We start from the raw sequence: 144,179 nt of genomic DNA on the forward strand, positions 1-144,179 counted from the left end.
ATTAAGGACAAGTTCTTTTAAATTACTTCTGGAGCAGATTAATTTCTTTCTGTCTTCAAACAGAATCACAGAATTTTCAGAGTTGGAAGGGACCTCTAGAGATCATCTAGTCCAACTCCCCTGCTAAAGCAGGATTGCCCAGAGCACATTACTCAGGACTGCATCCAGGCGGGTCTTGAAATTCTCCAGAGAAGGGGACTCCACAGCCTCCCTGGGCAGCCTGTGCCAGTGCTCTGTCACCCTCACTGTAAAGAAGTTTTTCCATGTATTTGAACGGAACTTCCTGTGTACTAACTTGTGCCCGTTACCCCTCGTCCTGTTACTTGGAACCATTGAAAAGAGCCTGGCTCCATCCTCCTTCAACCCACCCTTCAGATACTTGTACGCCATAATAAGGTCTCCCCTCAGCCTTCTCTTCTCCAGGCTAAAGAGTCCCAGCTCTCTCAGCCTTTCCTCATAAGGCAGATGCTCCAAGCCCTTAATCATCTTAGTTGCCCTTCGCTGGACTTGCTCCAGCAGTTCCCTGTCCCTCTTGAACTGGGGAGCCCAAAACTGGACACAGTATTCCAGTTGTGGCCTCACCAGTGCAGAGGAGAGGGGGAGAATGACCTCCCTCGACCTAGTGGCCACACTCTTCCCTATGCAGCCCAGGATTCCATTGGCCTTTTTGGCAACAAGGGCACATTGCTGGGCCATGGATAACTGACTGTCTACTGGGACTTCCAGATCCTTCTCCTCAGAGCTACTTCCCAGCAGGTCCGCCCCTAACCTATACTGGTGCCTAGCCTTCTTCCTCCCCAGGTGCAGGACCTTGCAATTGGTTTTGTTGAACCTCATTAGGTTCTTCTCTGCCCAGCTCTCCAGCCTGTCCAGGTCACAGTGGATGGCAGCACAGCCCTCTGGGGTGTCAGCCACCCCACCCAGTTTGGTATCATCAGCAAACTTGCTGAGGATACACTCTGTCCCCTCATCCAGGTCATTGATGAATATATTGAACAAAATTGGACAGAGTATTGACCCCTGGGGGACACCACTGGTTACAGGCCTCCAACTAGACTCTGTGCCGCTGATCACAACCCTCTGAGTTCTGTCCCACAGCCAACTCTCAATCCACCTCACTGTCACCTCATCTAGCCCATACTTCCTCAGCTTCCTAATGAGGATGTCATGGGAGACAGTGTCAAAAGCCTTGCTGAAGTCACGGTAGATGACATCCACAACTCTCCCCTCATCCAGCCAGCCAGTTATAACATCATAGAAAGCATCAGATTGGTCAAACATGATTTACCCTTGGTAAATCCATGTTGACCACTTCCAATAACTTCCTGTTCCTCAACGTGTTTGGAGATGACGTCCAGAATGAGTCGCTCCATTACCTTCCCAGGGACAGAGGTGAGACTGACTGGTCTGTAGTTCCCTGGGTCCTCCTTCTTGCCTTTTTTGAAGATCGGAGTGATGTCAGCCTTCCTCCAGTCCTCAGGCACCTCTCCTGTTTTCCATGACCTTTCAAAGATGATGGAGAGTGGTCTAGCAATAACATCCGCCAGCTCTCTCAGCACTCACGGATGCATACCATCAGGGCCCATGGACTTGTGAATGTTCAGCTTGGCCAAGTGGTCTCTGACACGGTCCTCCTCAACTGAGGGAAAATCTTCCTCTCTCCAGACCTTCCCCTTTGCCTTCAGAGTATGGGATTCATGAGGGACAGCTTTAGCCGTGAAGACCGAAGAAATGAAGGCATTCAGTAACTCTGCCTTCTCTGTGTCCTCCACCACTAGGGCACCTGTCTCATTCACCAGTGGACCTATATTTTCCCTAGTCTTCCTTTTTCTATTGATATACTGAAAGAATCTCTTCTTATTGTCTTTAACTGCAGTGGCCAAGCTGAGTTCTGACTCATTTTCCCCCTACATAGCTTTGTTATATCTTGATAGTCCTCATAAGTTGCCAACCCCCTTTTCCAGAGAATGTAAACTTTCCTTTTTTTCCTGAGGTCCAGCCAGAGTTCTCTATTTAGCCAGGCTGGTCGTCTTCCCCGTCTGCTCGTTTTTCGAGACACGGGGATGGCCTTCTCCTGCGCTTTTAAGAGCACCTGCTTGAAGTATGCCCAGCCTTCCTGGGCACCTTTGCTCTTCAAAACTGCCTCCCAAGGGACACTCTCGACCATGCTCCTAAACAGGCTAAAGTCTGCCCTTCGGAAATCCAAACACATAACTTCGAAACCTAGCATCTCACTTTTAAAATTATAAGGAAATTGCTTTTGGCTGGGACATAGATCTCAATTTTTTGCTTATTCTGGTTATTGCCTTTCCTTTAAAAGAAGCATTTGGAATACAGAACACAGCATATTCAACATCTAGCATATCCAACATCTAGCATATCCTTGACTCTGAACTATCATTTCTGAAGTTTCATTCACTGGCACTTTCACTTGTGTTAGCAAGAGTTTGAATCAATTCAGAGGACAGAAAGTATAGATGGTCTTCTACTTGGATTTCTGTTTCATCGCCCCAGACATAATTCATGCAGCAATCAAATATACAATATTCTTTCAGACTCTCAAAACTTCATACTTCCACCACAGTAAAATATATGATTGTTTTAAAAATCATAAGATGTCATAAAATGCCTTCTAGGATTTTATGTCTTTTTCTGCTTGAGTCTTCTGACTTTAAGTGTTTAAGGTTTTTCTGTGAAGGTAAAAATTCTAAAATAAACTTGATTCTTAAAGAAAAAGCAAGGTTTTCACCTATTCCTTTGACTCCTTTACCTGTCTCCGTGCCTGAGGAAGTGACCACCAATACTGCAAAACTAAAAATAAACTTGTGATTTGGACATAGTATGGCAATTCCCTAGTAAAAGCTTAATTTTAAATACAACTTTGAAGCTGTATTTGCATATGTAAATAAAAACTACACAGAACAGGTAGCAGTGATCAAATGACAGAATGACAGAATCACAGATTGGTCAGGGTTGGAAGGGACCTCTGGAGATCACCTAGTCCAACTCCCCTGCCAGAGCAGGGTCACCTACAGCAGTTGCACAGGACAGCATCCAGGCGGGTTTTGAATGTCTCCAGTGTGGGAGACTCCTCCACCTCTCTGGGCAGCCTGTGCCAGTGCTCTGCCACCCTCAAAGTAAAGAAGTCCTTCCTCATGTTAAGGTGGAACATCCTATGTTCAAGTTTGTGCCTGTTACCTCTTGTCCTATCACTGGGCACCACTGAAAAAAGACTGTTCCCATCCCCCTGGCACCCTCCCTTTAAGTATTTATAAGTATTGATAAGATTCCTCCTCCTCTTTCCTTTTTCTCCAGACCAGACTCAAGTCCCTCAGCCTTTCCTCATAAGAAAGATGCTCCCATCCCCTAATCATCTTTGTAGCCCTTTGCTGGACCCTCTCCAGCAGTTCCCTGTCCTTGAACTGGGGAGCCCAGAACTGGACACAATACGCCAGATGTGGCCTCACCAGTGCAGAGTAGAGGGGAAGGATGACCTCCCTCGACCTGCCGGCCACACTCTTCTTCATGCACCCCAGGATGCCATTGGCCTTCTTGGCCAGCAGGGCACATTGCTGGCTCATGGTCATCCTGTTGTCCACCAGGACTCCCAGGTCCCTTTCCACAGAGCTGCTCTTGTTGAATTTCATTAGGTTCTTCTCCGCCCAACTCTCCAGCCTGTCCAGGTCTCTCTGTATGGTGGCACAGCCTTCTGGTGTGTCAGCCACCCCTCCCAGTTTTGTGTCATCAGCAAACTTGCTGAGGGTACACTTTATCCCTTCATCCAGGTCATTGATGAATATATTGAACAGGACTGGACCCAGTACTGACCCCTGAGGAGCACAACTTGTTACTGACCTCCAACTAGACTCTGCGCCACTAACCACAACCCTCTGAACTCTATCTGTCAGCCACTGTTCAATCCACCCCACTGTCCATTCATCTAACCCACACTTCCTAAGCTTGCCTGTGAGGATGATGTGGGAGACAGTGTCAAAAGCCTTGATGAAGTCAAGGTAGACAACATCCACTGCTCTTCCCTCATCCAGTCATCCAGTCACGCTATCATAGAAGGCTATCAGATTAGTCAAACATGAGTTCCCATTGGTGATTCCATGTTGACTACTTGTGATAACCTTCTTTTCTTCCAGATGCTTGGAGATAACTCCCAGAAAGAGCTGTTCCATTATCTTTCCAGGGAAGGAGGTGATGCTGAACGGCCTGTAGTTTCCTGGATCATCCTTCCTGCCCTTTTTGAAGACTGGAGTGACATTGGCTTTCCTCCACTCCTCAGGCACCTCACCTGTTCTCCAGAACCTTTCAAAGATGATGGAAAGTGGCCCAGCAATTACTTCCCCTAGCTCCCTCAGCACTCTCGGGTGCATCCCATCAGGCCCCATGGATTTGTGGGTATCCAGTTTACTTAATTGTTCTCTAACTTGTTCCTCTTCAACCAAGGGAAAGTCTTGCTTTCTTGTTAGAAAGACTTTCTCTGTTATGCGTAAAACCTGGGACTCCTGAGGGCTGGCCTGAGCAGTGAAGACAGAAGCAAAGAAGGCATTCAGCATCTATGCCTTCTCTGCATCATCTGTCACCACGGCACCTGTCTCATTCAACAGCGGGCCCACATTTTCCCTAGTTTTCCTTTTACATCCTATGTACTTAAAGAAACCCTTCTTATTGACCTTGACACCCCTCGCCAGATTTAATTCCAAGGCTGCCTTGGCTTTTCTCATTTCATCCCTGCATACTCTGACAGCATTCTTGTACTCTTCCCAAGAGGTCAGTCCCACATACTGTAAACTTCCTTCTTCCACCTGAGCTTTTTCAGAAGATCCCTACTCAGCCACGCAGGTATCCTTCTTGCCTTGCCTGATTTCTTGCTCTGAAGGGTGCACCGATCCTAAGCTTGGAGGAAGTGATGCTCAAATATCAGCCAGCTCTCTTGAGACCCCCTACCCTCTGGAGCCCTCACCCATGGGATTTCTCCAAGCAGTTTCTTGAAGAGATCAAAGTTAGCTCTCCTGAAGTTTAAGGTTTCAATCCTACTTGTCGTTTCCTGCATATTGCACACAATCCTGAACTCTATCTTCTCATGATCACTGCAGCCAAGTCTGCCCCCAACGTCCCCACCTTAACGTCCTCCATCAGTCCCTCTTTGTTTGCCAGTACTAGGTCCAATAGTACACCTCTCCTTGTGGCCTCTTCCACCACCTGTGTCAAAAAGTTATCAATCATCAATGCACTGGAGGAACCTCCTGGACTGTACGTGCCTAGCTTATGTACAAGCCTATCCTTGATTGTTCTTTATACCATAGTTAATAATATTGACTAAAGAGTGTCAGTGGATTTAATACCAAGATACTGATACTTTAAAAAAGGAATATTATCTTAGTGTTTTCCAACACATATCATCACACAGCAGCATTTGCTGGCCTGTTATCCATTGATGAAAGTTATGGTTTTTTCTTTTGGTGAGTTTCATGTAAACTTACACATTGCTCATAAAATTTGTGTGCCTTTTCCCTAAAAAACTGTTTGCATATCAGAGCTACCTCTGTCTGCAAAGTTCATTGTTGTAACTTGATTGGTGATCTAATGACAGCCCATATTTTTTAGAACTAGAATCTAGATGATGTACACTTAAGTTTAATCCCTCCCTTTTCAACGCCTTTTCTCTTTAGTGTCATATCCTGCTTCTGAACTAAAATAGACAGATAAACCCTGGGAACATGTTCTACAGTTTTGGGGGTTTTTTGTTCTACTTTATTGTGTAGTTTAAAATTGTAATTTTTTTAAACCTTTTACATTTAAATTTGTGTGTGTTTCTCTTAGCTTGCTTCATGTCCAGCAGTGGGTACCCAGGCTGAAATGTTTTTAACTGTCTCAGCAAAGACGACCTTTCTGTACAAACTTTAATATAGTATAATTTCCTTAAAAAATATCAAAAATCTACATAGTTATAGTCCATAATCACTTCAGTGGTTTTCTGCTGTTGTACACCTGATCTACTCTTGGACAGTACGAAAGGAATCAGCTTCCTCTTCCACTGTCTTTATGCACAACCACAGCAAGAAAATTATAAGTAATACTTTGAGGTGACTATTAATTACCTCACTTCCAAAGGGAAAAAAGCATAAAGCTTGGGCCTATACCATAAATAGTCACTGTCTGTTACAACTGCTTTCATCTTTTCTTTTTGTTATGTTGGCTTTTCTTAAGTGGATTAATACTGGTTTCTACTTGGGCCTCACAGGAAAACTCCCTTTTCAACTTCCACCTAAGTATGAAAACTATCCATCAATACACAGAACACAGGAAAGGAGAAATTTAAGCTAGAATCTGACCTCTTACATAAGTCACAAAAGGCATGAATGTCTTCGACAACATAAGGAGCAGTTTGCAAATAGAGCAAAGCATCTAACTATAGGATTCTGCTCTATTTATTAAGAATCCACATAAGTCATGGTGGTTTTATTAATGACTGTAACTGTGCTTAGGAGAATAGAAATTACTGTAAAGTTCATTGATGAAATATAGTACCGATATAAAACAAGCTGGTTTGAATATAGAATGCCTTTTACAGGCATTTATATTAGATTTTTGCCAGTGTAAATCAGTGAAATTCTGATTTAGAGATATGCTGATTTATCCTAGTTGAGGGCTATGGTCATTAAAATGTAAATCCTGTAACTTTTTTCTGAACCGTTACTTTTTTAGTATCTGATAAGTGAGCTAAAAGTGGCATATCAATGGATTTTGAGTTGGATTTGTATGTTATATCCAGAGAGACATCACATATATATATAAGTACATACTGTCTGAGAGGAAGTTGTTACAAACATGATTATGTCACTGGGCAGGGAGTCAGGGCATCTCAGAGTATTGGCCACATTTACGGCAGAATGAGACCAAAACTGATTTTCTGATATTAAAATCATATGTGCTAATAGATCACAAGGAAATAAATTATTTTTGTCCGGCTGTCCAGAATCAAAGACATGCAAAAGCTTTGGAGAATGCCTGTCTTCATGTGATTTTTAGAATGAGACCTAAGAAGGAAATGAATTTTAGAAATATACAACAATAAAAAACAGATTAGCAATCCTGTCATCCAAACCTCTTAAGGTTTGAAAAAGTTCATATTTTGGGTGGCAGTTTGGATTTACTGCTGCTTTATCTGATCTGAGCTGCTATTTCCAGAGGAGTGCACCTATGTATATATATACTTTTTCTGTTTCTATAATATTGTGCAGAACTATGCAAAAAAAATTGGAAAGGAACAAAGTTTTTTAGAGGTGTAAACATGGCAAAAAAAATACTCTTGCTCTCTTTGTTTTGGATGGAAGTCCCAAGTCACATACCACCCACAGCAATGAGTTGGTGTTCCTTTTCTTTCTGTTTTGTCTCTGCTTTTAATTTTTTGTATTTGATGACTTTTGCTTTAGTTTGCCTTATGGCCATCAAATAAAAGTGAACAGTCATCATCAGTTCATATCTGATGCTGATAATGTGTTTATTCCCAAATTTATGTATAAGATGTGAGAAAGTCAGCTGCTGTACATGACAAGTTAATCACACCTCTATTTTTCAGTAGTGGAACTTCCTTTGCTTCATTTACTGTCAAAAAAAATATTTTTTAAGGAAGAAAAAAAAAGGTATTTTCTTCTCAGATGATGAGTGCACTGGTGAGTGCTGCATTTCTTGGTCTTGATTTAGTAAGTTCTCTCAAATATCTTTTTTTCTGGTGACTAGTGAACTTATAACAAAGGTATTTGCTGGACTGGCAGGACAGCCAAATGTCTATGATACCACTTTATGATTGTGAGGTCCCTGTACGTCTCCTCTCTCCTCCCTCCCCTGCCAATCAGTGGTATGTTTCCAGGCACTGAAACTGTTCCCAACGAGCACGATGTGACTCCTGTCAATACTAGCAAACTGTCTTAACCCTAAACACAGGGGAGTGACCTGTGCGGTACCTTTGGGGAGTTGTCTCTGTGCTTCTCTATCTATCTGATTATGCTTGTCAGGGCTAGGGTAGTGGATGACCTCCAAAATCTCTAGGATGAAGAATGTAATTATAAGAAATTCCTTTGTGTCATTTCTCTTTTGTGCAGTAAATGTGTCTGTAAGATCGAAACTGTGGTGTGATCTAACAACCACCACAAAACTCACTGACTTGTAATGTAAATGTAAGACATCTTACTTCGACCTTGACTTTTCTAGTACAGATCAAGATATATATGCATGTGTAATATAGGATAACACACAAAGAATTCAAACCACAAATAATCCAATGTGTCTACAGCTCAGCAAGAAGAAGACAGGAGAACAGACATGAGACCGTCAATCATGTTTCTTAATGCAGGGCTAAAAGGTGCCCATGTATAGCACTGACAAGTTTGAGCAGACCAGCTTCTGGTATCTACCATGTGTACTATAGCTTATGTTATGCCTGTTTTTTACTTGTGATATATGCAGTGTAGATTTTCAGCAACTCTTTCTTTTAAGACCATGACAGTAAGACAGATAATTTAAAATCGAGCAATTGCTTTGGGAATTTTGTGTCTTATTCTGTCAGCCGTACTAGCACAAGCAGTCTTGAATCATAATTTATGACACATTTTGGAACTTGGTGTAATTCTGCACTGACATTCTGAAATCACACTTTCCCTTTCTATAAAAGTCCAAACAGGGGGAAACAGGTGGCTCAGCCACAGACTTACATTAGTGTCTGTAGTTTCAGCTTCTTGATCATATGCCAAAACAACAACAAAAAAGTTTTCCAAATCAAGCTGCAAAGTGACTTCAATTGCATGGACCCACTGTTCAAATGTTTAAAGCTTGACAAATGAAAGGAAGAGCTACACTTGTATTGCTTGTATCTTAGAGCAATCAAGATGGTAAGCACTGATAACTTATGCACTTCAGAAAGTGCATAATAAACTTACTGCTAAAATTATGGGAGGTTTCTTAAGCTAAAATAAATATAATCCCAGGCGGCGCTTGCTCCTGTTGCTTTTCTTCCACCTGTTTGTTTTCCATTTGAATTTTCTTTGTTCTTCCTTTGGTCTGTGTCTTTTTATATTGTTTTCTTGTTCTGCCTATTTTCTGTGAGTCATTTTTAATTCACTTTTATAGCAAGATTGTCTCCCTCTCTCATTCTCCTAGAAAGAAAACAAACATGATAACCACAATGTTTGAGTGGGCTCAAAACTAAATAAAGACTCCTTCCATCATTTCACAAAACACAAAGAACTGGACTCACTGATCTTGGTTATGCTGTCTGTAACATCAAGATTTGCCAGTGAGTACTGAACACTGCCTGACTGCAGATGCAATAATGGTTACCAACTTAATTTGTTTGTGTTTTAACCTTTTCCATTTCCAGCCAGGCTCCAGGCTCCGTTACTTTGGGGTTTAAATCTTCTGCAAGTTTTTTTTTTTTTCAGTCTCAGCCTGTGTTTTTCTCCTGCTACATGGGAGGTAGGACATTCGGTGATAGAAGTAAGTACTTAATTAGAGATTAAAGCTTATGATGTTTTCAGTGCAAGAAAAAGACTCATGGAAATAATGGGCTTGTCCTTTCATATATTATTAAGCTCATAGTTTTTATTAGCTAAAACCTTAGCTAATAAGATGCATTGTTTCCTAGGAAACAGAAATAAATTTCTAGTTTTAATGTAAAATTTCTATTCAAGTGGAAGACACATTAAAGCCACTTTATGATATGTAGCTTTTAATTTAGCCAAGTCTGAGTGATTAAATTTGTTACACGTGATGTAAGCCCGGCAGTGAGTCATTCAGCAATTTAACTTAGGCAAAAAACTGCCTTGTCATTCCAAAAGCAGTAATATCATCCTTTGCTTCAATAGCTTCAATCTCAGGTAGATATTTTGTAGACCATCTGCTGTGCAGTTTTGGTGGACCTGTGTCATATCAACCTGAAAGGTTTTTCTCTTTGCAATTTAGTATATAGTCCTCTCCCAGCCCCTCTTGTTTTTTCCTAAATAGTTTTGTAGTAAAGGCAAAAATTTTTATCAATATGTTTGAGATCTTCATCAAATTGTTTTCAGGGACCTGTATGGACTGTCTCTGTCATACTCTAGCTAGAAGTTTGGCCAACATATTTTACTGTTTAACAAAGATACAGGCAACTAAATTTGCAAAGCAATTTTAAGAGACAAGGCAATACGTAAAGATGGAAATAATAATAGATATTAATGCAGTGGGTTACAGTCCATACGTATATACCATTCTGTTAAACATGTTTTCACAGTCTCCTGTATTTTCGAAAAATAAAGTGTATACTGACTTTATACTTTTATTCAAAATAATATACTTCAGTTTTTAATTATCCTGTACAGAGTACTTCAGGAGTGATTTAAAATTCCATAGAACCTCATGGAAGCTGTGCTAAGAACTGCAGAGCTCAGTATGAAATTGAATTCTATTTAACATTATTCAGTTGTTCCTGTGTATGGCTGGTTAGTATTAGATAATGGATCAAAGTATTTCTGCTCACCCAAGCATGGGGATGATCCCTAGGGAAAGACTGAGTAGTTGTGATAAATTAGATTTACCTAGAAAAGAAGGCAGAAATACATGATTATGTTCTTTAAAAATGTGAAAGGTTGTTAAAAGTAAGGGAATAAACTCCTCTTAAGTTGATATGTTTGTACAATAGTATGGGAAATTTAAGGTAAACAGGGAAAAGAAATCCTGCAGTTTCTAAAGATACATAAATTCTAAAGCAGATTTCTTGGAGATAGTTCTGGGATGCCCATTACTGAATGCTTTAAAAATTGGGTCTAAAAGGCATTATTCATGAATGATAAAGGGAAGGCCTGATTCCTATTTAGGCAGGGGCATAGACTAGAAGTCCTCACCAGGCCTTTCAGATAGTACCTGTAGGTTTCTATAAAAATGGTGACAATTTTGCCTCAAGGTGTGTATCTTGAATCATAAATACTAAATATAAATACATTTGCATGTACAGATGTAAACATTGCTCATTCCTTTCAATTCTCTGAATGTTTTCCTTTTTGAAGCTGCTCAGTTTCAGGAAATCATTTGGGATGTTCTGCAGTGTATGTGGAAATCTGATTGCCTAAACAATGTTCACAGAATGATGCCTGCCTTTTAATATTGACCCATTTTTTAGGACAACAGGCAGATTTTGTAGTTCTAACAGATCAGAATAAAATGAAAGTATTATAGTGTTTTGTTTAAAACATTTAGCCACAACCAAGAGCTATTAATTCTACAGGTAAGACCCTTTTGTATTCCTACACTCCTTTGTTTACTTTTTCAGGCAAATTAAGTGCAACTTTAAATAATTTCTTTAGAAATTTAATATTGCACTGCTTGGTTATTGCACAAAAATCAATTACTTTTTGCATTGCTATGTGGATTGGCCAAATCCCGCAGAATTGTGAATCATCTAATGTACACTGAACTAAGTGTGGATCTTTTTAGTTTTAATGGACTGAGAAACAACCATAAATACATGGATTTCAGTCTCCTCTCATCTATATCTTTTTTGGGTCAGCTGTCACTTCTACAGGGAGATGATATGAAGACCATACCTAGGTAAGTAGAAGAAAAAAGGATATTCAATTTTTAAAGCAAAGAATAGCCTGGTTATGGGTTGTATTTCTGTGCATGCATTTTTCTCGTGGTAAACAATTGCTATGATCTGGCGTGGTCTGGATCCACAATCATTCAGCAATGTTTTTCTCAACTGATAATACTGCAGCTTCACTGGGATGGCTGTGAGGTATTTGCATCTGACATCATAACTACCGCTTTGCAAGCAACTCCGTAAAGTGGAGTGGGTGAGGAAGTATGCAGTCCAAATTTAATTTGGTTGCAGTAAGGACTAAAAGTGAGATAAAAAGGTAGGAAATGGAGGTCTTTACATGTAAGTAAAGAAATGTTGAAAAATGAGAATAAGAATTGGATGCAGTTAAACAGCCTGAAGTGAAGTGGCAGTAAGGAAGAAGAGGATAAGGACAGAAGTGTGAAATAGATGCAGGGACATTTTGTAGGGCTTATTATTGACTGTCGATCAGTTCTTCTTGATTTCTAATAGAAAGAGAGCCTTTGAATAGAAATGGCCTACACAGGTGAAAAAATTGGAATAGGTAGGAAAAGAGGAAGAAAAATATGAAGACAAACAAACATATTGAATGTTCCATTCTCAAAGTGCTGAACAAAACTGCATTAAAACATGACAGGAGTATAAAAGAATATTGTCAAAGGCTCTTTTCCATTCAGATCACAAGAGTTCCACAAGCCATGATGGGATGCTAATATACTTGCCCTTCTGTGCACTCAAACAGTGCTGAAGCTCTAGGCATGGATGCAACAATGCAAAGCAGAATAGAATCACTTTAAAACCTGAGTTATTCCCCACTCAGTAATAAGACATTTGATGTGGTTGTAAAAATGTTTTCCCAGTCTGCCACTTAGGTATTCAATCCCACAGCATATCTGTTTCCATAATATTTGAGAAATCCATTTGGTTCTTTTTCAAATTACAGTAGTGCAAATGAAAAAAACACAAATAAAACTGAAAAAAAAAAAAAAGGAAGTTACTGCTTTCAGATGTTCTTCCACACTTCTCCAACTTAAACATTTCATTGGTTTTTGAAATGTGATGTTGCAAGCCCTCCCAATCCATGCTGTAGTGGTTGTGGACAACTACTTTTGGCTACTCAGGGAAATAAACATTTCAAAATAACTAAATGCATCATTTTGGAAAAACTGCTCCTGCACATGTTTAGCCACAATACACTCAACTAAAAATGTCAGACAGTTTTAAAACTGGAACATGTGGAAACAACACTGAGACATATAATAATAAGCCACAACAAGGGTGTGCATTAGCAGATTGCTGGTATACTTCTTGGATGTGCTGTGAGCCAGGAGACCAAAGGCTGAGAGGCTTCAGTATCTTCAGAAGTGGGTAATAGCACACTGCTGTACATCTTGACATGGTTAATTGGTCTTAAATGCAGCTTGCTGTTAACATATTTCATTCGACTCTTTAGAGTTTCATATGTTGTATCTTTTCACTATGAACAGTAAAGACCAGTAGAAGGATAAGAGGAAAAAATAGTTGTGATTTTCAATATACTCTCTCATTTTTAACAATTATTCTTCTCAGAATTCTTGGCTTATTCAGTCCCTTTTGATGATTTTTTTTTTTTTGCCCCATGAAGCCAGCCTGTCCTCTCAGTAGTGGTTTAAGGTGCAACAGCTATTATAAAAAAATATCAAGAGGCAATTTGGAATATTGAAGAGATCTGCTTCAGCTTTTGCTTGTGTAAATTCAACTGCCTATTAATGCTCACTTTTATTATGAACTCACTGTTATATTTCAGTGTAATTTCCACATCATAGAGCCTTACACTTAGGGCTCTGCAAGTACTTCAGTTAGATTTAACTTGCTGTAAATGCACGGTCTATTCAAATGCTGTGTGCATCTTCATGTGCCAAGAACTCCTCTGGTTCTTGAGACTGTATGTAAGTCTCAAGTACGAAGTAGGAGTAAGATTTTTGTTTTCAGAACATACAGATGCTTAGAAGTGACTTCCTCAGAGGTATCCAAAGTATAGATATATCAGAAGTATTTTGTAGTCTCCCTTAATCATTCTGTCTATGCTCAGGTAAAGAACTGTAAATTTTGTGGAGAAGTTGTATATGTTGTTTCCGCAAAATGCTTCCTGCAGAAGTTGTAGAGTGGTGAAATTATGCATCACTTGATTTTAACGGTTTCTTTTGTTCATGGCCACAGAAATGGCCTGTGTCCAAAGAATGCCTGTTAGTGTACCAGAAAGTACACATTTCATTTTGTTGGAAAACTAACACCTGTTCTATTAGTCTAAGTGACTCCCTGTCATGGTTTATCCCCAGCTGTCAGCTAGAACCATGCAGCTACTCACTCACTCCCCCAGTTTGGATGGAGGAGAGAATCAGAGGAGTAATAGTGAGAAAAAAACTCATGGGTTGAGGTAAAGGCAGTTTAATAGGTAAAGCAAAAGCCATGCACACAAGCAAAGCAAAACAAGGAATTCATTCACCACTTCCCATCAGCAGGCTGGTGTTCAGCCATCTCCAGGAAAGCAGGACTCCACCGTGTGTAATGGTTACTTGGGAAGACAAATGCCATAACTCAGAATGTTCCCCCTTCCTTCTTCTTCCCTCAGCTTTATATACTGAGCATGATGTCATACGGCATGGAATAGCCGTTTGGTTATTTGGGTTCATCTGTCCTGGCTGTATCATCTCTGGACTTCTTGTGCCCTCCCAGCCTGCTCACTGGCAGGGTGGCATGAGGAGCAGAAAAGGTCTTGAGAACTTAGAAACGACTAAAACCACCAGTGCGCTACAAAAAGTGTTTTTCATCCCAAATCCAAAACATAGCACTATACCAGCTGCTAATATCATACCATAGCACTATCCCAACTGAAACCACTACCGCTCCTTCTGATGGTCCATGGAAGGAGGTTGTCACCTGTGGAGAGTGATTAATACCATCCTAAAATGTAACTTTGTGCACTGAATAGAAAGGGGTCCTAGTTGCCATTTAGATGGCTAAAGACAAATCAGATGAACCTGTATCTATAAATTTATTTATATTATCTGAACTAACAAGTTTAAAAATGTAGTTCAGGAAAGAATTTCTGACGTAGCATGTATTTTATGTAATTAAAATGTAGGAAAAACAAAGATATATCATCTCTGAAAAGGAAGTGGAAACTGCAAATGTATCTGCTTAATGAGATAGAACCACGTTAAAGGATCAAAGAAAAGTTTAAGTATTTACATCTTTGCGGTTTGACAGACTGTCCATTTTAATTAAAGCAAATAAAAACCACAGCATTACAGTATCATTCCTACAAAGGAGGATACCATTCTTCCAGATGTCATAAGCAAATGCTAGACTGGCTAATATCAGTTCTTATAGTAAGCATCAATATTTGCATCCTGCTTTTCCAGTAGTGTGAATTACACTAACTGGTTATATTGCAATGGTTCTCCTAAATGGCCAAAGAAAAGTATGTATGTGTTCTCAAATTGTAATTAATTTTTAGCAGAGTATAAACAAAATAAAAAATCAATTTTTATGTGCAATAATCTACTAAACTAATGTCTGGAAAACAGGGATTCATCTTCTGGGCTGCCAATCTGACTGCAAAGTCTTTGTAAAATACCTGGCTCAGCATGTACTGTTTACTTTACAAGGGCAGGGAATGCCCAGTAGCTTTTTTTTTTTTTTTTCTTTTAATATGAAGGTGTCTGAGAATGTAAGAAGGTGAGTTTTCCTTGAGCCATATACTTCTGTGAGTGCAGGTATACACTGGCACGTTCCTAGCAGGCTGATACAGGGCAGAATTCCTTTCTCTTCCTCCAACTTCGTGGTGCAAGCTTGCCACAAAAAAAAATTTCATTACTTTTTCTGGACAAAGATTCTAAATATTTTAAAAGTTGTTTGGTTTATGTAACTTTAAATTTGTACTGTCTTCATTTTCTGTGAATTGCATTTTGACCTTTGAAAGTACCTTCTTGTGTACAAAGACAACAGCCAGTTTTCTTTGAGTGAGGCTAGAAGACAAAACACATACCAACATCTCACATGGCGATGTCTTTTTTTGTTAGACTCATTTTGCAGCTTTGATTGTGCAGGAGAGCTCAACACAGATTCAGATTCTGGCTTGGAGTTAACACAGACATGCTGAAACAGATCCTAAGCAGGCATAAATCAGCATAGATACCACTGAAGCGAGTGGAACAGTATCTAACGTCTAAGAAGGTTCTGGTCAAAGGTTTCTCTGTTGTTTCTTTTAGAACTGAAACCAAATGTAAATTCAGTAAAAAACATCCAAACACAAAACAAATCCAAGCACTTTTTATTCTGCTAATCAGGATGGATTCAGCGGGAGAGGCTAAGAGAAGTGTAGACGCATGAACATGGCCTTGTCTAATGCACACTCCACATCTCCAGATGGCAGGAGAAGATGTGCTTCTGAATTGCCAACAGCAATTTTGTGGCCACGTGCAGTCCTGGTAGTAATAAGGGAAAATTAAAGAGAATGGCAGGAATGGCTGTTTTTCTGAAGTTTTTGCAATGAGACAAACATCAGTATTTTTAAATCAAGCAGGCAAAACTAAAATGTTGTCAGTAAAGTCAAACTATGGGGCTGGTAAGAAAAAATGTCGGCCTCTTGCTCCACGTGTGACTCAAAAGCTAGCAGTATTGAATATAACAATAACTCAATAGCACACTTCTCCCAGAGTAGCAACAAAAATGGTTGTTCATTAAACAGTGTTTGAGCTGTAATGCTGTCTGTAGTACTCAGTGAAAGTAAAGGCTGTATTTATTAAACTACATTCATACTATTGAAAGCACAGCATTATCAAGCTTTGCAGAATCCATGTGGGATTATCATACTATGGTTTTACTTTCCTAACAAAATTCAATCATAAAACTAAGAATATTGTCAGTCTACTATGTACAAAAAATTGTTAATTCCTTTAGATTATTTTTGTAGGTGGTGAAGATTTTTAATAAATGAGAACGAGGTATTTTACAGCTATCTCTTTTTACCATTTTCACTTTTAGCTGAAAATTTCTGATAAAATACTTTTCTGAATTTCCTTTAGTACCTCCAGGGACCTTTGAATCAGATCCTGAACTAGTCTTTTTCAGACAGTGATGGAGTACACTGGCATGCTACAGTGTAGGCAATTACAATTTTTAGAAGGTGTTTACTGTCCCAAATATTTTTCTTTATGTTGATATATAAAATTATTGTTGCACAAGCTACTAAAGCAGCAGATGACTGTCAGATGGTAAGTTTTTGCTCTCACTGCACTTAGTTAGAGATATGACTATGCTAAGCTAGTTTCATTTCTTGTTAGAACATTTTATCAGAACAAGAAATAAATGGGATATGGTTTCTGTATACAAGTTTGGTCAATATTAGCTAGATGGGGGTAAATCACTGGAATCTGAGAGCCTCATTAAGTAGAAAATAGGAAGGTTTGACCATCAGATCAGTTCTTAATTTCTTTTTCTGAAGAACTTTCAGCCCAGCATTTCCAACAGTTTCATGTAAGGGTGTAGTGTTAATAGGCCACAAACTTAAATGTCCTGTTGTTGGTTCCTCTGTACCCTGTCTTTCATTTTATAGGGTTCTTTACATCACTGATTCTACTTCCAGATCTAGGTATTGTGCAGTGGAACAGAAAATCCTGGACCTTTCGTGCTGTTTGAAACTTACAGACTAAGAGACAACATGGTAAAAAAATTGGATTAGATCTGTCTGAAGTTATTTCTCAGATGTCTCAAATGAAACCACTTTCAATACAATTATTAGTTGGTAAACATTTAAAAGTAAACAAAGAATACAATCAAGACAATAATTCTATTAGCAAAATTAGAATATCTTGAAATTGTATGCAAATATGCAAAGCCTGTACCTTTGAAAAGTCGTTCCTAAAAGTACCTACAGTAAATAAGTGCTTTGTGACTTTGTGCTCTTTGTTGTAAGAATCCAGGGGTACCATAATTAAGTGCCACTTGCCAATATTTTCCAGCACTGTGTAAAGTTAACTGCACATATAAAACATATTGTCTCCTGCTGCTGACTTTTTATTGTCCTGTGTCTGTGTTTAAATGCTGGACTGGTATGCTTAAGGATATAATTTTGTGCAGGAAACCACAATAAGGTCTGGGAATAATTGCAACACATGATAAAGATTAAAAGACAGAATTTTGCAAAAATCATTTCACATTTTTATCAAAAGGGTGTCTCTAAATATGGTGATTCTAATGGTCAGTTTGCGCATAAAGATAAATGTTAGTAAGAGTAGCTGACATTTAATGTTGCCACACAATGAACAGTTACATAAGGCTTGATCAAACCATGATATTACCTTGCTGTCTGGTTCAACACTCAGCTTGAAAACCATTTTTTTATAACATTTTACAATCCTTCTTGCTGCAAACAGTTTGGCTTATACATGTTAGATGTGTTAGAGTATGTGTCAGGTATGTAGTTTGGCTCAGTATTCCACTGATGCTGGTAAAGCTCTTCTTGAGGACAATTGCCAGCCCTGGAGATCTATACAAGACATGGTTGACATAGTCTGCTTTCCATTATAGTTTGTTCCAATGGAGATTTTCTTTCTCATGTATGAGGTCAGGAGAAAAAAAGTTGCTTTATTCAAGCGTCTTCCTCTTTGTTTTATTCAGAAAGCCTCCTCTCCTTGATACAAAGTGGAAGGTGACCCTAGCCTCCCTGACCCTTGCCATTTTGCACAGAATTCCCTTTGAAATATTTTTTCTTTTATTTGAGAGGGAGAGGAATTGATTTATGGTTCCAATGTTTCACAGACAATTCAAACCAAGTCCACAGCTACAGAACAAGCAAGACTGTAATCCATACAGCATGTGCCATCTGTAGAGGATGTAATCGCAATAGTGTTATAATCTCTTCTCTGTGGGCCAAACATGTGGAACATTCTCTAGATGTTATGTTCGGCTGAAAATGTTTAATGTCGTGGTATTTTGAATTGGGATGAACATCCAGTAACAATGTACTGTTCCTAAGCATTGAACAACTATATCAAACACGGCATTTGAAGAAGGGCTTGTAAAACACCAGAGCTTATAAACCCCATACAGACCTCCTTGGGGTCAGAATGGAGAAGCTGCACTTTAGAGCTTTGCTGTAAGATTCATGAATTACAATTAACTGTGTTTAGTTAAACTAATTCATCTTGATCTGAGAACTTAATTCATTCCGCTGGATCCAGTTGGACTAAAGAAATAAAAAATAAGCAGCTACTTTCTTTCTGTAGTGGGCAAAGAGTAGAAAATATCCATTAGTGCCTTTTGCTATTGAAATGCATTGCTTAAAATGTACTGTAGACAGTAAATTATCCATGGCCCAGCAATGTGCCCTTGTCGCCAAAAAGGCCAATGGAATCCTGGCCTGCATAGGGAAGAGTGTGGCCAGTAGGTCGAGGGAGGTCATTCTCCCCCTCTACTCGGCACTGGTGAGGCCACAACTGGAATACTGTGTCCAGTTTTGGGCTCCCCAGTTCAAGAGGGACAGGGAACTGCTGGAGCGAGTCCAGCGAAGGGCAACTAAGATGATTAAGGGCTTGGAGCACCTCCCTTATGAGGAAAGGCTGAGAGAGCTGGGACTCTTTAGCCTGGAGAAGAGAAGGCTGAGGGGAGACCTGATTATGGCATACAAGTATCTAAAGGGTGGGTTGAAGAAGGATGGAGCCAGGCTCTTTTCATTGGTTCCAAGTGACAGGACGAGGGGCAATGGGCACAAGTTAGAACACAGGAAGTTCCGTTCAAATACACGGAAACAGTTCTTTACGGTTCGGGTGACAGAGCACTGGAACAGGCTGCCCAGGGAGGTTGTGGAGTCCCCTTCCCTGGAGATTTTCAAGACCCGCCTGGATGCAGTCCTGAGAAATGTGCTCTAGGCAATCCTGCTTTAGCAGGAGAGTTGGACTAGATGATCTCTAGAGGTCCCTTCCAACTCTGATAATTCTGTGATTCTGTGATTCTGTGATTCTGTGAAAATAATGGATAAACTTAGAGAAGTCATAATTTTTAACACCACCACCTTAATTGCTATTTGTTGCCACAGAAGCTCCTATCAAGATTATAGACATTTTGTGGAAGGAAATGGCACATGATAAAGACAGTACTTTTCCAGAAGAGATTAAGGTCTGGTCCGCCTTCAGTCTTATGAAAGTTAGTATCTAGTTCAAGCTAGATATCTAGGCTTCTCTTATAGCTAATGGGGAGACAGATGAATTCTCAGGACACACATTTGAGGCTGAGAGACTTTGCTGCAGAGCTTGTGTTAACCTGTATAGAGGTAAGCTCCTGGGAGTTTACTCTTGGGAGCCTTGAAAACACCCCTGCCATACATATTTCTGTCTGTGGCAGGACGAAAAGGCTGCAATATGGGAAGGAGGAATTAATAGGAAAGACTTCTTAGACAGAACTGTGCCAAAGTTTGCATTTTCAAGTGAAATATTCACAAATTTGGCATTTGATTCTACAAGAAATGTCAAATTGTTTGATGTGAAGGACAATAAAACAGAACAGACTTTAACACAGGTTTTCTGCTTCTCTGGCAGATGATCTAACCTTTAGTTTAGTCTAAGCATAAGTTAATCACCAAATGAGGCATTATAGAATTTTTATACTAGCCAGGGGCAGCTAACTACTACGCCAGAAGCAAAAATTTACCACCAGTTGTTTCTCTTTTAATTTAACCAGTTAAATCAAAAGTATTAATTGTTTCCTTAGCAATTGCAACAGCAATGTGATGTACACAGACATGGGCATTGTCCCAGAAGCGTGAATGAATCCCTGTAAAGGTTGTACTTACCAAAGTTCTGAGAACACCGTTCTGAGGGATAGATAAGGAAAACAGCTCTGCCAGTCACTGTTTTGTGGAAGACAGCAGCCATATTTTTTTATTGATTTGTTTTTGCTGATGTAAGATCAGGTTCCTGAATCCTCAGGTCCCACGAGTACCTCACGCAGACAAAACGCATGCTTAGGCGGGAGCTTGAAATTGAGATGGTGGATCACAATAAGAGGCACAACACTTATAGTGTAGGAATCTTGACCAAAAAGAGAAAAATGTCTATGGAATTTAAGCAGCAACCAAATTAAGGTTGTCAGACTAATTTTGATGCACGCACCTGTCATCTGCCACAGACGTACTTTTGAATCTTTATTTTAGGCATTTTTATTTATAACTGGCTCTGCATGGCTTGCCAAGGTCACATATAGCCGCTCTGGCAGATGAGATTTGAGGTCAGAATTCCAGTCCAGTGCCTTATCCACAGGATTATCTTTATGCTTAGACACCAGAGACATCTTTTGAAAAGTTTGGTCTGTGGTAAAGATTGCAAACAGATTTCCTGTCTTCTACAGTAAATATTTCAAAGAGGGATAGCTTTTGTTTTGAGGTGACATGAGGATCTAGCACTCAACAGTTGCCCTTCAGAAGTAGAGCATAAGGCTGTAATAATACTTTTAATACGGATTTTCTCCGGTTCTCCCCAGCTTAGGCTGGAAAGAGAATTTCATTCTGCCAAACCAAATAAAATAGAGGTTTTATATTATTTAACCTGCTTTACTTATATGAGGTTCCTTAATGCTTCAGTGCTCATATGACTCTAAGAACACACTGAAAACCAGTTGAAAACCATGCTTGTTTGAGGCCCTAAATGCAGCATTTAATAATTGCAAAACTAGTAATTTTGTAATTAAAGACACATGTTTAAATCACATCAGGGCACCAGCCTCAGCGTCTTAGTTTCAGCAGGTTTGAGTAAGGCATGGTTTATATTCAGCAACCTGCTCTTAGCATGCACGATAATATCAGAACCTCTGTAGATTTCTAGTCTTGAATAAGAGCTAATCTTCATGCTGCTTGTTTATCACCCAAACACGATCCAATGTGCTTTAAAGATCTGTCTCACTTCCAATCCCTCTTGACCCCCTGTATCATGCGTATCTTAACCTTTTGTTTTACTGGACCAGTGGTATAGAAAACATCCCAGACGGTGTGCAGTGGAAATTTTAGCAGATATATTTACAATGTTCTAAAAAACGTCTTGCAAAATTGGAGCCTGTTTTTTTATCTATAAATTTTACAGAAAGTTACAGAGTTTGCAGCTGATGACTTGCTGCCTTTATTCAATAGGTTAACTGAATCTCCCAAGTATCTTTTTAACATAAAAAAAATAGTCTATCACTAAACAACAGAAAATGTATTATTTTTATTTTTGGTCAGAAATAGTATTCTTTTCTTTGTTTCTGTAGATAACGTGAACAGACAATGATGCTCTGCTCTGCATATGGGGGATTGACACTGCAGCGTGCAGGTATAGAAGTGTATGGGATCTGAGCTTAAAGAAAAGAAAGCTAAGTAATTACTAATAAAACTTATCCAGTAACTACATAGTGACCAGTTCTGGAATGAGTAAAAAAGACAGTTTCTTGGTATTTGGCCTTGCAAGCAGAATTCAAAACCTGAATGAAGGATATGAGTTTCCTAAAAATTAAGCAGAAGAATTTGGGGTGTGCTGGGATTCTTGAAATTCGCCTGCACATCAGCGTGGTGGAGCCCAAGCTGGCTCAAGGAAGAGGTGTCCCAGATCTTATTGGTCTCCTGGCCATACATACATCTCCTCTGCTTTCAATGTGTGTGTGAGAGTAGTGTTCACAATCTATAGGTCTCTATAGGTAGAGTAAGAGTTTGGCTAAAGGCTTTATACTGCAAATGCCACTGACTTTGTGTCTACTTTTTCTTTTAAAACACAACTGGGGAAAAAAATAGTCCCACCAGTCACCTTTCATATAAGAATCTGGAGGCACCTTACCACCCTATGGCTCCTAAGAAAGTGACATAACCATCAGTTTAGAAAGTGGCCGTTGTCCCACCCCTCACCATGAGGATTGCTACTGTAGAGCCAAGGGACCAAATTAGTGTGGCTAGAGAGGAAGGAGACAAGGGAAACTTGTATCCATTCCAAGGATGAGGGTATGTTCAGGGACAGAAAGAGTCCTTGGTTCTGCTCCTTGGTTCCAGGTCATTATTTACATTAAAAAGCAGCTTGATGGAGGCATAATAGCCACTAGAAATTGGCTCAAATTGGACATACCATCAACAGGGAGAAAGACAGAATGAAATTCAAACTTCTTGCTAACCTTCAGATCCCTTCTTCAAAGCATAGCAGTGCTAGAGTTGCTCAAAGTAAGCTGCTGGAATGTCTTTTAAACGCAGCATGATTTTAATGAGGAATATTGTTTGAACAATGTTCTTTTTAACTTCTGACATTTGGCTTCTTGTTTACTAAGTGTAATGAAAGGTAATTTGCATTTTGATAAAAAATTAACAGAGAAAAATGTTCTCAAACAAAACTTTTATGTATCAATGATGAAAACTCTTTGTATTTGTCTCCTCTGTTGAGTTCAAGATAAATACCCTGACATGTGACACTAACTTTCTACATAAAACTTCCAGAATCATAGACTCATAGAATCTTTGGGTTGGAAAAGACCGTTAAGATCATCAAGTCCAACTGTAAAGCTAACAATGACAAGTCCACCACTAAACCATGTCCCTAAGCGCCACATCTACATGTCTTTTAAATACCTGCAGGGATGGTGACTCGACCACTTCCCTGGGCAGCCTGGTCTAATGTTTGATAACCCTTTCAGTGAAGAAATTTCTTCCTGATAACCAATCTAAACCTCTCCTGGCATAACTTGAGGTGGTCTCCTCTTGTCCTACGACTTGAGACTTGGGAGAAGAGACTCACCCCCGCCTCGCTACAACCTCCTTTCAGGTAGTTGTAGAGAGCGATAAGGTCTCCCCTCAGCCTCCTTTTCTCCAGGCTGAACAAATCCAGTTCCCTCAGCTCATCCTCATAAGACTTGTTCTCTAGACCCTTCACCAGCTTTGTTGCCCTTCCCTGGACACACTCCAGCACCGTAATGTCTTCCTTGTAGTGAGGGGCCCTAAACTGAACACAATATTCGAGGTGGGGCCTCACCAGTGCCAAATACAGGGAAATGATCACTTCCCTCATCCTGCTGGCCACACTATGCCAGGATGCTATTAGCTTTCTTGGCCACCTGGTCACACTGCTATCTCATATTCAGCCAGCTGTTGACCAACACCCCCAGGTCCCTTTCCAGCAGGCAGCTTTCCAGAAACTCTTCCCCAAGTCTGTATTGTTGCATGCAGTTGTTGCAGGAACTGGCAGTTGGCCTTGGCACCATCGGCCTTGGCCCATCAATCCAGCCTGTCCAGACCCCTCTGTAGACCCTTCCTACATCAAGCAGATCAACACTCCTGTCGAACTTAGTGTCACCTGCAAACTTAGTGAGGGTGCACTCGATCCCTTAGTCCAGATCATTGATAAAGATCATGAACAGAAGAGGTTCCAACACTGAGTCCTGTGGAACACCACTTGTGACCAGCCACCAACTGGATTTAACTCCATTCACCACAGCTCTTTGGGCCTGGCCATCCAGACAATTTTTCACCCATCAAAGAGTACACCCATCCAAGCCATGAGCAGCTACTTTCTGCAGGATAATTCTGTGGGAAACGGTGTCAAAGGCTTTACTGAAGTTCGGGTAGACAACATCCACAGCCTTTTCCTCATTCACTAAGCAGATTGTCTTGTCAGAGAAGGAGATGAAGATAGTCAAGCAGGACATAACTTTCATAAACCCATGCTGACTGAGCATGATCACCTGGTTGTCCTGCACATGATGTGTGAAAGAAGAACCATGCAAGGCAAATTGATACAACTATACTGGCAAGTAGGACTAGTAGATACAGAGAAAATAGAGTAAGAATGGAGGAGAACAACATGGATGCTGCAGAGAAAAAGTTGTGCTTTTATGAAAAACTTATGATTAATGTGATTTTAATTGATGCATAGTACCTGTGGGGTATGGTGTACCTGTGTTTCCAAAAAGAAGGACTTTTGTAGTCTGACCATGTACAGTTATTTCTTCGTTCTTGTGTTATCTTATTTCATCTTGATTTTTCTGTTTTTTCATGACATCAATATGGAATTATTGCTGGATTTTGAATCTTGTGATTTGTGTTTTCTTATTAAACAAAAGAACAACCATGGGCACGCTCATGGGTATGGGTATAGGGTATGGTGTGCATTTAATGGATGTACTGCATTCTGATTACTCCTATCTTAATGCAGTGAAACAAAAACCTAAAAGGCTCTCTAGAGCTGACCTCAACTAATTAGCTGCTCATATCTGTGGCAGATGTTTCTGTTTTTTTCTGTATTATATAATATTGAGGGTAATGTTCAAAAAATGGCCTGTTATAACAGACAGGCTAAGTACTTATTTCCAGATATTCAAAACATGATACCTGGGATGTCTGGGATTCCTTTAGATTATTATAGATGCAGTTACTAGTCTGTTAGACACTTAGGCTTGGCAAGTGTTAAAGAAAGTAAACGTGTTACACGTGTTACATGTTAGAGCAAACTAACTAAAGTAAACACTTACCTGTATGAGGTTTGTATGAAAAGCCAGCCAATTTAACTTGGCTTTCTGGATCTCAAGAGTCAAACCTGTTAACAAACCTTTTAGAGCAGAACTGTATAGGAGGTAGATAGGAGTCTGTAGAGAGTAAGGTTGGAGGGCAGAGAGAGGGAATTCTTAGTTTCTCGGAATTTTGGCTCTGGGTGGGAATTAACAGCATCTGGGTTAATATTTATCTGCACTGATTGGATGCTTTCCATGCAGTCCTCTGTTCCATGATCAAGCAAGCTGGGGACATATGGTCTCAGTGAAACTAATATAAAGTGAGGTCACAGATAGTCGAAAACCATCATCTTACCTATTGTTCACTGACTAAATGAATTCATATAGGAAATGGGCAAGGACTGACTTAGCACACGCAGGAAACAAGTTGGGGACACAGATGCAAGTGATTGTTTATTTATAAAAGAGGTAAATGTCATTCCAGAAAGTTATTAAAAGCATGTCACTTGTTAGATTGAGGATGTGTTTATTTCATGCTACCTGGTATTGGTAAGCGCTTTTTTTGGGGGGGATACTTCTGAAAGACACAGAAATTGGAGATAAATTATCATAAATAATATAGATGATAAGCAATTTAGAAAACATAACTTCCAAAGCAAGTATAAAGGAATTTCAGTTGTTTAGTCTGGAAAACAGAAGAATGAAGAAGCAATATGATGACATGCTTCAAATGTAGAAAAAGTTATTGCAAAGAAGATGGCAATCAAATGTTTTCAACCCTACGAAAGACAGAACATGAATTAGTTAAATTAATTTGTAGTGAGCACCATTTATATTAGATATTAAGAAAAACTTCCACATCAAAAGGCCGGTTCAACACCCAAGCAAGCTACTTGAAGAAGCAACAGAATATCCATAAATAGATATGTGAAACTGTTGGATTAACTTCTGTCAGGGATGGCCTAGGCAATGGACAAAAGTTCTGGAACGGAAACGTATCGGTTTTGTATCTCCAGCTCACTGATAAAAGTAGTAAGTATTAGGCAAATAGAAAATTAACTGTAAATTTTCAGAGAAATTCAGTAATTCATTGCTTGTTTTTTTTTACAGGATAAGCTGCCAAATGTAACTCATTATTAATGACTCATAAGCAACAAAACTAGCATGGATTTTCTTATTTGTTATGTTCCTACAGCAAGCCATTGTCTTGATTAGATTAATAGTTTTCCACCCATTTGCAGATTCAATAGAAATGGAGATATGAACCCATGTTTATCAAATTAGGCATATAGACGATAAGTTTGTTTTTCTTAGATAAGTTTGTTTTTCTTAATCCTTTGGATTCTTTGGGAACTATCTACATAGAGTACATTCAAAATTACTGAATTAAACAGATTCCTTATATGTAGCATACAAAATTGTAATTATCATCGGAAAGGCATGTGTGATAACGCAGTGGTATATAAACCAGCAAGCATTATATAATTCCTGCTACAGGATTTGTGAACCAGAGTTTGAAAGCATAGTAGTAGCTAATAGGTCTCAAAGGAAATTTAGACCTCATGAAGTAAATTAGATTTTCTTTAATAAGATAACAAGTCTGATAGATAAAAGTAGCTGTGTAGATATACTACGTTTTATAAACTTTCCATTTAGCATCATATCATAGTGCAGCTGCAAAAAACAGCATTATGAAATAGCAGTAAAACATACGTTAAATGATATACCTATTGGGAAAAAGTAGCAATCAGAGAAAAACCACTGAATACAGGGTTTAGACAGGAGTTCCAGAAGTGAGCATGTTAGGCCTGATGGTATTCAGGATTTTAATCAATGACCTGGACATACACATAAACTTCTTACCTATCTGTACAAACTGAGTTCATAGAAAAGCATTCTGTAGCAAAAGGTGAACTAGCCCCATCCTTAAACTTATAAGTATGGGTAATAATACTAGAAAGTTTTGCTTCTGCATGGTAGGATATTGTAGACACTACAGATGTTGCTACACAAGAAAGAGTCAAACATTATCAGAGGAGGAGTGATGTGCCTTATGCTGTGCAACTGAAAGAATTCTGTCTATTCAGAAACGTTGAGCGTGGCTTGATTCTGGTCCTTCACAGAGAGTAAAACACTGGCTATCATTGCCTTTTAGCTCCAGTGGAAAAAGGTAGAGTTGAAACTAACATTCACATTAAAGCTAGACAAACACAGATCTTAAATAAAGTACATAACTGGGACAAAATTTGGCTCACTCTGTCTTCAGATTGTCCTGCCAAGATAAGAACATTTTTAAGAGGATACACTTTAGACAAACATAAATTAGGCTGTTGTCAGTTACAAACTAATTGAGTGAAATAAAGCTATGATAGAAAAATTTGTGAAGATGAAGTGATATTCCCTGCTAGTTTGTTTGGGTACATGAGAGAAAGATCGACAAGGTAATCATCTTATTTGCAGGAGCAATTACTGAAAAATTCTATATCCGAATATGTGTATAAAACTATTGGTCAAAGAACTACTTATGATTGAAGGCACAACAGTCGTGGGAGTGTGAAAGCAGTGGTTCATTAAGCAGTGTCAAGTGTTTGCAGTGAATGATTAGATCTTTTCTTGTACTAAGGTAGTTCTTTTGGTCACTGCAGACAGTATCATAGAATCATAGAATAATTTGGGTTGCAAGGAACCTTTAAGGATCATCTAGTCCAACCCCTGTGCAATGAGCAGGGACATTTTCCACTAGATCAGGTTGCTCAGAGCCCTGTCAAACCTGACCTTGAATGTTTCCAGGGATGGCATATCTACCACCTCTCTGGGCAACCTGTGCCAGTGTTTCACCACCCTCATTGTAAAAAATTTCTTCCTTAGATCTAGTCCAAATCTACCCTCTTTTAGTTTAAAACCATTACCCCTTGTCCTATCACAACAGGCCCTGCTAAAAAGTTTGTCGCAATCTTTTTTATAAGCACCCTTTAAGTACTGAAAAGCCACAACAAGGTCTTCCCAGAGCCTTCTCTTCTGCAGGCTAAACAACCCTAACTCTCTCAGCCTGTCTTCACAGCAGAGGTGTTCCATCCCTCTGATAATTTTTGTGGCGCTCTTCTGGACCCACTCCAACAGGTTCATGGCTTTCCTGTGCTGAGGGCTCCAGAGCTGGATGCAGTATTCCAGATGGGGTCTCACCAGAGCATAGTAGAGGGGGTGAATCACCTCCCACAACCTGCTGGGCACACTTCTTTTGATGCAGCCCAGAATGAAGTTGGCCTTCTGTGCTGCGAGCGCATATTGTTGGCTCATGTCCAACTTTCCACCCACCAGTACCCCCAGGTCCTTTTTGGCAGGGCTGCTCTCAATCCTTTCATCCCCCAGCCAGTACTGATCCTGGGGGTTTCCCCAGGCCTTGTTGAACCTTGTGAGGTTCACATGCACCCACTTCTTGAGCTTGTCCAGATCCCTCTGGATGACATCACATCCCTCAGGTGTATCAACAACACCCCTCAGCTTGGTGTCACCTGTAAACTTGCTGAGAGTGCACTCAATCCCACTGCCTATGTCACTGACGAAGACATCGAACACTACTGGACCCTATATGGACCCCTGAGGGACACCTTTGTCACCGATCTCCATCTGGATGTTGAGCCCTTCACCACTACTCTCTGCATGCAACCATCCAGCCAATTCTGTATTCACTGAAAAGTCCATCCATCAAATCCCTATCTCTCCAACTCAGGGAGAAGAATGTTGTGGGGCACCCTGTCAAAGGCCTTACAGAAATCCAGACAGACAACATCTGTAACTCTTCCCTTGTCCACAGATGTAGTCGCTCCATCAGAGAAGGCCAGTAGGTTGGTCAGGCAGGACTTTCCCGTGGTGAAGCCATGCTGGCTGTCATGAATCACCTCACTGTCCCCCATGTGCCTTAGCATAGCTTCAAAGAGGATTTGTTCCATGATCTTCCCAGGCACAGAGGTGAGGCTGACAGGTCAGTCATTCCCGGGGTCCTTCCTTCTACCCTGTGTGAAAATGTGTGCAATGTTTCCCCTTCTCTAGTCACCAGGGACTTCACCTGACTGCCATAACTTTTCAAATATCATGGAGAGTGGCTTGGCAACTACACCAGCCAATTCCCTCAAGACTCTGGGATGCATCTCATCAGGTCTCATAGACTTCTGTATGTTCAGGTTCCTCAGGTGGTCTCAAACCTGATTGTCTTATACAAGTGGGAGGGACTTTGCTACCCCAGTCCCTGCCTTGCAGTCCATCCACTGGAGAGGTGTGGGAAGAGAGATTGCCAGTGAGACTGAGGCAAAAATGTTATTGAGTACCTCAGCCTTCTCCTTGTCCACTGTTATCAGTTTGCCATCAGTCTTGCTTATCATGGGGATGTACACTTTCTTTGACCGTCCTTTTCCAGCTGACGTACCTGTAGAAGCCCTTATTATTATTCTTTGCATTCTGTGTCAAGTTCAGCTGCAGCTGCACCGTGGCCTTCCTGACCCCATCCCTACACAACAGGGCAGCATCCCTGTACTCTTCCCAGGATACCTGTCCCTGCTTCCACTGCCTGTGCATTTCCTTCTTGCCCATTAGTTTGATCAGCAGGTCTTGACTCAGTCATGTCGTTGTCTTGCCTTTCTTTCCTGATTTCTTACACCCGGAGATCAAGAGCTCTTGTGCTCTATGGAAAGCATCCTTAAAGATCTGCCAGCTCTGTTCTGCTCCTTTGTCCCTAAGGGCAGTTTCCCAGGGAGCCCTATTGAGTAACTCCTTGAAGAGCTGGAAGTTTGCTTTCCTAAAATTCAATGTCCTGACTTTACTCTTGCTTGACTCATTATTCCCTCAGCATGGTGAACTCCACCAGTGTGTGATCACTGTAGCCCAGGCTGCCTCCAATCTTGATGTCACCAAAGAGCTTGCTTGCGTTGGTGACCAACAGGTCCAGTATTGAATCCCCTCTGGAAAATGCTTCCTGTATTTTCTACTTCAGCCTTTTTCCTTTTGTGTCTTGACTTCATTAATTTTTTCTGATCTTTTTTCTCCTCTTGCTTATATTGGTCTTCATAGGAAGCATTACTTTAAGCAGAGTGCAGTCCTTACCTGAACACGTCATATAAAGCACTGACTACATAAACTCTATTTGCCCTTTTTGCACTGTGTAAACTACTTCTATTCTTGCTTTATGCTGCCATTCTTACAAAAAGTGGTCTGAAGTTGTGTGGCAACTGAGAACAGCTGCCAAAGTGAAGAACTTCCCTAATGCATTTTCTAAAGTATGTTCAATGATAGAGATCTAGTTTACCATGTATGCTGAACTGTCTCATTGTCCCCTATAGAAGCGCCTGGGTTGGCACAGGGTCCATACCATGTGCCTGTGTAAACACAGACTACTCCATAGTCCCACAGTCAACACTGTGGCTCCATACAGTACTGGTGATACACATTTGCAGTGAAGAGTAAGAGCGAGAGTGTGTCTTGTTCAGATCTACCTAGGTGGCAAGAAATCTGTTGTGGATTTCATGCTCAATAAAAAAAGACAGGAAACAGCACAAGATTTCTATGTATTGCAATAGTACTGCCAGCTGTCCTCTGTTTAATTAGGGCTGTCCCTGTTACATGGTGCTTGTTTTAAATATGATCTGGCTCAAGTTAAGAAAATTCCCCATATTTACATAAAACACAATAATGTTACCAGCAAAATGTTTACAACACAGGAAATCTGGGAGGGACTGAAACAAACAAAAATCACATTTAATTTAATAATTAGAACCAAATAGCAACTTGCTTCTAGGACTGGGTTCGAAGGAAATTTGAACTCCCTCAGGCTCAGGCACTGCCCAAAACTTAAATTGAACCTTTTCTGTAAGGTTCTGCAAAGTTAACTTATTTTTCCCAATATTCCTTATTTACACTGCTGTGTTTCCTGGTCTGGACACATTTAAATTCTCCTGTTGCTTTTGTAATATGACACCTGTCCTTGCCCAGCAGTTTCTTGCAGTGATCCCCTATGCATAAAACTCCTTATGTCACTTTGCTGCACTTAGAACATACCTTCTAAGTAAAGACTAAGGTTCTAATTTTGCTCTATAATGTTGATGTGATCCCTTTTATTCTCAGGTAATATAGCACTGAGCTAATTATTTGTTTAAAGAAGAAGTAACTAGAGGTAAAACATTTTTGACAAAAGTTTTGTGTGGCTCTAGATTACCCACTCTCCCCTTCCTGAAGCTCTAGGGCAACACAGTTGATCATGCCACTTCTGAACAACACTGAACATTTATGTTGGTCATAGCAGGGCATGGGCAAGGTTCATGTTATGCTCCTCTGAAACAGATGTAGCAACAGCAGGGAATAACTTTGGTGCTCCTATAGGTTAAAAAATGAAAACAACATACTGAGTTTAGCAGGAAACTGCCAGTGGTATAGTCTATGTGCATGTGTGTGGTATTTATGACTACTGGATATAAATATTGTTACATTATATACATTAACATAGAATTAACCAAAGAAAATGGAGTTTAGTATGTGTAGCATACTATATATTTTATGTTATATCCCTATCTCGTTCATGCTACAATTAACTGGAAGAATAATTTTACCCTCTTCCCCCTGTATTTTAGTTATGCTGAATCCTTGCCATGCTTGCAGAGTCTAAGCAGTAACAGAACAGTCATGAACGTTGTATAAAATGATGATGCACAGTGTGAGAAAAAGAGAGTGGCTGAGCTGTCCCTTCTATAAATAGTGGGCTCTATGTAATGCATGGTCAGTCTACCATTTGATCAACCACGACGCTTCAAAAATGAACAAAAGAAAATAAACATAAAATGAGAACTACAAATTATTAAGCTTCCATCAGATCAAAAACTTGCATTAAATTGAACAACTTGATTTACTGGTTAATTTATAGTGCTGTGAGTGATAGCTGAAATAAGTAAAGATTCTTGGACAGCACCCATAAGTCAACCAATACTAGAACACAGCACATTTTGAGGAGGAGTGGGTTAATGGAGGGTTTTATTCACTGTGACATTATTCTTGCAAGGACCACTTAAAAATATAGCAATTATCTATGAAAATTATTTGTTGCTTTTTGTGCAAGATATTAAATGTCTAAAGGAGGTGGATATTGACCTTTGCATATTGTAACTGCCCAGGTCAGTCTCATTTCCTGCAATCAATGTGCAATGGAAGTTTGGTCAGACCCAGATTGCATCTTTCTGTAACGGCTAATGAAAAGGGACCAAATACCAGCTTGCTGATGTTTCCTGGAAGAGTTTGTGCTCTGCTGAAAAAACTTACACTTGGGCTACTCTTAGTCCCTCTGATTTCCTTTAGTTTGAAAGATTTTAGCTACTTACATTTCTTTCCTGTTCAGCACTACAACACATTTGTGTACAGTAATTGGGCTGGGGCAGGGGGTTGGGAGCGAACTGGAAGGCTCTGGGTATTTTTACAGGATCTCTACATGTTACTGGCTTGATTTTCAGCCTGCTGGTAGTAACTGAAAGTTATGACTGCAGCTGACTGCTTGTGTTTTATATATATTCAGTTGATGGTTCATAGAATCATGGAAAATATTGCTATAAGGGACCTTGGAAGAGAGCTAGTCCATCCTCCTGTCTGTGGCAGCATCAACAAAGTAAACCATTCCTGATAGCTCATGCTTAAAACTCAGAAAGTTGTACAATTATCCTAACCAATTTACTTCAGAGCCCTTAGCGTCAAGATGGTTTTCCCAAGTATTTAAACTTAAATTTTCCTTGGTTCAGTTTGATAATTTTGTTCTTAAATTGTCTGTGGTGAAAATAGGGATAGTTTATTTATTGATACAACAGACTAGCCCAACTGGACATGTATCAAAAATCAACACAAGCAGTTTTGACTGGTCTTAACATAGTTGAAGAACTTATTTAATGTAATGGTTCTAGTAATAGAACAGCTTCGCCAGTAGTAGCAGTTCTACCTCAAATTCAGGTGAGGCTAAATCTATAGGGTGATATGGAAATGCAGTCCTATGATGCTCACAAACAGTATCGCTTTCAAGAAGAGCTCAGTCTCTAGGATTATGAATCCAGGATTATGAAAAGATAGAGTTCAGGATCATGGGTACTACACACAAAACAACCAGAAGCGAAATCACAACCCTAGACTTCAGGAGGGCTAACTTTGATCTCTTCAAGAAACTGCTTGGGGAGATCCCGTGGACTAGGGCTATGGAAGGCAAAGGGGCTCAAGAAAGCTGGTTGGTATTCAAAGACCACTTCCTCCAAGCTCAGGATCGGTGCACCTCGAAGAGCAAGAAATCAGCCAAGGGACGCAGGAGGCCTGCCTGGTTGAGCAGGGAGCTTCTGAACAAGCTCAAGTGGAAGAAGGAAGTTTACACTCAGTGGAAGAATGGCCTAACCCCTTGGGAAGATTACAAGAATGCTGCCAGAGTGTGCAGGGATGAAACAAGGAAAGCCAAGGCTGCCTTGAATCTAAACCTGGCAAGAGATGTCAAGCTCAACAGGAAGGGCTTCTTCAAGTATATTGGAGGCAAAAGGAAGATCAGAGAAGCTGTGGGCCCACTGTTGAATGAGACAGGAGCCATGGTGATGGAGGATGCGGAGAAGGCAGAGTTATTGAATGCCTTCTTTGTGTCGGTCTTTACTAACCGTCCGAGCCCTCAGGAGTCCCAGGCCTCGGAGAAAGTAACAGGGAAAGAGGAAGACTTCTCCTGGGTTGAGGAGGATCAAGTGAGGGACCAGTTAGGTCAATTAGATATTCACAAGTCCATGGGCCCTGATGGGATGCACCCGAGAGTGCTGAGGGAGCTGGCAGAGGTCATTGCTGGGCCACTCTCCACCATCTTTGAAAGTTCCTGGAGAACAGGTGAGTTGGAGGACTGGAGGAAAGCCAATGTCACTCCAGTCTTCAAAAAGGGCAAGAAGGAGGACCTGGGGAACTACAGGCCAGTCAGCCTCACCTCCATCCCTGGAAAGATGATGGAACAGCTTGTTCTGGGTGTCATCTCAAGGCACGTGGAGGAAAAGAAGGCTATCAGAAGTAGTCAGCATGGATTCACCAAGGGGAAATCATGCCTGCCAAATCTGATAGCCTTCTATGATGGTGTGACTGGATGGATAGATGAGGGAAGAGTGGTAGATGTGGTCTACCTTGACTTCAGCAAGGCGTTCGACACGGTCTCCCACAGCATCCTCATAGGGAAGCTTAGGAAGAGTGGGTTAGATGAATGGACAGTAAGGTGGATAGAAAACTGGTTGCAAGACAGAGCTCAGAGGGTTGTGGTTAGGGGCGCAGAGTCTAGTTGGAGGTCAGTGACGAGTGGTGTCCCTCAAGGGTCAGTACTGGGTCCAGTCCTGTTCAATATATTCATCAACAACTTGGATGAGGGGATAGAGTGCACCCTCAGCAAGCTTGCTGATGATACAAAGCTGGGAGGGGTGGCTGACACCCCAGAGGGCTGTGCTGCCATCCAGCGCGACCTGGACAGGTTGGAGAGTTGGGCAGAGAGGAACCTAATGAAATTCAACAAGGGTAAATGTAGGGTACTGCATCTGGGGAGGAATAACCCCATGCAGCAGTACAGGTTGGGGGTGACCTGCTGGAGAGCAGCTCTGTGGAAAGAGACCTGGGAGTCCCGGTGGACAACAGGATGACCATGAGCCAGCAATGTGCCCTTGTGGCCAAGAAGGCCAATGGCATCCTGGGGTGCATCAAGGAGACTGTGGCCAACAGGTCGAGGGAGGTCATCCTCCCCCTCTACTCTGCCCTGGTGAGGCTGCACCTGGGGTACTGTGTCCAGTTCTGGGCTCCCCAGTTCAAGAAGGACAGGGAACTGCTGGAGAGGATGTAGCACAGGGCTACAAAGATGATTAGGGGACTGGAACACCTCTCTTATGAAGAAAGACTGAGGGAATTGGGTCTCTTTAGTCTGGAAAAAAGACAGTTGAGGGGGGACCTCATCCATGCTTATAAATACTTAAAGGGTGGGTGCCAGGAGGATGGGGCCAGGCTCTTTTCGGTGGTGCCCAGTGACAGGACAAGAGGTAACGGGCACAAACTTGAGTATAGGAAGTTCCACATAAACATGAGGAGGAACTTCTTTACCTTGAGGGTGGAAGAGCACTGGAACAGGCTGCCCAGGGAGGTGGTGGAGTCTCCATCTCTGGAGACATTCAAAACCCGCCTGGATGCGCAACCTGCTCTAAGGTGTCCCTGCTCTGGCAGGCAGGTTGGACTAGATGATCTCCAGAGGTCCCTTCCAACCCTATGATTCTATGATTATTTTGCAGAATTTATTACTGGATACCTCTTTCATTGCAGTTTAATTTAGCAATCTAATATAAACATTTTGGGCAGCAATGTTTACGTATTTCTTACATAGTGCCATAGTATCTTGATTTTCTTGCACACAGATATTACATGTAGAGTAGAAGCTGAGGGTCTGGCTTTCTCGAGTTTGTTGTATGTACCATGTCTATGTCTCACGAATGATTTCAGTAGAGACAGTCAGTCTGAATGTAGCTGGGTGTGCCCAGCTACTGCAGTATTGTGTTGATCTGCATAAAAACAGTGGCTAGATGGGCATTTTTTGGAAGTCTAGAAGCCAAAATGGAATTACTGACATGCCAAATAACGTATGAGAATAGCTGTATTGTGCCAGATTAAAACTGTCTTCTAAAATGTTCTGCCTCCAACAGTGAGCATAAAAACATGGCAAGAGGGATGAGCAGAAGAATGGAGCAATTTTATACTCTTTCCCTAGAGTACACTTCCAAAGTCCAGCACTAAGAAGGTTAGGTACTTCTTGGGCCAAAACCTAGTGTCTTGTATTAATAGTTCTCATTGGACAAGCTGAGACAATTATCTGAAGCTCACTGAAGTCCTTTATAGCAAAATAAATTGGATTGGTCTTTGACCAAGCTGGTCTAGTGGAAGGTGTCCCTGCCACAGCAGAGGGATTGGAACAAGATGATCCTTAAGGTCCCTTCCAACCTAAACCATTCTATGATTCTGTGAAAATAAATGACAAGTTTGGGGAAAATTTAATAGATGTAAGCCTTAACACCAAGCAGAATACCTGTGACATAAGTGCTGAGGAGTAGTCTGCTCTTGCATCCAGTCCTGTGTGTCACAGGCAGTTTTCAGTAATGGTTGTGTTTGCAAGGTGCCATCTGACAGTTTTCACTTGATTTTTTTCACAAGTCAGTTTTCATCCTTAGTACTTGGTATACATAGGACGTGGTATTAAAAACCTCATGCTGTATTGCATTTCAAGGGAAATGAGGAAAAACTGTGTCAGGACTCAGACAAGAAGTTCAAGGAAAATGTTACAAGAGTGAAGGGGAAGCAACACGCGATTGTCGCAGGTGACATAAACTTGCTCGCAGTTTCTGACTTGCTGACTCTAAACAGAATTTGCCCCACGTTCTACATCTGTACATGTAATCAGACTCAAGTTTGTTGTGACTTTAAAGGGGGGAATAGTTAAGACACAGGTAGGGGAGCAAAGGGCCCACCGTTGCCTCTGGATAACTGACTTCCTCAACCCAGAGGCCCAGACATTCATTTACAATTCGATGGTGGCTTTCAGTATGAATATAGGCTGAACCTTGCTGCAGGATTTTGTATTGAGGTACTTTAACAGCACCTTCCCACTGCAGCTCCCAATTACCATAGAAAAGTAATAATTAAAGCTATCAGCAAGACTTTTCTCTCACACTGTATCATTCACCTCAGAGCATTTAAGAAGCAATCAGTTAAATGAACTAATGAATTAAATCTTATCCATCTCTGTCAGGCAAAGGATACAGTACTTATTTAATAGGATAAGCAGAGCCATATCTCTTCTTCCAAAGCTGGAATCTTTTAGATTACTCTATATTTAAGCGAGCATAAACTGCATGTTATATCAGTAACACTCAGTAAGTCAAACTTCCTGACCATAAGGAAGAGAGAGAGGCTGATCCTTCTTTTATAAGATTGCTGATATCTCTATGCTATTTCATCGCTGAAATAAGATCCAGTCAAAGACCGTAGGTCGCGTATTGGCTACCAATTAAGAAAAGCAACGAAGACTGTAAATACAAATATTAATATATTCTTTCTTTCTGTTTCCCTTTCCTTGAGTGAGCCATAGAAAGGGAAAGAAGCAGAAAAATGAATTTTCATTTGCAACGTATCTTGTGCATGGTGGTTGTTATAATAGCCAATTATGATATCCTCACAATGCATATTTAACTTTTGAACCAAACTTGCATGTTTCCTAGTAAGTATACAGGTAGTTTCAGGGGAGCCAAGGGTTATCAAAACACTACAGTATCACTGGATCTCTGTGTCATGACCTACAAGGAAACAGAAATGAGATTCTTATGTTTGTGGCACTGAACTGTACTGAAAACATCAGTCATGCAAGCTCCCTCAATTAACCATTTATGAATCTTGTTGTTTGGGGCACCACAAGACGTAAAAGAAGGAAGAAATCACAGGAAGTTACCATAACTGGACAAGAAATATACGACACATAGTTAGCAATATAAAAGTAGACTATAGTTAGCAATATAAAAGTAGACCGAAAGCCATATTTTTCAAAAATATTAAATGTGAATGTTTTTTTACCTCACATTTTTAGTGCAAGTTTTAAAATTTAAAATACCTCACCTGAATACTTATGCTGTGATTTTTATTTGCACCTAATACCCTAATTTTTTCTTTCAATTTGTTAGAAATATTGCCAGAAAGGTCCCAGCCTATTGACCTTAACATCTAGAAGGTGTTTATTGAGTTTTTTTCCAAGATTCTGCTGTTCCTGGACTAGTGCTTCTATAATTGAGTATAAATAAAATAGCTTTTTCAGGTAGTTAATTGTACCTGAAGCCGTCTGATACGGATACTAGAAGACCAAGCTCAAAACATTTTGATTGCCCTGAATGGATTATTTCAGTACAATTTGGAAAGAATGGTAAGTTGTATATACAGGGTTCCGATAAGGCAGTTCCTTTTCAGAGTGCTTTCTCAACTTTAGAAAGCTGAAGTGCTTATACAATTTTGTGATGTACATTTTGGAAACATGGGGAAAGGAGACTTGCAGAGTATTTCTAATGCAAGAAAGTACACAAATTTGTTGGGCATCATGAAAGTAATGGGTCGGAGGGTCAGAGAGATTAATTTTTCATCACTCAGACACACCTTACTGAATGAGACAAGTTCCTGCATGTACAATATTTAATGTAATCTGTTTTTTTCAGCTATTAATAGCTAAAAAAAGAGTGCAGGTTCAGTTTTTGGCCTTTCCTCAGACTTCTGTGAAGACTGTTAGCAAATGAAAGGGTTAAAAGTTCACTGAGCAATTGATAAAATACTTTCTTAATCAAAACATCATATAACGTAATTAAATAAAGCCACAGAATAGTTTGGATGGTGAAATAGTACATCTTAAGCTTGGATGAATGGCCACACCAAAGGTACAAACACTTTACATTTCAGAAGTAATAAAGAACCTGTAGTGTCTTGATTCTTCATTTACTACATTATGGCAAGATACATATAGCATCTGAGTTTTGATGTAAATATAGACTCTGTTTTTTCCACTGTGGTACATTATCTACATACTATCAGACCCCTAAATATATTGCACAGAACTATACAGTGGGGTACTTTCTGTGGTTTTTCTTTTTCAGATAGTGGGATTCTCATAGCCTCATATTTGGACAATGGTCTGATAGCACATGTATTTCTGATGTCACCACCATCATATCTGTCTATTCAATTGCATGAGTTAGCATTTTGAATTAATGAAATAGTATAAAAATAGTGGCATCAGTAAAGGTCCTGGAGAGGAATTTCAGGAGTGCAAATTCTCCTCATCTATACTGCAGTGCTCCACTATCAGTTACTTGAGGCTTAGTCATGGTTCCTTTATTTCAGCTTTTGCAGGAGCATATTTTCTTTACATTGTTGGGGTGGGCAAGGGACATACTACATTTTTTTTCTTGGATTAGTGATTGAAGAGACATCAATCAGGTATGTGAGATTCACCATGCTTCATTAGAAAATCCCCAAACTTCTGAGAAAGCTCCCATATATTTAAACATAAGGCTCAAATATTCGAACAGGTAAGCATAAATATAAATCATCATCTGATAGGTCCAAAACAAATTAATTTTTTCATATTCTATTTCTTATAATGTGACGGGAAACAACTTCTTTTGCATATGTTTGTTATTCACAGTTGCACTGAAATTGTTTCATTGAACTTTTTCTGAAAAATACCATCAATAATCACACATTGACTAGCTGCAGCAGAAAATGTTTGTGTTGTGTATTGTGCTTCTCTTTCTTCAATTTAATAGGAAATTAGGAGGATGAATTCTGCCCCACAATCTAGCTTAATAGAGTAAATAATGATACTTGATACTTCAAAAGAAGGCTGTCTTCACGCATGAGTTTCAAGATCAATCCTTGAAGCACTTACAACTGATGGTGTGAATAGAGACAATCAGTTTCAGCAGGACCATGAATTACAAAGTTGTGCTCACACACTGATATTCTTGTATTACTAAAGCTTACTAAACCTTAGTGAGCTTTATAACCTGAAATGTCTTGAATGAAGTCTTCTATAAAATGTAACTATTTTTCCATAGCTCAAGTTTACTTTAGAAACGTGAGTACATGTTCTTCTTCCTAAATCCCTTCATTCTTTCATCAAATGTGCTTGCTTTAAATTCATTGCCCTTTCCACTGTATAAACTAGGTGGCTTTGAATACTTACAGGAAGAATCTAAAGCATTTGGTTATTATTACTGTGGAGATAGCTGACTCCCACATGCAAAAAATTAAAGAAACTTACAAATGTTCAAGTGATTTTTGCTTTGTTTTGGGGCTATACGGCACCAAACCATATCCTGTAGTACAATAGATCTTTTCCCTTTTTATTTTTATTGTGCAGTATCATTTCCGGTTAATAAAACAAACAAGGACAATACTCGTATTCTCTAATCCCCACATTTTATTATTTTTATTTAAATATACTATACATTTTTGCTCAGTGATTTTTGTTTCACTTTTCTTTTTGAGGGTGACAGAAAACAAAGCTTATGGTTGAAGATCTCAGATAGAGTGTCCACAGTTTGCTCCCACTACAGTGGGTATTACCGTATACCAAACACACAGGAATCACTGATTCCTTCAAGGTATTTTTATTTTGGTTAATTTTCAGAAACCATTACTCATGTCACAACTGGCTTCTGACTTGCTTTGGAAAAGTGATATTTCCCAAGTTTGGCCTCTGAGCAGCCTGGTATTTTGAGTATTATGATAATATTTATGCATAATACCTCCCCTGACCAAGTCATCTAGGTAATTCTGTCAAAAGAGAATTTCATTTCTACTTTAAATGTTCTTTGAGTGGTCATCCAATACTGCATTTGCCCAAGCTCACATTGAATGTTCACTGTGGGTGATTCATTATGTCTTGTCAGTTTTAATTATCAATAACAAATTTTAAACAACAGAAACTCACTTTTATCATGGTAGTCAAGTTTTGCTGTGACCTGCAATTAAATTTAAAATCTGAAATTATTATTTCCTTTTCTAGAAAAATCTCATTTGTGAAGAAGAAAGCTGGAGATAAAGTACCACGAAATACAATGTCAGCTATCAGCCAACATGTTGTCTCTCCATGAATTCCTGGTTTTGAAGGAGTTGACTTTATTTAAGGACAGGAAATACAATCTGACCATTTTCTATTTTACTAGAAAGCTTTTTTTTTTTTTTTTTTTTAAAAACAGCTAAGATTTAAATAACAGATTAAGATTGAAGTGCTGGTTAAACATTGACTTAAATAAGTTATAGAAGATTCCAACATCACCAGCCTTTATAGAGGTTAAACATTTTCAAAAAGACACATTAAGCAAGGCTCTCGTTTGTACCAAAATACAGTTTCCAAACAATAAAAATAAAACCAACTTTTTCACAACAAGAAATATTGAAGATAAAACTGCAGCATCAATATAATCTCATAGTTATCACTTAAAGTATTTAAAACAAAATAATATTATACTACTTTTGTTTCTTACTAAAGACACTGCAAAGGCTTACTTATTTATTTAGTGGAATACAATGTGAAGACAGTGGTACAAATTCTTTCATGTACTGTTTTCTATTTATCTGCTCTAACAAAATGAATCTCAATATGGTTACATTGATGAGCTGTCCAGAGCTCTCTAAAATTACAGAGTAAAGCAAAACATAAAACAAACCTTATGTACCTTAAATTGAACAGATTCCATATTATGCTTAACTTTGTTATACTGCAGTTGCTCAAGTTAAGCCGTGGGACTAGTAACACTTCATAAAAATGTGCTGGATATTATGTATTTTGAGCCTTCAGTTACTACGATGGATATGAAAGGCATGCTAAAGCTGGATACCAGCACAGCTTTTTGGTTGGCTCTTGTATATAATATACACGTGAGTAATAATCTCTGATAAATGCACGAGCATGATTTTGCGTCTCCTGTCCCTCAGTCCTTAGGTATCGCTCTCACTATGTGCCCGTGATTCTACAAGCTGGTAACAAGGACAAATGTGCTGAATGGGTGTATTAACTGAATAAGGAGTGCAGGAAGGACCGCATTAACTTCTTACTTACCTTTCAGAGGCCGATTTTTACGCTTGGGATTGACACACTTTTTAATTTTAACATTTGCAATCTCAGTGATTTTAACAGGGCTGTCCATATCTAGGTTCCAGCCCAATGCTTGCTGCAGAATATTGCACTGATTGCAATGCATTAGATCTTAGTTCCAAATTGAAATCAGTCAGATGAATATACACACAGCTGCATTGACTCCCAAGTACAGATGTGGCCCCTCCTCTCAATTTTGAAATAGCAGAAAGACCCTTAGAACAAAGTATTTCTTGAAGTTTGTTCTCGAGTGCTGTCTTCTTGAGATAAGTAAAAAAATTTCTCCAACATAAAGACACCCAATACCATAAATCCAAGCACTGCTTGTTTGGTCTTTTTGCTTAAGTGCAAGACAGTTTAGGAAAAAAATGGATAATACACATTAAATTCTGCCTTTAAAGCCTTGTCTAATACATATTCTCAGAGTACTTCTGAGGTTTTGACATTTTAGCCTGTCAACCTCTGTGTGAAGTACTGAGAAAATTGGAAAATAACAAAGAAGAAAATGAGGAAAACATTTCAAATCAAAAAGATATTTAACATCCTATTAAATAAATAACTTAGAGAGAAAATAAAAAGAAATGAAGTTAGAACATACAAGCAAACCATACTATTCGTTTTGTTAGAACAGTTTTACACTACTTTGCTTATATATCTTAATCCTATCTATTATTCCCCAAAAATTCTCCAGAAATGTCTTTATTTGTGCATATGACCCAAGTGCTTCCAGTAAATGCTTGCGCGTTTAACTGTTCACTGGATCATTAGGCTTGCAAGAGCAATTAAGGTCTTTGATATGAGTTAGTATTCCATAAATAGCATTCCCCATGAAGATCATGCAACGGACTGTCTCATGTCCCTTAAGTTCCGTTGCAGAAATAAAAAACTTGTTCACACTGGCAATAACTTCCATCCCATTTGATGCAGCTTGTATCTTGATTATAAGATATGACACTGAACTAAATAAAAGTATTTCATGTGCCAGCAATGAGTACAAAACCTTCAAAGGCTTCCCCTGCTCTCTTTTCAAACAAGCAGATGTCTGCTCTATTTCTTTGCGCTTACCAAAGGATTACCAAATATTCTTGACCTAAGAGCCTTTGGTTCAACAGCATCAACAATTATGTTCCTTCATCTATGACATTACTACCATTGGAAGAAAGTGAGCCGAAGTGTTTTTCCTTCTTGTTTTCTGTCCTCTCTTTGTGGCTCCCCTTCCATTCAGTGCCACAAACATTTGCCTTCCATTGTGCTTCCAATTTAAGGATGCATATGTGTTATATCCATTTTCTTCTATTCTTTCCTTCAACTTGCAATCACTGTTGAACTCCTTCTGTTAAGAGAAGAAAACAAATATACAATTCAGAACAAACATAATCTTTCAGAGTTGCAGCATACTAAAGGTAAATATTTTCTAAAAATGTTTTGGAAGATTTCAGTGTTTTGTATGTGACCCTTTTAGGATTCTAGAGTGTATTTCAAGAAAAGTTTCACTGTGTCCACATCCTTTAAAGCAACATCAGTTAGACTGCAAAAAGTGAAAGCAACAAAAGACATAATCAATTATTCAGTGCATAATTATAGCAGTGAAACGATACCACTCACTCACAGCTGAAATTATACTTCTCTGTGTTGGAATATATCAATATTAAATCAAATTCTCAGTCATAAACTCAAAGTATGAGGTAGCAATCCTGGAATCATTCATCGTATTTCAGTTCTAACAAATACAACCCTTAAATATCTCGAACCAGATTATTGATACCATATGTTACACAAATATGCATGGCATAGGCTTACTTCTTATTTCAAGCAAGATCCTTCCCACACTTGCCATGAAAAAGGGCTTTTTTGGATGCGTGCAAATCACTGTTATGCTGCTTTTACAGTGGATGTGAGGCTTGTTTACTTTGCTGACCTGAAGATAGTTTTAGCCTAAAAAAGAATCATGTATGATCCTGTATCTTATTGACTAAATAAACTTGAAAGAAATTTTGTGCATGGTACCAGGGATGAGGGTTTTCTATTTTTAAAGGAGGACCAGTTGTCAGTTTGTCAAAAAGAATAAAAAATACAAGCATGGGGAAGCATGTATGGGGAGACTGTTTTTTGCTATAATGTTAAATGCACTTTTATGCAGAACTGCTTCTCTATAATGAAGACAAAAATGCTTTGTTCTCACAAACAAGTAATTCCTACATATAAAACGCCCCAGTTTTATCAAGTTACTTATCTTCCATTTAGAAGGCTTTTGAAAATGGGACATTTACAGCATAGTTAAACTACAACCAAAAATCAGGATTTTGTTTTTTCTGCATTTCAGAAACTAAGATGGTATTTCACAGCTCAGGCAGATGCATGTCAGAATCTCAGAGGATGATATACTAAGTACATATTGTATTTTTAACATGTCTACAAGCAAGACAAGAAATAAGTCTGAATAATAAAACAATTTTCATGGTACATATAAGAATGTCAGGGATGTTTTATCTTTTATTACAATTAAAATACTTAGATATTCAGGGAGTAAAAATATAAGAAGTATCCAAATTAATAAAAAAATACATAAGAATACTAAAAAAGTCTATTTTCCATACCTATTAATTTAACCTAGAATTTTGAAACTCTTTAATGTTCAGTACTTTGATACAGTAAAAATTGTGGGGTCTATAATTAATGTTTTACCTAGTTGCTGCTAAGACCACAGAACACATGTTTATGTTTTCCTAACAGAATCGCACATATTCAAACTCAATTTGGCTCCCCAAATGCTCTTCGCTTTTGGGATTAGGAGTTAATTGAACAATGACTATTGGGGAAGACACTATCAAGAGAAGACTCTCTACAAAATGACTGCCTTTATTCACAAAGCTACATATAGACTATTTAATATTTATTTGCTGTAATACGCCACCTCTGGCGTCAAGGTATTAAGAAGGCAGGTGGCCATCAATCACAGTTCTAAACTGCAGTAACTTCTCCTATATGCTAGCAGATTATTTTGTTAAAGAAACCAAACAGTGAGTCTTCTTTTGCTCCCTCATTCTAACAACAGACAGTCAAAAGGAAACATATTTGAGAAACAGAAACAGTCTTACTTGACTTGTTTTCCCAGATGCAGAATTGTACTCGAATCCAAAGTTTTATCTCTATTCTTAGATAATACAGAGAGAACAAATGATGTTGTGATGTGGTTAAGAAGTCTTATTGGCAGGGGTCTGAGTGTTAGTCCAAGACCGCTTTGCTCATTTCAAACAAACTTCAGCATAACCCTGCACCAATGTCTATTGTGCACATGCTTAAGAGTGTTTTTACAATTTTTATTGGTTCTGTTTTTCATATCCATCTGCAAGCTGCCACACTGTAGTAATATGAGTCTAACTGCAAGTCTTGGGAGGATGGGAAAAATAATAACAGAAGCATTCTTTAAATCTCTGAAGTATTATGGAATAGGTTTTGATAAGTCATTATGTTGTGATTTTATGATGTGAATATTGAAAAATTATCTCAGCTGGAATTAAAAAAAAGGCTTTCCACATTTGTATCCTCCTGTCAACACAATGTCTAATACACTATGAATTACAGAATCTTATGGCAACAGTTTCCACCTATGGTACATGAAAGCCGCTTTGACTTCTTTTGCGTGTATATAGGGTTGGTATGGACTCTCACCAAGCCAGTCGTGGCTAGCAACTTAGGCAGGAAAACTTATATCAGGATTTGGGACAGACCATCAAAAATGACTAAATTCAATGCTGTAAACTGAGATGTGTGAATTGAAGATGCTGATTTATGCCAATGCCTTCACATATGTTCAGAAGCATACCTATGATCAATGAGTGTAACTTAACCAACAAATGGTAGCTTTGTCAGCAACTCAGTATCTCTTTATACCTCTCAATGGTGCAGGACCGAGAGCACTGCTAATCCTGTATTTCTGGCCAATGTAATTCTAGAAATTAAACCTTATATTTATAGGAGTTTAAGAAACGTTTCTCTGTTCTGATCTTTCCTTAATGTGATTTTTCAACACTGCCGAGGAGTTTAGAATGTCAGAAGTAACCTTTTGAACCAGGAGTGACTAGCCACAGTGCAGATGAGGGAGGACAGTTTATATAGCTTGTATGAACTAAAACCACTCCATAGAAATGCTTCCTTAAAAAAGAGTTCCAAATGACTTCAAGCCCCTTGAGTCTCAGTTGAGACTGGCATTACTTCATTATTTTCAGCAGAGGTAGGAGGCTTAGCTACATTGCCCGAGGATAAACCCAGCCCCAGTACCTACCTGTGACCTGCTCTCTTTAAAGCCTATGGATGTTCTGAATACCGAACGATCTGAAGATTGGCTCATAACCTCTGCAGATAACTTGAATAAGTTTATATTTATGTGGGCTCAAACTCACTAAAATTGGGAAAAGGTTGCAAAACTACAAACCAAACCAGATGTAATACCAGAACAACCTGGTGTTTGTGCAATCATGTGGATGTGTAAGCATACACTTGAGTTTAGTAGTCAGATTTATAGATCATATTGCTTCCTATTAAAAATATTTGGAGAGTTACTGGGTTTTGTTGGGTTGGGTTTTTTGTTTTGGTACCCCTTGAATGTATCAGTAACCCCAAACATTCACAAATACAGATAGAGTATATATAGACAATTTTCAAATGATACCCAAATTCTGCTCAGTCAAAGCTTATCTATCCGCTGATATATAAGTTGATATCTCTCTGTACAGCCCATAATCTTGTGTATTAATCAATGCAGTCAATGTAAAGCTGGCTACGAGAGAAATCTTCTTGGAAGTTGTAGTCTGATAATTTGGTGTGTCTGCTCCATCAGCTGAAGTTTCCAAAATTTCAGGTACACTTAATCCCCCCCTGAATTACCACTAAACATGACTGTACTGCAGAAAAACAGGGGAAAACATCATTACAGACTACATTTTGTAGGGCCCTCTCCATTGGCCACTACTTAATAAGAAACCTGATTGAAGCAGTAAGCATGATAAATCCCAGCAGCTGCTTTGATATGATATGATTCTATGAGCTTAACAAAAAACAGGGAGCTGTGGAGAAGGGGGCTGCTGGTTTATCAGAAGATGAAATTCTGATGAACAGCTCACTTCAGCTCTAATTAGTAGTAATACACAGCCAAGTGGGGTTTTCAGTAGGCAAGAGATGGAATTATACTGACAACTGCAATCCATTTGGAAGGTAAAAAAGTACTTACAGAGCCGTAGACTTTTCCTTTCTTGTTCATGGCTAAATAATAGTTGCTCTTAATGGACTTAACTGCCACAACTCCAATTTCTACAGATGTTATCTCCAATATGCCTAAAAAATAAAAATTGAGCTATTTAATTACTTCATTAGAGGATTTTCTCATTGTAGAAAAAACAATAAACCTAAAAAATACTAAACTTCTAATATTTGGAACCAATTGACCAACAAACTTTAGCAAAATTCTCTAAACCTTTGCAAGAATATACACAAACATTGTTTCAATTAACATGTTTCCTTTGCTAACCCTGCATTTTAAACCCTGTAAATACTGAAACAGATCCATTCTTCTTAGCATAGATTTTGCAAAAATTTATCAGAAAAGACATCTGAACCACAGCATTAAATTAAATCCATAGCATATGTCAATAGAATGTTAGATTTACCCCAATCTTCCAAACCAGTGGTAAACTATTTATTCCTTGTAGGACATTTAGATAAACTAAATCTCTTGGCTGGACCGAGCTGATAAATTCACTTTTGGCAAGTGTGTTGACATTTTGGGATATAGTAAGACTAACCCTAACGGCCACATTATCTGTGTCTTTCAGATATCAGAAACATTTTGCTCTGTTTGTAATAAATATGATTAATTTTTTTTTCTTTAAAACAAACTCTTTCTGCAATACTGGATGGCTCAAGGGGCCTATAATGGGAGACAGAGCTTTTAATCTTTATGTTTTCTGCCCAAGAGCATACGGATTTGGGAGTAGCAGAAGTTACTACAACTTACGGTGACTTTTGAGATCCCTTTTCAGCTATTACTAGAGTAACTGGATAGTTACGTTGTTTGGGCATTGTGTCAGGACAAATACGGCTCCAACCAAATAACTTCTAAATGGTTTATCCAGGTAATATGCCTGGCTCCAATATTTGTTCTGATATTAAAGTAGATATTAAAGTAGTCAGAACAATAGCCCATCTAACTCAGTGGTGACTAATGGGGAAATTACAGGAGGGGCAAAAGTGTTGAGAAAGTGTAAAAAACATCCTAGATTGAGCCACCAAATAATGCAACGAATAGATCAGCTGGAAAAACATTGATGAGTTGCTACCTGCTTAAAAAAAAAGCACCTGTAATAATTTCCTCCTAAATATATTATATGCCTTTTGTCTGAGCAGAGTAGTACTGGAAAATCCATATGTTTTTTAATTTACTTCAAAATTCCTTGTGGTAACCACAAACCAACTGAAGCCAACAGTGTAACTTCGTATTCAGTGCTTTTTCTGGAAATGCTGATTTTCTGTCCCTGAAAATGGAATGCAGTCTGTTCAGACTGTGAAACCATGTGGACTTTAGTGTGCAGAGGAGGTGAGGAGGAAGTTCTTTTACTTTAAATTTTTTTAAAAAAGGCTGCTTTATATACAATGCAAAAGCCATTCTGTACGCCCATTGAACTGGTCTATGCAACTCAGGAGTGAGGGTGTTACATTTTCTGTGACTAGAAATAGAGGTTTTGATGTTAGCTGGGCAGTGGCTGTGAATCAAGCATGAAAAGTAATAGCTGATTTTAATTGGGAAGGAGCTGATTTTTTGGGAAGTAAACTGATGACATAGTGTATGCAGTGAAAGAGAGAGAGAACAACAAACTAGGCAATTTAACGTGAAAGACCTTCTTTGATTGTCAAGAAAGGAGAAGTGGTGTTTCCTGGATGCATTTTTAAGTCTATATAAAATTCTATACTTACATAAACTACACAAATTTTGATATGAACATATATAAATGCCAGTGCAATTACCAGAGGTTTTGTGTTTACTTAGCAAGAAGCATTAGGTTGGCCACAGCCACAAGGTCCTTGCATATGAGAAAGACTTCAGTGAGAACTGCATGATAAACAACAGTATGTCCAGGATCTAGCAAAAGCCTTCAGAAAATGGACCATACTAAACCAGAAATAACAATATTTTAAAAAAAAGTTTCTTGTCCAAACCTATAAAGAGCTGAAAGTGGAGAAATATTTTGTTTAAGTCTTGTTATCAAAATGCAAATATAAATGTTGATAGACACAAACAATCATGTATCATTAAAACAATCCAAAAAACTGATAAAGCTTTCTGCTGTAAGATTCTTAACTGCAGCATGAAAAATCAGTAGTGCTAAGGATGGATTTGCACATGTAAACTAAGAAAATTTCACCTCTGCTGCGAAAGACCTGAATATCTCCTGAGCTCCTTATAGCCACGTGAGAAAAATTCTGCACTAATCACCCCCCAGACTTGAATAAACAGAGTGAATGCACTGTTACATATGGCACTGCAAGTCTGATACCTGTGAGGGGGTAAAACCAACAGTTCCCCAAATCTGCTTACTCCATAATCAGTGGTATCCAACTCAGTAGCAGCAAAGGTCCCCCTGATATCTGGAGCTGCCTAACTACTGCCAAGCAGCAAAAATATGGCCAGTTATTTAAATGAAAACTCTAAACACAACTTCCATTAGTTACTTATACGTAATGTTAGCTTGAAAATTAGCAGAAGGTGCTTAGGTGGAAATAAGAAGAGCTACAACTTACGGGAACTCTGTAACCTAGGAAGACCCAGAAAATGTAAGGGAAGTCAGTTAAGACCTGTGACTTACTTTTAAGGCTAACGTGTCTACTATTGCAAAGGAGCCATATATCATTTTCCACATGTAATATTAAGAGAATTATACTCTCTAATCTCAATAAAAGTTGTGAGGACTCCTTAATTAGGTCTTGATAGTCAGCTTATATATATAGTGTCATGGCATTGACACAAGCAGATCAATAAGCCCATACCAGCTGAGCCCTATTCTCTTGTACTACTCTTAAAATGTTGCTCGTTTTCACAGCAAAGAAAAGCCAAAGTTGCTTTCTTGATTTTTGGCAAGAACATTAATACAGAGCAGTGTTCTTTAATATTTCTCTCCCACAGGGCATCTTCTAAAGTATTTGTGCTCAAAATCAGACAGACTTAAGTGGAGTGCCTTAAGTTATGCGGATGACAAGCTATTAAAGGGTAAGAATGTGGTGCAAACATTGCTATAAAGCCCACTTCTTTTTAAATTAGTTACATGTTTTTTTGCAATTTCCATGCCAAAAAGTGATGAGAAGAATTTAGTGGGTTTTTTTTCTACAGAAATTAATTGCTATAACCTGAACTGTGGCACCAGAAAAATTAGGCTGGGTCCAATTCTAACAACAGCAGTAACAACAAAAGAAAGATACTGGCATAAAATATACCATTATAAATTTTTAAGCTGAAATGGATTAAACTGAGTTATATTTTGTCATATTATCCTTGCAACAATAACACCATATTAGACCATTTCAATCGATTATTACACTTGTAGCTGAAGTAAAACAGCAGTTAAATAAGAAACTTGCAATGAATTAACCCATTTTAAGTGTTTTTCACTTGAATGATGGAGATACGCAGCTCTTTAATATAACACCTAAGTTAAAGTAACAGAAGTATTCATATAATTCATGAAAATATAGTAATTTTTTGGTAAAGTTTGTTTGCAATCTCACAATCCATTATATCCCCAGTGGGGCAGTTGAAAGGAGGTCATAAGGAGAAATGTTACTATATTTACATTATATCCACAGTATATTGATTATACCTAGTAACACTATTTAACTGGAGCCAAACACAGCTGAATTCTTCAGAACTATTTTCAGTTTGATCTCATCACCAATAATCCTAGATTTATTCTCACTAAGTGTGTTTTGTGTATTTGGAAGTTGAAAAATGTATAGTTTTCAGTGACAATTTTGCATATTCTAACCTCTGCAGTATTTTGCGGGGAGAAGGGACCATTTTAACTGCTTGTCTTCTTTCAAATGAATTAATACTATTGATCTATTACCTCTTGGGTAACAGGAACCTAATCTGGTACTTACCTACCCTGCTACTCTCTGTACATCCTGGAGACTTCACTGGAGTTACATGCTGGTTGCAAGCACAGAACTAGCTTTTGTCCAGATTGCAAATTATTCACTATTACTTGCAGATTTTCCGAGGAAGAGATTCTCTCATGAGTTTGATAGAAATCTTTTGAATGCAATAGGAATCTTTTCACAGAATCAAAGAATCGTAGAATAGTTTGTGTTGGAAAGAACCTTCGAGGTCATCTAGTGCAACTCCCCCTGCAATGAGCAGGGACATGTTCAACTGGATAAGGTTCCTCAGAGCCTCATTCAACCGAACCTTGAATGTTTCCAGGGATGGGGCATATACCACCCCTCTGGGCAACTTGCTCTGGTGTTTAACCACCCTTATTTTCATAGCTGTCAGTGATGTAGATACAAATTTCAGAAGTCTGCATGAAAGCACCAACTCATCTGGTGTGGATCTACAAGCAGAAGTCATAAGGACTTTTCAGAACGTTGAAATAGATTGCATTTAAATCAAATGCCTTTGATGTAAGAGTGAAAATATATATATTTGATTATTCTTGAGTCATTATTAAATCCAAAAGGAATGTATAAAAAAAAGGAAGTTGAGACATACAGTATGAAGCTTAAAACTGCAGTGTTTTCACCATCTAATGAAACTGACTTCCTCAAGGGCACAAAACATTTTGTATTTTCCTCAAGGTGCATGTAGTAGGGACACAGGCCGTGATCGGCCGTGATTTGGGCCCATTACTTCTTGTTTAAACTGTAAACTAACATGAAAAAGAGATCATTTTTTTCTTTGCAGAAACCTTTTACATATTCAGGAATTATTATCACACCTACCTATCTACCTACCAACTTTTGCTCTCTAAATAAGCCCAGTTTTTCAATGCTTTCCTTAAAGATTTCAGGTTTTCTAGACCTTTGAATGCTCCTGTTACTTGTGCCCACAGCATGGCCATAATACTCTTACTGAAATCTTACCAATGTTGATACACGAAGGAACATTTCATATTTTCTGCAAATGATATATGTATACTTGTACATTTATTCATACTTCCTTTTTTTTACAGTAAGATGTTAATACTGATTCCTGTTCTATTTGTGATCTACCACCCTTGGATACATGGAATAAATGTAAGCAATCATTTTTCATTCTATAGTTGTGAATTTTATTACTCCTAATTAAATGTCATATTTCACACATGCCCCAGTTAAGTGGTCTCTTGTTCATTTTATAATTTCTCTATTTTTTCCATGTTGTTTTGAGTTCTTATTCAGTCCTCCAAAATACTTGCAACTATTCCAAGTTTTGTAGTGCCTAAAAATTTTATAACCGTATTTTCAGTTCCTCCATTCAAGTTATTAATGAATTTTTGATTAGGAGATACCTTGAAGAGACTCTTTGGGAATTTGAGGCCTCTGTTCAGATTGGCAGTGAAAAACTGTTAATTTCTGACTATGGCTTTCCATACATTAAGACTTTCACTTAGATTTTGCTTGCAGATATTGGTTAAGAGAATAACATTATAGATAATAGTTTCAAAAATCTTTCCCAAATTTATGTTATCTACTGCTTCTCTCCTATAGATGAAGATTTTTATCTCATCACAGTTGAATATTAGGTTGGTTTGGTATTATTTTTCTTTGATTAATTCTTTGATTAATTCTTTTTGGTTGATAATTTCTTTGGTGTTTACAAACATATATCTAAAAATTACTTTTCCCATATTTTTTTCTCAGGTTATGCAGACTTGTCTCTAGGTTTTTGTTTTGTCTCTTTTTAAAGACAGGTATTATATTTACTGCTTCCTTGGTTATCTGGGGAGTTTTTTTTCTCATCAAGTTTTCGGAATGAATCTCTAGACGCTTGGCCAATCTACTCAGTAGAAAGAGTAAATTTTAACAAGCAAATAAACAGATAAATCATCCAACTCTTTTTCATTTTGTGCTTTTTCTATTCCAACCAATGTTGTCATCTCTTTGGAGCTCATATTTCTTTTCTGTGAAGACTAAAACAAAAAAGACATTTTGGTATACTTCCTTGTAAGTTTCTTGTATCTGACTTTATACCATTGCTTGGGCTCAGGCATTTCCAGGCCTTAAAACTTTCCACTCCAAGAAAATGTGTAAAGTAAATCAATTCCATGATCTAATGTGACTTGTAATTAGGCTTGATAATAAGCACTACAAAAAATGGATATTCTTGGGGGGAAAATTCTCATTAGTAGTTACTAATTTCTGGTTCCATGCCTTTTAGGAACTTGGCAAGGAAAATAAAATAATTTAAAAAAAATTGCTCTGGCCTCCATTATGGTTTTAAAACAGATAGCACGCTATTATTTTACAGCCATAGCTCTGTAAACTTCAACAATTACAACTAATCCCCTGTGACCACATCCACTGTAAAACCATAATTTTCAATACCCAAACCATTTCCAAGTCATTACAGTTAGAAACATTTTAAATATCAACTTGAGATGTGCCCTGTAGCTATGCATGTGCTCTCTTTACAGGTCCCAAAGGCTACAAACATATTCCCAATAGAACCCAAATATATTTAACTTAAATAAACTGTATTTTTATAGTTTATAAAAGTGATCATTATATAAAAGACAAGGCAACAGAAAGTTGACTGGCTGTCTTGCTCTGCACAGAGGGACTGTAAAAAACACAAGTGAAAAACTGCACTTACATAATTCTGTACGCTAATTTCAAATGTCCTATATTTTTATAAAAATGCTGGTAATATGAAGCAACAAAATTACAAAATATCCTAGAACTTGAGTGAAATTATGTCAAGCAATTTGTTAGGAAAGACAACTTGACAGAATATCAGATTTGTTATCAAGGCAGTACTGCGAGGGATTCAAGTATACCCTGCAATGAGAGCCACTTGATTCTGGGACCAAATTCAACTTTGCAGTGTGAGGCAGTGACCATTTTTCTGTAGCTGCGTCATTTGTGTAATAAGTTCTTAAAATGCACTTTAAATGCCTGCAACCCTAGTTGCAGTCCTCTTAATGTAGAGGAACAGGACCACCTTGCATCTTCCTTCCCCTTTCAGAGATTATTCCATATTCGTGGTGATCCACAGGCAGTCCCTCCCTCCCTTGCCTTTTCCTCTGTCTGCAGAAATATTGCAGATGAAGAGTGAGTTCAGGTGGATGGAATGTTACGATGACTGAGAGGTTCCAAAACTTTTTAGTTTCCCAAATGGTGACAAGAAGCTGCTGGGCCTGTGAAGGCAGCTGCTGCTCTTGGTGTGTAACTGGAGAGGGCAGAACCTGGTAACATTCCTCTAAACTGACTTTCTGAAGTTTGGTTTGTGCAGCCTCTAAGAAGCTTCTCTGAAGGGGTACCTTTGAATGGCATTGTCTTTGGTCAAACAGAGCTGGTGATAAAGCATAATGTAAACGATTTGATAGTTCAAAAAGCTGCTCTTAGTAGGTGGCTTGAAAAAGGGTGGTTTGAAGGAAGGAGAAGGCTGGTTGGATATGGTCATGAAAGAGAGAAGTGCTAAGGAATATGAGGCCTCTGACTCTGTTTCCACTCTGTTTCACCATTTACACCTGTGCAAAGCAAGCTGAAAAAATCCCCAAATGAGAAGTTATGCTGTTATTCCTGTCTTTTATTTGTTTTGCATAAGAATTATTAACAACAGAAAGAAGAAGATGGTGGAGTAGAAGATAAGACAAACCTAGGAAATGGGCTAAGCAAGACTTGCCTTTGGAAGGTTTTTCAACGAATCAAAGTAGTTCCACTAAAATGTAATCTTACAGACTTTGCAGTTGCCTTTGGAAGGCAGCTTAAGATACAAATCTCACAACCCATGATGCCATAGTTATGGGCAGAAATCTTAAATAATAACCAACCTGACCCATAACCAGCTTTGTCTTAAAACTAAAACTTGAAGTTAAAATCAGTTCGGTGCTTTTTATTATTATTTAATATTTTCTAAGACCTCCACCCTTCCTGCTCTAAATCAGAAGTGAAAGTACTGAAAGACCACAAGGCAAGCTGCTAATGTGTCATATTTAGATAAACCATAGCCAAAATGTCAATGTCCCATGAGCTTTCCACTCCAATCCCCACATCTGATGCATTTGGATAAGTCTGAGATATGTATCCAAACTTCCAGAAGGCTGTGGGAACAGGACCTCTGAGCCTTCCTGCATTAGCACAATATCAGCATAAGATGTAAAATCCCCATGGTGCATAAAGACCATGTAAAACCCTAATTTCGTAGACCCACAAGGGGATTAAAGGAAAACAAACTGCTTCTCCTTTCCTTATCTACCGCTTTCATGGCTTTAATTTTGGAGCAGAGCAAAGCCTACTCAACCAATGGTCCTCTGTAGACCAAGTAAATGGAAGGGTGGTGGCAGTAGGGTAGATGGGAAGAGGGAACCTCATTAGTGATACAATAGTCAGAGCTGTTGGTTGGCAAAGGAGGAGTTTAGGTTTAGCTACAAGAATGGGAGGAATCAATTTAGCTAGTATACATCCTGACATGTAACAGAAAGAATCAGGAGCACGGTTAGACTACGTTTTTCCTACTTGTCAGTGAAGGAAGGCTACTTCAAAGAATAGATCTAAACACAACCGCTCCTTGTGTTAAATGTCCAAAGTTAGATGGGTTAAACTTCAGCAAAGGAAATGCAGGAAGTGACTTTGTGGTCTATGCTGTCAGTTAAGGTGGGTTCAGATCTGCCCTCAAGGACACCTTGTCTGTCACTTTCATTACTAACATGCAAGCATGTCATCAGGTAAACCAAAGTGCTGAAACTGTCTTGCAGGAGGGAGGATAAACTCATTTGTTTCCTTCACATGGATACAATTCTCGCTGTGGAGATGGGATGGCTACAGGTACAGCCAACTGTACCCAGCTCTGTTAATCAAAGCTCAGATTTCTCAAGCTCCATGCTTTGAGTCAAGACAGGAAGACGTGTAGCCAGCTACATGCATGTTGATGGAAAATATAAGGGCCTGCACATCTCAGTGTGCTTGACCCCAACATTGCAAGATTTGATAACTTGTAGTTTAGACACAGACAGTGTCAGAATCTGATATCTGTCAGAACAGAATCTGATCTGTTTCTGGGATGGAATTATAACTGCGACTCATCCTGACCAAGGAATGGTAGCAATTCATATGCCAAGAGAAAAGACGGAAAACTAAACACCCCCCCACACCCTCAGTATATATGGTTAGATGCAGGGTTGTAGTTCTCTGATTGGTTAGATCACTTGACAAAGATGGCTTAAGGAGTTTCAGTGCACCCTTCCCCCAGATACTTCCTCCTTCCTCTGTGCTGAAGTTCACCAACCCTTCAAATATAACTGTTTGTGGAGCAGCACTATAAACAAAATCATTGGAATGATCTGGCTTGGAAATAACTCTCAATAGAAAACAAATCAACCTAAACCCCTAAGGACTAAACAATCCAAGTTTTTGTAGTCATTTCTAGTAGGATATGTTTTCTAGACCTCTTATTGCTCTCTTTCTGGTCTCTTTCCAGTTGGCTAATTTTTTTGAAGTGAGGTGCCCAAGAATGGACTGATGGTCTAACTAAGGCCTAATGGGTACTGAATGGAGCAGAAAGATTACTTCATGTGTTTATAAGGAAACTTGGATCCCAATCCAAATCCTAATCGAAACTTGGCAGTCCATATATGTTTCCATTTAGTAGACAGGACCAGGCACTCAGGATTTCTGCCAAATCTTAAATTTCTAGGTCTCCACAGAAATACACAGGAGAATGGAAATCTTATGAGAGACTAATACAGCACAGTAAATTTTCTCAAAAGTGTGAGGAGCTCCATATTTCAACCTGGGTGGAAACCCGAGTTATCTTTCACATCCCTGATCATTATGTGCATCTCCTGCATTTTACCATTTCTGTAAGTTTCAATGTGAATAATTGCAAACTGAAAGAAACTGGGTGGAGTTAAGGCTGTTCCATTTATTGCCCATCTTAACACACAAGGAAGGGATAACACATAGGCAGTAGCACTGCAGAAGAAACAGTAAAAATGCATGGTGACTGCTAGGAGAAGTAGCTGTCCATCACCTTCAATCTCAGGAAAGACAGGTCTTCACTGCTTAGGCAGTCAGCTGCTGCTCAGTCAGCAGCTTCTAGCAGATACAGTACATATATTCGCAAATGGAGCACAAATTATAATTAAATGGAGCCAATTGCTACTTAGGCACTGACAGGTATGAGCAGATGAAAGTGAGCTTGGGTGCTAAAGTGGTCAGAGTATGTACAAACAGATGAAAAAAGGTATCCCTGTGAGACACTGTATGGAAGCTGTTATTCTTATGAAACTCAGTGTGCTGCAGATGGCTTCTGCTACAATTGTCTGTCAACAATCTTTATCCAAATGACAGGTTTGTTGCCTCCTACTGAGGCTGACACATACTGTAGCTGTTCCAGCTAAGGCTCCTCAGCTGTACATAAAAATGAGACAACAGTTTCTTTCAACAGTTATGTTTAATTTTGGGCCTCATTTGTTCTTATGATGGGCCTCAACTTGACTCCCCATTGTGCAAGACAACAGGACTCGAAAAATATGATCTCTCATTTGATAGTCTCGATTACTTATCTTCTTGTGGAAGGTAGGAAACAGAAGAAAACTCAGTGCATAACTGTATCACAAAGCCTGGCAATGTGTCTGTGACACGTAGGGTCCTCTGCTAAATCTGTATGGGCATAATGACCTAGTAAGAGGGTAAAATAGAAAAATCACAAAAGTTCTACAGGTTCTTACTTAAGGGACCATGACTAGGTACAGTTCCTATCAGTATCCTGCTACTGCCATGTTTCTGTGAAAAAATGAGGATGTTTTAGAGTTTTCTCTGCAAATCGGAAAGTAGCCAAACACACTAATCCACCACATCAACTAGTTGTTGGTTCTAATGTTTTATGTCTGTCTTTACCTCACACAGGAAAAAGGAATCCATGGTATTTTAAAATATGGAATCCACATGTTTATAACTACCCCTGTACAGCTATAATGATCACTCTTTTTCACATAATTATCTTTGGTGGCAGTTACTTATCAACACTTTCAGCAGTTTTCTTCTAAAATGCCACAAATATTCCTAATATAGCTTGGTCACAATAATAACTTTTTTAAATAAAACTTTATAATGACTGTGGCAACAGAATGAGCATCTGAGTAGCGTAGATTAGGGCAGCTGTATGGCATGCGTGATTAGCATAAGAAAATGACTGCAAACAGTATTCCAGTATATCTTAAAATTCCTAATTGTTGTTTGCCCCTTGTAGCTCTTCTCCACAAGTTCTTTTCTTAATGGACCTGGATGTAATCAAATGGAAGGCAGGTCTCTGACCCTAATACTCATATTTACATGGTTTGGGTCAATGTTTTATACAATTTAAGATGACCAGTCATAGATTGTGAGTAGCTCATAACCCCAGTGGTTATTTTGCAAACAAACTACTGTTTCAACTTTTTCAGAGAAAATATTTATTGAAAGATACAATAATTATAACAATTGTTATGGGACAGTCTTGGAGTAATTAAAGAGAAATTAATTGCAAGTTGTTTCTATATAAGAAGATGTTAAGGCCAACAGTTTAGCAGCTCCAAAGAACTCAGTGACCTCTAATCACCAGTTCATTGCTTTGTCCATTCATTTTTTGTTTTCTCTGACATAACTGTGTACTTCATTCATCTGAAATTGGAACCAATCAAACATACATGTTCACTATCTGTATTATTCTTGTTACAATGTTATGTGATCAGCTTCTCATTTTTTAATGCTAGATTTGTACTTTGTCTTACATATTCTGTACACTTTTTTCATCATCAAAGGTATGCTGAAACACTAAAGCAAGTATCATGGTCTGTACTCTTGCACACAGATGTAAACTATTGTCTGCTATGGTGCAAGCACCTGATATATGTCTTTCACAGTGTTTCCATCTTTAATACTTGACTGTCTCCTAACCTGGCTGGACCTGGTATCTTCAGTCTTCTAGTACAAACAGGTTTTTTTAAACTCTGATGAGCAGTGATAAGTGCTGTCTTCTTAAACATCCATTCAACACCTCATCAAAAAGCAGGATGACAGAATCATCAATCTTGCACAGAAACATAAAAGGCTGATCTGTGGAGCACAATCACTTCACACCTTTCTGCTTTCATTATCTTCAAGTCTCCTTCTATATTGTTCCCTTGCTGACATCCTCAGATAGCAGCTAACAAGCGTGTTTTGTACACAGGATTATGTGATCTAATTGCACGTGCATGTGCCTCATGTCTTGTTCTTTTATACCAACTCTGATTCCCTAGCTTACGTTGCTGAAACCTTTATGGTTTTCGCTTTCCTTGTACTATGTAAGTCTCTTGCACAAATACTCACAAAACTATGCTTGAGACAGTTAACTGACAATAGGATTCAGCCAGTTTGATACATTCTTTCCAGCTTTTCTGCTTAACCTTCTGTATTTAAATTGGGGTTTCTGCTCACTGTAGTCTAAAAGCACAAAATCCCAATCAGCCAACCAACACCAATCAACCACTCAACTGACAGCGAGTGTGATTTCTGCTGTGATCCCAGCAGAATCCTTGTCAGGGGACGTGTAGAGAGAAGGCAAAGAACCTCCCATCTTCTCTATGTACTTTTATGTCAGGCTCAGAGGGACCTTTGCTTACACTCCTGTCTATCATTGCAAAGAGCACCCAGCCCCTATGTCATTTGGTGAAAACTGGCTGACAATCATATTTGCACCTTCTAGGGTGGTCTGGTGAATCTCTCAGAGTGCTTGGTTCAATTTTCTTCAGACCATTACCTCTAGAAGCATGTTTGTGGTGTTTCTGTTCTGAGTCTCTGACATACTGTGAGGACTGTGGCAGCCCACCAGGGTGCTGTTAGTATAGCTCGATGCCAAGGTCATGCAGACATTGTCTTGCAGGGCCTGGCATGAGAGTGTACAAAACCAAAGGAACCAAGCCTGGCTTGTTCTTGTCCATATTGTCTCTTAGGAGCGGTCCCTGCTATGAACTATCCTGAGAATTTTGTGGAGGTTCATCTCAGGAGGAAATAGTTCATGCCAAAAAAAGCTAAGCATGAACTAACATGTGCAATTCAAAGGGTCAGGAGTGATGGATCCAAAAGCCACCGGGGGAGCTAAGTTAGTTGACAGTGTAGACCTAGTCTTAGACAGCTATGGTGATGACCAGCTGAAGAACAGAGCTGCCATATTTCTGTCTGGGATTTTGCATGTGGAGACAGACACTTCTGAGGAACGTCAGAGCTATGGTGTGTGTGCTGCTTGTGCAGCCTGAGCATAGACAATAAATATAAAACTGTCTATGTACAATGTCTTATTGCTTGTGCATGAAACAGCTCCACAATTATCAACTTTTCTATACACATGTTGTGTATCTGATGTATAAATAACAATAACTGCATAAGTAATGGGTTAAAAATAGCAAAAAAAGTAATCCGTTTTCTCAGGAAAGTAATAAACAAAGTCCTGGTGTTGTTTGTACTCAACATATTCATTAATGATCCACAGTAATGCCATGACCAACCCTTCCTATTATGCTAAACTATTCAGGGTAGTAAATCTGAAGACAGTGGGAGTAACTGCAGAAGAATCTCAGGATATAAGCTGACAAGGCAATAAAATACCAGATAAAATTCAATGTAGGTGATTATTGTAAAAAGTGGTGCACACGGGGAAAGTAATGTTAGGTTTATAAACATGGAATGTGTTACAGAATGGCTTACGGCCCAGCTATCACTTCTTAGTCTTATAACAGATAGAAAAACAAAAATTAGGAATGTACAGGACAGGAGTAGGGAACATTTAGGAAATGGAAAATATAGTAATGAAGTTTAAATCCATCTGAGCTTGCACTCTGAACACACGTGCTACCCTAGTGTCTCATCTCATAAAAGATGGAGTAGAACTGGAAAAGCTACAGGAAAGGGCGACATGCATGATCAGAATTAAGAATTAACTCTTGTTTGAGGAATAACTAAAACCTAGGGCTTCTCGGGGTGGAACAGAAATGGCTGGCGGAGAGGGAATCTATAAAATTGTAGGCAACCTTGAGAACGTGAAGAAGGAAAAACTATGCACTGAATCTCAAATGAAATTGGCCAGATGTTTAAAACAAACAAAGTTATATTTTCACATTTGTTAGACTAGAGCAATCATTGGTGGGATTTCAGTTTATATGCACTGAAAAGTAATCAGAACAATTAATTCCAAAAATGGGTTCCTAAGACAAGTAAATAGGTACCATCATTAGTCTCTGAATCGCGTACTTATGGACACTAGGAAAGTATAATAAGCAGTTATCACTATATGCTCATTCTTCTCCTCTTCAGGCTTCTGCTACTGCTGCTGTCAGAGACAGGAAACCAGACTGACTCTTAGTGTGAAGCAGTGGAGTTGCACCTTTTAATTCTTACATTTACATCCTCTTATAAAGAGAAATGGAAGAAAGCAGAGAAACAGCCAACAAAACATGAATATAGTGTGTGAAATGCAAAAATCTTTCCACATCATCCAGCTCTTGGAAGGTTTCATCTGGGCTCTACACTCATTTCAAGATATGTCAAAAGAGGGCAACCAACATGGCCATAGGTCTATAAAATATGATTTGCAACAGAAAACTAAATAAATTAATTCTGTTTATCTTAAAAAGAGGAGATTTTGGGAAGAGAAAGCATATCAGTAACTTTCAAACAGTTAAAACATATCTGGAAAGGGGATGGGAATATTCTATGCAAGAGACAACAGAAATACTTGGCTCACCAGCACAGAAGAGTAAGAGACGACATTAAGAACAATAAGACCTTACTAAGGGTGGTAAAAACCTCTCTGTATTCATTAAAGATGCTTTGGAGTGTGTGCAGTCTTTAAGATCAGGTGATAAAAGTGCCCAGCAGAGTTGATAATAGCCATCATCTATAAGTACATTGTGGGACAAGGGGATGTACCACATGATCTATTGGGATTTCTTCCAAGCTTATAAAGCTGTGTTCCACATCCAAGAATTCAATCAAATGTTTGTGAAAATGTTGGACTTACTATGCTACAGAGCAGTATTCTGTACAGTATTTGCATAGGAAGTCAAGTATTTCCAGAAATGGACAGACTTAACAATGTGCATGGTGTGCCGTGGATGTCCTGAAATAGTCAGGATTTTTGGTTACACAGAAACCAGTCAGAATTACTGTATGATATTTCTGATCAATGCATTGGAATCCCAGAAGATATACAAAGAATCATTAAAAGGCCCTGGAGGCAGAAGAGGTCAGTTCAGCTACGTGGTAACTCTAGGTGACAGTAGGTGTGTGATCATTTAGATTTTGCTCCCCAAAACTGCAAGACCATAAATTGTCCTACAAGACTTACAAATGTGTGGGACTCCTTTCACAAATCAGACTCACAGACGGCAAGTATTCTACAAAGCAAAGCATGAAGATAACAGAACCACTTCTGAAAATTTGACCTTTAATATCCATGTTCTTCTGTTTACCTCTAGTGAATTATTTTCTTTCTATTAATAATTTTCCTGGTGCCTCTTTTTCCTCTCAAGCCCACACTGTAATGTCCTCCTCTATCCTTGTTGTAGGCACTAACAAAACAACTTGATAGAAAAAGAGTAAGTTGAAACATACGACTAAGAATCACAGTGGCTGCTTTTAAACTGTCAGTCTATTTATTTACTTTATTTATTTTGCTGTTTTGAAATCTTTGTGTGCCAAGACCACGCTCTGGGAGCTCCTTGCTGTGTATAAACTAACACAATAATCAACAACTACAAGACACTGCTAAATCTATTGTCATGCATCTGCACAATCATAATTCACTTCCATGCAACTACAAAGCAATTGGACTGCCTGACCCCACTCACCCCACCAGTTGCATTGTCAGCTGCCTATGAAAAAATGAAAGCCCTCAGAGAAAGCAGAAGATAATAAACCAGCCTTTGGTAGGAAAGATCGAAGAAATTTTTGTATCAGGATATAAATTATATGGCTAAGATTTCCTTTGTTATGACAACAGAGTAACATCAATATATTACTGACACTATTTGCTGGTGATATTTAATTTCCGTGTCCCATATGTTTCATGTACATACTGAGCAACAGCTACTGCTCTGTAAAATTTTTAATAAGACAGAGATGATGAAATCCCAGTTGGCAAACTACCTTCTCCATTCTCTAGCATGAAAGTGGAACAGTTCTGGTGCAAGAAGTTCTAGTACGTTGCCCGAAGGATCTCAAAGCTGTCAGTGCCACTGCTGCAAATGTCAGCTGACAAGACGCAGTGCCCACTGACCTCAGCAATCACGCAGACCTTTCTAATTAATCTTAACTCTTTGAATATCAATCTCTGATTTCTAGTGTAAGAATTCCAGTGCTGTGGGGCACATAAAAAGAAGATCTGTGGCCACATTCCCAAATCAAGGCAGACTACCCACAGTCAGGAAGACTGGAAGTTTCCACATGCTGACCTAAGTTTATGCCAGACTGATCCTTCCTCCTTAAATCTCATTTCACCAGGAGATGCCAGATGAATCGATAAGTGACAAGACTGGCACAGTTCTCAGCGGGTTCACCTTTATTTGCTCAAAAACATCATAAGTCCAGTGCTCAGAAATAGAAAGATTTTAACGAGTAGTATGCTCAAATTTATGAAGCCTAATCAGTTTTTTTTAGTTAATGTGTAACACATAGAGCCAGTGGTCAGTATTGTCCTGAAATATACTGCAATTATCAGCCATACTTCAGCAATTTCTTATTTCTGTGCTGCTTCTGACAAAGTATACGTAGTCATCAAAACTGACAAAAAATATTCTTGTCGATCTGTGGCCCGTGGTTGATTAACTCTACCATTTTTCTTCGCATAGAACTAATAATTTGTCATTGCTATGTTTGCTTGCCTATTATCTCATAAAAGCTCTATGTTTGTTTACATGAAAACTCCAAGCTATGCATTAACAAACCCGAATGAAAATTTCCAGCAGATGCAAAAATTATCAGGAGACAACTTGCATGAATACTTATACCTGACTTCTTCAATAAACCTGGCTTACCTCTTAGTAACAAGTGGGCTAAAGCAAATCACTGATAGATTTGTTACAAGACCACCCTATAATGTCTTCCTGCTCTGCCCTCATAAAATATTTTTTATCATATACATTAAAAAAAAGCTATTATCCGTTTACTGTTAACAGACGTGCCCCTGAATGCCATTTCCCCTTTTTGAACATATTAGTATACATGATACCTGGAAACAGTGTGACCCTCATTCCAGGATCGTTAGATATCAGAGCCAGTGAGATCAGTTTGAGAAGCCAATAAACACCATTGATTCAGGACACAGTGCTTTACTGCAGTGTCCTAGTAGAATAACAGCAAAGCTTGAAACAGGACTCTGCTATCTAATCTCTATTTCAGTGTTTTATTCAGTGAAGTTACAAAAAAAGCAACCTTTCCTAATTATCTTAAATGATTTGAATATTAATCTCTGATTTCCAGCTTAACAATTCCAGTGTTGTGGGATATAGAAAAGATTTTTATATGCCTTTTCTATTCATACAATAATTTAGGTTGGAAAAGGCCTTTGGAGGTCATGTGGTCCAAACCCCAGGGGTCAAATTCAAAGTGTTAAGTTGTTCTACATCTTCTTTTTGATATCTACGTAATCTCTGACATGGCTGTCCTGGAAAAGACTTAAGTGGCTTTCACGACTGAGCATCTTTAGAATCCATCTCTATCAACTATCAACCGTCTTCCAAAACTGGATCTGCCATATGCAAACTGAAACCTCAGTGGAAGTCACTGGGGTAGAGCTGGCATCAGATTCAGAATCTGGTCCTGATTCCACTGTAAATGAATTAGAAGCATTAAGCTGGGAGAAGATCACCGACTTTTGAGAAGAAGGTGGCTATGGGGCATGGTAAAACATATGCAAGAAGACAGTGACAGCTGATTCTGATTTCTCTTCCAACATGTGGATTATGTTACATCCACCCAAGCACTAAGCTTTCATCTCAAGCAGTTGTGAAGGTGAAGGCTTCTGGGGGTCTCATTGTCTAATTATGCCTGACTTAGAATTCACTTAACTTAGACTAACACAGATAGGAAGTCAAGTTCTGTTAGCTGTTCCACCTTTCACCTTACCGCACATCTGGGAAATATTCAGATCAAGATCATAACCTTGCATTTTGGCATTAGCTACCTAAAAAACATTAAGATATCAGCAACAATTTGCCTTTGACTGGGAAAATTAGAAGCATATTTGAGATGTAAACATGGTTGTGGCACTAATATTGCTGGTAATGATTAAAGGCTGCTACTTTAACTGTAATGGAATAAACCAAAACTGACAGTCTTAGTCCATGCCCATTTTCAGTTTAAACAAGATAAGGAAATCCCAGTGGTATATCATATTCTGAATGTGGGGGAAAGCTGGGAATATTTAGAGATGACTATTTTCTATGAGGTCTACAAATGGAAAGCAGTATGTGTAAAGTACTGTAACAAATTTGTGGTTACAAAGCAGAAGCGAGGATAGGACCCAGCTCTTCCTGCTGTAACAGGCCTCTTTGCCACTTGAACTTAGGAAGAATTGTCTTTAATTGTAAACAGGCTAGACCTATGCATATCCTAGAGTCAACGCAGTAGAGGGCAGCATTCAATAGTCAATTTATTTCATATTCATTAGCCAATTTATTAGATTATCATCACCATCGTTATTGTTTTACTTCAAGAAAAAATATCACAAATCAGAAGGTGGGAATACAGGAGTTCGAGGGGAAAAGCAGCTGGGGCTATCCACATGCAGGAATGGAGAGATCCAAACTCTGTTCCCCTCCTGTTTCCAATTCAAACTTCAGAACTCAGCTCTAAAGTTGGGTCTATGTTAGGAAGCATTTGCTGTTACAATCACACTGGCAAACCTTACTCATCTCTAGGATTATTGCTGTGTTGAGGTTTCTGCTCCTTTAAAAAAAAAAAACAACAAAAAACAACGACTGCCTAATGTAAAATACTCAGAGACCCAGCAGAGATCAAATTGTAGAAGCTGAACCTAGGAAAATTCATGAAGAATGAATGCACAATATTTTAATGAAAAATTTTGATCAGGGTTTTGTACCAGATATCAAAGGAAAAATGAACATTGCCTATATACTAATGTGTCTAAACCAAGACTAATGCTTCTCTGGGATATACTTCCAAATATTAGTTACGCTTAAAGTGGAAGTTACTATTTTCTTTGCAGTGTTAACTGTAGGAAATGAGATAGGCTGCGATACATAAGCAGTCAGACTAGATGCTATGGAACTTTTCATACAATCAAGAATTGCTGTATATTAGCAATTTTTTATCTATTGATTTATTTTCTCTTTTTCTTCCAAGTTGTATTTTTAGGCTAGACTTTTTGTAAAAAATGAGATTTCCCTCCAGAAACAAGTGTTTCCTACTGTATCAAATTTTCACTTCAATAAGCAGCAAAATAGTAATTCTGTCAATTTGTGAAGCTGTATATGCTGCTAAAGATGGTGAAATGAGATATAGCACACGTTTACAAAAGCATCTGTCTCGCATGTTTAGCTTCTTAAGCCTTTGATGTTTCATATATCAGTAGAGCCTTTTCCTCATCTTCCCCATTGCAGTGCAAGTTCAAAGAAAATGTATTTTAAAAAGGTTGAATTGTAACAAAAGCTTTCTAGCAGCTCTGAACTGCCACATGCAGTTTTAGCACTTATAAGAAATGCTATATCATCTGAGCTAACATTTTTTGTTAGTTGGTGACCATTTTTCTACCACAGGAAAAATAAATGAGGGTGGTGGAAATAAACTATAGATACTTGGGGACATCAGGAGTATACAGGCTATATACTGTCTATAGGATTTATTTTGAAAAATTCAGTTCTATAAATGAAATGGAACAAACAAGTTTAGTCAGAAGAAAGCAGAAAACCCTAAGCATGCAAAAATTTGGTTCAAGATAAAAATAATTATTTTACCTACTACTGGACTTGAATATCATTGCTCCTCACAAAAGCAATATACATAACTAATGTAGGGAGAAACTACTAAATGTAGGTAACACTCTAGGAAAGGTAGAAATAGATGCAAAAATTTGAAGCCGCTGTCAAATATCACCCCACAAAAGGAGGTGGAAGGGCATACAGAGAATATAATTTGCAAAATCCAAGAGGGAAGGCATTTTCACAGTCTCCTTCCCCAAGTGTACATATTTTTAAGTTGAGTTAATCAATAGCTTATTAGATTTATCTATATAATTTTATTTATCTAGTCAGTATATGCTTTGATTTTAATATCAACGTTTCATATGTTTGCTCCTTTGAGATAAATAGAAAGTGTGTGTAATTCTGCCATCTTTACTCCTTAAGATTCTCCTCCATTTTCCCTCTGTTGCTTTGCCTGAAACCACAGGATAAATCAGTATGGTAAACAAAGCAGCACAAATACAATTACTTCTGTGTAGACAAGACTAGAATAGTGAATATTGACTTACACTTGAACTAATGTAGCTTTGGCATTTACTTCCTTAAAACAAGCATTAGTTTCAAATACAGTTTTTTGAACATCTGTGACAATAAAATTCCAAGTAATACATATTTATGAATTGCAGAAACAACATGTATAGTTGTACTTGTAGGTGCCGGAGGTAGGAGTTTGCCTGCTAGAAAGAAACGAACATACCACAGTGTAAACTCAAAACAGCTCTTCTGAAATCCTTGGACTTCATTAGTATTTGTGACTGGAGAAACTTGGGTAACGTCACTTACCAGAACAATTAAAACAAAACTACAGAGGTTTTGCAATAGTTGAGGCAGTACAGAGAATTTTTTAAAAGGAAACGTGATTTGTCTGCTTGCTCAGACATGTCAGCATCTAAGAGAACAGCCCTGCCTGTGTGACAAACTCCCATGCAGGCCAGGGGCCTGCACTGATTTATTTAAATAATTCAATTTGAATATAACGCCTTTAGAGGCATTACACTGTATCTGATAAAAGATAAAGCTCAAGCAAATAATATGTTTAGTGCCATCACATTTTTCAGAGGAACTGTCTCCTATTTTGTACTTCTACTGTGTTTAGCATAATGGGATTAGCGCCATGGATTTCTAGGTGCTCAGCATGCAATGTGTTAGCTCTGTAGAGTGATTCAACCCAGTGGCTTGATTGCTGCTGATATTCAGGCTAGCTAGTTAAAAGCTAGTTTGAACAGCTCTGTAATACCATGGTGAGGAAATACATTGTCTCTTCTCCAGAATAAAGCTCACCTTTTCTATTCTACTCATTCTGATTCTCTGTGCTTAGCCATTCTCCTGCATGAGATGTAAACTTCTTGTGGCCCATTGGTCTCCAGTTGATCATTGATGTTTCCACTTTTGTTCCTATCTTATCATGTCTTCAGATGGTATTTATAAACTGGCATCTGGTTGTAAAGGCTAAATTGCCATGAATGGTTTTACATGTTCCTTTACATAAAAGACACCAGAAAAACAAATGACTTTTAAGTTCAGCAACGAAACTGAACTGATAGAGGTCATGTCTTTATCAATGCTCCTCAAAGTCCCTACATCAATTTTGTTTGCAACATTAAACTGCATGTAGGAAAGGGTTTTTTCACACATATATTTTTGCATATGTGCTAAACACATATACCATTGTATATATATCTACCTCACTATGTGTCTGATGTAAAATTATAGATCCAACCATATGAATGTTAGCTGCTGAAATACTGTTTATGAAGACTCCTTATATATATTAAGCATTTCACATATAATTTAGAAATTACTCCTAAACTCTGAAGAACACCTAACTGGACATGAAATACCTGGTATATTTCCCACCAGAGGCCAAATTGCTGCAGAGCTATCAGGTCGTTCAGACTCTCTAATTATATTAAACATGTATAAAGGACATTCGTCAGTAATTAATATCTCTTATACAGAAAATTATGTAGAAAAAGAAAAGTTACAGGATTCTACATGCAGGGAAAATGATAGTGACCTCTTGTAAATACTTCATGTAATCCAAGGTCATAGGGTGAATTTGCTTCTCTTAAAATTTGATATATTTCAGCACAGGCATGAGACACCATTCATCTTCCCTTCTCATATTTCTACCCACAAGACAGATGTCAATGTTGTCTAATAGACAGATATCGTCTAAGCTATTTCCCATCTGGAGGCAGGCAAAACAAAAGAAATGACAGCTAGAACCAGGGAGGATATCTTTCAGAAAGTATTCCAAGCTTTTCCCTAATTACGTGTATCTTTTCAGCTCAGCCGTGTTTTAACAACTTGTAGCAAACATCTCTGAAACACATGATTTGGTTTTGGTGACATCTGATAACGCATATGTTTACATCGATATATCCCTAAAGATAATAATACCTACTAATAATAGTCTAGTTGATGAATATTAAGCTTATTAATGCAGGTGTTCATGTCTCTCTCCACACCACAGAAATTGTCTGCCAGATCTCCCAATGCATGATTTTTCAGTATATTATAAGTATATTGTAAGTAAGCAGAAACATCGTCAAGTGACATAAAGGAGAATAAATAATGAAAACTGAAGTTGATGGACTACATTGCAGTGTGTGCTTCAGCACAGGGCTGAAGTGTATTCACACAGCGTGCTCACAGACTAATTGCAAATACATCACAAGTGCATCATCAAAAAATTGGTCTGTACAGGGACACTTCATTAGTAAAGAAGAGATGGTAATGAAACATTTGGCTGGCTTTGCAGAAAAGGAATTGTGAAATGTAATTATGAAATGCAGTATCTGAAAATGGGTGCACAAAATGGCTGGAGTTTATAGTTTTTCTTCCTGTGAGCCATGATCAGGGCTGGCAAATACAGTGGTGACAGCAGTTTTAGTAGAGATGTGTCAGCTATAGTTAAATCTCAAGTTTGCTCTCTGACTTCTCCACATAAAATACTTTCACTGTACAGCCTGGAAGTCTTGCCAACACTGGAAACAATCTACTGCTTGAAAAAAGGCTCTGGTCCATAAAAACATCATGAATAATAAAAATCAAAGTTTAGTGAATATTGCAGAATTAGTAGATATTATAGTACATGAGAACATTTACAGTTCATCATACAACATCCATGGCAACATTAATTTTGCCTTGTTTATTGCAGTAATATTGTATTTGTGCCAGTAGAGTGGGCAAACGATAAACGCACAGAGACATTTAAGATTGGCCTAAATCTGAACAGTTCATTCTTGTGCTAAATCTTCTTCCACTAAAACCAACACTGAATTTCTTTCTACCTGTATCCCCCCTATCCCTTTATAACATTATGCCTCTTCAGTATCTACTCATTGAGCATTTGGCTCTTAGATACATAAACAGATATTACTTTGATTGTAGCAGGGTGTTCAAAAGCCTGTATACAATATTGGGGTTTGTACTGGTTTTGGCTGGCATAGAGTCAAATTTCTTTATAGTAGCTTGTATAGTGCTGTGTTTTGGATATGTGATGAAAACAGTGTTGATAACACAGAATGTTTTATTTATTGCTGAGCAGTGCTTACACAGCATCAAGGCCTTTTCTGCTTCTCGCAGCACCCCACCAGTGAGTGGGATGGGGGTGCACAAAAAGCTGGGAGGTCACACAGATGGGACAGCTGACCCCAGCTGACCAGAGGGATATTCCATACCATATGGAGTTGCACTCAGCAATAAAACTGGGCTGGGGAGGGCATTTGGCCGGAGCTGCCATTGCTCAGGGACTGGCTAGGCATCAATTGGTTGGTGGTGAGCAATTGGGTTTTGGGTTTTTTTTTTTCATCACTTGTTTTTCTTGGTTTTGTTTCCTTCCTGCGTTATTGTTTTCTTTTATTTGATTTTTCTTTTTTAATATTCAACAGTCTTTATGTCAGCCCATGCGCTTTGTCCCTTTTAGCCTTCCGATTCTCTCCCCCATCCCACTAGGTAGGGTAGTGAGCAAATGGCTATGTGGAGCTTAGCTGCCTGCTGGGGTTAAACCATGATGGTTTTGAACCATGAAAGTTGCTTAAGTAATTATTATAGGCAATGTTACAGCACTCCACATTATTGAACTATCCACCATGTCTCTCTTTTGTGTAATTGGGAAAATTAAAATCTGTAGCATTAGATTTGTTTTAATTAAAAAAGAAGCAATGTTAATGTTATTTACTTTTAACATGAAATTTACTTAATCCATTTTATTTTTCATTTAATAAATATTACTTAATGAGAAAGTTCAGCTGTATGACATCATATTAAGACTGACACTAAAATAATGATATTAAATGAAATAGTCCACTTGCTAATTAAGTTAGGTGGTCAAACATTTGAGTAGTAAAGGACATGGACGAAACACTTTGCATGAGAGTTTTATTAGAGGAAATAACTTCTCCATTATGATTTATTCAACTTATTCATGTCAGTAAGGCACCCATTCAAAGTTAAGTGATTGGGATTTTGAAAGACTGAATTTGTAACAGCAAAGAAATCGATTAAAAATAAGGTGTCAGAAGATGAGTTCTACTACTTTTAAAAACCCAAAGGAAACAGTAACCAGAAACAGCCAGTTTAGTACACTAACTGCACATGCTTCTTTCGCTTAATAAATTAGTTCATACTAAATGCAAAGCATGTTTTGACAAATTACTCTTTATGTTTCCAACATAATGTCATTTAATGTAATTTAACTAACAAAACAATGTTAAATTGTTGGGTTTGAATTTTTTTTAGTGACATGCTAATTTCTTTCCAAATGTGGCTTGACAAAAGCCATATGTAAATGATTATCTTGTAAATAACTAACTTATCATCCACCATTTTCAAGCAAAACCAAAAAGGAAAAATTACAAATCTGAATAACTGTTCATTAAACCATATAACCATGCACATATAAATCTGCAGACACTTTGTGGTTAGCAAAGAGGAGTATTAAACAGTACCAAGCAGTGAGAACCAACAAAACGACTAAAACCAACAAATGCAAAATGATTATTTTTAAATTAAATATTGCTGTTGGATGCTTTAAATCATGGTAGTACAAAGTGGGGTAGTAAAGCTGAGTTAAGTTACTTGTTATGTGAAGCAACCACATCAAATAGTCATTTCATAAACTGATAAACCTTAATCCTGCTTAGTTTTTTTGCTGAAAATGCATTTAAAAAAACGTCCTGCATTCTACAGTGAAAAATACAAATTCCAGCAAAATTTTTGAAGGGTAGGTTTTTATCCATTTTCTTCTGTATCATTAGTCTCTTTACTGTAAGCAGTCATCTTGTCTCTTTCCCTATCTGTAGTGTTACTCCTCTTTATCTTACTGCTTAGATATATTAACAGAGAATTCATACATCCTCTTTCAGCCTTTGTTTTGCTTGGTTAAACAAGTGAGTTTTTTCAGACTCCCTGGTATTGCAGAGCTATACCTAGATTCACGTCTCAGCTCCAATTTCCATTATTTTCTTGACAAGAATAATGCATTTCATTTCAGATGAGTTCTTAACAGTGCCAGAATGGTACCACAATTACTCCAGCTCTACAGGAACTCTAATGCAGAACACTAGAGCACTAGAGGCTTGCGTTTAAGCTTTTCATGGCTGCTTCACATTAGAAATTCTTATTCATTCTGTGGTGAAGCTGTATGCTGAAATCCTGCTTTGAGGTTAATCAATAGTTGCCCATAATATATATTCTTCTTACTAGCCCATAAAGTTATGTCTTGCTCTTTAAGCTATGAAATTTCCTACCACCTCTCCACTCACCAATGTCATCAACTTCTTTATACATACTCCCACCACTTTATGTTTTTGAAATTTCTTAGTGTCTCACCACCAAATTTAATTTGCTTTGTTGTTCAGGTTACTACTAAAAGCATTAAAAGTGTATCAACTCTCCTGAAGTCTCATTTGTTTTCCTTCCCCCGAAAAAACAATCCTCAAAGATATCAGATTACCCTGACGTTATTCCCTTAAAAAACTCAATGTTAAATTTTATCCCATTTTCTATTTATTTCCATGCATTTACAGTGAATGTTTAAGAAGAGAATAATTATATCCTATGATTTTTAGATTACCTGATTTTTAGTTGCATGGATGAGTCAAAAAGGAAAAATTTGAATGGAATGAGCAGAAAAATCTAAGAGCAGTCAGAATCACTAAAAGCAGTCTTCCTTCTCCTGAATCAGCAGTGCATACCAACACTGCAGAATTTTTTTGCCTGATAATAGCCAGTGGCAAAGCATCCCCTTTCTTTTTTTGGTGCCGCTCAGTAAAGAATATGTGACGGACTGGTGTGGCCACCTATCACAGGACAGAATTCTCAAGATACCACTTTATTGCTAAAATATGCCTTTAAGACCCCATGTCCTTTGAAAAACAGCTCACCAAGCGTTGTTTTACTGAAAAAATACTAGACTCCATCTTGGGGGAAAAAGAGTTTGTGTCCTATGCAAGCAGGATGGCACTGTAAAGAATCACAGTCTGTCCTTGCCTGTCAACAGATGGAAATGAAATTACAACCTTGCTGCCTTCATGCAATTGAAAGGGTGAATGCACATACAAGTAGGACATGAATACACTAATGGAAAAAAAAAAAAAAAGACAAAATGACTCCTCTTATCTTGTAAATATACTTAAGCTGAACTTAATATGCACAAGGCTTTATGCATAGGAGTGAATTACACCAGATCTTTGTCCTTAACCATATCTCTACATGGTCCTGCACAAAGCATCTCAAGCATGTGCCTTGCTTCTTCACAATGATGAGTTTTCCTAATATGGAATTTCCTAACATTGGGTTATGTATGTATGCACATGCATAAAAGGTATTTCTGTTTAACTGCGATGGTGCTTGGGCATCTCATGCAGAATCTATCACTCTATTTTGCAGAGTTCTGTATTCAATCATTCTTGAAATGACCCTGGTCCCAAGAGTTTCCACCCTAAAAAATTATTGAAAAAATGCAGCAAGTTGGACAAGTGAGTACAAGTTAACATTGTGACAGTGTGACGAGGTCAATTAGCAACAGTTTTCTGGGTGTGTTGTGATATATGAACTGGAAGCAAAGACTGGAAAGGATGGTATAACGGTTTTCACAGATTGTTTTGAAAGTGTGAGAAAAGTGAGAAGGAACATACAAGAAATAGCAATGTCATTTGCAAAAGCTGGAGTAAATGGTCAATAAAGACTAACATGGTTAGCAGAAGCCAAACAAAGCCTTCTGAAGGTAACAGTTTTCAGAACTCATACGGACAGACTTTGTTCAATAAGTCATAACTTTGTACTGTTACCATTTCTTTGTGCAGATAAAAATACTCCAAAGATGAATTCTGGGCATAATAATGCCTGCGTGAGAAAAATGAGTTGGAAATTGTTTAAGGGAAGATAGGTGGGAGATGAGAGAGAGCGATCACAGTGAGATCATCTCCAGATGTCAGAGACCTGAATCTTTGAGGGCAGCCATGTGTCCAGTAGGGCCCTTTGAGACAAAACTGTATTCAGAATAAGATGCTGTCAAAGATGAGTTCAAAGTCATGTTAAAATTGCTATCCAGGATCATTTTTCAGGAGGATGCATGCTTGTCTCTAAGGCAAAGCAAGAAATTTGATACTTTGTCATCCATCCCAAGCATACAATAATTTTTATGGATCATTAAAGCTTGGAAAGATAAAATAGGAATATTCTGGGGTACTCTGAGAAACAATGATATAACAATCTCTGGGCTTTTCAACCATTTTTTCTAACCTAAAACACATTTTAATTCTTAGCTCTACTTAAAAAAAAAAAATTCTGCCAAGACAGCCATGTTAGAAATTGATTTATCTGGCGCTGCATTTAAACTTGATTTAAAAACTCCCATTTAAAAGTTAAGGTAAAGAGTAGCTCTTGAAGAGAAGAGGCTTAAAAATAAAACAAAATAAAAGTCAACTGTATGTTTGAAAAATTTTCCTTCTCGTCACCTCAAAGAAGTACCTGCTTTTTAACACCACATTTGAACAATGTAGAGACCAACCTCTCTCATATAAAACAATGATTTACAGGAGAACTGAAATTCTTTTGTTAAAACTAATTGTTGTTATCCTCCAGCTGTGAACCAAAAGTGCAGGGTAGCATGTTTGAGTAATCTAAGAATATAAGGCATCTTTAATTTGACATTCATTAGGGACCAGATTTAAAGTTCACTGGAGCCAGTAGAAACACTTCATGAACTTAAATCTGGACCCTTTAATGGCACATATCTCAGTGAAGCCCATTTCCTTGCAACTCAAACTCAACTCTCAATCAGAATAAATATTACTTTATCACTATCTGAAAATATACACACAACATAGAAGATGTCTGTAAAATAAACCATACCAAAATTTTATATTAATGTATGTTGACAATCAGCTATGTCTGTGCCAGATACAGTTAACAGTTGTTTTTTATCAATCTATAATGAAGGACATATTTTTCTTCAAAAAACAATAATGATAATCACTTTATCAACAATTCTCAGCAAAACATACGCAAGGGGGGATTTCCTATTTGACCTCTTAAAGGAAATATTTGAATACCAAAATCAAAATAGCAAAAATACTATCAAGCCTTTCTCACTCACAAAGACAAAAAAAAATATTTGTGCAACTCAATAAAATAAAAGGATCAAACCCTCATCTACTTGATATCAAAGCTGCTCCCCTGGAATAAATAGAGTATCCTCTTTTACACCCCAATGAGGTCTTACTCTTTTTATTAATATTATTTGGGTAGAATAAAAAAATATTTTAATTAGTTTCTTGGATATGAGGTTGTTTGGACTCTGTGAGTGGGATGATATGTAAAGTCACTGGTAGTACATAACAGCCTAACGAAGTTTTTGGTTTCTGGAATTTCAGTGATTTAGTGACTTTTAAATGGAGATGCCCAGAGCTTTTGTCACCCACTGAACATTTCTTGTATTCCACAAAGAACTAATGTCCAGAAAATGTTTTTCTTCTTTATTTCTATCTGTGACACCAAATTAAGAGACTACTTAAAAACACAAAAAAGACCTTAGCAATTTCAACAGAGATAAATAAGCCTGGAGCTAAGGCACCCAAGAATCTGTCTCAAATTGTCAGTTTGCACACTGTTATGCTATTGCTATAACTGCATAAAATAAAATGCCACTGAAAGACAAAAAAATGAAGGTTTTTCTTGCTGCTAATGAAGTATTTTCTCTATGAAGATCTGCTATGCACCAAGAAGACCCTTGGGAATGCCTCTGTCAGCGACTTCTATCTAGGGCAGTATGTTTTCAATGGATTATTTTGTATGAGATAAAATCTGCATGACACTCTTAACACTTGAAGATTGTGAAAGGTAGTTCAAGGGCTGCTTTAGAAATGCCAGTCTTCTTCAGAAATAGTGGTTTACACTCTAGTGAAGTGTAAACTGGCCCTACTCCCAATGCAGTCAATGGCAAAACTGCTGGTTTGAAGAACACCACCATGTCCTGCAATTACAGCTGCTACTTTCTTACTATGATGTAATACCACAAACAGATGATCTGGCTGATGGTATCCCTGCTCATTGCAGGGGCGTTGGACCAGATGACCTTTAAAGGTGCCTTCCAACCCAAACTACTATGATTCTATGATTTTATAAAATCTGCTGAGGACATGATACTGACTTTGTCAGAAAACTACACTTTGCCAACTTAGGAAAGAAAATGAAGGCAGTATATTTTGTTACTCTGTATCTACCACTGATAAGAGATTGCACCACAGTGTCATGGGAAGATAATTTTGATTTACATTATAAAGAAAATGTTTGCCTTGGATTTAAGAAAGAGTTCTTTAGTGCTTTCCACCAAAGAAACAAGAGGGTAAACCAGAACTATGCAAATTGCTTGAAATAAAAAAGGTTTTTAAGGTTTATTCTGAGAGTTTTCCTTCTAAAGAAGAGGCACTAACACGCATTAACTAGTAAACCTTCTGTTTTCCTTGTAGTCAAGGCTGCAGTTTTTAATATACTGCCACTAAGCTACTCAAGCAAATGGAGGGGCAAAGGCACTTTCCAGTGCCTTCCAGTGCTCAGTTTCCTCAGTTCAGCCTAAATTCTCTGAGTTTGCACCAAGCCCCTTCATATCCCTTTCACTCAACTCGGCAAACCTGCCTAGGGCACAGCTTACTCCAGAGCACATTGCTGTTGTTCTACTCAATCTTCTCTTACACTAACCTTTTAACTAGAGAAGGAAACCTTTTGCTGTTTCTAAACCAGGAGCAAATGCCTCATTTTGTAAGGTTAAGGTCCTACAATTATTACAACAAATCCTGAAATTCCCAGTCTGATGGCATTTCCTAACATGTCCTCTTCCTGCTCCTCTTTTCCTTGCTGCTTCCAAAGACACAAGTGAAAGGCTTCACTTATGCTGAGACTATGCTTTAAGTGCTCGTACAGCACCTCAGAAAGTGGCCCTTGTGATCCCAGAATCCAACTTGTTCATACAAAGAAAATTCCGCCCAAATGACCAAACAACTAGAAACAAGGAAAGAACAGCCTGACATCTTTTAAGTGTACTTTCAAAAATATTTAGTACTTTTTTCTATGAGAAGATTAAACCAGGATAACGTTACTACAGAGGATAACCTCTCATGTCTTTAGCTAGCAAACAACAAACACAATCGATCTTTCAATTGTAGCAGCAGAAAACAAAATTCTTTTACTGGCTGTTTTATTAGGGAAAAGGAAGTTGCATTCACAAGGTGCTTGCATAGACACTTGCGCTTATTTTTAATTCACAACTTTGGTTTTCTAATGGTTGGAAATACAGGGATATCTCACTGACGTGAATTATGAATTGCAACTGACTGATTTGCTTTGGTGTACTTTAGTAACCATTTACTTCACTTTTTTGCTTAGACAGTGTCCGTTAGAGACAGCTGAATGGCAAAATCTGAATGGCATGTTTAGTACTTCCATAGAGAGTGTAGACTCAAACAGTCTTTCCTCCTGTTTTGTTTGTACTTTTACTATGCTAGGCACTTACGAAATAGCAAGGCATGGTGAGATGACGATGATCATGTAATTTTAAGCAGTTAATGGAGAAAAATATTTTGAACGCAACCTTAAAATTAAAAAGAAAAAATCAGACTTGAGACAAATGGTATGCATTGGCGTGCCATTGTGAGGTTTCTGCACAGACATCCGCACCTCTAACAGCTTTTACATTTTATAGGAGATTGTCATATAATATTGTTAAAAACTACTGTTTTAAAAAATAATTTTGGCCTGTGAGTGTGAAACCTCCAATGAGCTCCAGGAACTGAACAAAAACTCTTAACACATTGATGCCTACAGTCTACTTAGGCCCCATGAGTATGATGGGAGTGGGATAGTGTTGTGGTTTAAGTTGGGGTAGAGTTAACTTTTTTACTAGCAGCTGGTATAGTGCTATGGTTTGGATTTGGGATGAAAATTGTGTTGGTAGGACACCAATGTTTGGGGTTGTTGCTAAGAAATCAAGGCATTTTCTGCCTCTCACACTACCCTGCCAGAGACTAGGCTGGCAGAGCCAGGGAGGAGCGTGGTGCAGGAATTTGGGAGGAAACACAGGCGGGACAGCTGACCCCAGCTGACCAAAGAAATATTCCATGCCATATGACATCATACTCAGTATATAAAGCTATGGGAAGAGGAGGAAGGGGTGGGCATTCAGAGTGATGGTGTTTGTCTTCCCAAGTCACCATTATGCATGATGGAGCTCTGCTTTCCTGGAGATGGCTGAACACCAGCCTGCTGATGGGAAATGGTGAATGAATTCCTTGTATTGCTTTGCTTGTGTGTGCGGCTTTTGCTTTACCTATTAAACTGTCTTTATCTCAATTCATGAATTTTGTCACTTTCACTTTCCTGATTCTTCCCCCTGCCCAAACTGGGGGGAGTAAGCAAGTAGCCGTATGGTTCTAGTTGCCAGCTGGGGTTAACACCACAACAGACAGTGGTACTCCATGCATCTTAGAAGACAAGAAGACTCTTGCACCCTAGTTCTCAAGTGAGGACAGGACATATGAACCATACCTTATTCTTTCTCCACAATATAATAACAGTATTTCCTCAAAGTAAGAGAGTAAGTGATATTTGCCAGAAAGGCATCTTCTAATCGAGCTAAGATCTGTATCTACTGGACTGGAATCAAAAGACTTCTCAGCCCCTTGGAGCATATTAATAACAAAAGACAGGTACACATCTCAAATTCCTGTATTCAGCTCGCAAGTTAACAGGGCAAGATATGTGACACTCAGTCTGGTTCCAGCCAATCTTTACATAATGGAAGACATTTTCAAACTGGTATTTATCAATTTCATGGTGACCCTGTCACCCTCATACTTTTGTGCCATGAATTTCTGAGGAGTGCTGACTTCAGAGCCAACAAAGATGCCAAAAGTTGACTGCTGTCTGCCCCCTGCTATGTACACAGAGCACTGCAGCACTCTCATCTACAGGAGTCAGCCAGAGGACTCTGCTTTTGTTGGTTCTTTGCTTTCTGCATGGCTTAAGTTTTCGACCCTCAGAGAGTCACCAATTTGCCTCCAGGACGGAGTCTGTAATGAAAGTCTCGGTGCCAGGATTTTGTACATTCTATTCTGCCTCTAGTCAGGATGAGGAAACTTTCAAAATAATTATCCAATTTTAAAGACAAAAAGTAACAAATGGGTATCCAAGGAGCTGTAAGGTTCAATATAAGCTATTTCCTCATACAGTTAATGTTGCTTACAAACACCAGGCCTAAGTTGAGCAGTGATTAAGATTGAAAACTGTGCAAGCAAAAGGGAAATAAATCTGTATTGAGGAAAACTGCTGTGGTGGGAAAGCTGTACTCTACACATTACCACCCACAAAGCCATATGGGAATTCCATGGATAAATATGTGACTGTGAGAGAGAGCTGGGTGGGAAGACATCCTTCTAGCCTAGGAAACATATCAAGATTTCAAAAGTGTTCCCATTCTGCGCCAAGAAGGCTGATCAAACTGATCAGCTGATCAAGGCGGATCACTGCTGCCACTGGAATCAGATAGATGGGTATTTGTGTCCAAAGTAAAATATGTTATAAAGCAAAACAGATAGTGACAAAATAAGTTTCAAAATCTACAGAGTTGGGGGAAAAAAAAAAAAGAAATAAATCGGACTTTCTCACCACAAGAGTCTGAAAGCAAAATTAGAATAAGAAAAACCTAATTGGAGTCCTGGTAGCCTATAAAAAATAATGTACAGGAGAATGGACAAAGTTCAGAAGAGCTAAAGCACACTTCTCCTTTCTCTTTTCAAATGTTAATTCTTTAGTGTGATAGTGTCCTCGTTTGAGGTAAAACAGGACCAATCTTCTCATTGGATAGTTTAATACTGGGGTGAGAAACTCCTGAATATCATAGGGCACATCCAGAGCCCAACAATCAAGCTGGTGGCCTGTGCCCTACTGCCTTCTTTCTTGATGGCCCTGAGACAGGGACCACAGCAAAATGTGACTCTTCCTGATGTATGCTCTTGATCAAAACATAAGTGCAACTCCACTCCCAGGTCAAAGGGATGGTGATGTGAGGTCCTTCAGTGCCTCTCTACTTTTCAATAAATCTAATCAAAAGTTTTCATCATGGATTGACAACTACATTAGCAGACTATCCATGAAGCACTTGATACCACATCCTAAAAATGCCCTTGATAGACAAATTCCACTTTGTATTACTTATAAACAATTAAAATATTTCCTTAACATGAAGACAACATTCAAACTGACATGAGAAATAAAAATTTTCCATTTAAGTGCTTCACATGGCTACTAGGTGTGAGAAGCAAATTCCCCTAAAATCTGTCATAGTCCTATGATTTTTCATTGATATCATATTGCTGAAGGAAATCTGGGAGCAGAACAGGACATCATAAACTAATAATGATGCAAACAGCAGTGATGCTAACTGGTGAATTTTCTGCATTTTAAAAAGTTTTTGATGGCAAAAGCCTGAAATTTGGAGGACTTCATAGAGAAAAATGATAGCTTCACTTACCACACAATTATTCCAGCTAATATTCAAGACTTTCTCATGCAGATATATAAGCTGATTATGTTATCCTGCTACATCACACTCAAAGCACTACAAGACTTTTATTGCTTCCTGTGCTTCCAGAACATTCATTAGCTTATGTTGCTACATTTTTGAAAATTTGAAGTACAAATGCTAAATATAATTCTGTTCAACAGGTTGATTAGAATTACATTTAATTTCACAGCTTTGATACTTCAAATAATAAACATATAAAATTCAGGATGAAGAGGGTTTTTTGGCTCATGAAATGTGCTTGCTCCGTATTTCTTTGGCACACCCTGTACAGAAAATAATACTTTCTTGAAAGCCTCCTGATCTATAAAAAGGAAGAACAGACTGAAGAACAGTCTTTAAGGATAAAAGACACCTTGGAATGCTGTGTTTGAAGGCAATGCTGCAACATCCTCTCAACTAAATGTTCCTCCTGCATATATAGAAAAGAAGGCATCAAAGCACATCGATGAACTTGAGTGTCTGATGTATACAATGCAAATATTTTAGTAGCAGTGAAACATTGTCCAGCTGTCTCTTCTAAGCTTTCAATCCAGTTCAGCAGGAAGCCAAATGGTCCTAGGCTGTTACATAAATTTGGTGACATCTGAAAGAAGTAGTGTGTTCAGTTGGACAGACAGGTTTTGCATGGGAATAGGTCATATTAGGAAAGTTATAAAGCAGCTGGAGATTTAATACAGAATCTGTGATGGATAAAATCCAGGGCTACCGGCCGTGCTACTGCCTGCCTTTAGTCACACCATCTCTACTCAACCAACACATGCAACATATTAACAACGCAATAATTAGTACACATTCCTGTCTGCTACTTAAAACTTCACTCCCAGATGCTGCTTTGGTCTGATCTCAATTTTATTACCTTTGATGATTCACTGCACTTCGTAATACCAGGCTCCGTTGCTATTCATTAAACTCAACAGTGATTAGGCAGACACTAGCTGAAGCCAGGTTTCTAACAGGAATACCCTTTATTTCATTTTATTTCATGTGGCTAACTTCTGTAAATAACTGTAAACCCTTCCTCCAAATCCCCTGCAATATATATTCATGCATGTGTGTACAAATGCAGCCGTGGGAACAAAAGCAGGCAGACAGATAACAAGCCAAATGATTAATTAAAAAAAAAAAAACAACCAAAACAAACCCCACTGTATTTTGTTGTGAACCACCTTGAGTAAGATAACATTTGTTATTTAATCTGTTCTTTGTACATACACACAGTCACACATACACGCACCTACTCTTTTTAATTCTTATGGTTTCTCTACGCCCATAACACTACAAGACACCTAACCCAAGACACCTACAGCTGGGCAGTCAGACCTGGTCAACTTATATAAATATTTCTGCTAAGAAAATGCTCATGAGATGTATGTCAGTGATGACATTTTTGTTTATAATTTTAAATAACCAGGCCTCTCATCTTTTATCTTATTGTTCTGGACCTTGTCTCATCTTTTTTATCAACTCCTAACTACTTTGTTGCAATGTGTGTGAGCAGAGTGAAATAAATTGGCATATCTTACTGGACAGCAGCTATAAATGCTTGAACGTGCAAAAAAGTATGCACATTTGGACACTATCAGTGGATACCCAAAGACTTAGCTTCCAGCATCAAATATTTTAAAGTTCTTTTAATTTAAAATGAATTTGAAGGGAAAGATTTCATACAATACAAGATGTCAAGGTTTGCCTTGACAATACTTTAAAACATCTTTACCTGCCTCTTTGCTTATTGCTACAGAAAAATATGCTAAGTAAAAGGGGAAAAACCCCAATTACCTAGTTTGCAACAACTCGAAATATTCACAGTAAAGCCAGAAACTGGGAAGCTTAACAGACATCGACTTTAATGAACATTTTGGGATTAAGTTGTTGCAAGTGTTTATACAAATCATTCAAAAAGGCACAGGGATAGTATTTTTGTCTACGTGGAAATCCTTCCAGAACTTGAATTTTCTTTCACATTTTTATTCCATGAAACCCAAACTAGAAAGCTAGTACTCAGAAGAAAGAGTAGTAGACGTCTAGACTGACAGCACAGGCCCTTTACAACTACCGTTGTTGATTTTCAGACAACTTTATTTCAAACTGGCTTAAATACATTGTATTTTCAAATTGTGACTTTCTTTTTTCCTAGAAAAGCTTTTAATTTCACCTTCAAACTTCACAGATATTCCTACCTACAATTCCAATCCATCCTTTTTTTTTTTCTAATAAGAAATTCAGAAGATTGTCATCTCTCGTTGCAGAATCATCATGAATTTAAAAATGGTGCAATAGCTTAACTTCTGTTACCCATAATAAGCAATTTTTCAACGGGGACATTTCAAATCACGTTCTGTTTCAAGATATATCTTACACTACTCTACTTACTGATGGGATGGAATAAACAAACAAAAACAACAAGCAACTCAAATTCCTCAGATTGGACAATGACTAATAAAGTGTTAGTGTCCAGGAAGGGTGTCAAACCAAACAAGGGATGAATAGAACTTGTTTGCCACACTCTTAATCAAAAAACTATTTATGAAACAAATATCTGGTCATCTTGATAATGGAAAAATAAATAACAAACATAACTCACAAAAGCTGGGGTGTGCAGAATTTGTCCAAAGTGCCCAGGCAACTTGCAAGAAAACCAAAACTGATCCTGCAAAATCCTCCATCCAAGTGATATTTAACCTCAAGAAAATCATCCAAATAACTACAGTAGGGTTTTGATATGAAGAATAAGACCCTTTAAATTGTACACATACTTTAATTTACAAAAAACGGAAAAGCCCACACTCACTTTGAGAACCAAGATCTCAATTTGACAGAAGATATTTAAGGGTGCTAATTCCCATGGGCCAGCTTCTACCAATGAATATTTAACTCTCATTTTTTGACTTGCACTATGAGTTGAAAGAGCTTTTCCCCAGCACATGTTTCTCCTGGGACCAGCAAGACCTAACCTGCCCAAAAGGGAAGTCAGCTACACAGACTCTTGCTTACAGGGAATAAAAGCTCCACTTTAGACTATTCTGTTCTCAAGCTAACTCATTCCAAGTTGTCTTCTCAGAAAAACCTACCATCACATAGCAGTTAATTGCTATTTACAGACATTATTACATCAACAGCTCAGTCTGTTTCGATTCATATGAAGTAGAATTCAACTCTTCTTCCACCCACTTTCCCCCAAAACAATACTAAATATGAACTCAATTTAATGCTACTCTGCCAAAATTTAATAATTTCATTAACTACCTAACAATCTTTTATTACACAACATACTAAATTATATAAACATAATTTTTGGCATATGTGTATTTTAATTCAAAACCCGAGTTGGACAGCACAATCACAATCTTATCTTGGCTTTTGTAGTAATAATGTCTAAACAAAAGTAGACATTTGCTGGCAACAGCAAACAGCAGAACTTGTGTCTTTTCCTTTTCACAATTCACAGTATCATGCTGGCATTTGTTATACATTTCTAAGCACATTTTGACAGCTAAAAATGTCCCACATCATATCTCAACGTAATAGCTGTTTTACATTATATTTTTGTATCTAATCCACTTAAAAAAATGATGATCCAATTATTTTTTTGGTACAAAAGAATTCCTTAGAAATTCTGGTAATTAAATCTAGCAACCTGGAGAATTCCTTGAGTGTCTTATGATTATTTTTTTCTGTGATCTCATATAGGCAAATTCAAGACAGCTCCTATGCAAGCAGTGTCCAAGTTGCTTCAAGCATACAAGCCATATCAAACAGATTTAAAAGATTATTGTGCTGTTGCTCTGAAGAAGCAGGAATGAGGTGAGACAGAAGTGAATTGCCACGCTTTGAGCTCACTGGCTGACCTTCCAACCCTTCCTCAACTTGTTCCTGCACACTCCAAAGCATAAAGCCGCCTCTTCTCTTCAAAAAGAGTTAAGAAAATGGTGTTGGAATGTACGAAAACATCATAACAAGAGATAGAAGGAAGCAGGTACTTGCACTTTCATTTCTTTGTTTTGCATAGGAGATAATCAGTTTCACTGGAGTTTGGTTTGAAATAAAATAATCTTAAATGAGACATGATTGTCCTGAGGACTGCTTTTGCTTGAAAACCTTATGCCTTCTGTTTTTAACCTAGCACCTCCAAGAATTCTATTAAAAAGAGAGCAATGATTTATCAGTATGCGTACGCTGCGCTCTTGACAATTTGACAACCGTTTGATCAGTTAGCTTCTGGCTTACTATGGAATTTTCACGAGACAACAGAGAATAAATATTTTTTAAACTAGCAAAATGTGACCACAGAACCTCTAAAGTTCTTGACAAGTACAATACATGCAGGTGTTCTACCAAAATTACATCAAGCGTTTACTAAAAAAAGATTAGGTATTTTAAATAAAAAGAAATATTTTAGAAAGGACTATGAGGTGTTAAATTTTTGAAGGATAAGTAGGAATCTTTTTCCCTGTATATATGAAAGAAATACCACACACAGGATGTGCAGCTGACCAACAAACTTACATGAATATATAAATGACTCACGCAAAATGTACAACCATGTGTGAAGGCTTCGAAATGCAAGCACATATTGCAGGGGCTGGGCAAGCGCAGCTCTCCTGCTTTGCTAATGATAGCTTCTCCAAGATTGTTTATGTAGTGTGCCAAGAGTGTCAACTGATGTGGATAGCACTGGAAACTTTCAGGCATAATTAACCTCTGTAGCCTCTTAATGCAGTTTCACCTATAATCCACAGGTCCATATCAGAGAAGAGCAGAGAGTTTGTTCAGACCCAATCGTAACATTTCACAGAGAAGTTACTGATTAAAGCCAGACGTACAGACAGTAAAAGAAAAGGAAAACAGAAAAAAAAAACCTGTCATGTGGTACCCATTATCTCCATATATCAGCTGCAACAGTCCACACTTCTTCTATGACATCTTGCTGCATCAGGGGAGCGCTAAGAATAGTTTTGGTTGATATATCTATCTTAGAATGGCAGGAACAAGTGAAATTATACCTAACAGCTTCAGGAAATACTATATTGAAAAGTTCTGTCACAATATGAAAAAAAAAAAAATGTCAACACATTCTTTTCACCCCTCCTCAACACAGAAGCAACAGACCTGTAGGATTATATCAGATGCAAATACATAGCCACATAAAACACAGTTTCCTAAAGTCCTTTTCTAAATACAAACGTGTGTTTAGAATAAAAATGATACAACTTCATGAAAAAAAGGTCCTGGTTGCTCAGTTTGGTCTGTACCCAGAAGAAATGGCAGTCTTCTTGCTAGTCCTGAAATAAGTCACAGGAAACAACTCTGCTTGAGGAGCAGAAAACAAGCATCTTTCCTAAAGTTTACTCTAAATCCATTGATAACACTTGGGAATGAAGCATGGAAGTAAAGGTACAGCCCTGCATGTTCCTTTCTACGTGTGGGACAGAGAGATAATGACCCATGGGCAGGTTTCTGAATGGAAAGCAACAGTTTTGTGCACAGTGTTAAGCCATTATCAGTATGCACGCTAACTCTCAAGTATTTCTAATTCAATAATTCAATAACTCTTAGGGACTGAAGCTACCTAAGGACTAGCTGGAACTGCCTATTCCTTCAGTCATACAGACATCAGTGCCTTGAGCCTCAAGTATTAGCTTAGACATTTTACAGGGTCAAACTGCCTGGACCAAGAACTTGGATACAGGCCTATGTGAAACACAACATAGTCATTCTCTGTGTTAAGCATCACGTCAGTGAAAAGCTTGATTATTTTGGCAAAGAATACTTCTGAGAATTTATTTGCTCACTTTCCAACTCTTTTACTATTTTGAAATTAGTAAGCTATATATTGAACTTTATGACCAACCACAATTTAATTTGAAATACCACTAAATTAATTTCAGTTTCCCATAGAAATAATGTGCTTCAATCAAACAATCAATTAAACTTTCTAAAATTTATGATAAATTCATTTTTTAGACCTTTAAAAGAAAAAGAGAAACATCTTGTTACTCTTACTATTGTAAAAAAAAAAAATCAATTTGGACAGTTTTCATTATATATTTCTAACTAATTCCCACAAAATGTCATGCTTCATCTAAGTCGACATTACTTTCAACTTTGATTTTGTAGGAAAGTCTGTTTCAATATTTCATATTCACTCTAATTGGAAAATGTTTTCTCATTTCAACATCTTTAAGAAAGTGGGGAAAACAGGTTCCTTCCACTAAACACCCATAAAGCAATATTCTCCTTTCAAATTTCAGGAGAATTCTTTTATGCAAATCAATGTGAGTAAAACATTACATGATAAATTGTTTCAATCCACCTCTGTCTGCATCAGCTGTATTCTGACCATCACTCTTAAGAAAGTACTTCAACCTTTCCAACACGCTGCCCTGTCAAACACACTGTAAACCAGGCTCATTTCTGTAATCCACATTTCTTTTACTAATTGGGCAGAGGGCAGCCTTTGCCAAGTGGCAGATGTGAGGTCTGTTTGGGGGGGTTTGTTAGTTTTGGCAATCTTGGAATTCTTCTTTTAGGTCTGGGACATGGTGCACAGTTCTGGTTTAAGGCATCCAGTCATCCATCAAGTTCCTGGAATGCGTAGAGGACTGCTTCCTCATACAAATGTTAGACATGCCAACCAGGAATGAGGCACTGCTGGACTTGCTACTAGCAAACCAAGAAAACCTGCTTTGTAATATCTTGGTTAAGTGATAGCCTTGGATGCAGCGATCACAATATTGTGGAGTTTGGGATCCTACTAATCATACTGAAGTTTAGTACTAAGACAAAGGTTTTAGATTTCAGAAGAGCAAACTGCAGCTCGCTCAGAGCTCAGTTGGCAGGGATTCCGTGGGAAGCTTCTATGGAAGATAAAGGAGTTAGTGAGTGCTGGGTTTTTTTTTAAGAACGCTCTCCTGGAAGCACAAAAACAATTCATCCCCTTTTAAGGTTAAGGGGAGCAGGCAGAGCGAAAGACTCCCTTGGCTTAAATGCGAGCTTCTGAGTCTGCTCAAAGCCCAAAAGAGAAGTGTACCAGAGATGGAAAAGTGGACAAACACCTATTGAGAACTACAAGGGCATTACCAGGGTGTGCAGAGATGCAGTTAGAAAAGCAAAAGCTCAGCTCGAATTGAAATTGGCCAGAGATGTCAAAAACTTCAAGAAAGGGTTCTTCAGGTATGTAAACAACAAGCAAAAACAGAAGGAAAATATTGGCCCACTGTTAAACAGGAGAGGTGAATTGGTCACCAACAACGTTGAAGAGGCAGAGGTTCTCAACACTTTCTTAACCTCTGTCTTTACCAGCACTGTTGGGCCCCAGGCCTCGAGACCAACAATCCAGGTTGATGCAAACGCAGATCCACTGTCAGTGAAGGAAGATTTGGTATGTGAACTATTACAGGAGCTTGAACCCCACAAATCTATGGGGCCTGACAATATCCACCCAAGGGTGTTAAGAGAGCTCACTGATGTCATTGTGAGGCCGCTCTCCATAATCTTTGAGAAACCGTGGAGATTGGGGGACATCCCAGAAGACTGGAAGAACACTAATGTTACCCCCATCTACAAGAAGGGCTTAAAGGAGGATCCAGGAAGCTAGAGGCCCATCAGTCTTACTTCAGTCATTGGGAAAGTTATGGAACAAATCCTTCTGGTGGTTATCACAACTCAAATGAAGCATGTGGTTGGGAAAGGCCAGCATGGATTCACCAAGGGCAAATCATGCTTGACAAACATGGTCGCCTTCTACAACAAAGTAACCTGCTTGGTTGATGTGGGCGAGCGGTGGACATTGTCTACCTGGATTTCTCCAAGGCTTTCAGCACGGTTCCCCACAGCCTCCTCCTAGAGAAATCGACACATTGCGCTCTAGACAAGTGGTCTGTGTGGTGGGTGGGGAACTGGCTGACAGGCCGCACCCAGAGGGTGGTGGTAAACAGCTCCTTTTCAATCTGGCAGCCTGTCACAAGTGGGGGGTCCCCAGGGATCGACACTGGGCCCAACGCTTTTTAGTATCCTCATAAGCAACCTGGATGATGGGATCAAGTGTACCCTGGTGAAGTTTGCTGATCATACCAATCTGAGCGGGGAAGTGGACACTTCAGAAGGGAGAGCCACCCTACAGGAAGACCTGGATAGGCTGGAAGAGTGGGCAAACAAGAACCTTATGAAATTCAACAAGGACAAGTGTAAGGTCTTGCACCTGGGAAAACATAATCCAGGAGCGCAGCACAGACATGGACCTACCTGGCTGGGGAGCAGCTCTGCGGAAAGGGACCTGGGGGTCCTGGTGGACCACAAGCTCAGTATGAGCAAACAGTGTGCTGCAGCAGCAAAGAAAGCCAACAGGATGCTGGGCTGCATCAGCAAGGGCATCACCAGCAGAGATAAAGAAGTCATTACCCACTCTATTCAGAACTGCACCTGGAATACAGTGTTCCGTTTTGGTCACTGCTGTACAAAAAAGATGTGGACAGGCTGGAGAGGGTCCAGCGAAGGGCCACAAAGACGATCACAGGACTGGGAAGCCTGTTGTATGAGGAAAGGCTGAGAGAACTGGGTTTGTTCAGCCTTGAGAAAAGAAGGCTTAGGTGAGACCTTATCACCATGTTCCAGTATTTAAACGGTGGCTACAAAGAAGATGAAGACTCCCTTTTTACGAAGAATCACATGGAGAAGATGAGGGGTAATGGGTACCAGTTACTCCAGGGGAGATTCCGATTGGACACAAGAGGAAAATTTTTCACAATGAGAACAATCAGCCATTGGCATAATCTCCCCAGGGAAGTGGTGGATTCCCTGACATTGGACACTTTTAGGATTCAGCTGGACGGGGTGCTGGGCCATCCTGTCTAGACCGTGCTTTTGCCAAGAGAGGTTGGATCAGATGATCCTTGAGGTCCTTTCCAACCTGGTATTCCATGATTCTACAAAGACCAGGCACCTAGAAGGAGTTCTGTAAAGGCAGGAGAATGAAAGCATTATCTTAACAAGAAGAGGGCACATCTACACAGAACCAACTAGAAGACCCACAAGAAATACTTTAAATCAAATTGCCCCAGAAAAGCTGTTAAACTTGGGTTTGGAAAGCAAGACAGCTATGTTTCTATGGTGCCACACAGGAATTAGTATGCTCCACCAAGACACATGTCTTATTAGCCTCTGTGGATGTAGCTACATTGCTTCGTGTCCAGAACCAGCATGAAGTTGGTGGGCTGTGTCTCAGCTCACTGTTCTCTGGTTAGCAATGAATTTGGCATATTAACCTTAGCAGATGAATAAAAAAGGAGACAATATAACTGCCTCTTACGTGTACGTTGTGGTGGTGAACTCTAAAGAAAAGCTGTGGGAACAGCAAAGGATGCCACTGGGGCAAAAATGCAGGAAGAGTAGCACTGATTATGAAGGTATTTTGATTGAAAACAAGAGTTATTTATAGCCCTTAGAGGAGTGAGATTGTGGTACGGCCTTCAGCTAAGGAGTATGGTGAGCAAACCTACCTGATGTTAATTGAACTTGATAAACTTCTGAAAAAATTTTTATGACAGGCACTGGTGATGACAGGGGCTATATGAGGGTTCCCAGTAGGTTTTCCTTGGTTCTGCTTTCCTGTGACTTGACACATTTTTAATTAACGGTCACACACCGATCAAGTGTAACAAATGCCCATGGTGAGGCTGTGCATGCAGCAGAGCTCCCCAGCCATTGTAAACCACACAGCAATGCTGGCTGCTTCCTGATCCTGGGACCCAAGGCATGCCTGACCACTTTGAAGTGCTCCACACAAGGTTGATATTAAAAGAAGAAGCCAGCGAAAGATGAGTAGATTTTTTTTGGTACCATAAGTTCACTGGTTACATATTACATGGCTTTGTAGAACTTCCCTGTTCCAGGCCGAGACCCACAAACCACTCCCCGCCGACCTACAGCTCTCAAACTGCCACAGACAGGATGTTTGTAGGTGGGAGAGGACATCTGAAAGTGCCCATCTTGTGGACAACTGAGTATTCTGGAAGCGTAGTAAAGATGCTGTTGATACTGTGCATAGACTGCTGTTCTACAGAAACTGTCTACTGAAGATACCCAGTAGGAATTGTTCCAATATTAACGTTTTACCTTTGAAATTTATGTAGATAAGAAGACAGAGTTTCTAACTTAGTTGCAGGGCACAAAAGCTAAGCAGCTTATTGTGAGAATTCAGAGTGCTGCTGTCTCCCCACTGCAGCTTGCAGCACAAAGAATTCTTTGTAACTTCCTTTTCCTCTTTATCCCACAACTGACCTTCTCCTTTGGCTATTTCAGCCTTCTGTAAAGCTGATGTCTGCAACTTCTTCCAGGATTGGCACAACCTGTAAAATCAACCGGTATTTTCTCCTGGACTAGGTTCTAAGATGGTATTATTACTTTTATAAGGTGCTGAAATGATACTCCTGATAGAAATTGAAATCACAGTGTGAATAAACTGACAACTTTACATTGCCAATCTCAGAGAAATATGAGGAATGCATAACTGAGATCCTGGACTGCTACAGTTAGGTATGGGGTCAAAACTTCATCCTCTCTGTTCAAAGTCTAAAAGATTTTGATGATTTTATGTGAAATGTCACTCCTTTTAGCACTCCCTTTACTTTTTTTCCTTCTAAAACATCCTGCATCTCTGTTATGAATCATGACTAAAGGAAAAAATAAATCTATACCAGCTAGTCTTTATGTGATTTCCCCAAATGGAACTTAGCTGTTCTCCAAACACTCCAGTGTATGCTTGCTTTAGATAATATCAGCCAGGATGGCTGAAATATTGTATTTAAGCCAATAAAGCTAAGATGTGCCATTCTGCATAGAGGAAATTTTGGAATGCTAACTTGAGTTCGTGAGATTTAGCAACCTCCATCAGAGGCGGTAGAAGAAGCTGCTGGAGGGCTTCTCTTCTACTCACTTCTGGTAGTGATTCCCTGATTGCAATAGTCTCTTCATTTTTTATATGTCAGACCTGTTTCTCCTGCCTTTCTGTAGGCAATATTCTTTTGTTCCTGGGTGAATTCCTTTTCTTCAGTTAAATCTCTCCTAAACACTAACTTATCCATAGAAGTTTAACAATATGAGAAAGAAGCAATTAGGATTATGAATTTAGAATCCATATGCAAAATATGCTGGTTTTCAAACTGTGTACTTTCAAAAGAACAGATTCTCTCCATCTGGTGTCTGTAGTGAATACATTAACATTCATCTTTCATGATAAAACAAACTTCATTCCCAAACTCTTCCACATGATAGCTTAGGGTTACCAGCAGCTCCTAGCTTTGCTCATTAAGAACAACTCATTTTCAAACATTGCCAATTTTCTTGACTCCACTGGCTGACAGGCATTTTCACCAAGAGAAGACACTTTCCAAGACCTCTGTTTTTAGACAGAATTGCCTATTGTGTCTTTTCAATTACTTCTGTAGATTTTTCCTCTACTTTCTGTATCTTTAACTAGTGTTAAAGTTGTCATTTAATCTGTCATACATGCACGTCTATGTTGGAGACATACCCTGCTATACAAAATAAACAGTATTACACCTTACCCTTCAATTACTATTTCTATTAGGAAAATTAATATCATCCTTTCTATAGTGAACACAAAATAAGGAGCAGAGTAGAACCATCAGTCCAGGAATTTATGGTGGAATAAGCTTTAATAAAGATAAAAGAGAGAAAATCCTGGTATTTTAACTCTCTGCCTCAGACCCCATCTCTGAAGAAAGGGAAAAAAACACAGCCTCATTTCAAGATTTGGTTAGCTAATGCCTGTAGAGATGAAAAAGCCTATAATTGAATAGCAAGCCTAAGATCTGTAGCATGATACTTCTAGATTTTCTTTAACACGAGAATTTTAACTACTTGTTGCTTTTGTTTTTACTGCAACTCAACAATCTGCCAGTACTTATCAAAAGTAAACACGGAGTTATTGTTCCAAGCATAGATGTTTCACTACAGTAAAACAGTCCATTGGCCTAACATAGGACTCTGTAATACTGTCTTTTTCTAAAGAGCTCTCATCCAGTTGAAAAGTTCATCTTACCATATCAGTTATTTTTGTTTAGAGATATTTTAACGTTTTGTTCCTAATGCAAGCCAATTAGAAAAATGAGGGCAAGAGGGTAAACAAACATCTGATCTCCCTATTTAATATAGAGGTTTATCTTTTGCACGTTGCTGATGATAATTTAGAAGGGGAACACAAAGGAAAAGAAAAACTTCCCTGCCCTAACACTTGTATATTTTTCTGTTACGAAAATGGCAGTCTCCATTTCTCATTTGACATATGAAATAGCTCTGCCGTAAACCCTGTATTTTTCAGCTTTGTGTTTAATTGCTGGAGCCAAGAAAAGGAGGTGAAGAAATAAGACAGATCTTACTTGAGCTGACACTGTTTTAAAAGTAGGCTATGGCAAGCATGGCTCTCATTATATTTAAGTGAATTAGTCTGTTTCCTTTAAAAAAGTAGAGAGGGGAAAAGGAGAGATTAACAAGCCACCAAGGGCCTGCTGTAAGACTTTGACACTTTTAGGGGCTTGTGACATATGACTTGTGAGTATCAGCTCTCCTTCAAAATCAGAAAACAAATCTACCATTTGTATAGGAAATGGAAGAAAAAAAAGGCAACAAGGTTGTGTTAACTAGGATTCATTAGCAAGGTATTTATTGGAAGGGGAGAATGAGATGAGTACTTTAACTGAGTAAACTCTGAAATTATTATTATATATCTAGAAGTCTCTAACATTTGTCATCCTTTGCTAGGCAAAGCATATCCTATGGTCCTCCTGAAGACATTAATATAATGTGTCCAAATACTGCAATAGTGACACAGATTTCTCCTTATTCTCAAGATGTTTCACAAAATGAGAGCTTTTACATCATAAACTTGATACAGTGAGCTCTCAGAGGTGCTCAGAGCAGTAGCCGCACAAGGATTACACCTGAAAATCTCAGTGTGCTCTTCTGTGAGAGCCCTTGCAGACTCTTTGGAAACTTCATCTTATGTGGTACATTAGTTGCATCATCATGCAACCTACTCTTGCATTGTCACATCTCTGTGAGTGTGTAAGAGTTTTGCATGTAGAACTTCCATAGCTTGGCCCACAAAACACATCTGTAAATGAAGAGCTTACATATATATATTTATGACTGGCTAGTGTGAAAACCAGAAAGAATCTGAAACCACCATGAAAAAATATTTAGTTGAAAAAACAACAATATGAATATTAGAAAATGCCAAATTGAAGTTTATTCAAACATCAAAATTATATTCCCATCCCCATTGTGGACTTAATGAGAAGAGCCTGATAACCTCAGCTATAACCTTCTGTATTAACAAGGTAACAGAAAGCAGTTAGACATTTTTACGTACCGTTTTTCCTGCTCATCGTTACAGATACTTCTTGAGTCTGCATTGGTGTGTGAGCACAGGTACTGGCACTCCTCACATCTGTTGCTCACTTTTTAAGGATTTTAAACAGTGATTAAGGTTTGGAGGTCCCTGGATAAGAGAGCTGACTAACACTTCCTCCATCTGCACAGCAGCAATTTTGTTGTAGCATTAGACAGACAGCATCTTCCTGAATATAAGCACTGTGGTTTGCTTTTTTATTATTTATTTATTTCATTTTGGACACAGGAATTACTATCATTCAGTCTGTACTGAAAAGCTACATCAGCCTTTATTATGCCCTGAGTACAGTTGAAAATGAAAAGGTTACATCTCGCTGACCTTTATGGTCTACTGTGTACATTTATAAAATCAGCAAATCCAAAAAGGGAAGAGTTCCACAGAAAAATTATTATAGATATTTTACAATAGTGTTTGTCTCCAAATCCTCATCTTTGCAAAATGTTTCCAGTTTCATAAGCAGAATCAGCTGTAAGCAGAGTCCACAAATGCATGTGTGGCAGAACTGAAGGAATAAAGCAAGCATGGTGAATTTTGAGCAAATCTGGATAATGCTTTGAGGAATTATTTGGTGTGTGGTCTGAGGCAAGAAGCCACAGAGAGGCGGAAGTTAATCTTATGTACTCCCCAGCTGCAGATACATCTTTTTGAGAACAGACTGCAGCAGGAGACACAGAAGAAATGACCAAGAGACCAGATTAATACCACATGAGCCAAGTGTCAGCTCATTATATGTGTTTTCACTAAAGTTGAAAAGACTTTAACTTGGATGGCTGTCATTTCAAACAGAAGTTGTGACATGTAAAAGTAACTGTAATAAATTAAACTGAAAGAATAACGTCTGTGACACTAAAGGGGAAATATCAATAATAAAAAAAAAATGGTAGGAAAATAAATAAAACCTAAACAAATAATTCCAGTAGCTTAACTCCAACACATAGACACCATTTCAGGGAAATTAAGGCAGTCCCAAAAATATATAATAGGACAAAATACAATAAATATTAGGTGGAGATCATGCTCAGATTTCTTTTACTGATAGGCCTGACAGTAGAGAGTGAAATTGCAATTATATTTTAACTCTTTAATCATAGAAACTATACAGATCCTCGAGGTGAAACATCCTATGGTTCATATCTGTAAAGCAAAATAATTTTTGACATTGCTCATGATTACAATGTTCATGCAACACAACCAGATCTAGAGCTTAGCTTGACAGAAGGACAGATCCAATTTGCATCTATGACCATGCTATTTGGTTAGGAGCTATTTTGCCATTAACTTTTACATTATGCTATGCAACGAATTTGTTGAGTAATCTTGATAGAGTGCTTGCAAGAGAGGCTATAGAATAATTTTTTTTTCTGGGGAATATTAAGCTTTTTCTAGTCAAAAGAGAAAAACCTAAGCCTTCTGGAGTTAAGAAGCAGCCTACTCTTTCCTGTTCCATAAGAACACAAAACTGCCCTTCCTATTCCTTATATCCAGACCTTTCTGAAAAAGAGAATGATTACTCTCCGGGTGAGCTTTTTTTTTTCCTGGCACTCATCACAGTGTTACTGGTGTGTTTCACAAATAATTTGTTTTCATAACACTTTTGCTTACGTAGGAAGTATTAATATCCTCATTATATAAGAAGCAAAGAGCCAAGGAGAGATTAGAGTCAAATACATTTATAAATTTTGGGGTAAAATGGATAGAAAACATATACAGGACCTGATATTTCATAATATCTAACACTCTACGGACTTCCTATACTCAAAGTTTAGTTCCTGCAGACTAAACTAATTCATGCCAAATTGTTCAGTTTTCTTTCCCCTCTCTTTAAGCAAATTCGTTCTCTGTGTCAGCTGGAGGAGCACAGGGAACTCTTCCGAGTCCCCCAGCTCCCTTCATACCTGGGGTATCTTCACAGCACGTGGTGAAGGACATGAGCCTTAACTTTCCCACAATACTACATCATTGTTCCAGCCCTTATGCATTTCAGTCTTGTTTTGATTTTAAAAAAAAAAAAAATCCATAGTGGACATAAAGAATCTTTCTAAAGTTCGAAAAACCCACAAACACTTCTACAAAGAAAGGCGGTGTTGGAACGTTTCTTTCCCAACCAATTTAGTTGCAACCTTGACAGAATAGCTGTTCTGTGAGGTATACCATCCAGCTAAAATGGATTTCCTCCTCCAAAGCCCTACAGCAAGGTATTTTACAAGCTGCACGATTTTACACACACAGTAATCTTTCTATATCTTCTGTACAGTGATCTTAAAATGTTTTTAGCAATGTCAGTGGGTTCAGCCTCGTAGCCCCTTAATACACAATTATCATCAGCTTTGAAGCAATCGGGAGTCACTGTTCTTGACTGGTTTATGCCATATGGGAAAAGGAAGTACCAAGAAATAACTGAGTAATATGTAGCTGTTACATAGTCTAAATGCAATGGGTTCCAGACTGGGTTCCTGTTACCACTCCTCAAGTTATTCAGGCACATGAAGCTGTGAGAGAAATGGCTCATTTCTCTACATTGTACTTCAAGCAGAGTCTTGTTAGTATCATCCCCTTCTCCCTGTCTTGCCATATCTCCCACCGTATGTTGGTAACAGGAAACATCATCATTGCCAGGATGGATAGAATTGTGAGTCTACCTGATCTTAGCATCTCCCTCCATCCTCCTTGGCCTAGGCCTAGGGCTGCCCACAACGCAAAACCCAAGGGAAGCAACAAACCTGCTTGAATTGAATCCACTTCTGGGACCCAGAAAGGGCATAATTTGCCCCTCCCAGTGCTAACCTTAGTAAATCTCGGTTTAGCCGCTTCAGTAGTTTAAACCATGCATTGCTTTAAGTGAGTTGTTGCTTGTGTGTGCTCATTGGTGCTTGGAAGCAGAAGTGATGCTGGTCTGTGAATAAAAGCTGACGGACACGACAGTAGATGTGCCTTCACCCAGCATCTTCACCTGTAAGAAGCTGAAACAATAATAATTTCCTTCTATTTCTGACATGCTACTCACTTTCCAAGCTGTTTCTGTCAGAACCAGGTAAAATGATAATTTAAAGAGTTTGCAATATTTTGGATGTCTGGTTGTACCTCAGAACACCCAGTGAAAATCAGCTCGTACAAATTTTCTGCTCCAGTTTACACATGGTGGTGCCTTAGCCCAACCCTTTGGCCAAATTACCTACTGCTGACCCAGCTACCTAGAACGGGTAGCACCAAACTAACACACGTATCTTATAGGGAAGGAGGTTATCTTTTCAGCATCTGAAGAGCCAGCTGAGCAACCAGGCCTAGACATTGAAGCAGAGTAACAAAAAGTGGCCACAGCTCAGTTCACATGGTTAGCTCTAGACCCTTTCTGCTGCTTCTTTTGATATAGCCATTAGTTTTGCAGTTACAGATCCTCAGTGAGCACACAATTTCTGCATTGCAGTTATTAGCACTAGTGTTTTGACAAAGGAAAGGTGTCCTGTCATCAGAACACCGCTCTTCTTCCCCTAAGACAAGGGAGAAGGACAATGAAGTCAGCTAAGGTTACAGTTCAGGAGAAGGTTTTCATTAGCTTCCTACCCCCTAGGGACAGGTGCCACAGGTACTAAGATAATTCATGCAGATGAGAGGGGTACTTCCAGACTAACATGGTTTACACTTCTAATGTTTACCTCCAGGAAACCATAGGGAAAAATAAGTATCTGGGAAATACACAGAGATCAAACTTTGTTCTGTTGAAGTCAAAAGACTGTCTCAGTAAACATCAGGAGCTTTAGCATCTCCTACAATGTCTGAAAGAGTCTCAAAAGAAGGCACTACAACTGCAGTCTTATAAAATCCACTTCATATTAAATACAGCCATCCCATATCCTATTCTAGAGCATATATACTCCCTGGCTCACTGTAGTAACGGTTACTGAAGATACGAACTTGTAGCGATTTAACTACTTCACATCTTGAAGATAAGCTTACAAAATATGACATACTTGATAACACCAAACATAGCAGTCATAAAAATACTCTACTCCACCCTCAAAAGACTAAAACACTTAGAAGTTTAGGATATCTTGATGTCCTTCAGGGGTATGTTTCTCATTAAAAATGTAGCGGATAGTACTAGCGTAGTGAAAAATTGAAGAAAAATTTGACATTAGGAATAAAGCAGGCTATTAATCCTCGCGAAGTGTGAAGAAGAGAATCCCAGAGAATGTACCAAATAGTATCTAGTATCTACAGAATAGGGTCAGAGAAGACACAATGAAATTGGGAGTGGGAAGAGTTTGTATCCCCACACCACTTTCAGACAAATTCAACAGGCACCTCAATGTCTTCACATGTGCAGGCTGTGAGCAAACTGATGATGCAGTGAGATGAGACAGGACAATTCAACATCACTGACAGTTCACAGCTGCAAAAAAAGGGTAAGATATGCTCCCCCTCTCCCCACTTCTCTCCCACTCATGACACATGCTGCCCCTATTTCTTTCCTGTCATCCTTTCTAGGGTTGCTCTGGGACTCGTCACACTTCCCATCCCCTTCCTCTAATGCGGGCATGGTATCATTGATTTATACTCAGCCTCCACTTAGCACCATGCCTTAATTCCAATTAAACAACATCCTGAATGCTTCGATGTTCCCTCCCCAACTCCCACACACACTGGCTCCAGCTGCACAGATGTGCATCAGGAACCTGAAAGAAAACTTATATTTTCTTTATTTCTATGCAGTGTTTGAACCTCTACTATCTGTGGACAAGAAGAAAGAGCAATTAGACTCCTCAGGCCCCCCATTTTCACTTCTGATCCCCAGTAGGAAGAGGAGTCAGGAACTGCAAAAGCTAACTGAGTTTATCGTCCTTCACATATGTTTTCCACCATGAAAGGAGTAGGCATCATATCGCTTTACTAGATCAAGGTTTATGAAAGATCTGATCTTTGCTTTTTATATAAAATTCATGAGTATTCATGTTTCTGGTATCCATAGCCTTTTCCTCTCTTGCACAACACCAGAAGTTATGGAAGGGGGTAGGGAGAAAAAGAGTGAATTTTTTTGGTGTAGTTTCAACATTTCCTTTTTCTTGAAAGTCAGCTTCGATGCGTGTGAAAATTCCTCTTTAACTGTAGAAGATATACACTACTGGCAGATTATTTAGAGGTAAATGTGAAAGGGGACAGGCTAATAATTCTTTAGGCTAACTATAAAATAGGGGAATGCTTTACAGCTGACACTGTGAGTATATCAACCCAGTAATTGGATGCACGTGTTAGTAGCAGTAAAAAGGCACTGTCCAGTTGTCCACCTTACATGGGAATCTACTTTGAGTGTATTCTTTGATTTACTGTTGCAATTAGAACTGAATGTTCAAAGAAAGAACGCAAGTGACCTAATTTAAAAGCAAAGAGTGCCTTTAAAGCCATTATTTAGCGTGTGACCCGGCTCACTTGAAACCATTTCTTTCCCCTGCAATTTCCATTTGTTGCACTGTACTCATGAAGTAGCATAATCAGTTTTAATAATCCACTCAGCTAATGAGTTCAGTTTTAATATCCATTCAGTGATTAAAGATTAAGCCACTTCCTCCTTACTCCTACCCTTGAAGATTTTAATTTCTTCATAAACACAGAGAGTTTTCCCAGGCTGACTTTTCAAACTGTCATATAACAGTGTTTCCTGTCTCCTTTGTACTACGTTGTAACTAACGGAGATGGTTTACAACAAATTGGCACTAGAAACAGGAGCAATTAATACAGCTAGGAAAGGATCTTTCTAGTTTACAGAACAAATGGTTGCAAGTACCATTGACTACTTTTCTGTGTTTAAAGCAATGAAAGGCTACAAGATATTAAAATATTGCATCAAAATAAATGGTCAAAGCAAAAGGAGGAGAATTTGTTTGATAAGTACATACAGTTAGACTAGTGGTACTAGTATACCTAAGACTGAGAAACACGTGTGCTAATGTTAACTAAATTTATCCTGCATTTCTGATCTGATAATTTGGGTTTCATAGCCCAAAGCAAGCAAAGGTTACTTTTTCCATGCAGTCTCATCAAGCTGACAGTGGTTGCTAATACTTATAAACACTCAAATTATTTGTGCTGTTCAAAGTGGCAAAGAGTCATTAGATGATAAACCCCAGAATATCAGGGTAAGGTATTTCAGTGTTTTGTGGTGACTGCAAGCAATGGTAGCAAGTGTTCAAAATATGCAAACTGAAATTTCAACTCAGTGCTATTTTGAAGAAGAAAGGACTTGTAAGAGCTCGATGCAGAAAGCTCTGCAGAAAACTGAGAAATCAAACAAAGAAAAACAGGTCATGAAGGAAGTATTGTAGCAAATCCCAAGTTGGATGAATAATGTTTCTGCTTAGCTGACACTATTTCTATCATCCCAAATATTAAACTTGAGAAAAGAAATAGAAAAATTTTTACAAAGATATTTTTTCTTATTTAGAACCTTCCATGTGCAATTATATTACCTGGACAGAGGAAAAGCCTGGAATCCCACCATGACAGGAGATGTTGCTCTATGTTCATACAAGTACCTGCTATTTTTAACTTAAGACACACAGGTTAGCAAGATTTGCTCATAGAAGGGTTTTTCCTTTTCCAAAATGAAAGGGTCTGTGGAATAAATGAAAACTCCCCTATTGCAGCATCTGATCTGACTCCCATTTGAAGTGAAAAGGCCCCTATTCACACACACAGCTCAAAGACATCTGAAAGTCATCTTAAAATGCCTTATTTCAAAACAGAGGATCTTATCCTACAAGTGAATGCATCCAAGATGTTTCAGAAGTGTAAGCACATTCTATAGCGCTCACGCAGCTAATGCCCTCTTCAAGGGAAGCTTTGACTAGTGGCTTTGCGCCACTACCTGAGAGCCCTCCCATAACAGCAGCACAGCATCTACAAGCCCGCGTGCCCCTTGGTTTCTTTCTTCTGAGGTTTTAAGAAGAACAAACTTCCAACTACCCTTAACTCCTTTTTTTTTTTTTTTTTTTGCAAGTGGCTATAAGTTAGATTTATGAAGACAAAAAGACTTCTTACAACTGTATATTTTGAACAGATTTATGACAGAGCTACAGCATCAGCATGGAGGGTCCACGAGGCAGGAATGCAGTAAGGATAACAGGAGAGTGTCATGTAGATGTTAAATAGTACAATGCTTTCCACATTCATAAATCCTAAGTGCCTAAGGTTGTATACTGCTGGTTATAAATTATGTAACTGAGTTCTGCAGAGGAAAAAAAAAAAAAAGAAAGTGAGAAATCATCTCCACAAGAGCTTGTACATTTCACATAAAACAACTTAAGTTTCAAATTACTTCACTAAAACAGTATTATTTCCTATTTTAAGTCTTTTTGATAGGTAAAAAATAAATCAGATCTCTATGGAGACTAAAACAACAAAATACATATGCCTCCTAATCAGTCTTCAGAAAAACAGAGAAAAGTTCTCACATCAATTTACAAACACCAGCTCATAAGGAGTTGATAACCCCAAACAGCTAGCTTAAAAAATGTTCAGTAGCAAAAGAACATGTTTTACTAAGTATTCTATTCTGGTTTGAGCTTTGCAGCTGAGGTTAAGGTACCTATCAAGCTTTAAGATTTTATTACACCTGAGGTATAATCAAGAAACTGAGTATCAAACTGAGTATACTTAATAAAAACACATTTAATTTTATTTTCATTTATATAACCCAATATATAGTACAAATCTGTATTTATATGTCATGTTTTAAGTGCACATACCTAAAACCCTCAGAGTAACGTCTAGAATTTCTAGTAATTAGAGTGGTTGTTTACAATCTTTTGGCCTTCAGGATGAGGCTCAAAACTTTCTTGCTATTAGTCATTGTGTTGCTAAACTGATCCCCCATTAACTAAAGCAAAACCAAAGACTATCAGGGACTTCAGCAGATCCTGAAGCTATGTATAAAAGTTAATTCCATACTTGGGGGGAAAAGTCTGGAATAGGTTAGCTCATGAGAAGTAGCTAATTATTTCAGGCTAGCTCCCCCAGTGAACACTCTTACTCTGCAATTGCAATGCCTTTGCATTGTTTGGATTAATCCACTGTGGATGCTCAGAAGGCCAATTAGTAGCCTCTCAGCTGGTGTAAGCCCTTTTAGCTTTGATTTAGCTAAATTAGCTCATACAGCTAAGGAGCCAGTCTCTTCTTGTCCACCTACTTCGAGCAGAGGTGACACCAAACAGTGGCTGTGCCGCCATCTACCGTAGGTTTTGCGTAGCACTGCTTGGTCCAAAGCCGGCAGGAATCGCTCCAGCAATTCCTTCCGCTAATATCCAGGCTCCGTGACACAGGCTCCACTCCCTAAACACGTACCTAAATAACGGCCTGATCCTGCGATCCTTGCTCGGGCAGAACTCCCTCCACAAACTGCAGGTTAGCTGTTACTAATTAAGCATCACATATTATGTTACTGTTCTTCAGCTACTAAGATCTTGTCCTGTAAATTTGAAGTCTGTGTGCTTCATAGCACTCTTAACAGTTGCCTTAAAAGTCTATTGAAAATAGTACAGTGCTCAAAAATATGTTCCAGTTTTCCTGAACCAGCTTATCACATATCATGTAGCCCAATGCATGCCATCCATTAAACCCAAAGAGTTAACTATCTTCAAGAAAGTTTTCTGGGTGCAAGTAAAATCAGAATCTGCATATATGCAGTTCTCTCTCAATTTTAATGTATGGCTTAAGCTTCTCTCTGTCATCACAGATCTCAAGTTACATTCAAAGCTTTTTAATTGCTCTTTGGAGGCTTAATGACTATTTACACACACACACACCCCACCCACCAGCAAGTATTGAGGTCACCAGAAAACAGTACAGCTCTCCTTATTCACACATGCAAATGGCTCTATCAAGAACAAGGGGCAAGGGACTTCACAGCTGTGGTGCTGCGGGAAAAGCTAGTAGTTGCACTTTGAGGACAAACTTCCAGATGTAAGGAACAATAAAACAAAACCTAAAAAGTGTCCTACTAGTGACAGACACCCTCCAGCTATGGCAAGCGCTGCAAGTTCTGCCAGCCTCCTGACAGAGCAGCTAGAAGCCACCTCTGTTCCCGTTACCCTATAGGTAGAGAAAGGCTCATGGAATAGTTCCCAGCAATCAAGTTGGAAAACATCTGCCAGAGTAAACTTTAATTTAGCACACTCTACACAATATTTATAGAGCAAATCTATGAATGCTGCTTGGGCCATTTAAAGGCTGGAGACTAAATTCTGTTTTCTGAATGTTTATTCTGACTTTCTCCAACTGTTCGTCTTACTTGACAGTGCTTAGTTGGCAGCCAGCCATGAAAACTGTTGTCTAATTACACAACATATCATGATCTTACAGCCCTACAGATACGGCTTTACTGCAGCATAAATGGATTTTAAACATCAGCATATGAGAAAAAGAAAATTAGCCTCCAAATTAGAATATTTCCAAGTCTTGTATGTCAATATTCAATATTATTTGTTTAAGAAAGCATGGTTTTGAAAGAGAAACTTGTATTAGAGATTAAATAGCCTTTAATGTTAAACAGACTACAACTGAGTGGGCTGGCTGGCTAACCCTTTATGCATAGCAGAAATCTATTCACATATGAGTACATATTTTAGACTGTCTTAAAGATACCCTATATTTGCAGGTAATCAGTCCACTGGCAGATTATGGCAGCATTATGATGGCATAACTACTCCTGAGGTTATGATAAGCATAGATTTTGTAAATCTCTTGCAACACTTCGCTATACAGACAGCCTTGAAATAAAGGCACAGTAAATACGTTCTTAAACGGTCTCAGACTATGTACTTTTACAGAAAACACATTTTCACACTGCAAATTATAATGACTATTAAAGAAGAACATACAACTGTTTGATTTATCTTCTGCTAACAAGATCCTAATTTTTTTGTATTTAAAGATGTTGTACACTAGGTCTGATTTTGTGATGTAAGTGTGGTAAGCAAGTTGCAAGTTTTAAGACGATGGGAGCCCTTTCTTCATTGCACATAAAACTTGAGGGGCAAGATACAACCATGTGTAATAAAGGCATCATTCTGCTTTCATATGAAACAAATTACATTCTCCTCTCTTTCAGCAGATACTCTGCAGATGGGATGATAAGCATGACATCACAAAGAATGCCAATTCTCTTTCTGATGCACTGACTGGAAAACTAGGAAAAAAGAATCACACGCTATATTTGCAGTGGGTTCTTCTTGCATGTAGACTGAAAGAGTAGGAAGATGCATATGTGCATTTCAGTGTATTCTACCTCTTCTTGGCAAGATCTTGCAGAAGCTCATGCATGTATGCAACTTCACTCACTGAACAGTTCCGCTGGCTAAGTAGGACTGCTCAGATGACTAGCTACTTCTCCAAGTACACTGTTGTCAGTTTGGGCCCCTTATAGCCTTCTTGGCAGCAACATTCTACACAGAATGGCTGCTGCTCTCCGAGATGCACACAAAGCTTTCAGAATCCCATTTTAGGGGAACGATGCTGTCCTCCTCCACAAATAAAAGTAATTAAGAAATACAGTGGTAGGACCACAATTCCACACAAGTTCATGAAAGTGAAGCCTTCATCCTAGCTCTGTTTTTCAAGAATTTGGCTTTCAATGAAGTGGTAATTTGGAAATGGAAGTGGTAAGATTCAGCTGTTTTGACATCAAAAGCTTTTACAAACATTAAGTGCATGATAAATTATGAAGTTGCAAGGTGGAGCAAGTGAAGTAGTGACATATGATACAGCAGCCCTCTCCTCCCTGTTTGTAAGCCTACGTTATGGGTGTTTAGTAGAAATACAGCTGAATTAACAGAACGTCTACCCTACAGCACGGCAATCTGCTGAAGTGCTCCATACTTTACACATTAGGTAACAAGGGATATACTTAAGTCACTTTAGGTTATTTTAATTTAACAGAAGATTTATTCCCAGATTTATCTGGATTTATGTAAAATAACCCAAGAACCAAAACGTGGTTCTCCACCAGTGAAGCAAGTCACAGAGTTTCTTCCAACACTTGTGTAACTGAGCTTACTTTCTCAGCATGGTACTATGTGGTACACAGTCACTTAAGAGTTACAATGCAATATGTTGTGATTTACTACAGTTACTCCAATTTGAGATTGCACAGGCAGGAGAAAATAAAGGTTACATTTCTAGCACTGACACCCAAAAATACATTACCAGAAGCATGCTGTTACTAAAAGCCTAATTAGTACTACAGAAAAACTTGAAACTACAGCCATGGAAACAGCCATATGACTTTTACTTTGAAATAATTTCTTAAAAAAAAAAAAAAAATAAATACGACAATGAAACGCGTGTGAGGTCCGCGCGAAGCCAGCCCCAGATGTTTACAATGCAGCGGGTCGCGGTATAGCGGCGCTGCAGCCCGGCAGCGGCGGGGCGCACGCCGGGGACGCGGCAGGCACCGGCATCGCCTCACCGCCGGCCCCCAGCGCCCGCCGGGCAACCCCCCTCCACGGCAGAGAGCAAACCCAGGCAAAATCCCCCCCTCGGAGGGGGGAAAAAAAAAAAAAAAAGAAAAAAGAAAAACCAAACCAACAAACTCCCCTGTTCCGGGCTCGGGGAGGAGGGAGCGAGGAGCAGACAGCTCCTGCGCGGCTCCGGGAGAAGAGCGTCTATGCGCGCGGAGGAAATCGATGCATTGTTTCAATATAGCGTTCTCGTCAAGGCACTTTAATGACAGGGGATAATGATTTTCAGATTCGGGAGACAATGCCCCCTTCCCCCCCCCCCCCCACTCCGCGCCACATCCTTACAAGTCTTTCTAATTTGCTCTTTTGCCAGGCAAAGAAACAAACTGTGCTCGGCGAAGCCATTTGCAAAACAAATGTAACCAGAGAGATGCGCAGATAGGGGCCGGCGGGGAGCGGCGTCCCGGAGGAGCCCACCCCACCTCTGCCCCGCGCCCCCTCCCCGCCGAGGCGTCACCCTCACCGTCCCCTTCCCTCCCCAGCGAGGGGGCTCGGGCGCGGCGGGGCCGGGGGCTGCCGCCGCCGGGGCGCCCGGGGGGGGCACCGGGCAGCCGCTGCCCGGCGGCAGAGCGGTACTTACTGAAGGGGCAGTTCTCCTTCTTGGTGCCGCTGACCTTGCCGTTCTTCTCGATCTTGAGAAAGTACTTGTTGTAAGAGTAGAGCTTCCTCTTGCGCACGTCTCCTTGGAGGTGATTGTAGCTCCGCACGTGTCTCCCCGCACTGGAAGGAGAGGAGAAGGACGAGGGGAAGGAGGAGGATGATGAAGAAGAAGAGTTGGTGGCCTCCGGGGACAGCATGTCCTGGCCGAGGTCATGGCAGGTGACAGGCACAGAAGACACCAAGAAGAGCAGCAGCAAGCAGCAACAAGGCAGGTGGGAAAAGGCTGAGGCACCATTTGTCAGTATCCATTTGCACATTGTACTGAAACTCTGGGCGCTGGAAAATGTCTTATCAAATGAAACATACTGGAAGGGTAAAACCTGGTAAACGGCAAGTGGAGAGCCGGTGGTTGCTGCTTCTGGTTAGATCCCTCTGAGCTCTGATCTGGCCTGAAGTAAGTGCACCAACATCCATAACTCAGGGGACAAATCGCCTCAGAAGTTGCTGCCTTTTAATCCTTCGAGTCCTCCCTCAGAAAAAAGAGCTGTTGGGTTTTTTTTGGGGGGGTTGCTGTGGTTAATCCTCTTTCCTTTTTCTCTTCCCCACCCCACACCCCCCCCACATACACACACACTCCCCAACCTGGTTTGAGACTTCCCAGTAGTTATTTTGTTCTCTTCCTCACTCCTTTCTTCACCATCTTAGATGCAGAAAGGTCTGAAAAATAGATGACAGCAAAGTGAACAACAACAACAAAAATAAATAACCAGCAGAAAGGGGTGCTGCAAGGGATTTTTCACACATACCCCTTTACACACACACGCACGCACTCACACGTTGTGGCTTTGCACCTTCTTCTGATCCCCACCCCTTTGCCTTTTTGCAAATCCCCAACCAGTTGCACAACTCGTCCTTTCTCACTGACAACCCCAGAGGAGGCAGTTTCTTTGTTTTGCTTTGAATTCTCCAGAACAGTATTAAAAAAAAAAAAAAAAAAAAAATCCAAAGAGAGAGAGAGAGAGAGAGAGAGAGGAAAAAAATCCCAACTTGTCTCCCCCTTTTCACTTCACTTCACTTCACTTCTCTTCCCTTCCCTTCCTTTCCTTTCCCTCCCCCTTTGGTTGTAAACAGGTTGGAAGCTGTAGCCTAAATGTCAGCGATTACAAGTCAGAGGTGGGATGTGCCTCTGGTGGTCAACCCTTATTTGCAGGGGGTCAAGCAGCGGTGGGACATCTGAAACCCTTTTGGAGCTGGAGCGAGCGGTGCCTGCTGCGGAGGGAGCCCCGGGAGCTGCCCTCGCTTCCTCCCGGGCTGCAGCGGCAGCAGCAGCCGCCGCCTTCGGCTTGCTGCTAATTGCTCCTAAAGCGTTCTTCTCGGAGCGCCGGCCACCAGCATGGCTTGGAGACTCATGCTTTACTAATTTCCCTGTCTTCCAAGCTGAACCAATCCCCTCTAGGGAGGTCCCGTCCCCCGTCCTTCCCCCCCCCCCCCCAAAAAAAAAAAAAAAAAAAAAAAAAAAAGAAACTTGTTTTCTAGCGGAGGATTTTATTTTATTTTTTTGGCAGTGAAGTGCTTGAGAAAGCCACCTGGAGCTTGTTGCCTGCTAGATCTCCCCCTCCCCCCTGCTGGAGGAGGGGTTGGGTGGAGAGGTTGGAAAGAAGTATATACTACAGGCAGACCCTGGAAAAGCAGATATATGTTGGTCAGAGAGAGTAAAAAGGGAAGAGACATAATTAGCTCCTTTTCCTTCTTCTTTGCCAGCTTCCATGGAGGTCTTTCTCCCTCCTTTAATGAATCACTGATTTCTCGCTTCCGTTGCTGAAATAAAAAGTTCACACTTTAGCCTGCTCTTCCTTTTAAGCCTCTCAAGATTTATTGTGTCTCTTTCCCCACCCTCACCCTCCTTGTCTCAGAAGAAATCAGGGCCCTAAATGACCATTTTCTAATTGCTAACATGAGTCATTTACTGAATCACGCGTCTGACTTCAAAGCAAAAGGGGCTTTATTGGGATTGCAAAGGTTTCCCCATAAAATCTGTCTGAATATTTTGCTGGTGTTTTTTTTTATATTTTATTTTATTTTATTTTTTTTATTTTTTTTAAACTAATGCAGTTCCCTTTGCCAGAAAGAAACAAATTTTCCATTTCCAAGGCTATATTAAAGTGATTTTTTCAAGCTATTATTTTCCGGGAGGGGCGTATGTTGGTTTTCCCTTTTAATCCATCTCTCCTAATGGATTTGTCATTTCACATACTGAATGTTATGACAGATTCATATTTCTAGCTCATCACCAAACTGTCAACTTTCCCAGTAATTAACAGACATCTTCCATATGATGTACTATCTTTTAACACCAAAATAAGGGCTCAGGGACTGACAGGATATGGGCAGCATGCAAGATATTAAATTTTAGTTCAGTATTTAGTATTGTAAAATAACTGGAATGCAAGTAGGTGGAACATTTGCTAAGAGAATGGAGTAGTGAAGAAGTGAAGCGGTACAGAAACACAGTGAATAGCTCAATACATAAACCTAGATTATTTTTTTTTAAATAGAGTCAGTTTAATGATGTAGATCAGTGGAACGCAATGGAAAACTGCTTATGCAATTACATTTGGCATTTGGAGTAAATCTTAATTTAAACAACAAAAATGCAGAAAAGAACAAATAGTTCTAAAATTAGACTGATTCATTAGATTAGGATGTTAAATATATTGTTAACTTCACAACAGAAATTAGAAATGATTTTCTCCAATTATGGTGTTTATCCTGGAGAGAGTCGGCTCCTAAATTTATGTGTTCAGCTTCTGGGGGTGACATTTAAACAGCCTTAAAAATGAAACCATTTAATGTTAGAATCAATATGTTTTATGGTGTTGTTTATGGTACTTCAGAGTACTCATTCTGCTTGTATTTGCAGTGAGTGCAAAGCATTTCAGATATTTTATTTTTTTTTTACTCTGATTTAGGTTTCCTTTTGCGGCAACTAATAAAAAAAAAAAGAAATAAAACCAAAATGAGAAGCAAAGCCTACTTTTCGGTGCATGCCTGACAGCTTCCATGTATTTCTACGAAGCTGATGTCAATGCTTGCTGTCTAGGTCATGAAGGATTCAACACAGTATTTCTGAAATTGCTGTTCTTTTGATTCCAGCAGCTTAAATCATAAATAATTACTATAATGTCTTAAAATTATACATTTGAAGAAACCTTTCAATTTTTTTTTCTCTTTTTCCTGTCAAATGCCGGAAAATACAATAAGTTGGTCTTTTAGTATCTTTGGTGGCAGGAGAACATGGTAGTTTGGGGGTCAAACAGATATATTTAACCCCTACTCATTTAAAAAATAGGTACTGTCTTGAATTTAGTCAAAAAGAGTTTGGCTTAGAACTGCTTCTAGCTTGTGATTGGCTGTATGCTGGTTGTAAGATCTTGTGGTTAAGAACAAAACCCACATATCTGGAATTTCATATTAAATCTGCTTCTGACAGGTGCAATAATCCGTGCAGCGCTTAAAACTACTGTAACGCATAGAGTTCTTTTCTATCCCGTGTGATGACAGGGAGGACATTTACAAAACAGAGTCCAAATGAAAAGCTGACATAGCTTTTTAGATTATATCTCATTCTTTTTTCTACTTTCTGTATAGCCTTTCTTTTATAGCACAGCTGAATCCCTAAATACCCCACTACTTTGTATTGTCAGGTCACCTCTTAGGTTAGCCTGAGAAAGCCTGAGAAAAGTTCCACAGGAAAGATGCACTATTTAACGGAATTCAATCTGTCCCAATAGATTTGAATCACTAACATAAATGTATGAATGTAGATTATATCTCTGTAATGAGGCCTGAATCATTCTCAGTTACTTCAAAGGACTGAAATTCAACCTTCCTTTTTAGCAGCAACAAGCAGACCTTAATGGGTTCCTTTATTAATTGTTCTATTGCTAAGCTTGAAAAGCAGCTACCTTCAGTACAGGTCTTAGGCTAGAAATGGTAGCTGCTGCTTCTAAAACACTGTTTCTGTTTTGCCTTTTACCGCCCTGAGATTCTGCGAAAGGTTTCCTGCGCTGCAGTTTTATAAATGCTGAATTACACTGACCCATCCAGAATGAAAAAAGAAAACCCTTCTAAAAAATGTGCCAAAAGTAGAAAATATATTTTAAGAATTTTCTTTTTGGGCTGTTTTCTTTTCTTTCCAAAGGATGTTCAGGGAAATGAATTGCACAGGTGAATTTTAATGAAAAATAGTCTAAACAAAATATTTTTTTGATACTTGGAGCAATAGCTTATGTCTAGTTTTTGCCTTTTGATCTGCAAGCAGGGATGTTTTGAGGGTTTTTTGTTCGTGTGGGTTTTTTTTTATTTCCTTGTTAAGTAGATTACTTGAGACAGAGAAGGAATATTTTAAGGTAGTTGGAATAGATCTTGCCTTCTATGATTTCCCTTAGGCAAGACGTTATCTTTTCTGGTGTTGTAACTAAGTTCTGTGTATGCCTTTGAGTGTTAATATAGTCAACTCACTCTCAGATGTCACCAGCCCCTCAGTTTGGATTGCTAGATAGCAATCATGACCATTTGCTGCTTACAGCATGATGAGAGACGCACATGCATCTTCTGGTCATGGGACCCAATTCTGTTCTTATTCAAGGTGTTGGGAAATATGCCAGTGATTTCATTGAGAGAGATTTGGGCCAAGAATGTCACTGCCAGAGAGGCAGCTCTGCCAGAAATGAAGTGAGGAATGCCAAATGCCAGTGGCAGCTCAGATACCACTTTCTATATGTCAGTTCCGAACTGCAGAACTTGGTAGTGTTATAAAACGCTAATCTTGGTTATAAAGAAAAGTCAGTGGTACATCATGTCTGCAATCACCAACTAGTAATGAGACAAACTGTTTGATTTGAGGTGCAGTTCTACTTGCTGAAATCTTTACACTGTGGAGTTCATGCCCTCTAACAACAGGGAGTGAAGGCCATTGCATTTTATATGAATAAGGTATGTCTTAAAACTTGAGAAAAAAATCATCATTACAGTTGTTTTCTTCTGAGAAATTTGCAAACTTGCCATCATTGTATTTGTCTCTATTTTTCACTATTTCATGTACCTCTATGTCATTTAAAAAGTGTGAAAATACTAGTAGTATTCTAATTTTATGTATCGAATGAGATATAAGGTAAGCCCTTAAGTTGTCAAAGATCAAGAATAAAGGCGGCGTAACTCATTTGTGTGTATGAAGCTAGAATAAGGCATATAAAATCACAATACTGTTTTAGCTGCCTGTAGTGGGATTTGGTAGTGAGTGGAGCATACTCCTTGGCTCCTCTGTGAGCGCTCCTTTCCAACTAAGTATCCAAAACTGGAGAACTCCAGCAGAGTTAATAGCAAAGGTTAATAAAATCCTTGTTTCAGCATTTCTTTTTCATTTCAAAACAACTTTCATTTCTAGGTCAGACATAACAACAGACATGTGCAAAATGAGTCTGAGATAACCAAAAGGTAGTTCGGCCAGAGCTGGTTCCACCCAGCTTACAAAGTCACTAGTGAGAATGGCCAAGCGCCCTGCCTGGGCTGAGGCTAGTCCTCAGGAGGACTAGGATGCTACTCGCCCTGTGAGATCTGATGGAAGAACGAAGAGTTGGCTGGGCTAGCACTGCCACTCATGCTAAGTAATGATTACCTAGAATATACCCTGGTTTATGTTTGTCTTTAAAGAGACAGAATCAAAATATGGCAGCTCTTGGGACCGCACAGGTCATCTTCTTGTGAACAGACATACAAATGGTGGGACCAGGCAGGACTTACCCCATTACTTAAATTAGTAGTATGTGTTTCTCTGTCATGGATGTATTGGCAAAACTGTCTGAATGCTGTACTTCAAGCAGACAGTCAAGAAAGTTGTTTCTTTTTCTTAAAATGCTAATTATGGCTATTCTATTAGAATGTGTTTATAGTTATGCTATGTCTGACAAAGAAATCAGATATGTATGACATTTGAAAATATCTGGTTTTTGTTTGATAAAGACAGATATTAAAAGGAAAAAAGAATAAGTAAAAAAATGCATTCTATGGAGGTCAGCTAGAGGAGACTACAGGCCCCCAGACATTGAGCTGCAGTGCCATAAATAGCTGTGTGCGTGGGTTGGACACTGACCGTGTTTAGTAATGGTCTGCTGGCAGCCAGTTTTGCATACTCTGTGGCACAAACATAATTAAAAAGGCAATATTTTCAAGGGGTTACTTTAATCTTAGAGGATTTGTTTTTCTTTCTCATTTCTTACAGAACGACCATGAATGCAGGCCACTTAAATACTTCTATAAATATGAGTGATTGAGAAAAAAAACTGTCAGAAACTGCCAGGAAGAGGCAAATATCAGTCAGGTCTTTGCACATTCTTTCTTTTTTTTTTTTTCCTCACTCAATCTCATCTACATTTTCCATGGGAAAACCTACCAGGACTTATAAATACTTTGTGCATTCTGATATACCCTCCCTCCACATAAGCCTGCACGCCCATGAGTTTTCCTTGTAATGGTAATGTTCCCTCCCCCCCCCCGGGGCCTCCCCCCCAGTTATTCCAATTGCTTATGCAACCTCTTCTGAAGATATACTATAAACATTTTCACTAATAATTCCCAGGATCCAAAGCTTCAGCTGAAAAAAGGTGTTGGCTTATCTGTGACACTGAAGCTCCGGTTCCCTGGAGGAAACTTTCAATAAATAGAGGTAATTTGGTACCTAAATGTCATCTTTGAACTGTATCTATTAATTCACTGGAAAAGGTCTTTGCTTGGCATGTAACTGAGACAAAACCAAAAAAGTTACCCAAACGTTTTTTATGAATGGGGTGTGTAGCCTGAAAGGTGCTAACTATCCAGTACTCTCCTTGGATCCAACCGAGATCCCTTTTAGTAAGGCAACAAAGCCAAACCAAAACTCCGCAGCTTTGCTAGGCTCCATCCTTCTTGAACGCTACTGGAAGGGAGTGGAGAAGTCGCTTCTAGGCGTTGCTTGTGGAGCTATTTGAAACAGAGCTGACAGCTAGGAACATCAGCCCAACAGCTGAACACGCTTGCCTCACCACAGGCAACCAGGGTAGCCAGCTGGGCTCCCTCTGAGCTAGTTAATAGCTCACATATTGCAGGGGGAGCTCACACATTGCCTCGTCTTTGTCAGTTAATTTGTAGCAGTCACTGGAATTACTTCTGTGAGTAAGCACCTCTCAGCGTGAGGAAGGGTGATGGAAGCAAGCTCTTTGCTAGCGGAGAAGCCCAGGGCAGGGCTGGGAAGCAAGGGACAGCTCCCCACAGCTTCCGCTGTGTGGGCAGCGCTGGAGATGCTGCAAGCCAGGCTGAGCACCTGTCAGCCTTCCTATGTATGGCATCATCTGGGAGATATGGAGCACAGTATCTCTTATAGGGTGCATTCCACCTGTGCTTCCACTGAAATGCTGTGCAGGGTTGCACACCACCTTTCCTAAGACCATACCTTTTCACATATAGGTGACAAACATCTCATCAAAGATACTGTGACAACAAAAACCAGATGTGGTGTCAACTCACATGTAAGTGACTTTTTCATAAGCACTTCGTAGCTTGGGGCATACTAGTACCCTTAATGCATTAGTAAGAACACCATTACTCAAGTAGAATTGCCCAGCTACATACACCCTTCTTATTTAGTCCTGGGTTTCAGAAAGAACAGCCAGGCTCTACTGTTGTATCAAAGAACGAGTCCCTCAAAGTCAGCTTATTGCTGAGTTGTGATCTTTTTAAAGATGATTTTCTTCTATTATAGGGTACTCTCCAGTTGCTGATTATGGTTTTGGAAATGCAGCTTAATTAGTTCTATTGTTTAGCTTTTTATTAAGATCAAAACACAGAGACAAAGGATAACAATATGGTATCTTATTTCTAGCATTATTTAAATGTTTACAACATGTTAAAGATTTAAGCAACTCTCTGAAGAGCAGTCATCCATTCTGTGAGGCTTAAAGAGATTATTTTTCTCTACAGCATATGGGTAGCAACTGGCCACACAGATCCAAATTATTGCAGATTTTAACCACGTTGCCAATTACTGATGATAATGATTAGCTCCTAACTGCTGGATTCAGTAAACTTGACATCACATTTAACATGCAGTTAAAAGCAAGGAACTTTGAAAATGATACACATTGTTTTCTGCATGCCAACAATTGGTAAAATACCTTCCTTGGAAATTTCTAAATACTAAAAAAACTGCAGCAGTTTTTTTTAAGCGCAGCTCAGGGATATGTATCCCCTAAACCAGGCTTGAATTTGCCAAACCAAGAGACATTACTGATCATAACAAACAGTAGAAGCCTGTGTATATGGTATAAGCTCATTCTGAGCAGTTTTCAAAAGCATACAAGAGTTTCTTGCACCCAAAGAATGGAGGGAGGAAGCCAAAGAAGGAGGGATACCTCACTTTCTTTCTTTTCTACTCCGCTTGCGATGCTGCCTTGCCTCTGGTATTTCTTTCTGCCCTGAATCACCAAGTTATCCTATTCACGTGTTTACTGGGAAAAGAATATTGTCTTGGAGCCCTTTTTGTGTATCTGAATGATAGAAATATAAACAGCAAAGAACAAGTCACTTAGTTGTGGCAAATGTTGACTGTTGTCTGTGGAAAAGCACTACTTAATACAAAATGCTCTCTAAGCAGAGGAGAGCATATGGCAGGGCTGAACAGATAAGCCAACGTGCAATACCCACAGATGATACAGGGGTAAAAATATTGCTTAATTTCTGAGGGATTCACCACCAGTGCTTTTAATGTCTTCTGTGAGTCTGTTGTACAAATGATTTAATAAAACAGTGGTGACCCTTGCTTCAGCCTGCCCCAGGTCAGCTTTGCTTGTTTGTGCTTGTGTCAGGCATACACCAAAAGGCATAAAACTCTTCAATTAATTAATTCTACTATTTATTTACTTAGTTAGTTAGCTAGTTAGTTAGTAAAGTGTCAGGTAAATGCTCCCTGCAAAATTCTCTATGCATGAGAGACAGCTAGTTAGATTCATGGTCACTGAATTGTGATTAGTCAGAAAATTTTTAAAAAGCATTTACACATAATGTATTAACTCAGACCGTACAATTTAATTAGCAAACAGTATTTCTTGTCCTGGTCCCCTATGGACATGCATTCAAATTTGTCAAGAAACCACGTCATCAGATAAGTCACTACAAGTCAGTTTTTGGAGGATAGTGGGGTACAGGAAATAAAGCTCTTTTTTCTCTACAGTTTGCAGTAAAAGGTGCTCCTCCAGAAGCCTAAGACTGGAAGCTTATGCATAGCTCCACTGGACAAGTTGCTCTTTGGTTGCGTCCAGAAGAAATACCCTCACATTCCCTTGCAATTGCTTAGTATCCTTGACTGGGAGCTAGAGAGAAGCCATACATTGTCCAAAATGGAAACTTGTCCTTGAACATCTCTTCAGAAATGCACAGTATAGTGGATGCTGAAAACATCCCGACATGGAGCGTCTGCAGGGAAGTGATGGCTGGGATGTTGTCTCCTCAGTTTTTTGACTGATGGCTGACACGTATCAGTTTCCTTTCTGAACACTGAATAGAATTGGGAGTAGGGAGTAGCCTGGCACCAAGGATGTCTATGTCCAGCCTGGATTTCTGACAAAAGCAAATCAATCAACATCAGCTAATGTGTAAAAAGTATCGTCCTCTACAACAGGAGCAAATGTGCAAGTCATATCTATGAAGAGATAATGACTGAGGATAATGTCAGGGAAACAAATGCAAGTCAACTCACCAAATCATGACATGGAAAACACTGTCCATAAATAAGACCCTCTAATTTCTAATAGAAATCTTCAAGCAAAACTGCGCTTGGCCCTACAGAACTTTGAGCGCTTTTCCAGCCATCTAGACAATTTCTTATGCATGTGCATAAGCACCTGCATAGTTCAATAAATTTCAATATGACAGCACACGTGTTCAAAGCTACCTGTGTAATTAAGTACTCTTAAGGCCAGTTTATTCAACTTCTCCTACTCAGACTTTCAGCTGGTTTATAAAAAGTTCCTCAGGTGTGGGATTCTTCTTGTAGAAATCTGTGTATCAGGAGTGAGGTTATCAAGATTTTTAAGGGATTAAAAAATACCCAAAATGTGAGAAGTGCATGGCACTTCTTTCAACTCTGAGAGATACTGACATTTTCATAACTGGAAAGCATGGTACCAAAGTAGCCATTATGTATCCTCTCAGGAGAAGGTCATTATGGACACAACGTTCAGTGCTTCTGATGAGCATTACAGGGAACCGGTAGGTTGTATGATTGTTTTCATGGGAAGTCTCAAAAGCAAGTTAGAAATACATTTGTTGGCTTGTTCTAGGTGGACCTGATCTGATGCAGGGATCAGTTTAGATGATTGCTGGATTATTTTCCTATAGTTTTCATGATTTTGAAGAAACCAAATAGGTCTTGATTAAGTGCTTAACAAAAGGCTTGCATTACTAAGTGACATGTCCTGTGAAACTACAGCATAAGTAAGAACAAAGCAAGCTCTCTTATCCTTTCACAATAATTTATTTTCCATTTCTTTTTGTGAGGATCCTCTCTCTCTAAAACTCTAATTCTGCAAAACTTAGAGAATAAACAGGACTCAAATTTCAGTTGATTCTGAGCAGCTGACTTCAACAGATTCTATGTGGTTTTCCTGCACTGACCAAATTGCAGAAAATACATCAGGGCATGGCAATTCTAGAAATTCCCTGGAAATTCCCAGTGTAGACTAAGGAGGACAGTAATTAATGATCATTCCGTGTATGCTCATTTTTTTTAATTCTTCCTATATTTTTTCCAGTTTAGTATATTTGTGTCATGTGTGCACATCCACTAGGAGCTGATTTAGCAGTTTATTTTACACAGTGCACTGAATACTTGTCAGACAGTATGACTATCTGATCACATCTGAGTGAAAAAATCAATAGCACAGCAGCAAAAGGCTTCTACTTTTATTTCTAATCATTGGGGTTTGTTTGGTGGGGTTTTTTGAGGGGGTTTGGTTTTGTTTTGGGTTTTTGTTTTTTGCTATGCTATGCATAGAGAAGGTTTTCTTTCTGGTAAAAAAAAAAAAAGAAAAAAGAAAAGAATGCTAACAATCCATTAAATTCTGGGATACAACTTTCCCCTAGATGAAAAATGACATTTGCTTTAAGTACTGGGTGGTTGTTGTTTTTTTTTTTTTTTTTTCATAATAATTGCTGGGTGATTTTGATTTAGAAAGACAAGTGAACAACATTTAAAGTCTTCAAGACTCACTATTGCATTACTGTAACATATGAATAACTTTGCTTGTTAAAGGAACATTTGTAACCAATTAGTCTGAAGAATGCATCCTTACAGCTGAGAAAAAGAGGACCTCTTCAGCTACCCTTGTTCCGCTGTCTTGGACTTTGGTCTGCTATGGCAGCAGTAAGTAGGAGCTATGTGTGCACACACTTGGGACCCCGTGTTTAGCTGGGATGGTGGTAACAGAGAATAGGTAAACTAGGTTCCTTTTACTCCTCAGGTGCTGAGTTAGAGGAAGCAATCTTTTGCTGGTGATGCTATCAGCATTCGTGGAAAGGGGGGAAGAGTCATGAGAGGCTGTCTGACTCAGAAGGGCTTCTTCTGTCATGATGCTGTTTATTTGTCACTCTTACTCAAGGCTACATTAACAATTCAGGTCTAGTAAGTGGTCCTAGAACAATTCGTAGAGGTCCTGCCGATTTTAAATTATGTCCAAATTTTAACTGTGTTAATTGTGTCAAAAACAGCGGGTTAAGGTGCTAAGGACCTGAACTACACATGAACAGTGTTTGACTCATGTCAGAGCAGTTACTGATTATGCCTTTACATGACCGTCAGAATGTAATTTCTTACTGGTAAGTGCAAGATAACTAAAACATTCTTCCTACATATTTTAATGAGAAAATGTATGAGTTACAAAGTTGGAATCTGAACTGAAACAGTGTAAGAACCGCCAAAAATTGCTGGGTGTCTGCAGTCATCGCCATGTCTACAGGTAAACTCCCGTTCAGTGCAACATAACTACCATGAGAAGCTGTTCATAATAAAGGATTTCAGCACCATGATGTTCATCTTCACAGTCCCTAAGTATCAGATGCCTGACCCCTCTAGAAGAAGCTACAGCCTGTTGCATCTAGATTGTTGTCTGTCTACCTAAGAGGAAACATTCTGACCTGGTTACCACTCTGTTGGAGACCTATGTTCTGTTTCTGTACTATAGGAAGATGCCTTCTTTTCCTTTGAATTTATAGACACTTCAGGTAAGTCTTCTTTGTTCAAATGAAGTAGGAATCAGTACTTTGAAACAGAGGTGAAAGCACAAGTGGTGATCACTTTTCATCCACAGGTTCTTTGTGATGGGACTTTTTGGTTTAAATCCCTCTGCCTGGAAAGCATCTAGGTCCGTATTTCCAGTCCAACAAAGTGCTTGAGCCATGTTAGGTGAAATAATCTCTCTTCTTCTTCTTACTCAATTCTAATGCCGTTTTTCCACTTTGCATGCACTCGTGTCCAGAAAACCACCAACTGTGGCCTAGGGTTAACACTTTCCCCTTAAAATAAAGATCTAGGTTCCAGTCATTGCTCCATGGTATGTTTATGCATTTTATGACTGCCTAATGCAAAATAAAGAAGCAGCAGTTCAAGCAGTCACTGAAATTAAAGTCTCTCTTCTCACAGGTATGATTGTTAACACCGACTGTATCAAATCTCTCATGGAAATAAGCATATTTACTGTCAGGATTTCAGCAGGACATATACTTACACCATAATATAAGGTATGCACTAGTGTGCAGAGTGACTTGATTCTATCCAATTTTAGGTGCTTAAGTGCTTTTTTACAACAATAGAAGTTGTTCTGTAAGTGTCAATGCAGCTTTGTTGAAGCCTGAGGCCCCTATGAACTTTAAGCAATATCTGAGCAAAAGTTTTCAAAAATGCAGTTGATTAGATGCATAAGTTTGCCTTGAATTCCATTTTGGATACTGCAAATAGCCCTGGGTTAACATTATTTGCCCAAGGGTAGTGCTGTGGGATAAATTATATCCCACATGCCCAAACTATATTTTGTCTTCAGAGAGGGTAAGATCACAGTAAAATAGGAAAACAATACAATTTAACTATGAGAGTATTACCAAGAGATCTCAGAATGCTTTTCAGAGGAAATCCACATTACATATTATGAAACTGAGGTATAAGCAGTGGAAGTGACTTGCTGAAGGCAACCCAGAAGACCAATAGCAGAGGTAAAAGCCAAATGTTCAAAATCCGAGCCTTCTACTCCATCTATGCAGCAAATTCTGTCTTCCTATGTAGTGTCCATTTACTTTGGACTGTAAACTAGCTGACGAAATGGACCTGTTGGAGTGGGTCCAGAGGAGGGCCACAAAGATGATCAGAGGGCTGGAGCACCTCTCCTATAAGGACAGTCTGAGAGAGTTGGGAATGTTCAGCCTGGAGAAGAGAAGACTCCAGGGAAACCTTATAGCTGCTTTCCAGTATCTGAAGGGGGCCTACAAGAAGGCTGGAGAGGGACTTTTTACACAGACATGTAGTGATAGAACAAGGGCAAATGGCTTCAAACTGGAAGAGGGTAGATTTAGATTAGATATTAGGAAGAAATTTTTCACTCTGAGGGTGGTGAGGCACTGGAACAAATTGCCCAGGGAAGCTGTGGATGCCCCATCCCTGGAGGTGTTCAAGGCCAGGCTGGACGGAGCTTTGAGCAACCTGGTCTAGTGGGAGGTGTCCCTGCCCATGGCAGGGGGGTTGGAACTTGATGATCTTTAAGGTCCTTTCCAACCTAAACCATTCTATGACTCTGTGATTCTATGAAAATAAGATTTTGCTCATCTGCTTGTTTGCTTATTTGCTATTTTGCTCATCTGATGTAGTTTAAAATTTTAAGAAACAAACCATTGGATTTGCTTCTCTGTTTCTCAATTACATCTTGCTTTTCTTTTTAAATTACTACCGGCTTTGTAGCTCTGTAGCTTTGTACATGGTAGGCTTTCTTTAAAATACTGAATAAAATTTACATTAATTATTGATAAAGGGTCTATTTTTTCAGTAAACACTAGAGCTAGGAATAACTATTACAGCTATCAGATCCGTCTTGTGTTCTAGTGTATGCTACAGAAAGCTCCCCTTTCCCATATCTATCTTCCACGCAGTTCCTGCAGCTAGTACAGTAACTTGTGGTTAAAAGTGACTTTCTGGAAACCTCCAATGATGGATTCTAGTCAACACTGTGAAGAGGAACAAGCTCGGAGTATGACATCCACTGGCTTATGGACTAGAAAATCAGAAATCTGTACAATAACCTTACTTCCAAAAAATCAAAATTGAAACAATGAAAACATGTTCTAGTTATATAATAGTGAAGCAATTGATATCTATGTTCAGGACATTTATTTTTGGATGAAATATTGAGACTTCTATAATTTTCTGCTCTTACTGTATTTTTGAGAGTTTAAACTTTTTCATCAGTTACAAAGAAGAAAAACAGCTTAATTTGTGTTCATAACCAACAGATGCATTCAGAAATATATTTTCTCTCTCTTTCCTTCTTGTGCCATGGCAAATTAGCTTTAGCTCTGATGAAAGAAAAATGGGTTTTGTGAACCTTACAGAATGCTGTAGTTTTTCTTCATTGAAGCTAAAGATAGCAGAACTGATTATGTTGTAATTTTTGTCTTAGAGTATCAAAGTTGTGGAAAATATTAAAGTCATATAAAATGAGGGCTGACATTTCTACATCACTAGTCTTTGTGTTAGTCAGAATGGAATGGAAGAAGACAACGTTGCAGTGAATCAGACCTTGCAGTGCCAATTTTTTCATATGCCATTTCCTTTAGAAAAACATGCTTGCTTCATTTTTGTGGGAAAAAAAAAAAAGAAAGAAAGACAAGAAATTGACATGTCTAGGCTTATGGGTTGTTTTGGAAGTTTGAGATGTTAGACTTGTTTTTTATTTTCTTTCCATGAAAACCTTAGAGAATAAGTTTCTAAATAGTGAAGACAAGACCAAACAGCCAGTCTATCTGTATTTAAAGTTTCTTGTTGATGTAAGATTAATTGCCAGCAAACATTAGAAATAAACAGAGTATTTCAAGGAAAAAAGCACCCAGTATTGATTCCTTTCTAATGCTTTTGGCTGTCATATCCCAACATGTCCCAGGTAGGTGCTCCTGTCATAACCTGAGGGTTTTAAAGAAATCCTACTCATACAAGCAAGGCTGTTTATAATTCCCGAGTCAAAGGTCTGTCACATCAGCTGGAAAAAGGTCTCTGTAAATATCAGTGTTTTATGGATTTGAGGTTGTGTGCAAATCTTTGCAAGAGTAGCAACCAGATTGTGGTATCCCCTGGCCTGTTGTTAGTTCTTGCAGTAATGTAACTCTGCTGGCAAGTTTTGACATCTTTCTGTGCCAATCTCAAGATTTCAGAGAGTTTCCACTGGCTGGCCTGCCATCCTGTTGGCCAAGGTCCCCTGTAGCTGCAAGAATAGTAGCCACAGAAAAGGCATTGACAGGGAATCTGAAAGATTTGGAAAGGAATTTGTTGTGAAGAATGGCTATTTTTACCCTCCCTCTCTCTTGTGGGTAGCTGATGACAGATCAACTACCAAGCACTTTAGTAGAGGGGAAGAATCTCTTTCTTGCTTGAAGATTGTCCAAGACATTACAATATGCAAAAAGTTGCATATCCATATAATAAATGATAGGTCTTTTCCCACAGAGGGCCCTACATTTCCTGAGTGGATGAGACAAGCAATTGTCCTTTAAGTACTATATTCCACCTGCATTAAAAAGAAAAAAAAAAAAAAAAGGACTTAAGGTGTTACATTCAGATTTATCCTTGAAACAATATCATGGCCAAAGGGTCAACTGTGCACTTCTTCAATGCAGGACTGTTTTAAAGAAACCTGAGACCACACTAATGGGCAGCACTTTAGGACAGCACCTATAAATCTTTGGAGAGATTCAAGGTACCTTAGGCTGGGAACACCACAGCGTGTTCTGTTTCTCTCACTGTTGGTTCTGTGCTGACAGCCTGAGAAACATTTTTTTATTGCTTGTTTGAAATACTGCCCAACTTTCTTTGCCATGCTGGCACAGTTTGGGTCAGAAGAGCCATGCAAGCTTGACTTTTTCATTCTAGGAAGGTTGCGGAGCTAATTGTGCAACTTTGGCTGTAACATTGGTGTCACTGTTGCCTGGAATAGTCCCTTAAAGCACCTGTTGTAATTGATGGCTATATGTTTTGTTTTATACATCTCTATAGATAATAAGCAGAATTTTTCTAGCCTCTGAAGCTTGTTAAAATATACTGAATCAATCTCTTTACTAAGTTTGTTTATAAAAATATACCTTAAGCCACAAAGTATTCAGTAAAAGTGGATTAATCTAGAAAGGATTGGCTTTATCAGTTTAAAGAATACACCTTTAACTGAATGGCTACTGCTCCCTGTACAGGCACGGCTTTCCTTTCAAGTTTCTTTTCCTTTAAAATCCAACTTTAACATGAAGGGGCAATTTACCTTGTTGTAGCCCAAGTGGGATTTCCTACTTCAAGAGACTGTTTTTTTCTGTCCAAACAAGCAAATAACTAGACAGTACCAACACAAAAGCCAGTTGAAAAACATCACATGCATGGAGCTTACTGAGTGACTGTAAGTCTTTTTTGATCTTTCAGCATGGACCTCTGAACCCGACAAAATAAACAAGCCAGATTATGTCCTAATTGCTCCTAGTGAGCAGAGCTGCAACACCTGGGTGTGTGGTTTCCCTTTATAAATTAAAAGGTCAAGCTAGCCCCTCCTCTCTCTAGGAAAACATCCTGTGCCTATGCTCTCAGAGGCCTTCAGCGGCTAATCAGTTTTGTGCCAGAGGGTAGGGTGTCTAGTTTGAATGTATTGCCCCTCTGTATTTTATTCTCTGCTGCTGGTTTCCTTTGGAAACTTTCTTACTATTTAAGCATTAAAGGGATGATGCTTAACAAGTAGGAACACTCACACATCAAGCCCTGAGCTCTGCAGGGGTATGAAGAGTCTTCTAAATCAACTGATGTGATCTGCAAAAATAGCTATACTAGTGTATATAAGGTGCCTTGTCTCTCTTGGTCTATAAGCAGACACACCCCGTGGGGATGATTTCCCAATCACACAAGCCTGCCGTAACAGAAATAAAATAAGAAGAGAAAATAAATTTCCTAAGTAGAACACAGCAAAAAGGTAAGCTACTAAACTGCATTTAAACAGAAAGCTGAAAAGAGTGTGAAAAGAAAACATTTTTCTGGGTTACCACCTCATAGCATTTCCTTTCTGGCGAAAAGGGGGGTTGGACTAGATGATCTCCAGAGGTCGCTTCCAACCCTGACTATTCTGTGATTCTTTCTAGCAATCTTGAAATAAGCAGCTGAGGGCAGAGGGAGCTCTGTAAAACTTCTGCCATATCTCCATTCCCATATTTCCATTAGTCGCTCTTTCAAAGTGCACATTGTTCCTTTCTATTGGTCTGTCTCAAGTTAGGGTGGTTGTACTGGAAAACATAAGGCATGCTGCCACCATTTGTATATTTTTTTACAAAGGTAAAAACTTTTTATCAGACCACAGTGTTGGCAGTTTTCTTTTCCAGTTCTCTATGTAACACCTGCTGGTCTTTTTGAAAGTACTGCAGACTTGTTATATTTTAAAAAGAACTATTCTTATAGAGTAGCATTTCTCTCTAGGGGAAAAAAAAGTGTTTTGGAAAAATAAACAATCAAACAGTCCAAATCCTGACATGGAAAATGAGAATATCGTGGATGTGTATTTAGTGTTTTTATCTAACTCAGCTGAATGCTGTGCCATAGCTGAAGCTCAACAACCCTTATGTAATAGCAGATATAATAAGTAGATAATAATAAAGTGAGGATTTTGACTGATAAAAGGTACTTGTTCTCTGAAAGAAAATCACCTAAATAAATATCTAGATATAGCACTTTTCTACTGGGGCTGCTAACAGAACAATGATCTCGAGGTAATTACAGATGACTTTCCAGTGGCTGCCAAAAGGTTACAATTGACATAACTTAGTTTATTTTTAACATGTAAGCCAGATGCAGAATATTATATTAAACTGTCTCAACTGGTTTGTTTTGTATGTGTTCCTGTGTAAACAAAACTTGTTGGTGGTATGTTGTAGACTGGACAGGTTGGTTATCTGATCTGGGTGACTGGGCATCTAGACTCAGTAGGGTTAGTTTTGATCCAGAGGTATTTGACTCTTTGGGCTCTATTTTTTTTTTTGTATCCCGAGGAAACTTAGCTGGGGGGTTGGGGAAGAATTTTGCTTCATGAGCAGCATGATGTAGGGTATTGCAAGCTTTATCTTAAATTTACCATTCTAGATCAATTAAACTCTTCTCAGGGAATTCCCATGCAAAAATGCACAGGAACAGCGAAAAACGGTGGCAGATGAAATCTGTTTGAAAGTCACCAAGGCATTAAGAATTTTTCACAATACAACGGTTCTTTGGGGGCTTTCAACTGAATGATTCATAACCTGATTATCATGCCTGTGATATAATTATTTCTTCTTTTTTATGCAATATAGAAGTGATTCTTAGCTATGGGGCAAAGGTGTGTGCCTATACATGTATTTATACCGTGTTGTGCCAAGGGGCTGCTGCGGCTGAGCTTGTAACAGTAACTCATCTCACTTCTCTTTCTCTGAGCTCCTTACGCTACAGTGTCTTCCCATCCTTGTTTGCACTCAAGTTCTTTCTAAAGGCTTGCTCCTAACAATGACGATAATTAATGACTGTGTTTCAAGACTTCCCAGTACATCCTGTCATTTCAGAGCCTGTCTTCTATACTGTAGGCTCTGAGAGGCAGTATTTGTTTTCATGTTTTGTCTTATGCAATGCCAAGCAATTCATTCTGTTCAACAAACAACAAAAGTGGGTGAAATTTCGCTCACTGTTATATTTTGCAAATCTTAAGCCTTTTAACTCGATATAGAGAGGAGCAAATAAATATATTTCACATGCATTGTTACATGCCAATATACACCTGCGCAAAGCAGAAGTCTATTAGGTTTCAGAATGGGTGATTCACTTATTAAGCCATGCAAAGCAGATGTTTCTCTTTACTGGCATAAGCAAATATTTTCTTTGGTCGTCCAAAGCATTCTATATATTTTATATTGCTTAAGGAACAAAACCTCTTGCTGTTGCTCTTTCCTGTCTTTATCACAGCTTCACACTATCCATGTATTATAACCCAACATTCCGTGAGTAAACGCAGCCCTCTTCTCCCCAGTCTCAGTTCAGCTCTTTCAAAGGCTAAAGAGTTTTGTCTGACACTTTTATTGTCCAGATGGTTTGTGACGTGTACAGATGTTATATTTGGTAATACGTTGATTATCAAAACATGTCCTGTTGCTCACTTGAGGGTTATGATTTGATGCATAGGTCTATTACAAAGATTGATAGTCTTAATAAATGCTAACCTACCAATTCTGTAAGTGCACAGCGATTTTGTTGTTGGTGTTTTTTTTTTTTAAAGATGCTAGATGGCACTGCTAGTCCAGCCTTTATTTTGAACAGCTGGGTTTCATAAAACTAATTCTGCAAGTTAGGAAAAGGGCATGTAAGGTATTAAACTTGACAGCTAACGCATTCAGAGAAATATACACCATGATGCATACAATAATGTTTCCACTGTAGGAGTGTTCAGGTTTAGGTCTATAACCTCTAGTTAACTGCACTAAAACTTGTACAAATATCCTTGCGTTTGCATTTTGTCCTCTGTGTTTCTTCTTCACATGCCACCTCATTTCATATTTGTTGAGTTATGATTATGGAAGTTGTTACATATTTTAATTTTTTATTCAAAATGTTGTGTACTTTAATTTTTTTAAAAAATTTCAGAATTAGAGATCCAACAATGGAAAAAAAAATACTTTTTTTTTACTGGAATAATTTCTTTCATAAATATTATGCCACCCATGTTGAAAGTCATAAAGTAGTTATTTTGCAGTTCTGCAGAATATTTAAGTATCTCTGTAACCATAGTGCTATCCATTTCCTTCATTCACCCTAACTTCTATTTAATCCATGGTTTACTTTTCTTTTATAGAAGTTAGGGATTTGATGCCATTATCTGCCAACAGGTGAGGGTTTCATTTTAGAAAAATACATTTTACACCTAAAAAACAAGGGGAGGGAAGGAAAAAGCAATCTTTGCAGTAAAAGACTCCAGTAACATGCAAAGTCGCTCCTGCTGCATAACGATTTGTGACTTGAAAAAGTTTATACAATGTTATTGACTATTCATTCTCTGTTTAGTTAGTATCAAATTCCCTTCTTTTGTTTATTGTGCCGTAAGCTTACAAAGAAACTGCAAATTCTCAGCCTTTTGGGCAGACAGTTGGATACCGTGTCTAAGCGTTCGGAGCAACCAAACGGAACCTGCACCGTTCTGACCACTGGCTGGGTCACTGGCTGGGGCGTAAAGACTCACCTGAGTAACTCGAGAAATCCCTTCAATCTCCCCTTTTGATTTGCCTTTCACAGGCCAGTACTTTTTATTTCTTCTCATCTGTCTGCTATCATGTTAACAAGCAAAGGAGAATCTCGGCAGTTCATTGACAGCATAATAAAATGGGATTTAGATTTCAGTATTTGAAGAATGGCTTGCTTTTAGGGTTTTAAGCTTTCGTCTTGTACTTGTATTGCCCCAGTGATCAAAAAAGCCCCAAACCCCACAATGTACGTCGTTGGCCCTATGAATTGTTCACCTAAGCTGCCCAGTCATAAATGCCAGAACATACAGTTTATAGTGAGCTTTATGCAAAATTTTGCGTATTTCTCTATAATACTGTAATATTAAACAAAAAATATTCTGTGGGGCTTTTCTCAGGTAATTACTTCCATCTAAATAAAGCTGAAGATGCAGTCTAATTCAACACAGTTGAATAGAGAATAGCCCAAATTCATTCCAGACGTGAATTAAGCAAACTGATGAGGTGAATTTGGCCTTGTGTATCTGCATAGGAAAACTCATACTTCCTCTTGGAAACCCAATGCAAATGTAACCTAAGATTATTGCTTTGAAAATCTGTGCTAGGTGATGCTCTCAGGTGAATATAGTGCTAAATACTTCATGACTGTTGAGAGATGCTGCCTGACAATATTGTGTTTAGTTCCTAGATGAAAATAAGCACTGCTTTGTAAAAACAAGGCAGAGGTGATCATTGGTAGAAGGTTATTTATTGTTGATGGAACAGCTGTAGTGCAATGCAGTACTGACATTTGCAAATTAATATACTCTAAAATACCACAAACCTTTTTATTTCTATAAAGTTGCATTATTGCTTTCAAATGATGCTTCTGTACATATTTAAGTTAATTCTAATATATTTTATCTGAGCAAAAGAGTAATGAGAGTGGTATCAATCTGAATGCCAACTGTTGTGGCATCTGTGGAAAAACTCCATCTATATATAAAACTACAAGTTTTACTCAAAACTGCAGTTCACCTACTGTGCTGGCAACAACTAGATTGATATCTACTAGGATGAACAGTCATGTGTATCAGTTTGTCAGCTGTTCCTAATACTGCATAATTTAGATGCTGTGAACTGGAGAGGTGTGCATTATTTATCAATAATGTATGTGTGGATTAGTTTCATGTGAGAGAAAGCTGAGTAAATAAAACCACTCTAATGTGCTCTATCTATTATTAATCAGTGCAACAGAATAACTCTTAAAATATCCCAGTACGCAATAGGTATCAGTAACAATTTTAAAGACCTATTCTGTGCCAAGTTTTTGAGATCCTTGTTTAAATCGTTGTGATGCTAAAAATACTCTAATGTAGGATTTTATGTGATTTTTTTTTTCTTAATAGAAATATTTATTCATTTTGCCTATTTTAATTTTAATCCACGCCAGCAAGAGAGAATTTCAAATTAGGGCCTCCATTCTTCAGAAACTCCCATAACATATTAAGTCACTTGCTGAGAATTTCATTGGCCTCCCATATAAATATAGGGTCTAGCCAGCAAGCTTTCAGTGCAAGGTCAGGACTGAAATTGACAGTGACTGAGCACATCCTAAGGAAGCTACATTCTTCTTATCACCTGATGCCTGGAAAATAACCCAGAATTAATATCAATTCCATATAGAGAGAAACCTCAAGATGGAATCCAGGCCAGCTGATTACGGTCACCCAAGCTAGTCTGGGTGAAACACAATGAACAAAGGCAGGGTTTGCTCTGCTTTCAGGTGTTTTATGTATTTCATTCAGGATTTCAGAGAGGGATCTCAATTTGGAAACCTCATGGGGTGCCAAGTGCGTGGGACAGTCAAACATGGCCATTTCATGAGAGGTGGAAATGTGGGCTCATGCTGAGAAATAAATTTCCTGCAGAAGAGAAATGATGCATTTGCTTGCTTCGGGAGTCTGTTCAGGAGAGACTGGGGTTTTGCACGCCATACTGCCAAAAGCCTTGCTCTTTCTTGCTGTCTTCTTCCACCTCAATACATTTGTTTGTTTGTTTGTTTTGTTTAGTGGAACAGCTTCATCAAGGGGGTCTGAAACCATCAATTCCTTATCTGACGTAGTCATCAGACTAGCCAATACCTAGAGGGCTTTGGTACATCTGGGGACATGAATTCAGATGCCCTGAGAGAGAAAATTATTCTCTCATTATCTTCTAAATGAAAGGAACTGCTACTGCATTTTATGCAGATCTTGCTTCAGGTGGTGTTCAGTAGACGTGCTCAGAGAGTGAGTGCTTGATAAGAGAAATAGGAAGAGTGACTCCAAACGCAGAGCTCTTCTTCCCTACCTCTGAGGATCAATGTCTGAGGTACTTGTCCTGTTGACGATAGAGTGAGTAGAATCTATACTGTAATTCCTCTAGGAAATCTTGGGAGAAGGTGAGTTGTGCCCCCAAATCCATTAACTACAGTGACTTGATCTCCCTTGAGCATAGAAAGATTCTTGCTGACAACAGAATGGGGCACCAACACTGTAGACCCCCGCAGTTGGAAGGAAGGGTCTTGGCCCCAGAGCACGGGGTCTACATTTGGCCACGGGTAAGTGGTAAGTTAAGTAGGGAGCAGTACAAAAGTTAGGAAAGAATCTGTGCCAAACTGGAAATAGATATTCACGACAATAGAGGCACTGCAAAGTTTAGGAAGTTGTTAAAGAAGGATTTTCAGGGCTATTATTTTGGAATTAAGTGCCTAGATATATCTTAAACTAGCATCAGGCACCGAAAGCCTATTTTTTAAAAGACTTGAGCCACTATATAGCTATCCTATTTATTTCAAGATTTAAGTCTAATGCTAAAGTCCTGGTCTGCCTGCACTGGAGATGGACTTTTGCCATTACCTTCAACAGAAGCAAAATTGGCTTTCATTTGTGTGCACACGTAGTAAATCTGAGGTATCAACAAGACCTTCCTGACACTACAGTACTTTTTAAAAAACTGTTTCATTTTTAACCAAGTTAATTAGTTTCCAAGTGAGTAGGATGCTTTTATACCCTCTTAATATTCTCTTTGCAGTGTGTTGGTTGCCTGGGGTTGAAGTGTTTTTGATTAACTATATGCGATAATGAAAACCATGAGAATGACCTTATGCAGAAGTTCTCTGTTTCTGATGTTAGATATAAAACGGCGGAAGTCTTACAATATTTAACACACAGCTTTTTCTCTCCTTCTGCTCCTTCCCCAACCCCCTCCAAGCCAGAGCTCAAGCTAATTACGGAAGTGTTAGAAATGATTGTATAACAAGACCTTAGTGGTTTTTTTAAGTGTGCCCAAGCAGAGGATTTGACTGTTTTTACTGGGAAGAAGGGACAACACAGTCTGATAAGGACAAAAAGCAACTGCAGTGAGAGCTGCTTTGGTTACTATGCTGTCCTACAGCGTGACTGAGCGTGACACTCAACTGAGCACATGTATGCTTAGGGCTTGTTAATGAAGCAAGCAGGACGCCCTGCTCCCCTTGCACATTTGTTATTTCTTCAGCACATTTGTTATTTTTTTCAGCTAAATGTTGTCGACTGTTGGATCTTTCCTACATCCTGAAGCCTATGAAATGGATTATAACTAGCCTGTTGGGACTGAATAAGGTGGCCAAACGCTAGGGGTTGAGAAAACAGTACTGACTCTCTACACTGGATTCTGTCTTATAGGCCTCATTTTTTGTGTTAGTTCCCATTGCAGAAACACTTTTGGATATGGATGATTCTCATGTAAAAACATGCATAGCAGGGTGTAGTCCCCGGTGAAGATCTGAAAGGATCTGATTCTTCTCCCAGTGAATCAGGCAGTAGTTTTGCAATTTCCTTTAATTAGGGAAGGAGCGAAGTCCTTGAGAGAAGGACACAACCTTGATGGGCACGCATATTTTGCTGTCTCACGTGGATTTAAATTTGTGTTAAATAGGTGAATTACAATGGCATTCAAATTCACCTTTACAAATATGTTAAAGCTATTAAGTTTGTATCAGACTGAAAATCCCAGCCTCTTTCTGCGCCCTACTAGTTGGGGGAGCTCTGTAGACCGTTGGGGTTGATGGCGATCTCCCAGTCTGCTCTGTAGCAAGTTCTGAGCTCTTGACAGATATCGTTCCAACTTACTTTGGAGAGGCGCGGCGGGGCGGGGGACAAATGTGGTGGCCAAAGTTCCTTACAGTTACACAGGAAAGCTTAGAGAATTAGATGTCCAAAAATAATTGTATCATCTCTGATGTTGAAATATATTATATGGAGTATTAAGCTTGCTGAATGTTGTTATATATTGTGTCAAGAGGATATGATGCAATGTGGTTTTGTACCCATGGGAATTTTGCTGCGGACTATCACTGAAGCAGGAACTGGGACCCATATATTGCTATTTGGCATATGCTGCAGAAAAAGATTTGGGCATATGTTGTATTTCCCTGTCATTTATTTTTTTTCAGGAGCAGAGGTATGCCCAGAATGGAAAAGAGGAATCAAGTACAATTGAGAATTCATCGATTCTGTTTTATGCTAACAAAATGACCTCCAAACTGAAGGCAGTTTAGATCAAACCTGAACCTGTTGTAGATCATAGATTTGAGCATTGCAAACTAAAACTGAACGTACTCTGAGTGTAAAGTGTTTTGAAGTGAACATAATTCTACCACAACTGAAACTGGTGTTTATAACCCTGCCAGGGCCATGCTATCAGGGCTTTGTAAAATGTTGCTGTATCGAGTTAAGAACTTGTTCCAGCTTGTTGGCTTGTTATATTTAGGGGAACACTTTTGTTGGTATATATTTGCTAATTAATTTCACACTATTTGGCAAATGGGCAAGCATTTCAGTGCAGGACTATATGTAATCACCCTTTCTGCAGCAAAAATCAAGGAGGTATTAAATAAAGCTGAAATAGCCTTTGTCAACACCAACAGAAGAGTAGTGGATACTATGATGACTAGATACAACTGGTGCCTTCCTAAAAAAAAAAAAAAAAAAAGGAAGAAAAGACATCTCTCTCTCATTAAAATCCTTCCTCTGAAACCACTTAGTTGTCTGTTCCATTACAAATGCTGTACTACAAAGGTGCTAAATTGCAGGGGTCAAATTAACTCTCCATACATTCAGATTAGTGTTTCTCTGAAGTAAACACTGCCTAAATGTTCAAAGTAAGAGCAGTGGCTTTGAAAAGGTGTTTGGGATAACTGTAATATTAGTTTTTACCACAGCAGTATCCTGATGGCAAACAGACGCATCACAGCATGCCACCTTTTGGCAGATAGCTGCTGGGCCGTAGTCTGCATCCCTACTGGCTCTGCCTGGGATTCCAGGGTGTAAATCTGTGTCGAATTTGTCTGGTTGTGTCCAAAGAACATTGCTGTGAAAGTTAATGGGAAATTCAGCAATAATTTTTACTGTTGGGAGGAAAAGTAGAATATCATGCCAAATATGACTCAAAGCCAATTCTCAATTCCCATTTAAATATTAGTAGCCTGATATAGCTTAAAACCTTTTATTGCTTTAAAAATCAAGAGTAACACTTTGTCAGATGTGAGAAGTATGAGTCAACTTTCTACTGGCTAATTGTAAATGGCACAAACCAATATTTTAAGAACATTTGTGAATAATTTAATGTTACTTATTTGTTTAATTAGATGACCTTTAAATACAAGCCCAAATTACTTTATAAATATTTAGCTTTCCAGTAAAGCTATATCCAGATATCGGTCTTTTTGATAGGAACCATCTGCAACATTTGAACTTCCTGCATGTACAAATTCTTATTTATTCTTTTGCTTTTATTCTGAAAGCAATGCTTTTTTACCAATTTTAACAGTGTGGCACCTAAATGGGAACCCAACTCTATGGCATGATACAGGCACACAACTGAAGTCAAGGCCAAGCATGGATAGCAACTTTGAATTAGACAACTGCTAAAATTCCTTCTAGGTCATGCACATTTTGGAAATGCAAGTACTGTGGAAGGGTGACAAAAATCACACAGACAATATACTGATTTAGAGATAATGGTTCCTTCTAAACTTAAGTTTTATACAGTAAAATATGTGTATTCCATGAAAGTTATTTTGAAGATGGATAATTAATCATGTTTATAAGGACAGTAAAACAACCCATGACTAGAAAGCTTCTAGTGATAGTAGTTTTTCATCTGTCAATACCAAAGAGACATTCTGCTGGAAGCTACTGGTCTAAAGCAGTAACAAGAGTACATTTCAGTCTTTCGTGTCTTTGTCCATTTTATCTTTTGTGCCTTCTCTTGATATTCCTTTTAGCTAAAGCGATGTTCTCTGACTTTAAAAGATAAGCTATTAACGGAACTATTTCTTACTGTTTCACCTGTTCAAGTTAGATTCACTAAATGAAAATATTCTATCGGTGAGATGAAAGGTATGTATTTCCTGACAATAATAAATACAGTTCAAAAGGTCTCTTGTGTTTTGTCTGATGTGGTTTGTGTGTGTCGCTCTTAAACTTTAGTATAAACATCTGTTGTCTGTGTGGATTTTCCTTGATGGTTTGATGTCAGGTGCACTAATTAGGACTTAATCCTGCTAACCTCTGCTCAAAGAAATACCACCAGTGATCAGTGACTACCCACAAGCCACGATTTTCAGAATCGGGCCCTCTCTGTTTTCTGAATAGAGAATGTAAATTGTTTAGTCTGAATAGCTTGTGGTGTGCAGCCGCTTCATATATAACTCATAAGTAAATGATACTTGACACTAAGCAAACTGTTGCCCTTAATGTAATTGCTCATATTAGAAATGGAAGCATTTTTTGAAAAGACAAAGCTAAAAAAGCTAGAGGCGCATTGCTTTTTCTCCAACAGATACTTTTGTTATATTTTTCAGCTGTGATGCTGATATTATGTAAAAATACAAAGGCATTTCATTAAACATTGTGGTAATATCTGTCTGTTCATAAGAAACACATTTTTAATGTAATACACAATGTAGGCATAGAAATTACTTTCATGAAGTGTGTTCAGAGCTTAATGCATCCTCAGATTTTTGCTGTCGTTTGTATTTCCAGAATCTTGACTTTATCAAAGAAACCCTTGTGTCAGCCTCTTTTTGCTTATGTTTGTTTTCTCCTGGTTGCTATTTGTAAAAAGCTTCTGTTTCTCTGGTCTGAATAAGTGTATCTCTTTAAAAAATTGGGGAGGCTGAGGTACCTTTGCAGCAGTCTCTCTAAGCTTTATCTGCTCAGCAGAGGTTTACAAATTCTTGTTGATGCAAAATTAGGGTACTAGTTCATCCTGTTTTCCCCTCTCCCTGAGCACTTGATTGGGGAGAGGGAACATTATAAAGGGGATGGAAAGCTTTAGCGTACTCACCCTGCAGGGCAGAGGATACGGAAGATCACAGCTGTCTCTACCTCTTGGATCTGGATCTTATTAATGTCATCAAGCAGTGAATCCTCTGTAGCTGTAGGCTGGACTTTTCCTGCTGTTAACAGGCCTCAGAATGAACTGAAGTTCACCAAACTTTCTGCAGCTAAGTAAACTCAGTGTTACTCAAAAGTTTTCTCCAGAGCCTAAGACGACAACAAATGGGATGGTGTTAGCACAACAACCCCATGGAGCTGTTTGATGTCTGCAAATTGACTGGAGTGTGAAAGTGTATCTCTTGGGGGCTGCCCCTCCTCCCAGCCATAACCTGCCCCTCTAAAAGGGAGGCAAAGCGGCGCAGGCTGCAGCGCTATGGAGGCACGCTGCTGCTCTCCCGCTGCCCACTGGTCCTTCTGCTGTCTTGACCATAGCAAGCTCTGCCTTTGCCACCTGGCCCGTTCTTGTTATCTTCCATGTGAGATGGACAAATTGGAGACCAGGGAAGAGAAATGCGAAATGCCTTTCCGCAGGACAGAATATATAAAATACCAGACAAGCTAGAAACAGAGAACTGGGGCGAGAAAAGGACAAAACAAAACTCACTCTGCACCCCCCCCCCCGGGATTTGGAACTGTTTCTTTGTTTCATTTGACCGTTAATAAAGAGGGAGCTCCTTTTCATGAAATGTGTTCATGATAAATCTGATACCTTTCTATTGTAGTGTATTATACTTTTTATAAAGACGGCCTAAACCTGGGAGTGCAGCTTCAACAGATATCCTATTATAATAACCTGAACCTGAAATGCTTGGGAAAATATAGCTTTAGTGTCGACAGACTTCTAAGGCTTTCCTGTCATGAAAACTGGTTGTCTGTTATTAGAAGATTTTTTTCAATAATGTGCAGTATTTAAGAACATCATTGTTAGTTAGCCCAATCATATTGCTTGCCTAATGCCAAATGTTTTCAGAATGTCATCAAATTGCCAGTAAGAATGGATGGCAAGAAATAAATGTAAAATAGCTTTCCTTTTATTAGAGGTCCCTAGCGCTGCTATTTTTAAAATTGTTTGACTATAGCAAGAAGTTGAGCTAAACACAAGAGATTGGTAACTCCAAGGGTATTCTGGGGAGACATGGGAATTACAAGTGACTGCAGATGGAAGTGTCATCTGAAAGTGATACTACATTAGGTGACTGCAACACCAAGACACAAAAGAAATTTTGGAAGATCACATGATAAGGAGGTGGGATTTTTTCCCCTTCGCTGCCGCTTTACATTTTCTGGAAAGCAAAACTACTTGAATATATGCAGTCTGTTTGTCTGTGAAATATGGAAGGGACGATAAGGGACTTTTGGATGCCGCAGTTTAGTTATGTCAAGCTATGTCATAAGCATGGAAAAACATTGCCATATATTTTCTTCTAGGTGGAATGGAGGCACACAGATTAAATCTGTCACAGGGTGTTAATGGTACTTTTGGTACTGCAGTCCAAGTTTCTGGCTTTCAGTCCCCTAAAGAAATAGGTGTCCTGTTGCAGGGAATTCTCCTTCATGGATCCTTGTCCAGCAGTGATGCCCACAAAGAAAGAGGAAGAAGGAAGGTGTGAAGGGTACTCTGCAAAGAAATAATCATCCATATGTTCTTACAGCAATCAGCAGATCAGGGAGTAGGGCAGCATAAGTCTGAATTACCTACAGCACAGCTCAGATTTTATTTTTTGTCTCATTGAATGATTCTTCATAGAGATCTGGAGCCTTTCTTCTATAGGATCTCACCGAGTTCTTACAAATGAATACTCTATCAAATATTTTCAAAGGTTTCCTTAACTTTAATGGAACTCTACTTAGAAATCAAAAGCATCTTTAAAATATACTTGAAGGCCTATATCCTCACTAACAGCAGCAGTACATGAAGTTTGACATATGAACTGAACCAAAACAGGCTGGTTGAAATGGCTGTGGAACTAAGGTAGGTCATGCCCTGGATTTGCCAAAGAATGGGTTAACACCACACTTTTGTCAAACAGAATAGTGGTATTTACTCATGAAGAGTTACATTTTATTTGAGAGTCTGTTCACAGAATAGTGCCACCTAGCACCATATTAGGACATCAGTTTGTATGGCTGGAGGAAAGAATGTGACCTATCCACCAGCCCTACGTGCCGCAGAATCCTGGGTTGGAAGTCTTCCACCCAAGAGTTGGCTAGACTTAGCTCTAACATCCTTATGAAATGTCAAAGTCAATCTAAAATGGGGATAGTTTGTGAGTATTTTTTAATTCCTCCCAGAAAAGCTTTCTATTTGAAGTCTGATCTAGCAAAAAGATGGTCAAGGGGGAAAAAAAGTTTGGCCTTTGTAATGCAAAAGCCTGTTCAAGGTTTCAGTGGTGGGTTTTGTGGGATGTAGTATTTTGGTACAGACTGGTTTTTGAGACAGAATTTCTACAAGAAAATTAAATAGGGTTTGGAAGTCTGAGGTAAGTTCTGATTTACCCAAAATCAACCTCAGATACTTCAGTACTTTAGTTTTACTTAGCTAATTTATGATGTTGTTGACTTTTAAGTGCTCTTGGCCTGTTCTGGATCATGAACTTGGAAGTCTTTTAGCCACTAAGTAAAAATTTTCTCCTGGAACAGAAAGCTGCTTTCCTGGGGGGCTTACTGGAATTGGAAGGCAGTTTACTACAGTTTTCCAGATATCCCAGCTGTAAGAAAATATGAGTTAGAGAAAAAGAAAGGGTTGTAAAGGATGTTTTTAGAAGAACTATGTTGCACATCTATTTATTTTAAAAGTCTAGTTTTTTACTTATAGAGAAATACATTGCTTGTTTTCCATGGTGGTTTTTTTGTATCTATTTCCTGATACCTGTTGGAGTGAAAAGGGCAAGAAAAAGTATATCTGCCACCTATCAGAAGATAAATCTGAAATGTTTATTCAGCAGCAGTTTGAAAGTTCTTCTGAAGAATCTAATTCTGACATCACGGCAGCCAAATGAAGTAAGTTTATGTAGAGATAGAATCATAGAATGATTTGGGTTGGAAGGGACCTTAAAGATCATCTAGTTCCAACCCCCCTGTCATGGGCAGGGACACCTCCCACTAGACCAGGTTGCTCAAAGCCCCATCCAACCTGGCCTTGAACACCTCCAGGGATGGGGCAGCCACAGCTTCTCTGGGCAACCTCTTCCAGTGCCTCACCACCCTCATAGTGAAAAATTTCTTCTTAATATCTAATCTAAATCTACTGTCTTCCAGTTTAAAACCATTCCCCCTCATCCTATCAACATTATATATAACAACGTATAACAATATTACGTGCTGTTGGTTGAGTAGATTCTTTGAAAGATGTGTAAATGAATTGTGAAATCTGAACCTTTGTCTTCTAGAATATCCTGGAAAAAATTAAATGGCATTTACTCCTAATTAAAATCAAAAATCCCAAATCAGAGGCCTGAAAAGCAGTAAATCGAGATGGTCAAAACTAGGTTAATGAATTTAGACTTTTAATTTCATTTGTTTTGGGGAAAGTTCCCTGTAAATCCTCAGTTTCCATTTGTGTTTTTCATTGTTGCTCATTAATAGTCCAGCTAGATGACCAAACAGTTGCTTCTGCTTGGTTCACATTGGTATTGCCTGCTTTGGGTTCACTTCAGTTTTATAGCTTGCTTTGTAGATTTGTTCTACAAGTTGGGGTAGTATGGGGTCCACACAGCTGCAAAATGAACACTGCTATAATATCTCATTTGGACAGATCAGAGAATGCTGTAAGGAAGAATTAAACCAGTGATAAAAACTGCTAAGAGAGTGGAGGAGAAGCTTGTGAGGAATAAATTATCTTTCACATTTTCTATGTAAGAAAAGGAACAAGTACTGCTGCAGAATATTTCTTCAGCTATTCTGTGGCCCTGGGGTGTTATCCTTGTGATTTCTTTCAGGGAAGTTTCTTTGGTGACAGTACAGTTCGGAAGAGTACAAATGAGATGAACAAAGAGCAGAACAAAAGCTGTTCTTATGAAATACCAGCAAAACCAGAAGGCTTGCATCTTCTTCCTCTATTGAATATTGAACTGGTTGGACACCAATCTCCATCCCCCACGCCCCCATATTCAAATTTCCCCCCACATATTTCTGCCTTTTTTTCTTTTTCTCTGGAAAACTTTCAGCTTTTTCTTATTACCCTTGAGACAGAAAAGGTAAGTAGGAAAAGCAACAGTCAGGGGATGTTGGTGCTAAATTTACTTAACACCCTCATGAAGCAGAGAGAAGACACACATTTAATTCAGAATTTTGAGCCCTTCTTGACTAGATTCCTATTATCTAGTTGCTATCTCATGATCCAGCCAGATTTTTTGCAGGTTATCTAGATTTGTGTTTTGTTCTGGTTTGTTTGTTTTTTATTTATTCATTTATTTATTTTATATTTTTTTTAATTGTTACCTGTCATGTGCTTTTTTGTGTTAATTAAAGATGTTGCCACTGACTTGAAGGAGAACACAAAGGCTTGGATTTATATCCTGAATGAGGTCCCTGGAGGCGTAGGGTGAATATAGTTCTCAAGGAAGCTAATAAAATTTCCTTATGCTTACTAATTCTGGAAACCAAAGTCTAAATATGAAAATATGAATGGCTAACAAGTATGTGTATTATAAATGTTGGTCCTATTTATCACTGCCTTCTATGAATTTGCCTGCAGAAAGAACCTTGACATCTTTGAAGGTAAAACACTAGACAGGCCAAGTGTTAATAGCCACATTAAGACAAATTCAGCTTGTAGTTCTATCAGCATAAATACAAAGTTATAGAGTTGCCTTTCAGTAGGCCCTGGGGAGGAACAATGCACATCCACTGAGACTTCAAAATAATTCAAATTGCTGTTGTTGTTCTTGAAACATTAAAGTGAATGATGAAAATGAGGAAACGAGTGCTGGCAAGAGGTTTGCAAGAGGCAAACAGTGTGCAGCTATGTCCATGCAGCTATCCTGCTTCATCTCCTTCGCTCATGACCTGCAACGCCCTGAACACTCCAGTCCTGGATCTTTGCAGAAAAGCAGTTACAAGCTGTGCCAAACTGTGTGATTCTTTTGTGCTCTGAATACATGTCCTCCAGGGGCTAGGATGAAACCACCGCATTCATTTGCACTTGAGCAAAAACTACATTGTTTTTGCAGTCATTTGGCATCATGTTCAAAAAATATAAGGTCAAATTCAGCTCTAGTGTTGCAACTCAAATGATTTCGATGGCATTTTGCCCACCTACATCAGAGCTGGATTTGGCCCATCATCTGGATCTACTTAGTGAATACTGTGCTAAATGTTCAATGCCTTGCACAGGGTTTTAGTTATGTGCTTACCATTGAATTAAATGGGAATTGCATTCTTAGGATCTCATCCAAATTATGAAATTGTAGGACTGTGAAGGGAACTGTGTTTTTGTTAATGTTTGTGCAGCACCAAGCACACTAGAATTTAAATTGCAGTTGTGGTTCTGGGTGCATCTATAATACAGCCATTAAGCATGATAAAATACCTTGTTAATGCCTCAATGAAGAGAACACAACAATAGTAAATAGTGAAGAGATTAAAATTTCCTACCTGAGATTACTTTGTTTCTGTTCCTGAATAAGTGATGACTCCATACATTAAACAGAGTGAATGTATAGCATTCTTAAGTATGATCCTTCTAATTGCTTCAGAGTGTATTTGAGGTTTTTCCTCTTGCAGGGCAGTGCCCAGAAAAAAGTCTTGCTTTCTTCATGCTTGATAATTCAATATTGTCCTGTTTATATTTCTAAATTTTCTTTTTTTTTAAAAAAAAGGAATGCATTTTAAGCTTTTGCCTAGATTTATTAGTTAATGGATATCTGCAAAGTTTTGATGATCAAGGGAGCAACATGGTAAGTCAGAAGCCTTCAGAAATAGACTCACTATATGTCACCATGTGTCTAGCCAAAAGTGATCAAGTGGTTTTGGTCGTATTTCTTTATCATAGAAAGCTTAGTTTTCAAATACGGAATGTTTTTGCAAAAGCATTTCATTTTCCATGAAAAAAAAATACTGGAGTTCTTGCAAATCTATTAGGACTTTGGAAATGCTGTCAAATCTGTCCTGTTTTCAGCTGGGAAAGAGTTAATTTTCTTTCTAGTGATTGCTGTGAAAGGAATGTCAATAATACCTATTGTTTTTAGTTGTTGCTAAGTGATGTTTACACTACTCAAGGACGTTTTTCAGCTTCCCATAGAAGCATAGACAGAATGATGGACGCGATAATGGAGTATTCCATACTATAGACATCATGCCCAGTATATGAATGGGGGTTGGCCGGGGGGGGGGGGTGGGAATCTACCATCACTGCTTGTGAAGGTGCCAATTCACTGGGCTGTGAGAGTGACCCATGTCATTATTATTATTGCTATTATTATTAGTTTTCCCTTTCTGCTATTGTTTCTATTAAACTGTCTTTGTCTCAGTCCATGAGGTTTTTTTGCTCCTTTTCCCCTCCTTTTTTTCTCTCTTCTTGCTGCCCTTCGTTGGTGGTGGTGGGGGAAGGGGCAGGGTGAGAGAGCAGCTGACTGGTTCTGGTTGCCGGTTGGGGTTAAACCACAGCAGTTTCTGACAGTCCAAATGTCTTCCTTTGACAGAGAACACTCACTGGCTCTAGCCTGCCTAAACCAAGTGCTGGACATGTGCTCCTTCAAGATCTTTTTGAAAACAGTGTGCCGATGGAGTCTTGGAAGAAGATTTTTCTTTCCATTTCTAAGAATCTGATTTCTCTAAGCATGAAAGCTTTCTAGAAGAGAAATTAGCAAAAATTTTAGTTTTGAGAAAGGAATCTAAATTCCTTATTGTCCTCCCACTCTTGGCTGATATTGTTTCAGATTTGAGTGGCCCAGATAAAAGCAATGATGTGAAATTACCTAGTTCAGGCACTTAGCCTTAGTTTTATCTAGTGGTTGCTTTCATGTAGTTGAATTTTGTCTGTCCTGTCTAGTTCTAAATTAATCAATGGTGTCCATAAATCTTATCATTTGGGGTTCTGTTTCATGATGTTGTAGCTTTTTTGAAGCTCTAAGTAAATGTGAAATACTTGTGCTGAGTCTGCCCCCCCCCCTCCCAGCTGGCAGCTCAGTAGGGTGTGTGAGGAATAAAAGAAAATGCGGAATAGGGGAGGAAGGACGGGGTGAACATGTCAGGGTTGAATTCTACAGCAATTACAAATACAGAATATTGCTTAATCATGGCAAAATGGTCCTCTAAGGTCAGTGGGACAACGTAAGGAAAAAGCCAAGTTTACATGAGAAGGTTTCTCAAACCAAAGTAAATAAAGTAGAAATGCAAGTGCATAAAACTAGCGTTGGACTGTAGCAGTGAATGCACTGGCATATGAAATAAAAATTGCTCTGTAGAGGACAGCTCTACTCCTGAGGTATGTATGGTTAAGAACACTAAAGCTGACCAAGAATCAGTTAGTCAAAAAACAGACCAAGGGTACTGGGTTCATTGCAGCTTATGCGGCAAAATTAATTGCAGTACAAGAGCTGTGAAGCTGCCATGAGTCAGAGATCTAGATGATGTCTTGGAAGAGAGAACCGAAAAAGCAGGAAGCAGCAATTGTAATGACAGTTCTCAACATACGCTATTGCATTTTCCAAAATAACAGAAAACTTGGGAGATTTGATCTGGTACATTACTAGGACTAGCTGAAACCCGAGTGTGTTATTGACAGAAATTCAGTCTATAGGAGTTTATGATGTACCACCTAAAGACAAATGAAACTAAACAACGAGCTGGTTAGACATCCTTTACGGCAATAATTTTTAAAGCACAGCAGAAACTGGAGGACATGTGCTGACACTGATCCCGAATGCACAGGTAGTTCAAGATAGTTAACAGTTTCTCCTGTAGCAGACAGTGAAAACATTGGGAGCAAAATATGTAATATATTTTGTTTCTGGCTATAATTAAAGTGAGGGAAAACTCACTGTGGAATGCTCTTTGGATTCTCCAGTGAGCACTGAGTGAAGTAACCAAAGTTTTGGGGAATGGAAGATGTTCTCAAGTACTTAGACTATTTCAGTTGTTTATATGGAATAGAGGAGAGCTATTTGGTAGGAACCAGAAGGATTCTAAAGCAATCCAAATATACGTTCCTAATTTAGAGTTCACACGATAACATACAGGAAGAGAAGCAAATTTGAAGTAACAGCATCCATGTTCCTGCACCTCCAATTACAGAACTGACCATTACAAAGGGCTATGAAATTTCTTCAAGACTGGAAGAAATTCATTGGTTTGAAAGTACAGAAGACTTGTATACAGTTTGGATGAGTGCGCAATGCCATTGTAGTACCAAATAATTGAGTGACTTTTGACAGAGGACCAGCAAAAAGGATTTGAATTGGTGAAGAAAGGATTTTTATGAACTAGATTGTATTTAAATTTCCAAATTGATCCTAGTCACTTGTGGCTTCTGTATGGGAAATTACTTTTATGCAATGCTAAAAGTTGCTGTGGGATTTGCACTTGAATAAATTGAGCTTGATTGGTGCGGAGTTTGGAGGCTGCAAATTAAATACTTAACGTCTTGGTGAAGACTATAAATGCTAGAATATAAAAATAACATTTGTTGTCTTTGCTAGTGTTCTATTATCCATTACTTTCCCAGAGCTTACTTTTGCTTTTCTGTGCCTTAACAAAAGGCACTGATAATTATCAGTCCTCTCTAGGTAGCTGTCGTCGCAGTTTTGTTATATCTCTGCCTTCAGCACAGTATTCCTGAATATAAGGCAGTTCTGAGCTGCAAGTAAAGACAGTAGAAGCCCCAAAGAAATGAAAAGAATTATGCACCCATCCAGGGAGCAGAAAATGCTTGGCTCTTGATTAGAAAAAGTAGCCAGGAAAAGAATTCCAAACTTAATCCTTTTTGGAGAGAGCCTAGCCCAGTAATTAAGAAACTAAACAGTTTATTCTTGTTGATTCCAAACCCAAGACCTCATTCCTTTGCTGAGGACCTGGTGCAGAGATTTAAGAAACATCCCAGTGGGATGAAGAGGGAATTTGGAACTATCCCAGCAAGTTTTATGCCTAATAAGAGCTGATTTGTGGACGAGAAATTGCTCAGGACTGGAGATCTCTCCTTGCAGCTGATAGATCTGGCTAAAAGTTGCTGATAATTTCTATCAAAGAACAAGCAATGCTCTTTGGCAGAAATTTAGCAGAAAACTAGCAAAACCTGGTCAGGAGACATGGTATTTGGATTTCAGAAGTTTGGACAAAAATAAAAATTCTGTAGATAATTTTCTTTAAATGAAAAGGAAGAGTGGTAGAAAACGGGCTGTAATCAGGATTCTGGGTATCAAAATCTACCAGTTTTTACACTGTCATCTTTCATAGTATGTCTTTTTTCTGTTCAGATTGGGCAGGAGGAGATTAAAACCTGCTTGTGTTGGTAGGATGCTTACTGGTGATGTCCTAATAAATAATTTCATTTCAATAAGCAAGCACTATAATATTGGGCTGTAATAGTAGAGCAGTTAAGCAGTTAAGGTGTAAGTATGTAGATGTATTGATCATCAGGACTCATAAACATACTCAGAGATAACTTCTGAGGTTATATATATACTGCTGAAGCAGCATAATGCTCTAGCTCTATCGTCACTGATTTGCACTCAACAGCTGTTTACAT

The 144,179-nt window shown here is 38.8% G+C and overlaps 1 protein-coding gene across 1 annotated transcript; it reads right to left on the reverse strand.

The window, feature by feature from the left end:
* Nucleotides 1-42,915: 42,915 nt before the first annotated feature.
* On the reverse strand, nucleotides 42,916-107,120 carry FGF10 (fibroblast growth factor 10; the record flags this gene model as incomplete). The annotated part of the gene is made up of 3 exons (XM_082497536.1): nucleotides 106,573-107,120; nucleotides 47,011-47,114; nucleotides 42,916-43,113 (listed from the first exon to the last, which is right to left on the reverse strand). Exons 1-3 carry the CDS (start codon nucleotides 106,907-106,909, stop codon nucleotides 42,916-42,918), a joined length of 639 nt encoding a protein of 212 aa, XP_082353662.1. The 5' UTR covers nucleotides 106,910-107,120.
* Nucleotides 107,121-144,179: the final 37,059 nt, after the last annotated feature.

The sequence above is a fragment of the Vanellus vanellus genome (genome assembly GCF_965231255.1).
Source record: "Vanellus vanellus genome assembly, chromosome: Z".
Taxonomy (NCBI): Eukaryota; Metazoa; Chordata; class Aves; order Charadriiformes; family Charadriidae; genus Vanellus; species Vanellus vanellus.